Genomic DNA, 144,179 nt, shown 5'->3' on the forward strand with positions numbered 1-144,179 from the left:
ATTTGAGTTAGCTACGGTCAATATTTTGTGTAAACGGACCGGTGTCAGTATTTTGACGGTCCCGGTAGGTACGTATCATAATTTGGGACTTGGACGTATACCCGGAATCGAATTCGGAAGTTCCTAACTTGATTTAACGTAATTTGTTGAAAACTAGAAATTTAAAGGTTTAAAGAATTTTTAAGTTTACCGTAGGTTGACTTTATTGCTACCGGGTTCGTATTACGATTTCGAAATTTGGTATAGGTTTATTTCAGTATTTATGACTTGTCTACAAAATTTAGTATAAAATGAAGTTGATTTGACGTGATTCGGACGTCCGGTTGAAAAATTGCATGTTCTTAAGTTTCATTAAAAATTTCATTCGTTTTGGTGTCCGTTTCGTAATTCTAGGTGTTATTTTGGTGTTTTGATCGCGCGAGCGAGTTCGTATGATATTTTGGACTTGTGTGCATGTTTGGATTGGAGCCCCGAGACCTGGGGTGAGTTTCGGACGCGTGGTGGAGTGTTGAAAGACTTAGGACTTTGCATGTTCTGGTGCAAAGGCCTCAGACGTCGCAATTGCGAGGTCAGGGTCGCATTTGTGATAGTAGAGGGCCTCTGTCAGGTTCGCATTTGCGAACTATTCCTTCACAATTGCGAAAAGGGGCCGGGACAACAGGGATCGCAATTTGTGAAGCTCCAGTGTTCGCATTTGCGAACAAATCATCGCAAATCCGATGACAGCAGAGATGTTGGCTTCTTCGCATTTGCGAAACATTTCTCGCATTTGCGAACCCCTAGTCGCAGTTGCAAAATCTGCGCCTCGACAAAAGAGGAGAAAATGGGATTTAGCTCATTTCTTTCAAACTCTCAACCCTAAACACTCTAGAGGCGATTTTTCCAAGAGTTTTTCTTCCTAAATTCATTGGTAAGCAACTTTAATCTTTTTTTTTTCAATTACCCATTACATTTCATAAGTTTTCAACATCAAATGTAGGCTTTTCATTGTAGAAATTAGGGATTTGGGTAGGATTAGGGGTTTTGTAGATTTGGGTTTTAGACCTCACATTGAGGTTGGATTTCAAAACTAATTACATAATCGAGCTCGGGGGTAAATGGGTAATTGAGTTTTGGTCCGAATCTCTGGTTTTGACCAAGCAAGCTCAGGGTTGAATTTTGTTGACTTTTCGGAAAAAATATAAAGATCTTAACTTTATGTATTGTAATTGATTTTTCTAGGATTATTTGATGTTATTGAGTCGATTTTGGTTAGATTCGATTGGTTTGGATGCGGATTTTAAAGGAAAAACCCCGTTTGAGCTTTGATTTGCTTGGGGAGCGAGGTAAGTATGGGGTCTAACCTTGATTTGAGGGAATAGGATCCCTTGAGCTATGTGTTATATGAATTACATGTGTAGCATCATATATGCGAGGTGGCTAGTGTATATACGCCATCAAAGTAATTGCTTTCATGCTTTTCCGTATTCCATTAATTATTTTATTCCATGTCCTAATTGTTACATGCTTTAATTGTCTCCTATGCCTTAACTTGCTACTTGTCATTTTTTATCCTCGTATTAAAATGTTAGTTTAGCTTCTTCCATACTTCCATGAGTAATTGCTATGTTCCTTAATTGTCTTACTTGTACACTTTAACCGTCATATATTTGGCATATATTGTTGCTCAGTTATAATTATAGCATTTTTTGATTTGGTACAAGATTCCTTTATGGTTTTGTTTTCATATTCGTTAATCGTAGAGATTCTTGTGATTTGAGTTGCTGAGTAAATTACATTTATTGATTTTGTTATGGATCGGGTTGCACGCCGCAACGAGTGAAATAAGAGAGGATTGATATTGATATGGTAGGATCGGGTTACACGCCGCAACGGATTTTATATGTGATTTTGATATGGTGAAATAAGGAAGGAATATGATATTGATTCTGATTATATGGTGGGATCAGGTTGCGCGCCGCAACGAATTTTACATGTTATTATTGATATTGATATGGTGAAATAAGAAAGGATTGTGTTTGTATGGTGGGATCAGGTTGCACGCCGCAATGGGTGAAATAAAGGAGGATTGTATTTGTACGGTGGGATCGTGTCGCGCGCCGCAACGGGTTGTGTGTCTTGAATTCATTGTTGTACTGTGTTAGCTTTCGATGCTTTCATACGAGATTCTGAGTACTGCTGTTGTTGGCTTTACTGATTTCGATGGTTGAGTTTATTTTCATAAGTTAACGGCCTTACTTTTCCTGCGTTTCTTTTCTGTTATTATTATTATTATTATTATTATTATACTGCGTACAGGTTATTGTAAGTGACCCGCCTTAGCGTCGTCACTACTTCGTCGAGGTTAGTCTCGACACTTACAGAGTACATGAGGTTGGTTGTACTCATACTACACTCTGCACTTTATGTCCAGATTTTGGAGTCGGTCCCACCGGCGGTCAGTAGATTGCTCGGATTGACCATCGGACAGAAACTTGAGGTACATCTGCTCGGCGTTCGCAACCTTGAAGTCCCCTTCTACCTTATCCTAACTGTTTCTTTCTTTTTCAAACAGTTTTACTTTCATTCAGACCATTATCTGTATTATTCTAGTCGCTCGTGCACTTGTGACACTAGTTCTGGGATTGTATCTAAATGTTGCGGTTATTATGGTTTTCATACTCTATTTCAGATTTATTTCAGTTATTTCGACTTTTTCATTATTATTTAATTTGAACTGTTAAAAATGAATAAAAATTATTCTAACGTTGGCTTGTCCGGCAAGTAAAATATTAGGCGTCATCACGATCCCGAGGGTAGGAATTCCGGATCGTGACATTAAGTTTCGTCTAGGCTTGATTTAATTTGTTAACTAAATACAAATATGTTATAAGAAATTACTAAAATTCAGAATTCGATATTCAACCCGACTTGATTTTTTACATTCTTAAATTCACTCGCTTGTTGGGTTAAGTAGTGAGAGATATGTGTGATTAAATTATGCTCGTAAAATATATTTATTGCCTTTGTTATTTAAATTATTGCATATAATACAACATACAAGTCTAGCTAGCAGATACGAATCAAAATAATTGATAAATTAAGGAAATCATTGCTTCAATACAATTAGCAAAGGTTAAGGTTTAGTTATATACAAATCTCGAAATGTTCAGTTCTCATGGCTTTTGAGAAGTTAGAAAGTTACACTATGATTTACAAATAATACTTTATAAAGAACTAAGCATAATTAATAATTTTTAATGATAACGACTTAGAATAATATCTTAAAATCTTTAATAAAACTAGGGATTAAGATAATGTTTTTTGGGAATTAATAATTTTATGATTAGTGTACGATAAGGGTATGAGATACTAAATTTAATTAGGTGAATCTTATTAAATTAATAATTGTCATATCTTTGATTTAATCAATGACCAATTATAGCAAAAACGGCAAAAAACTTCCAACGATTAATAAAAGACAAGACTAAACTATTCTTTAAGAAATGACCAGTCATAGTAAATTATTAACTCTTTAGAAATGACCAATCATGTGTATTATTAGATCCTATGAGGCTTTCAGAATTTGGAGTGAATGTACAGATTAATTGTATCAGTGACAAATATGGCATTTAATGTCTTTGATTTTAATTTTACAAATATGGATTTACCGTCAATAATTGTGGTGGTACCGATAGGATTACCTTAACAAAAAGTCTCGGGTTCGAGCCTTGAAAATAAAAATAAAAAATCTTGGTAGGAGGCGGTTATCTTTTTAATTCAGTAATTATTATAATGTATTCTTATATATTATACTAAAAAACTGACAAATTTCGTGAGCAAAGCAGTGACAAACAATGGGCAGATGAAATGAACCCAAGAAGATAATTGAGTTTTTGCTTCTTCTTCTTTTTTTTCTAATGAAATCATACTATAACATGCTTTTCATTCTAATATTGCTGCAAACAAAAATTATGTTACTTATTCCATTGGCCACATCAAGTTAAAAATCTTGCTTTAGAAAATGATATCTGACTTTTGAGGTATTTGTTAAGGGTCCACAGGAATCACATATTGAATTTTATTTTAAGATTAGAATCAAAAGAAGTTGCATTAATCAGTGTGAAGATGGATTATATATAACTCTTTGTACAATTGTGTTTCTTTTTAGTATATTTTCGTAAGTACAAAGTGATACGTAAGAGGTATTATCTAAAACTTAAAGGGATTTGAAAAGAAAGATGAGAAAACTTATGTATTTATTAATATGTTGAGAAATTTTCTAATAAAAGAATTACACAATCTATTTAGATTATTTTTAGAATAGTTTATCTACCTAAATTAACAAATTTTGTTTAAAAAATTTAAAGATTTATTAACAAATTCTATTTAACATATTTCGAGATATATGAAATCTAAAACATATAACCAAATTGTTATAAAATGAAAATTGTAAAGTAAAGACAAGTATAGAGAGAAACTGATATATTATTCAAACTTCAAACTTATGTACATAATGAACTGAAAACTCCTCTATTTATAGAAAAAAGGAAGCAGCTGCGAGGCTTTTCACGAAGCAGCTGCAAGGCTTTTCTTTAGCTGCTTGTAAACTGTATGCATGAGCTGCTTGCAACCTGCCTGTTTAATAAGAAGCTGCTGCAAATCATTTCATTGAGCTGCTTACAACCTGTCTGCATCAGCTGCTTGTAGATAAACTTCAACAAAGTACTAAATGGATAATCTTCTTCAGGAAGATTATCTATAGCGGAGTAATAAATGAACATCCACAATATAATTATTTTCATGACACTCCCCCTTGGATGTTCATTAAAAGGTATTGTGCCTCGTTAAAACCATACTAGGAAAAACCCAGTGAGAAAAATCCTAGTGAAGGAAAAAGAGTACACATATTTAGTAATACGTATTTCTAGCTGCCTCATTAAAAACCTTATAAGGAAAACTCTGTGGAAAAAAACTTTAGTAAGAAAAAAAGAGTACATCGCGTATTTGACTCCCCCCTCATGAAAACCTTGTTTCAAATATTTGAGTCTCCGCATTCCAATCTTGTATACCATCTTCTCAAAAGTTGAAGTTGGCAAAGATTTAGTGAATAAATCTGCCGGATTGTCACTTGAACGGATTTGATGCACATCAATGTCATCATTTTTCTGAAGATCGTGTGTGTAGAATAATTTTGGTGAAATGTGCTTCGTTCTATCTCCTTTTATAAATCCTCCCTTCAATTGGGCTATGCATGCAGCATTGTCTTCGTATAAAATTGTGGATCTTTTATCACACTCCAAACCACATTTTTCTTGAATAAAATGAATCACTGATCTCAACCATACGCATTCCCTACTTGCTTCATGAATAGTTATTATCTCAGCATGATTTGAAGAAGTAGCAACAATTGACTGCTTTGTGGCGCCATGATATGACAGTACCTCCACATGTAAATATGTACCCGGTTTGAGATCGAGCTTTGTGGGGATCAGATAAATAACCTGCATCTGCATAACCAACAAGATCTGCACTACCTTTGTTAGCATAAAACAAACCCATATCAAGAGTTCCCTTTAAATATCGTAAAATATGCTTAATCCCATTCCAATGTCTCCGAGTAGGAGAAGAGCTATATCTTGCTAGTAAATTAACACAAAATGCTATGTCAGGCCTTGTAGCATTAGCAAGATACATAAGCGCACCAATTCCACTGAGATAGGGTGTTTCAGGACCAAGGAGTTCCTCATCCTCTTCTGGAGGTCGGAACGGGTCCTTATTCACTTCAAGTGATCAAACAACCATTGGTGTACTCAATGGGTACGCTTTGTCCATGTAAAAGCGTTTTAAGACCCTTTCTGTATAGGCAGATTGATGCATAAAGATCTCGTTTGCTAAATGTTCAATTTGCAATCTAAGACAAAGTTTTGTCTTTCCAAGATCTTTCATCTCAAATTCTTTCTTAAGATATTCAATTGCCTTTTGGAGCTCTTCTGGAGTTCCAACAAGATTTATGTCATCAACATAAACAACAAGTATAACAAATTCTGATGTCATTTTCTTTATAAAAATACATGGACAAATAACATCATTTATGTAACCCTCTTTCAGTAAATATTCACTAAGGCGATTATACCACATGCGCCCAGATTGCTTTAAACCGTACAAAGATCTTTGTAATTTGATTGAATACATTTCCCGAGATTTCGAATATGCTTCAGGCATTTTAAATCCTTCAGGAATTTTCATGTAAATCTCATTATCAAGTGACCCGTACAGATAAGTTGTAACTACATCCATCATATGTATTTCAAGTCTTTCACGTAAGGCTAAACTGATGAGATATCGAAATGTTATGGCATCCATAACTGGTGAATATGTTTCTTCATAATCGACTCCGGGTCGTTGTGAGAATCCTTGTGCGACAAGGCGAGCCTTGTATCTTTAAACTTCATTTTGGTCATTCCTTTTTCGTACAAAAATCCATTTATGACCAACTGGTTTTATACCAGCAGGTGTTTGGACTACTGGTCCAAAGACCTCTCTTTTAGCAAGTGCGTTCAATTCTGATTGAATTGCTGCTTGCCATTTTGGCCAACCAGATCTTTGTTGACATTCTTCGACAGATCGGGGTTCACAATCCTCACTATCTTGCATAATGTTAAGTGCAACATTATATGCAAAATAATTATCCACTACTATTTCAGATCGATTTAAATTAATCCCATCACCAATAGAACTTATTAAAAGTTCCTCACTCACTTGATTCTCGGGTTCATTGATTTCTTCAGGAATCTCAGAACTAATCAGATCTTGGGTCTCTTCAGGAGATCCCTTCATAATATCATTTTGATCATTTGTCGATTTTCTTTTTCTAGGATTTCAATCCTTAGAACCCGAAGGCCTACCACGCTTCAGGCGTGCTTTAGGTTCACTAGTTCTTATGCTAGTAGATGGTCCTGCTGGGACATCAATTCGTATAGGCACATTCTCTGCAGGGATATGTGACTTAGTTATCCTCTTCAAATCAGTAAACGCGTCTGGCATTTGATTTGCTATATTTTGTAAATGGATGATCTTCTGGACCTCCTGATTACATATAGGGGTATGTGGATCAAAATGAGATAATGATGAAACTTTCCACATAATTTCTCTTTTGATTTCCTTTTTCTCTCCCCCTAATTGTGGGAAATTTGTTTCATCAAATCGACAATCTGTAAATCGAGCAGTAAATAAATCTCCCATCAATGGTTCAAGATAGCGAATAATAGAGGGTGATTCAAACCCAATATATATTACTAATCTTCTTTGGGGGCCCATCTTATTGCGCTGTGGTGGTGTTACTGGCACATATACAGCACATCCAAAAATTTGTAGATGGGCAATATTTGGTTCATGACCAAAAACTAATTATGACGGAGAATATTTATTATAATATATTGGTCTGAGACGGATAAGTGATGTTGCATGCAAGATAGCATGGCCCCAAACAGTAGTGGGCAATTTTATTTTCATAAGTAGTGGTCTTGCTATCAATTGCAGTCGTTTAATAAATGACTCTGCAAGGCCATTTTGAGTATGAACATAAGCTACATGATGTTCAACTTTTATTCCAACTGATAGACATTAATTATCAAAAGCATGAGATGAGAATTCTCCAGCATTATCAAGGCGAATAGCCTTTATAGGATAATCTGGGAATTGTGCCCTTAATCGAATTATTTGGGCTAATAACTTTACAAACGTCAGATTGCGAGATGATAGTAGGCAAACATGAGACCATCTTGAAGATGCATCTATTAGAACCATAAAATATCTAAACAACCCACTTGGTGGGTGACCACATATATCCCCATGTATACATTCTAAAAAGGTAGGGGACTCAATGCCAACCTTCATTGATGATGGTCTGGTGATCATTTTGCCTTGATAACAAGCATCACAAGAAAATTCATCATTTGTAAGAATCTTCAGGTTCTTTAATGGATGCACACTCGAATTTTCAGTAATTCGTCTCATTATTATTGATCCAGGATGGCCCAAACGGCCATGCCAAAGCACAAAAGTATTTGAATCAGTAAACTTCTGGTTTACGTTAGAGTGTGCTTCAACTGTACTAATCTTTGAATAGTATAAGCCAGAAGATAAAGTTGGTAACTTTTCTACAATGCATTTATGGCCAGAAATAATCTTTGCAATACAAAGATATTCCACGTTTATTTCATCTATTGTCTCAACATGATACCCATTTCGGCGGATATCTATAAAACTCAACAAGTTTCTTCGTGACTTGGAGGAGAATAATGCATTGTCTATCATAAGTTTTGTTTCCTTAGACATAAATACAATAGCTCTTCCGGAGCCTTCAATCAAACTTATATTACCAGAAATTGTAGAAATATTTGATTTTTCCTTATGCAAATAAGAAAAGTATTTCTGATCTTTGAATATGGCATGAGTTGTTCCACTATCAATTACACAAATATCTTCATGATTGGTCTTTGATCCAAACATAATTTGAGGATTATCCATATTCTTCAAAATGACAAAAACAAAATAAATATGATAGTAAACATTATTATCAAAGCATAACTTTTATTTATGTACAACAATTACATAACCATACTATCTACTACAAACAACAAAAATTAAAATATTTACATTTCTACAGATTCACTACCGATCACATGACTTGTTTCTCCTTCTGGGAGTGCAAAATAATCAGCTATATCCAAATGCATGAAGTCTAAATTATCTTCAGAAATAAAATTTGCTTCAACATTTTTTTATGTCTTCTTCAGGGAGGCTTGATACAAGTCAACTAGGTGCTTTGGCGTACGACATGTACGTGACCAGTGCCCTTTTCCTCCACATCTATAGCATGCATTTTCTGGCTTTGCTTCTTGCACTGCTTCATGCTTTTGTTCCTTCCTTTTCCACTGCTGGTGGTGAGGAGGGTTCTTTGGTGCATTGTTATTACCACGATTAGAGTTTCCTCCCCGACCACGGCCATGACCACGACTGGGGCCACGTCCTCTTCCACGCTTAGCTTGGTAGAAGTTTGTCTCATTCACTTCAGGGAATGGACAAGAACCAGTAGGTCGGCTTTCATGGTTTTTCATTAATAGCCCATTATGTTGCTCGGCTACAAGAAGATGTGAGATAAGTTCAGAATACTTTTTAAATCTCATCTCTCGATATTGCTGCTGCAGGAGCATATTCGAGGCATGAAAAGTGGTGAAAGTTTTCTCCAACATATCATGATCAGTAATATTATCACCACATAACTTCAATTGGGAAATAATTCTGAACATAGCAGAATTATACTCACTGATAGATTTAAAATCTTGTAGCCTTAGATGAGTCCAATCATATCGTGCATGTGGAAGAACGACCATCTTCAGGTGGTCATATCTATCTTTCAAATTATTCCACAGTATGACTGGATCTTTAACAGTAAGATATTCCATTTTCAGGCCCTCATCAAGGTGATGGCGTAGGAATATCATTGCTTTGGCACGGTCTTGGTTTGATGCCTGATTTTTATCTTTGATGGTGTCTGCCAGACCCATCGCATCAAGATGAATTTCGGCATCAAGCACCCAAGACATGTAGCTTTTGTCTGATATATCCAGGGTTACAAACTCAAGTTTAGAAAGATTTGACATTATTTAGAAAAAGAAAGTCCGTACCTCTAATACTTTCAAAGTATTTTCTCGAGATGGCAGAGTCTCGTGCTGATAATGTGTTATAAAATAAAAACTGTAAAGTAAAGACAAATATAGAGAGAAACTGATATATTATTCAAACTTCAAACTTATGTACATAATGAACTGAAAACTCCTCTATTTATAGAAGAAAGGAAGCAGCTGCGAGGCTTTTCAGGAAGCAGCTGCAAGGCTTTTCTTTAGCTGCTTGTAAGCTGTCTGCATGAGCTGCTTGCAACCTGCCTGTTTAATAAGAAGCTGCTGCAAATCATTTCATTGAGCTGCTTGCAACCTGCCTGCATCAGCTGCTTGTAGATAAACTTCAACAGAGTACTAAATGGATAATCTTTTTCAGGAAGATTATCTATAGCGGAGTAATAAATGAACATCCACAATATAATTATTTTCATAACACAAACTAATTAAAATCTTGTTTATAGATAACAAAGTTGTTATTTACAAACAAATAAACAACCAAAAGAATTATGAACTAAAACTAAATTTCGTAAAACTAAAATAATACAAATAATTTAATAAGGAGAGTTATAAGCCATCAAGATTATTTCAATGATGAGAAGAACTGATATAAATAAGAAGAAAAAAAGTACTGATAATTAGTCGTGAAACATGCATTTCAAGGAAGAAGACGTTAAATGAAGATTAGACAACAAATTTTTAATGTGACGACTTATTTTATACTGGATTTTAGAATATATCCTAAAGTTCATATGGATTGGCAGTTGGCTACAACTTTATCACGTTAAAGAAATGAAAATGTGTACGTTCCGCTCAACTATTTTATTTTTTATTACTACTTTATTTTTAGTACTTAATGATTACGATTTCAAATTAATTAATGCAAATAATAATCAGTTTCTAAATAATGCCAATTAATTCCTTCACTCGAATAATTTCAAAAATGTTAACCAAAGAGATGCTGAAACAAGATCGTGTACACCGTCAGTATAAAACTTACACCATAGGTAGGTCGGAACTTAAAAAAGCGACATATATATATAGCATTACTTTTGGTGGCAACTAAATTGGTTGTCACGAATATTATCACAAATATTTTGATTTTCGATGGTGCTATAATACTAACGAACATGAACTTGAGGACGCCAAGAAGATTTTTCTTCTGAAGTATAACTTTTCTCATAGAAAATATTGGCTAATTCAAATTATTTCTATTTTTATTTACGTATAATTTTTATAATTTTTTATGTGCCAAGTTTTAGACCAATGTGAGTGTACATCCACCCATGTTGCAAAATTATTATTATTATTGTATCATTATAAGATTTGTGGCGACTAAAGCTTGACATAAAAAGTAAAAAAAATTGTGCCACTATAAATTTTATAGTAGTACGATCTTTAATGGCGACTTTAACGGTCGCCACGAATATCATTACCTAAAAGTCTAAAACTTTGTCTCCTTTCATGCTCTAACATTAACAAACATGGACGTGAGTTATTGACGCCAAGTATATTTTTCTTTAAAGTATTACTTTTTTTCATAGAAAATATTGGCTAATTCAATCAATTTTTTACACATAATTTTTGTGAAAATCTTCCGCCAAGGCAAAGACCAATGTGAATATGCATCCGCTCCTATTGTATTGTTAGTATTGTTTTATTAGCTTTTCTGGCAAATAAACCTGCCACGAATAGTAAAAAGATACGGCACAGAATTAATATATATATATATATATACATATATATATATATATATATATATATATATATATATATATATATATATATATATATATATATATATATATATTTGTTTGGCTTCTGAGAAGCTAGAGAGTTACGAAGTTACACTATGATTTTCAAATAGTACTATATAAGAACTGACCATAATTAATAATTTTTAATGATAATGACTTAGAATATATAGTATCTTAAATTCTTTAATAGAACTAGGGATTAAGATAATGTTTTTCTCCTAAATGGACAAGATAAAGATATCAAACAAAACTCCATGCAAAAGGGGGGCTAGTTGTTACGCAACTTTGGGCATTAAAAATTTTATGATTATTGTACGATAAGGGTATGAGATACTAATTATTAAGTAAATCTTATTAAACTAATTGCCATATCTTTGATTCAAGACTTTTTAATTTTATTTTATTTTATTTTATTTACGATGTTGAATTCTCACGAAAAAGATGTATTTTTCTTCAACTACTCCTTCAAGCTGTCAGTTCTATTGTAAAATAGTCGATTTGGCTAAACTTTCAAAAATTATTTATTTATTTATTTAAAAAGTGTTTCTTGTCAAAAATGAGTTTAAGAAAAGTACTTTAGATCCGCAGTTATATGTGTTTGATCAATTTTCATAGAAGTACTTTAGAAAGGTAACAAGGACTAACCTTGAAGTTTGATCAACTTGTCTTTTTTCCTTTAGATATATTTTCTTCCCACTAACGCTAATATTAATTTTGTTTAGTGTTGATTTAATTAAATGACCGTTTTATATTTGATTTCGGTTCATTTTTTGGAAACCCCTTAAGTATAATACCAGGGACGAGTCCTCTAAAGTTCATCTAGGGACAAGACAACATATCCTCATAAAGCACTAGCCAATTATAGCCAAACATTACTTTAAAATCTGGAATTAGTTACTAACTTCATCGTTAATCTATCAGTAAATCGCTCGTAGCTAAATAAGATTAGCAACGAATTTTGTTATTTAGGTACAGAATTTATTCATCGCTAATTCTTATTTTAGCCATGTATAAAATGGCAAAAAACTTCCAACGAATATATAAATAAAAGATAAGAGTAAACTATTCTTATAAAAGAACTTTCAACGAATAATAAAAGAGAAGCCTAAACTATTCTTACTTTAAAGGAAGATAACCATTTTAGAAACACGTGGAGAATAATCGAATTCATAAAGTATAATTAACACTGAGTGGAGGAAAGTCCCATAGATAGTTTGACATATTGTCTTAATGTGGCCAACAATAATCAACATTAAAGTATTATTGGAAATAATCTCTCTATCCTCACAACGTAAGGGTAAGGTCTTTGTATACACTATTCTTCTCAGATTCCACGGTATGAGATAATATTGGGTATGTTGTTGTTGTTGACATGATCTTACATAGTATTCGTGAGACGAATACCATGTAAGATTAGGTTTTTGAGCTATTTCGAACATTAATTCGGAGGCTTGAAGCATAAGCCTTGTGAGACAAGAGTTTTGCACGTCTACCCAAAATATTTTATAGCTCCTAAAATATTCTCAACTATAGCTCTCAAAATATTGGTCATAAAAAAAATTTAAAATTTGTTACAATTGTTTTCAATTATACACCTTTAATATTCTTTTTTTTAAAATTTCGAGGCAAAATCTGTAGCCGCTAATTTTTGGGTGCGCACTAGGTAATTTGCTTACTGTATCATAACTCGTCAATCACACAGGAGATTGAAATCGCACTAAGCAAATCTGGTGTGACGAGCTCTGACTAAGAGCCTGCTAGTGATGGGAATCGATCCCGGGTCAGTCAACTCTTTGCGAACCTATACCCTTAATATAAATAAATAATAGTAGTAGTAATTCTTTTGATAGTAATAACCTAATTTATTATATTTTATATTTATTATTTTCTTAATGGACGTTGAAAAAAAAAATGAAACGGAAGGATTAAAAATTGTTCCAGGAAGGTTCTCCATCACCAACTTAAATTTGGAAAAAATCCATTTCTGACTTCTTCTTTTTCTCCTTTTTAAAATGACACAATTACCCTTCTTTTCTTCATTCTCTATCCAGATCCTTATATATATATATATATATATATATATATATATATCCAAAAAGTTTTTCTTTCATAATATCCAAAAACTTCAATTTCCTTTCGAAAGAGAGAAATGTGCTGCAACTCCTATGGCTTAATCCCTATTTCCTCACCACCACCCCCCTCTATCTCCCCCTCCTCCCTACACCCCCGTATATATTTCCCAAATTGCCCCTCAAATTCCCAAGTTTTGAGAACCAAATTTGGTTCCTTGAAAGCAAAATCGAAGCTTAACGACGTTGTTTCGTATGTTGAGCTTGATAATAAGAGCTTTTACGATCTGCTTGGTATACCAGAAACGGGGACTTTATTGGAAATTAAGCAGGCGTACAAGCAATTAGCGAGAAAGTACCACCCGGATGTTTCGCCTCCGGATCGGGTCGAGGAGTATACACAGAGATTTATTCGGGTTCAGGAAGCTTATGAGACTTTATCGGATCCTAGAATGAGGGATATGTATGATAAAGATATGGCTAAAGGCCTTCACTTTGCGTTCTCTGCTCGTAGGCGTTACCAAAGCGATGAGGTTAGTAGTTCAGTAACTTTTGTTCAAACTATGTAATTTGTATTATGAAATTCACTAAAATTTATGAGAATATTTAGCTTGGAACCCAGTCAATTGGTTTGTTTATTATTGTATAGTACTTCCTCCGGTCCACAATAAGTGATGAATTTGACTTGGCACACCCATTAAGGAAATACTAAATTGTAGACACTTTTTAGGGATATGTAGTTGGAAAAACAAATTTAATTTTTTCTTGATTATATAAATGGACATTTATTTTGAACCAAAATAAAAAGATAAATTAGTCGCTTATTGTGGACGGAAGGGAGTAATTAACTTGAATAGCAGTAGGAATACATAAAATTCAAATCCCTGGATCCGGCCTCTGAGTAGAAGCTCACAGGCCACTTTTCGGCTTGTCTTTAAAAAAAATAACCACTGTCGTGGAGTTTCACTGGTATAATTTGAAACTTCAGGGCAATGAATATTTTTTTAATTATAGGTACTGAAAAGTAGCTATTTATGAAATTTACCCTACCCTGCCCCGTTTGCCATCCCTAGGCAAATATGAAGATTCATCCGGGGATGACTTGTTGCTTGTATGAATTTTTCTTATGCACTGATGTTATATGGGTTTTTTTTTTTTCACAATCATGGCACTTAAAAGTTAAAAGGCATTTACAGTTAACTTCTTACAAGTTACATGTTATAATAGGTTAAATTACATAGGAATTGTAAATGTTCTTTATGCTACTAGTCGCATAAGTTAAATCCATAATGACATAATTATCCGCATCTTAAAGGCTGACATGCTAAAGATAAGAATTTGCTGGTTTGACAAGAATCTTAGTATATTCGGCTAAATCTTGAGATTTTCTTGAGAAAAAAAAGTGTAACGATAAGTCCAGAATATTGTAACACTTACTGTGGAACTGTCACATCATGATGCCTGAGGCACAGTAAGTCCTAGAATGATCATGGTTGGGATCAAGTTATGGGTCTGCCCCATATGCGGTGGGGGGGGGGGGGTGGATTTACGGGTTCGGTAGAAACTTGTAGTTTTGATCCAGATCTTATATTTGTCTAAAAAAGTTCACTTAATATGTATAAATAATTTATCTAGAACCCAGTAAGTTGCCTTTTCTAGAAACATAACTCATAAACTCAAAATCCTAGTTCCGCCTCGGCGCGATCTGGTGAACAATACAACAGAAAAGAAATGTTCTCGGTCAATCCAAAGAATTTAGTAATTGCAGAAAATTACATGCGTCTTGTTGAGTATGATAGAACTGCTCGTAATTAGGAAGAGATGGTTTCGTTATTGGTATTTCTCATATGTATACTTTGATTTTAGATGGTGTTATTTTCTGTCACTGTTGACGTTTGTAATCGATGGCGTTCCCACTGCCTTCCTCTATTTTGGACTACATGAATGTTGTCATAATAGATGTCATTGACTGAGTACGAGATATCCTAATGTTTCATAGATTATTGTTATGCCTCAATTAGTGGAATAAAAAAAAAATCGTCTAAACAGGGCTTTCCAATTTGTCATTCTTGGATAACTAGTTTCACTTGAAGTACCAAATGTGGTTTTCCAATTTGTCATTCTTGGATAACTAGTTTCACTTGAAGTACCAAATGTGGTTTTCCAATCTGTCATTCTTGGATAACTAGTTTCACTTGAAGTACCAAATGTGGTTTTCCAATCTGTCATTCTTGGATAACTAGTTTCACTTGAAGTACCAAATGGGGTTTTCCAATCTGTCATTCTTTTTACTCCTTTCCTCTGTTTTTGTCTTCCCCTCAAACCTGAGACTACTTCCCTAGTAAACTTCCGTGGCTTCAAGAAACTTTAAAATGCAGTGCTCTTTGCTCAGATTCCGTTGCATTAGTGATGACATAGTTTGGCCTTTATGTATCATACTTCTGCCATTATTTCTAAACTACTCTTAGTCCCGATTTATCTCATTGAAACTTGTCCTTTTCATGTGCATCTCGGGAACATTAATTTAACTACTGCCGGGAGTAGTGGGCTAATCTTTTATTTAGAATCACTCTGTTTCTTTCAGATTCATGTAGCTGACCTCTGTTTGCTAGTATGATCGAATGACATATGTTTTGTTCTTGGGTTGTTGTTATCCTTCTGCTAATTTGGTTCTTTCTTGTGCGTTTAGTCAATGGAGGAGAAAGGCGAGTGGAAAAATCGTTGGCAGTCTCAGTTATCAGAGCTAAAGAGAAGAAGCATGCACAAGGACTCTGGCAACAGTATGTCTTGGGGAGCACGAATGCGCCGGCAAAGGAATGAAGCTTCATCTTAATCGATAATAATCAATACATTTTCCTATTATTTTGTATATATGGGATCTTTTTCTCCTTTTTCCTCTCGTTTTAGTGCTAACCATATATGAATCACCTAAATAGGCAGTGGATTTTGTACATAGTAATGTGAATCAAGAATTTCATCTTCAGTAATATACTCCTGCTTCAGAAAAGGCAGTATTTTATTTATGTTAAGCAAGTTTGGCGGCTTTCCTTCTTGTTGGCTATATGTTTGTATCATTTGCCAGAAAAGAAAAACTGTCTACCAATTCTCTCAGAATTGGGTGAAACCACATGATGCTGTGAAAGGTCCTAGGGTGGAGCTATAGTTTTACTTACGGGTTCAGCAGAATTGGAAGCAAAGCATATAAAATAAAATTATCAAGAATCCAAAAAAATGTATTTTTTAGAATCCAAAACTCATAAACTCGAAATTTTGGCTCCACGTTTTGATAGTATTTCTTGGAGATGATGAATTGGGAGTAAAGGAAGATGTCAATTCTTGATCATTTTCATTATCATCTTGTATGACTCAATCTAGTGTTCAGCTGTAAGGCATATTATTCTGTAAATAAAGACCACATTACAGAATGTGGCGCTTGGGCTATTTTGGTTTCTCATATCTTCCTATTTATTTAATAACTCAAGAAAGAGACACCCACAATTTGCTTTTGAGTTATTGGTTTGTTGACTTGTTCCCTAAAGAGAACCAAAATATGTTACTTTCTGCAACTTGTCCTGTGATATTTCTCCATATGGATCGATGGAAAGTTGTACACTTGTTGCCTAGCCTAAGGACTGAGAGTTATCTTTAAAATCTTGGACATATCTTTGTTATAATTTTCAGCCCACTCTTTTGGACCTTTCTTATTCTGAAAACTGCATAGAAGAATAAGAAACTTCAAGTTTGTGGTCCACTCTCTAGTTTTGAGGAGGGGCCTTTGTATTTCAGTAAGTGCGGACCATATGATAGTGATTGTTAGCAATTTCTTCTTTTGTACTTCTCGTTTCAAAAAGATTGACTTAGTTTAACTTTACACAAACTTTAATAAAATAATGAACACTTCTAAGTAACATTTATTATTGTAAAACTTTTAAAACTTGTGCTCTGAAATATGTCATAACATTAGTATGGCTATAGTGCCAATATTTTTGAAACAGGGTGAGTAATAAAAAAATGAAGCGTTGCCTTTTTATTCTCGCATGGGGCAACTATCTCGCAGTCAGCCATATAACTCGAGCAACAAAGGTTTGAGCAGGACTACTGGGCTCTAAATACAACATTTGTACACAAAACATATAAAACTAAGAAAAAAATATATTTCAAGAACTAAATTTAAATACTAAAAGAAAACCTAAACAAGAGAAGGCCTACCTCTAATATACATCCCATAATTTTCATCTAATTAACTTGAAATCTGATGTTAAATGGTATTTTTTTAGATAGTGGAAATCGAATATAAACAAGAAGACCTTGCATCTCAGTGAATCAAATGAATGCAACTACCTCTTTTCTTTTGTTTGTGCTTTTTATCCCATCTAGCTTACAACTATAGTAATACTATGTTACAAATCAAAATTGTGGAGTTGTGAAGACCACAAAAGCTAGTTCTTTTACACTCAATTAGAAAGAGCATCCAAGCTTTTAAGCAAATAGAATAAACTTGCATAAGCTTATGCATCTTCCTAGACACACTATCCCGCCGTTCCATCTGTGGGGTTATCAAACATGGCAATAAGTTGCCCCTCCGTCTAAGCTACTGCAACGTACAGTCGTGGTGATTGATAATTCTAGAAGATCTTTTTTCCTTTGGGAAGTTACAGGGGCAAAACAATCAACCCATTGATAATGTAAAGACCCGACAGATTCTTCCAATGTATCATTTTTTGGGTCCGATGGAATTCATAGGTATAGAAGAAGCCGAGATCAATATTTTTGAATCGATGTCAGAACAAACTGCCACCAGCAAGACCACCAGGGCTAGAGGGGTGAGAAAGAATCCAATCAAAACCTAGTGCGGGCCTCTAGAAGCCAGATGACCAGGGCTAGAGGGGTGAGAAAGAATCCAATCAAAACCTAGTGCGGGCCTCTAGAAGCCAGATGCTTGCTCCTGCACAGCTGGCAGAGCTTCGTCCTTGGAAACTCATCTTGTCAGATCATGTTAATAGCATTCAATAAGGTATAACATATGGCAGAGCACAAACATCAGCAGCCTCTATTTGCAAAGCTTCAGACCATACCCAATGTTCCTTATTGACTTCATCTGGACACGTCTCAGCTTTCTTAGCCGGAGTTCTTTTGCTTCCCAACAACCATTCCTGGTCATCAAACCCAGACCAATCGTCCACCTTAGGAACTGCGAGTATCTGGCTTAAAAACTTGGAATCGGGATGAGGAGATCTTTTAGATGCTTCGGCTATTTGATCAGCACCAGGAATGATGGATGAAGCCTTTGCCTCAGCACTGAATAATGGCAGGCCTTCTATACCACCATTCACCTTGTGCTTCTTGTTTTCCACTTTAACATCAGTAGCAACTTCCTGTTTACTGGAGGAAAACAGGTCTGCTTTTGGGTGTGTGTCAAATGTCTTTCCATTCTGTGTTGGCTGCTGAGAGGATGACGGCCGTAGCAATTTAGCAGGCCTGAGTTCACTCTCTGTACAGCAGAACAGAAAAGCAACACTAATCAGCCAAACCAAAAAGTTAAATAGAGCTGAACACGCTTGTTTTAGTTCAAGCAATTTGCATTAAAAATACATCAAATATGGTGGCTACAAATTCCCTAACAGACTACTGCACCCAAAATCAAAAGAACTCTATCAAGGCAATCTATTTCAGATACATAACTCACATAGCTTTGACGCATCCACAGGGTAGGATGTAAAGTCAATACAAGAGAAAATAGCAGGCTGTTAGTAGTTTTTTTAAACTCACCATGCAGGAAACCATTAGTTTCAACATCCTTCCTCTTTCTGTTAATTCCCACGTTGACTGTACCAGCAATGCTTTCCTTGGATATAAGTGGAAGTTTATTGTTAGTAAGACCAACAAAGTCATTCTTATTGATATCTCTTGATGTATCCTCCTGGCTTTTCTTGTGTTCACTTTTGCCCTTTGCCTTCTCTTCCTTTTTCTTCTCTTTTTCCTTGTCTTTCTGCTTTCCATGACTTTTCTTTTCCCTATCTTTATCCTTGTTTTTCTCTCTTGGTTTGTCATCACGTCTTTCTTTAGGTTTTTGTTTTTCCTCTCTTGACTTCTCAACATTTTCTTCCAATGGCCTGGGGATTCCTTCAAATTTGCTTTTTGCCATTGTAGAAAGGCTGGGAGGTATTGCATTAGCTCCAATTTTAAGTTCACCCCTGAAAGCTTGCCCATCCATCTTATTGTTAACAAATCCTTTCTCTTTGTTCTTTTCCTTGTGTTGAGCCAAATTTCCAGAATCCTTGATGCGCACCCTGCCTGTCTCTTCATCCCTTTTGCACTCAACTGGAAATCTCTCCGCCAACTGACTTTGAGCACCCTTCTCTGCATCTCTGATCCTCCTGTCCAACTCTTGCACAAATTTTGAGTCCTCTGTCTCAACAGCAGAGAGGCCAAGCTGGATGTGAAACTGATCGGGGTGCTTGCTTGTCTCAACAGCAGAGGCCAAGCTGGATGTGAAACTGATCGGGGCGCTTGCTTTTCTCAGAGCTGATGTTTCTATCCCTATCTCTGAGCTGATGTTCATCTCTCCCTTTATCTGAGCTAATGTGTCTATCTTTATGTTCATCTCTCTCGTGAAGTTTCCCTCCAGTAGAAGGCCCAGGTAGAGCGGCAACTCTAGCCTCCTCAGAGATGCTGCTTTTCTCTTTATCCCTGTCCTTGTCCTTCTTTTTGTCCTTGTGCTTTTCCTTCTTGTCCCTGTGTTTATCCTTTTTCTCTTTCTTTTCTCTGTGTTTCCCATCACTTTTGTCTTTATCCCTTTTTTCTTTACCTTCTCTCTTTTCCTTGTCTTTCTTTTCCTTTTTATGTTTTTTCTCCTTCCTTTTCTCCTACACATATGAAAAGGAACTGTTAGTTTATACCAAACAGGTCGATTACAATTTTTTTTTGGTTTGACAAGTAGGTCAAGTACAACTAGTTAAAAGATCCTTATGCAAAAGGAGGAAAATCCAAAACATGTCAAATCTAGCACAATATTATAAATAGCTGATATAGTGCCAAAATTGGGAAAACCAAATGAGGAACTCAAGTTCAGGTGGAAATCCTAGATCTATCTGGTGAATGCTCAAGAACAAAAGTTTCCAATAGTTGAAGAGAAAAAAAAAAATCAACCACCAGTTAAGAACTTAAATGATCATCATAGCAAACAAAACACTGAGTAGTCACATAGTATTAAATTTGTATGGTAAACATTGTTTATTAGTAAGAAAAGCAAAACATTGAACAAATACATACAATCAAGTAAACAAAACACTGAGTAATCACATAGTATTAAATTTGTATGGTAAACATTGTTTATTAGTAAGAAAAGCAAAACATTGAACAAATACATACAATCAAGTAAACAAAACACTGAGTAGTCACATAGTATTAAATTTGTATGGTAAACATTGTTTATTAGTAAGAAAAGCAAAACATTGAACAAATACATACAATCACTTTTACTAAACCTGGTGCCCCAATATGTTACGCTATAACGAAGTGCAGAACAGGACATAAGGAAAACACACTATTAAAAGGCAATCACATCTCACCACGGCTCCAGCTTAATTAGCAGGATCCAAAAGCAATATACAGGTTTTGCTTCTTGAATATGAGTTTAGGCATCATGGAGGAAACATTTAAAAATCAAATAGTTCCTAATCAGTCTCCTTTCGGAGAGTTATCGTCATAGAAGAAGTCCATAATTAACTTCTACAGTCTCCAGCTCGTGTCATGTGAAATGCCTTTATAATGAATGATGTTCCATATTGGGTTCAGCTACAAAATTATAACAGCAACAGAAAATATCCATGACAAAAAGAGCCCTCATCGTCTACTTCAGATCACGGGAATCACTAATGAACTTATTCCAGCATAATGATTTCACCAAACGGAGGCTGAACAGAAGAACATTCATACACCTGATAAAAAGTGTGACATGCGAAACCAGCTTCTAAACAGATTCCTCAAAAACAAGAAATCAACCACCTTACTTTAGACAAAAGAGGGACGACAAGCAAGCAATTTCACGACTGAAGAATCAACACAAAAAGCCAGACAGTTCAATCCATCAACAAGTTGGCATATCTTACATTTTATTTTATTTTGAAAAGGAGGGACGACAAGCAAGCAATTTCATGACTCAACAATCAACACAAAAAGCAAGACAGTTCAATCCATCAACAAGTTGGCATATCTCACATTAGTCACTTTCTTACACCAATCTGCACTAGATAACCTATATGAATGGAAATTCCCATAAGGACATCATGACCAAAGGTCATCCTCATCTTGGTATAGCATATACAATGCTAACAAATAAATGAAAAAATATCAACAATAAAACAAATATGTTCACATGCATTACAGAATAATATGGGCACAAGTATTACCAAATGCAATAGCATAATGTAGCCGACTCGTAACAAGTCAACTTCACATTTTCAGAGGACACAATCACCTCAAATAACTCTGCCTGTTTGAGCTTGCTCACATTACTAGTTTGAAGCCCGATTAAAGGATGAGGGCTCCAAGTGGTTGACAACCATCTTAAAACTAGTCAATTTATGATGAACTCACAAAATAGAATACGTTGGGACGTACTCAATTTGACAGTGTTACATCGGACTTAGGTGTGATGAAAAATGGGCAAGTGGTTCCATCACATCGCTGCCAAGATGAGGGAATATGAGTAATGGTTCATATGAATTTGGGTAAAGTAGTTACTCCCGCCACATCAGCTCCCGATGTGGTGCAAGATAGAGAAAGAGTTCTAGCATCATGAACGGATGAGGGCAAAGAAGCTTGAGTTCGTGAGCCACACAATAAAACTTTGGGGGAAAAGTAATTGCACGTACACTTGGTGACACTATAAAAGTGAAGTGAATCAGTTCGGATTTATATCTCGTACATTTACAAAAGTAGGCTATATTGTTGCTAAGAAGATTGATAAAAATTTGTAAGAAGAGGAAAAAGGATCTATAAGTGGTGTTCGGTGTTCCTTGACCATGAAAAAGCACGTAATAGAGTGCCAAGAAAAGTTTTTTTGGTGGGTGGTTGAAAAGAAAGGAATTGACACTAAATATATAAATGTCGTGTAGATATGTATGAAGAAGTAGTCACTAGTGTGAGAACAATTGTATGAGATACAAAGGAGTTCCCCATAATCGTGGGTTTACACCAAGAATCAACATTCAGGCCATACTTGTTTATCCAAGTTATGCATGAGCTAACGAACAATATTTTTCTTTATGATAGAGTCAAAGGTGTATGATATTTGCAGACGGTATTAATTAACAAAACTACGAAAAACACACACTTGCTTACCCTAGTTATTAGATGAGCTAACAATATAGAGGATAAGGTCCCATGGTGTATGATATTTGCATACGCTATTGTGTTAATTAACAAATGAGAAGGTGTCAACCAAAAGCTTGAACTATGGAGAAGCACTCTAGAAAGCAAGGGTTTTAAAATAAAGGGAAGTAAGATTAAATATATGCTCTTCAAGTTTAGCCAACATTAGAAAAGTAAAGCTAAAACAACCAAACTAAGAGGGCAAGTTTGGACCTTTTCCCAAGTAAATATAGTCCTACTATCGTAAAACAACCAAATTTTCCCTGTCTCCACATTTATCTTCTCCCACAAATCTAGCAATTTCTCAAAAGGTGAACTTCTATGGATATAATCCTACAAATACACTACTCTAAATAGATTCAGATGATAATTAACTTACAATGCCCCAAACTAAGATTCTGTAACTCAAAATAATTCAACTGAAACCACAGCCATGGCCAAATACCCTTTGCTAATAACAAATATACGTAATCCAGCTGAAGTATTGATGGGAAGGAGTCATCAACTCCAAATAAAGGATGGAAAGCATGACAAGCAACCAGCAACTTCCACCAAAAGGATGGAGTATAGTGCATCCAAAGGAAGAAAATTAACATACCATTCAATTGGATTCAATTAAAAACAAATGTTACTTGTCATCATGTTCTAGAGATTTCGCCTTAGATAACTAAAGATCTCTAAAGCAATCTACTTACGCATCACATCTTATACTAATCAGATCAAAACGGAAAGCAGATCCCTTTATTTTTCCTTTTACACAAATATAAACTATTTTTTCGGCAGTGCTTTTAGAATGTCTTCTTCTGATAGATTAAGACAATTGCTTTTAGAAATGTTGTCTCCCAATATAAAAGATAATCACACTAGTCGGCTCAGAAGCATCCATACTTTTAAATTTCCAATCAATTAATTGACATTAAGTACCATATGAAAGAAAACATCTTTTGGAACAACCCTTGCATCACAATCCACGGCCAATAATCTCCAAATAATATGTTACTGGTCAGCATTATTAGAACATCAGAACATGCCATTTGGCACTGCTTCGGATTATTAGAACACATCCACAAAAAGTGATAATAATATAAGTTGAACAGACCTCTTTCAATAAGTCACCCTCCTCTGGTCTAAGCTTCTTTTCATATCCCCGTGGTGGAAACGGAAAGCAGCGCGACATTGCACAAAATTTTACTCCGAGATAATAATAATACTCCAATTAATTTCTCACAACAGTGTTGTTCCAGTAACGGAACGAACCAGAAATTATACTCTTGTCCATGCACCATGTCCCCACATTCCTTTCAAACTTCAGTTTGCTTCCATTTAATACCTCACTCACTCAATCAACCCAAAATCCACTAATTTAGACTTGCAAAATCCACTAAATTAAACTCGCTCTTCACTTCAAATTTCACAAACAAGAGTCAAAAACACAGTATTTCACAACTCTGTCAAGGCAAAACTGCTAATAACTCTATTAATATCTACAGTCCTCTTCCATTGCTCAAATCCCCAGCCAATTTGCTCGCATTAATGGGCGATCAGTGGATCAATTGCTACTATTGAACTCTTCAAAACCCTAATTAGATGAATATATCCCAGCAATTGAGCTCAATCACTTAGAGTAGGCGATCCGATTTGAAAACCCTAGAAAATTCCACAATGTCTCAGTAACCAATAAGAGTACCAAGCCAAAACAAAAGTGCGTTGAAATTCGAAGGAATCAAAGTGGAAAATTCCACACTTTTTTTGTTCGTTTTATCAAAAAGGCGAATCCAGAGAAAAACCGAAATACCAAAAATGCCGATAAAAATCCCCAAAGTACCCAAAAATAGGTAACTTCAAGCTGAAATCAGAATCAATAAAATCAGATTCAAAAATCTTCTTCTTTTTTTTTCTTTTAGTGAGTGTATATATAAATATATATTTACCTTGCCCGCTACAAAGTGAAGAACATTGTAGGAGGGACAAGATCTCAAATATAAATAACCATAAAAATGGTTAATAATCGATTTTGCAACTGGAGAATCAACTTTTTGTGTTTATTTTTGTGTTTATTTTTGTGATTTAAGTAAGAGTTTGTGAGAAGAAAAATGGGGTTTTTTGGTTTTTCGTTCTGCGCTGTTTGGTTTTTATGGGGTTCGGAAAATACACGCAAGGGAAAAAGAAAGAGAGAAAAGGGTGAGGGCGTAAAGCCTCACATATATTGAGAGGAAAAAATATGTTTTTGTATAAAGGAGGATGAGAGAGAAAGGGATTTCTCACTCTTACTTCTATGACCGTTGGATGAATTCTCTCTCCATTAAATTTGCCTAAGCAATGTAGTATGTGATATAACGTTTGTCATGATGCAAGTATTAATGGTTATTTTTACGACTTGAACCCGTGATCTATAGGTCACACAAAAATAACTATATCGTTATTAAAAGACTTCGCTCCGAATAACGAATTTGTTAAATAGAGGTAAGATTATGATTTTCTCCTAAAGGTTCATGTTATCGTGACACTTTTTTTACTACTTTATACTATCACTGTATAATTATCGCCACCAAGCACTACCGCCAATCATCGCGACACTAGTTATCACCGTACAACCACCATATCCAAACTATATCACCATCGATTAATTACAACCGTCGTCAGTTATTTTATTGCACAGTTATCATTATTAACCACCATCACTAATACTTCTATGCCAGCCACCGTTGTATAACCATCACAACCAATACCACTAGCGATTGCCATCAATTACTTTTATCAAATCTTCATTGTACAACTATCATTGCTAAATTTGATTTCTAATCACCTATATCTTCGGTTACTACCACGAATCACCTCAACGCCAGTTATTACCATCAACCGTTATTGCACAACTATCACTTATTGTCACTACTGCGCGATCATCGCCAACTATCTCAGCACAATCGCTAGCCTTCTTCACTAACCATGAATATCGCCTCACAACCATTATCAACGACCATTGTTACCATCACTAGCTTCTATATTTTACTTCATCAAGCAAATAGTTTTTACAAAATCATACAATCTAGACTACTTTCCATAGGTCAAAAACAAATTTGACTTTTTTATGTGTACAAAAAATCTTTTTACCCTTAGGCAATAAGAGCAAATCTAGCCAATATTAGTAATGGCAACGGTAGATCTTACACCAACTACTAGATGGGGGCAAAAAGTTGGACCATTTTGCTAAGTCCAAAAGGGCAAATTTGATATTTTCCCCTTAGTAGATTATAAATTTTCAAAACAACTAATTTTTTGAAATTTAAATAAATTAAACGTCGGAAAATAACACATATGTCTTTGATTGTGTTGAAGTTAGTCAATTCGATAAGCAATTTCTAAACTTATGAAAAACATGTTGAAATGTCAAATCCTATATGTATATTATGTTGCTTACGTCTGTATCTTTAGCATTAACATAGGATGTAAGAATCAAATAAATTAGTTGAACATTGGGCAATGTTATGGTTTTCCAAAAAGTTTTTTGAGTGATCATTAGGATATGGAGTTGGATGAGAATCTTCCGTCCTTGATTAGATATCACATATTCAAGTCATGTGTACGTAAAAAATTCATGATAGGAAGTATTATCCCCTTAAATGAGTCGAACGTACAAATTCATATTAAGCGGTCAATATATACTGAATATCCCTTGATTATAAAAAGTTATTTAAAAGGTTTAGACAAATCGTTATCCCACTATCATTATAGTATTTGACTTTTCGTTTACCATGGGTAAACTTCAAGAGTGTTGACATACGAGACAGAGAGAATAGTAACTTAATGGAGGTCTATGCATCGAGAGTGAGATTAGTATTCAATAAATTATGTTGGAGGAGATCAGAAAAGACCATGAGATTTCTAATTCAAATTCGTAAATAACATATTAGGTAATTTATTCTCATATATCCAAATTTTAATGGACAAAATTACCTGGTATATATGCTAAGTTGAAGTAGTAAATCGATAGTGAAATAATCAAAGTGGAGGTCTATGCATCGAGATTAGATATCACATATTCAAGTCATATATACGGAAAAAAATCATGATAGGAAGTATTGTCCCCTTAAATGAGTCGAACGTATAAATTCATATTAATCGATCAATATATACCGAATATCCCTTGATTAGAAAAAGTTATTTGAGAGGTTTAGACAAATCGTCATCCCAATATCATTATATTATTTGACTTTTCGTTTACCATGGGTAAACTTCAAGAGTGTTGACATACGAGACAGAGAGAATAGTAACTTAATGGAGGTCTATGCATCGAGAGTGAGATTAGTGTTCAATAAATTATGTTGGATGAGATCAGAAAAGACCATGAGATTTCTAATTCAAATTCGTAAATAACATATTAGGTAATTTATTCTCATATATCCAAATTTTAATGGACAAAATTACCCGGTATATATGCTAAGTTGAAGTAGTAAATCGATAGTGAAATAATCAAAGTGGAGGTCTATGCATCGAGATTAGATATCACATATTCAAGTCATATATACGGGAAAAAATCATGATAGGAAGTATTGTCCCCTTAAATGAGTCGAACGTACAAATTCATATTAATCGATCAATATATACCGAATATCTCTTGGTTAGAAAAAGTTATTTGAGAGGTTTAGACAAATCGTCATCCCAATATCATTATATTATTTGACTTTTCGTTTACCATGGATAGACTTCAAGAGTGTTGACACAGAGAATAGTAACTTAATGGAGGTCTATGCATCGAGAGTGAGATTAGTGTTTAATAAATTAAGTTGGAGGAGATAAGTAAAACCATGAGATTTCTAATTCAAATTCGTAAATAACATATTAGGTAATTTATTCTCATATATCCAAATTTTAATGGACAAAATTACCTGGTATATATGTTAAGTTGAAGTAGTAAATCGATAGTGAAATAATCAAAATGGCTCGAACACGTCATAAAAAAAATGCTTAATGGATGCAAAAGCAGAGCTAGTATTTACAGTTTATGAGTTCTTAATTCGTCATAAATTCTTAGCTCGTCTTTGTGATTGGATTCACAATTATATATTTTTACATATTTTATAAAAAATTTAATACAAATATATTGTCTAAACTAAAATGACTAGGTTCGTCCAAATCTAAAAGTATTGAGAACCGCATATTTTGTACATAATACCGTGGCTACCCTTAGCATACCCAACGTCGCAAAACGTACAACACCTCGAAGCAGTCACGAGGCTATAAAAATGCCAAAGATAATTTTTCTCAAAGATCACCGTCTTTATATCCTTTTCTGTATCTGCATTGAGAAGTGGCTTAAACCCTAGCCGCTCCTCATTTGTTTCTCTCTCCTTAAACCCTCAAAAACTCTCTTTCATCAGGTATATATATTTTAAACTGGATACAATCCTTCTTTTCCCGTTTCTTTATTCAATTTTTTGTTACAATTAGTTTTTTGATCTAGCATTTCTAGTTGTGTTGTCCTGTGAAAGAGTTTTTGTGAGGCTCTTACTTTTAATAATTATGGATGTTTTATCTTTAACCCTTTGTTCTGATCCTAATTTGATAACTTTTGTTTGAAGTTGTAGTCTACATGTTATGTTTTTGTTATGATTGGTGTAGCTTCTTTGCTTATTGTTTGTATGCTAGGTCAATATTAGTTAGAGGTGGAGACAGGATTTGAAGCTTATGTTCTAGTCCGTTAAAGCTATTGGGTTCTAAATTAATAATTTATAATATATTCAATGGATTTCTTAAAACAAATATAGAGTTGTACCAAAGCTACCTGGTTTGGTCGAATCCGCAACCTCAAGGCTAGTTCCGCCCCGGATATTAGTGTTTATTTGCCGTGATTTCTTTCATATTTTTGCCAAAAGTCCTTGGATGCTGTAGCTTAATTTTTTTTTTGTAAATTAGAATAAAAGCATTTTCTTTGAAATTTTGAGGAAATGATCTCTTATGCCCACTTACAATACGAACAAGATCCCCCGTGTTGTTTACAAATCTCTCGTGTTACTTTTTACTAATCTCCTTTGAAAAAGGTCACATTACTGAAATAAAATTTGTAATGTACAAATCAACATCTGCTTTGAATTTTGTGTATTCTTTGAATTAATACATTAGGCAAGATCACACATCTGCTTCGACTTCAGTGACTTCTTTGAATTAATGTTAGCAGAGGTTGGATCCTTAATTTAAACTTGATGGTTTAAGCTCTTGAAAAACTTGAGACTGAACTTTTTTTACATTTAAAATTATGGTTTAATATATATTATTTGTTTAAGTTTAATGATTTTCACATATATATCAATGTTCTGTGTTGATCGTAGCTAGTAAGCTACATCTGTCCAGATATGTGGGGAATAGAACATCACACAACCTGTGGTTTGGTTTTCTCAGGATTCATTGTTGCTGCATATCAGGAACTAGAAAAAATCAAGTTTCCACAATTGGTGCCTATAATTCTGACTTTGTTCGAATTACTGAATAATTGTTCATGGTTCTACTTTTTGTAATTTTGATGACTTATGCTCTTTAAATCAACTGGCGTGATAATTTCATACAGTCTGAACGCATGATTTACTGATATCTTATCTGACATTCTTAAAGTGATTGTGTCTCCCTGGGTTTTCATTTTTTGATACTCCAATAGCTGGATTTGATGCCATGACTTAAATTTTGTGTGTGTAGATTTGTCAATTTATCTGCATAAATGGCTTTCTACAACAAACTCGGTGGTCTTTTGAGGCAGAGCATTTCTGGAAATGCAGTAAGTGCAACATCACCAATGCCGTCAATGCTTGATGCCGTCCGTTGCATGTCGACGAAGCTTTTCGTTGGTGGTATGTTTCGACTGGTCTTTTAAAGTTCTTACTGGGTTGTAGTTACCAACTGGTAATTTTGTGCAACGTGTATATATTTGCTTATTCATCCATATATTTTGTAGGTCTTTCCTGGGGAACTGATGATCAGTCACTGAGAGATGCCTTTGCTACCTTTGGTGATGTTGTTGATGGTAAGCTCCAGAGGCAGATGTCCGCTGCTTGATTTTCAATAATTTTCTTATCTCTGCTGACATAGTTTGAATAAACATAACGAAAAGCAAGCGCGCATAAATAAGGTGGTATCATTGTACTTTGTAAGGATCAGTAGATCATGCCCTGTGTGTCTGTTTATACTCATTGTAGTGTGGTTTTTATGTATAAGTTTATAGGTTTAAGTTCTCAATCAAGATCATAATGATGGAAATTTGATAGGTTTCAGCAGCTCTTGAACGGGTTTTTTTTCATAATCTTTTTTTGGGTAAATTGAGCAGTTCAGATTTGTTAATCATTAGTTAGTTGTTGCTTACCTAGTGATTGGGCAGGGAGCCTTGCAGTACTATGGTTTATTGTGAATTTGTTCTGTCAGGCAAGTTATTACCTCTCTTTCTTGGTCGAGATGGGGTAGGATTGTTAAGTTTGGAGTTGCAATAGTAGTTTTGGTTCCTCTGAACTGTTACTGTTAACTTGCTGCTCAGTTTATGCTTGTTTGAATACTTAGAACTGTGGTTTTTTTTGGTCCAGCGAGGGTAATCGTTGACAGAGATTCTGGCAGATCAAGGGGATTTGGATTTGTGAACTTCTCAGATGATGAAAGTGCCAATGAGGCTATCAAAGCAATGGATGGTCAGGTAAATTTCATTAGGGGAATATCAGAAGACTTGGTCTTAGTCTTATGTTTACTTCATCAGTCGTTGCTGCATATTCTTATTTGCGTTAACTGCTTTACTTTATCCGTCATGGCTGATCGTACGTTATGTCCTTGCAGGAACTCCAGGGAAGGAATATTCGTGTTAGTATTGCCCAAGAGAGAGCTCCTCGAAGTGGTGGTTTTGGCGGCTCCGGTGGTGGATTTGGTGGCGGCTATGGTCAAGCTAGAGACAATGATGGATACTAAGTCACTTTTATTTTTGCTAAGCTGTCAATGTGTGCATGATAACGTTTATCTAAGTAGAGGACCTGGTGGGATAGCTTTGTTGAGTTTATCTATATTGAGACTTCTTTTCGTGCAAGGTTTTGGTATCAATAATTTTTCCTGATTTATGACTAGTCTTTAGTCTTCTCTGTGCTACTTATTGTTTACTGTATGTAAGCATACATCGTCATGTATTGACGAAAGAATGGATGCAATTTGCAAATTTTTGAATCTTAGACATGTAGCCATCTATGGAAAATTTCACCTCTGAAATGCTGTGAAAATGATGCTTATTAGAAGACTATTTTCATCTTGGGAAATCTGTACGCTAGTAAATTGCAGAATTGTTGAAAACGGATGAATTAGCTTGTTTAATGAGATACGGTAAATATACCTCTGTACTTTCAAAAAAGGTTTAAATATATACTTCATTATACTATGAGTTCAAATATACCTCTACTGTTATACTTTGGGTTTAAATATACCCCTCATTTAAACGGAGGGACTTTGGGTTTAAATATACCCCTCATTTAAACGGAGGGATGTGTCATCGTGTCAATTCTAAATATTTCCTAATTAATTAAAAAAAATGCATACCCATACCCGAAATATTTGTAAAAAATGCTTTTAAAAAATTGGAAAAATTGAAAAATATTTTTCTATAAAAACTGGGAAAAAAATCAACAAACTAATTTTGTTTTTTTAAAACTAATGCACCTGTAGTCCACTGCTTTAGGAAAGTCTTTTTTTCAGTTTTTAAAACAAAATCTTTTTTTTCACTTTGTACAAAACAATTGCTTTAAAAAAAGCTGAAAATTATTTTTTTGTAAAAACTGAAATAAAAAATCAACAAAATATTTTTGTTTTTTAAAAACTAATGCACATGTAGTCCACTGCTTTAGGAATATCTTTTTTTTTTCTTCAGTTTTTACAAAAAAATAATTTTCATCTTTTTTTAAAGCAATTGTTTTGTAAAAAATGAAGAAAAAAAAAGATTTTGTTTTAAAAACTGAAAAAAGGATTTTCCTAAAGCAGTGGACTACATGTGCATTAGTTTTTAAAAAAATAAAAATATTTTGTTGAATTTTTTTTTCTAGTTTTTTTAAAGCAATTTTTACAAATATTTCGGGTATGGGTATGTGTTTTTTAATTAATTATGAGATATTTAGAATTGACCAACATGACGATGACACATATCCCTCCATTTAAATAAGGGTTATATTTGAACCCAAAGTATAGCGACAGAGGTATATTTGGACTCATAGTATAACGAAGGATATATTTAAATTTTTTTCGAAAGTAGAAGGATATATTTGACACTTTACCGAATGAGATATTACCACTATATTTTTCCTTTTTCATAGCTCCCAAATAAACATAATTGAATAAGAGAAAGTAGAAGCAAGAAGTCTCGCGGTGTACAACAAACTTAAATTCTAAATGGTGTAATTGATAAGATGAAGCAACTATGTTCTATGTCAAGCTTTCTTGTCTTTAGGGATCTTAATCTTGATTAAAAGACAAAACTAACAAATTGCAGTGAGGAGAGGATGTTCGTGAAGAAGATCTGTTAATTCGGGAAGACACGCTCAAGGATATGAACTCAACTCTTTTACTTGAAATATATACTATTAGAGGGTCTACGTCTCATAAGAATAATAAAGTTGGTCGCATTATCGCCCATCGCAAAGGTGGATCTAGGATTTTCAAAATATGAGTGCACATTAAAGAAAAGAAGAAGTATTAAGTGAGAATTGATCTTCGTTCCTTTGCATAAATAACGAAGTATTCAATTAAGTGCATCATGCAGTCTTTGTAGAGCATGATTGCCAACAGAAAATATTAGACCGATTATATAAAATACATACATAAAATACATAGTTTGACGGAAAGATCATAAGTTTACGTACCACATAAATTACCCTATAGATCCGCCCTTAGCCTCTTGGCTAGGAACTATATGGTCACTATTGCCTACGCATATCTATAAGCATGCTAATTCAATAGCTAACATGTTAAGCAATTTGACCTTTAGTTAAGAGCCTTATTTTGAATGGCATGAACTTGTTTTTCTAGGATTTTTTCGCGCCTTGTGATATTATTGAGGTTTCATATACTCGCTTGATTTTGAACTTGTTTTTCTTTGTTGCTTTATTTCTCTTTCAAAAGGAAAAACACATATGAAATATGTTAACCACGTATTCATTGTCAATCATATTTTTTCCAAATTATCTTGAAAAATTCATAGCCATTTATTTTTCCAGTATTTTTTTTTTCTTCAAAGTTTTGAAAATAAAGGTGATTTTATTGTTTGCATATCAAACAAACACAACTTCATAACTTTAACAAAAAGTTTGGAGCTTGTTTTTTCATAATAAACGGGACTCAATGTTTCTTATTTCTATGAGTTTTATTTTTGTTTCTCGAGATTTGACCAATATTCTAACGGCAAAGGGTCTGATATGCCCCTCTACTATTGTCAATAGTTTAAATAAGCCATCTGTTATGCTATTAGAGCATTAAAACCCTTGTCGTCTTACTATTAAACACAAATACTCTTATTTTAACATATGTGCCACGTGGCAATACCAAACTCATCCGGTTAGTTTTAATAGAGATCCGACCCGAACTCATCACCCGACCCTAAAATACTATATCGTTCACCTTTATTAATGTGTGAACCCTAATTTGTTCACTCATTTTTGGTTCCAGCAATAGAAGCCCTCTGTCCCTCCCTCTATTCCACAACTGAAATGCTATAACTTCTCATTCTATTTCTTTGTTCTTCTTCGTTTATCTGATAGTCTTGGTTCAATGTCTAGTTCTAGTGTTACATCGAGAAGGAGGTGCTATTGTGGGGAGATTGCGAACAACTTCACTTTGACGACTACAAATAACCCCGGAAGGATATTCTACAAGTGTGTTAAACCTAAAGTAAGTTTGAATTTTGCTTGTGATTCATTACTCGTCGATGCATTTAAAGTTTTATTTTTTCTACTCTTTAACATAATTATTGATTATACTTGTAAGAATGAGTCATGTGGATATTGGAAATGGCAAGACGAAGCCCTCCGGGACAAAGCGTTGATAGTAACCAACGATTTCAAGTCTAAAATAGATGCTGCCAATGTCAAAATCAAGACGTTGAATATGTTGTTGGATGCGTGCATGCTTGAAAGGGACAAATTGATGGAAAAAGTTAATGTTTTGGAGGCTATAAATGATGTTGAAGTGAATAAAGCATGAGAGATGGAAGTGAAAGTGATGCAGATGAATATGTTCATTATGGTTGCATTTGCACCGTTAATTGGATTTGTTGTGGCATTGTTGATGAAATAAATTTTGCATTTTTGTTGTAAAATCCAGATTTTCATGAATATTTTGTGTTGGTCAGCTTGGTTGTAATACCTTATATGGCATGTTAATGTCGATTTTAACAGAATATGGCACAAATATGGTCAGCTTGGTTGTAATACCTTTCATTTTTTTATTTATTGTATTGGTCAACTTGATTATAATCACTAATTATAGTACTTCATATGGCATATTAATGCTCAGCTTAACAGAATAATGTGGATTTTAACATTAAAAAAATGGGCAGTTATGGCTCTAATGTAGTAAAAAATAGGGCAGTTCACTAACAGTCAAAATCTGGCATCCACTCTAATGCAGTAAATTCATTCTATGATGCAAAATTATAGAACATGAAGTTCTGAATATAGAACAGCTTTAGAACAGAATAATGACCTTGATGCGGTAAAAAACTAGGCAGTTCATTAACAGTGAAAATATGGGCATCCACTCTAATGCAGTAATTACAGAACATGAAGTTCTGAATATAGAACAGCTTTAGAACAAAAAATGACTCTAGTACAAAAAAAATGGGCAGTCAAACCACTAACAGTAAATAACTGAGTAGTAGCTTCACTAACATTAAACAATCAGTAACAGTCAATGCTATAATTACATATCAGAAGTACTGTCAATGTAGTAATTACATATCACCAAAAATAGTAAAGATAGTAGGTCAAACTGATGATTGGATGTTATACTGTAATCCCAAAAACTAACACAACCTAAATCATACTATGACATCTAATTTAGTTATCAGTACCAATATTAACAGAACATTAAATAGGAGACTATCATTAAGTTTGTAGTAATTACATCCCAACATAAACACAAAACTACATAGAACAACTTGATCATTTTCCTTTTCTTATCTTCGGCTTCCCAATTTTCTGTTGCCTTTGTTTTTCTAACTGATTTGAAGTTGTAGCTGTTTTACCCTTCCACATTAGGCCTGCTGTAAATATGAAATATTTGTAAGCTCACTAACACTAGTTTGATCACCAGTAAAGTTGATTGATCTTGTCCCATATGATAAGTTTACTTGCTGCCTCAGTTGAAGTCTTGTCTTGACATCTGATATCACTATTGGCCTAACCACATTTTTATCATGTTCCATCTCTAGGAAATTTGGAACCATACTTGATTGACCAACTCTAGGTGTAGGCATGAAGCTAAATCCACTTTCCTAACTTGATTGTGTCATTTATATTGTTGAACAGTGTATTTCATCTTCTGTTTCAGAACCTAACAAAGTTCTTGTCCTTTTCAAAGGTTGTTTTCCCTTGCTGTTAAAAATCAAAGTTAGAAAACATAAATAAATACAAGTTCAGCAAATGTGTAAATTGTAGATTACCTGAGCACAAGTTATTCCATTATGGTTTAGTTGTCCACGTTTGCCACAAGTCATAACTCTACCTTTTAGGGATTGTGACAACACTCCTTGCCTTTTAACTGCCTTATCTTTATGCCTATCCCTCTTAACTTCTGGCCTGCCAGCCAACTTCACCAACTCTGGGGGTTCTATTACTTGTGATGGGTCAATTTTTTTTTAAAGTTCTCCTCTAACATGTTGGGGGCTTGTGTCTATAAGTAGAAATGCCCCCTTACTGTACCACCAGTGCATCTCTGTCAAAGAGTCACCCCTGTTGTGAAGTATAACTCTAATAGCACGAGGACATGGGATTCCTGTACGGTCTCATGCCCTGCATGTGCACTTCTTCATGCTTAAGTTGACGCAATGCTTGCCAGACCCTTCACTAACTTTATATCCTCCTTCTCCATTGGAATTAACTTTACACACTTGAGCAATCTCCATGAATTCATTGTATAGTTCCAGGCTCTTTGGACTGAACTCATTGCTCTATGTCCTAGCTTCAACTTCATATTTTGCTATCATGTTCATAACTTTGAGTCTAATATCTTTCAACATCTTAATGATTGGCTTTTGCCTTGCTTCTAAAATCCATGAATTGAAGGATTCGGTCAGATTGTTATGAACTGACTGATTTTTGCAAACTATATCTAGTTAAGCTCTACATCAAGATTGTGGTGGGTACTTCAATAAACTCCTTGCTGCATCCTTGTTCAACTCTCCTAGCTTACTTAGTTGGACTTTGGAGTCTTCTTCATAAGTGCACTATGAACACCACCAAAGTAATTTTTTGCTTTTTTCGGTATTGTATGTCTTGCACTAGTTAGCCTCGATATGTCTAACACAAAACCTATGATGTGCTTGTGATAGAACAGTTTTAATTGCCTCAATTAATCCCTATAACAAATTCAAAAAACATGCAGTTAGAAATTGACAGAAACAAAAATTGGACAACATACAGTAAAGACAAAAATAGAAAATTGTACAGAAATAGATGATAGAAAATTGGACAGCAATAGAAGTAGAAAAAAAATCAGAATGACAACAGAAACATTACTGAAGACTGGACAACAATAGAAATAGCAAAAAAAAAAAAAAAAAAAAGAGAGATCGACAGAAGTAGATAACACAAATATTTCTTAAGACTGTACAACAATAGAAATAGCAAAAAAGAAAAGATAAAGACTGGACAAAAGTAGATAATAATAGAAAAAAATTCAAAAATATTACCTTTTGCATGTATGACATGAAGGTGATTCCGTCTCCTTCCTTAAGGTCTAGAGATCTCTGAAGCAACTGTATGAACCAGTTCCAAGAATGATTGTCTCCTTATCAACAACTGCCCATACCAAAAGATAAAAATAATTTTGTGCATCCCGTTCAACAACAACTAGCAATTGACCCTTGGCTTTCCCTTTTAAAAATGTGCCATCTACACCAATAAATGGTCTTAACCCTAATTTGAAACCCATATTCATAGCTTTGAAACAAACATACATCCTCAAGAATCTTCTTTTTCCATTTTCAAGTGCATTTTTTGAAATGTTAATCACTACATCACTTCCTGGATTACTCTCTCTCATTCCAATGGTATAAGCATCGAGTTTGTTGTACTCGTCTACAAAACTCCCATATAAAGTCTCCAATATCATTTTTTTACACTCTTGCACTTTCCATGACTCACATTTAACTCAAAAAATTATTTTTTAAATCAAGTATTATCTCCCTTACCTTATACTTAGGATTATCTTATATCCTTCCCTTAAAGTAATGTGCAATAGTATTGAAATCAACAGTACTATTATCATATGCAGTGTCACCATCTTTGAATATTAAACAAACAAAGGGACAACCCACAATGCATCTGTACCTAACCCTCATTGTGCCACTCTTCCTATGTTTTAAGACTTTCTTGTTGGCTAGAGCATACAACTTCATAAACTTCCTAACTTCTGGTATGTCCTTAAAGGCCATGCATTTATATATCTCTTTATAATCATTCAGATTTTTAGTTACGTTTTTTTTTTTGTGTGTTTGGAGTGAATGTAATTCTTTAGAATCATATCCCTCAGAATCAGAACTAGAGTCAAATCCTAATTCACTTAAGCTACAGTCAGTACCAGCCTAATCCAAACAAGTATATGATTCGCTATAATGTACAATACTGGAAATGCAATCAATAGGGGGATCATATTCATCCACATCATATAGGTTCACTGCATTATATTAATTAGAAAGCAAGGATATCGACTGTCTAATCCTCACATCCCCTTCAACCCCATACAATTTACCATAAGATCTATCAACTATAAGTTGTTGAACCCCTACAAACCCTATCTCACTTGTGAATTCATTGACAATATCTATATAAGAAAGCAAGTTTGAATCATACCCTAACCAAGTGTGCAGTTGATTCTTTGTGCACACAATTTCAGGAAGTGTAACCCATTCACTTTCATAATTGGATATTAAATCAACTAAGACCATCTCTAATAATCTAGCAAATAAGAACGGTTAGCAAACAGCAAAAGAACCAATATAAGCTAAAAGTAAAAAAAAAAAAAGGAATAAATATAGGCAGAAAATAACATGGGAGCCACCCCTTCATAAAGAATTCACAAAGTGAGCAAACATGCACTAAAGTCCAACCACCAGAATAGTTTAATGAAGCAATTGCATTCAAGGGGCCCACATTTAGGACCACCTTAGCTAATAAACAAAGAAAAAGCACTGAATCTCCGTCAATATCACGATAAAATAAAGGCATTTTCCCATTAAGACAAAAAACAAATCATAATCCACGTAAGAAACCACCTATAAGAAAAAACCCTAAACTAGAAGACAATAAATCCACCTTGATATATACCCCATACGAATTTATTAGCATAACTGAAGCATGCAACCACTACAAATCGGGATCACCTCAAAACTGAAGCATGCAACAACTACAAGAAGACAAACTATAAAGTATATATTACATAAAAATAATGGATAAAGATTAGATGTAGTCTAAACCGAAACTCTAAACCACAAAAAAAAGAATAATATAACAAATAATCAGCAAAATCGATCAACAAATACAAAAATCAAGCAATTTAATGAAGAAAAGACTAACCTTTAGAGCAAGATCATATGAAATCGGCAGTTTGGAGTCACCACTACCGCCGGTCTCTTAAAGCTACGAGAGAGTGAAAAGAAAAAGGAAAAATTGAACTTAGGTATGTGACAGTCGATATTTTAGATAATGGTCTAGTATTTTAGTGTCGGGTAATGGGTTTGGATCGGATTTATATTAAAACTAACCGGATGAGTTTGGTGTTGCCACGTGACCCATATGTTAAAATAAGTGTATTTGTGTTTAATGGTATAACGACAGGGGCTTAATGCTCTAATGGTATAACATATGGCTTATTTAAACTATTGATGATAGTAGAGGGGCATATCGGGCCCTTTGCCGATATTTTAAAATATATTTGGGGAGAAGGTACAGATTTGTCCTTTTACTATTGTTTATATTTGGCCTCCGTTGTACTTTTCGTCCACTTCAGCCCCTACCGTTAACAAACTTTTTAGATTTATCCTTAACCCTAACGGCCATCCAATGTTGCAGGCGACCCCTCAAATTTTTGTCCATGTTAGCTGCCAAGTCATATGGTCCCACTAAATTAAAACTCCTAAAGGCGTAAACTTGACACAAAAGATGTTCTCCTCCCTTTCCTTTCCCCTTCCCCTTCTCTTTCTCATTTAATTTGTGAAATCTATACGTAGTTTAAAAGTCTTTGATGCCCTTATTTTAAAACTTCTGCTCTCTTAAATATTACTCTAGTTCTTTACTCTAAAAATTCCATTTTCATATTTATTTTAGTTATATATTTTGCTCACTTTGAACTCTATTTTTTCCAAGTTGTTTGTGTGAATTCAAGGTATATTTATGGGTTAAAATTAAGTAATTACTGATTTACTTCTTTTTTGTTTGATCTTGTATTTTTATGATATTAGCCAAATACGGGGATTGACATTTGAAATATGAATTTCCGGCATAACTTCGATTTGCTTACCTCCAATGAACAGAAGAGAAAAAAAGTCAAAATCACGTGGAAGTGAGCCTTATGAGAACCATCATTCAAAGGTTTGAATACTCCAAATAGTTTGCGTCATACTGCTCAAACATCAAGTAGAGAAACGTCTAAGTTCCCCAAACTGAATATGTTTTTTTTGGGTTGCTTAATATGGTTTTTGGCATATTTTGAGGAGCATGTTCCAGTACATAATCACGAATGTTATCACACACTTTTGCATACCATGAGAGAGTTTGAAGAAAATTAGCCCTACTAAGTGAAGACTTAGATTCATCATGACCTCGAAATGCTAATCCTTGAGTTATAAGAGCCTTACTACATTAACTGAAGTAATTAAGCGGATCCAATACTCATGCTTAAGTTGATTAGATTGCCTCTCAAATAAAGATTGAATAGACCGTTGTTGTCGCAAATCTTGGCATTTCTTTTTTGACTCATTGTGAATGCTACTCGACCCATGTTTATCAAAACTTTTCTTTTTATACCAATTCTTAAACCCTATACTTGAAAATATATCACCTCCACCTTGATGAATATTATTATCTTTAAATAGATAACAATACATACAATAGGCTGCATCTTTACTTACACTGTACTCCAACCAATCATGATATTCCTAATCAAACCATTTAGGATTAAATCGACGCATTGATCCAGAAAAATTTATTTTAGGAAAGTTATGAAGCCGATGTTGACAAGGATTTTGTCGAAGGTATTCTCTTCTAATAACATCACGATGATTTGGATGGAAGTCCAAGATCTGAGTTCTTTCCCCCGGGTCAAACTTTAAAGAATCCAAATCAAATTCATTAGAAGATGGTACTTCTATATGGTTGATATTCTCTTCCTAGATAGGTTGAGTATGAGAAGCCAAATTTGATTTTGGTGCTTTAGTAAAATATCTCTTCACTGAATTTTGAGACTGAATTAAAAAGTAGGGATGTAGTTAGAAAAATTGATATATGATTATTGTATCGAACTAAGCTTAAAGAAGTGTTAGCCAAAGACTTAAGTGCTCAATCTAATATTCATATAATTCACCAAAGACTTCAATTCTAAAGTTTATCAGCAATTATCACCAAAGATCGAGTCAAATTGTTAGCTTTGTTAGATTTTTATTAATCATTGTAACATATGCAACATAAGGGAATAAAACATCAGCAATTATCACCAAAGATCGAGTCAAAAATATCTCAATTCTAAAAAAAATACAATTATTTTTCATAAGTTTATCAAAGCAAATGCAGTAGAAAACTCAATAATTTACATTATTAAAGTCTACATATTCAAGAATCAAAAAACAACAAACAAGTGTCATTAACCTAAATTAAGAATAACCAATAAAATACTATAAAATTCTGAAAAAGTTAGAAAGAACAAGGAATTTACCTGGGATGCCAATGCCACGACAGAAGAATAGCAAGCAGCAGCAACAAGGTAGAGGGATTGAAGAGAGAGAGGGAGTGGAGTGAGCAGTGAGGCAACGAAGAGAGAGATAGATTTAGGGATTTTAACCCAAAGTCAGTCACGTTTTTTTGGGGGAAAACATATTAAAAGAGACGAAATGAAACAACGTCGTTTCGTTTCGTTTAAAATTTAAAAAAATAAGTTTGAGGTAAAAAGAATTAGATTGCAGCTGACGGGAATTGAACCTGCAATCTTCTACAAAATGTGAACACCCTTGACCACTAAGCCAATCTTTTGGCTTGTGTCAAGGGGGTTCAACATATTATATCTATACGTAAATAAAAAAAATTACCCCTATATAAACAATGCAATTTTCTAACGAAGGGTGTTCGTCCGCCGCCCTAAATCTGCCCCTGGTAAAATCTCTAAGATCACCAATAATAAGTTTAAAGATTTTGACCCAACCTATTGCTACTTGGACTGGCATAGAAGAATCAATTGTTAAGCTTTTGGATTGTCTTCAACGGAAAGATATCCGGTATTCTTTTGCTAAAAGTTTGGACACAAATCTTTCGCTAATTCAAGTGTTATTAAATGTTATTTTATGCGTATAACAACCATTCACTATAAAAGTCAAAAAATATTAGAACAAACAATGTTGTTATAGAGAATTTTTTAATATAATTTTCAAATATCTAAATTTTAATTTTAAAATTCTACGTCGAGCTAATCTAATTTAACTTGAAAGATCGGATGTTATATATAAATTGAAACCGCGTAAGTAGTACGTACCACCAAAATGAACCCAAAAAGGCGAAAGTTTGAGGTTTTATTAAGAGCCCGTTTGGACATAAGAAAATTTTTCCTTTTTTTCAAAATAATTTCATTTTTTTTCGAAATCAACGTTTGTTCATAAAATTTTTAATTTTCACCTGAAGATTCATTTTGAAAAATTTCAAAAATTTTAAAAACTTCAAAAAGTTATTTTTTAAAATTTTCACTCAAATCACTCACAAAAACTTCAAAAACAATCCAAAGTTATATTCATGTATAAACACAGCTCTAAATTTCAAATACCATTTTTACTTTTTTTTTTTTTTTTTTTTCGCCCTATTTTGGAATTTTACAATTATGTCCAAACGCCCGCTAAACCCTTTCTCTCCCTCCCTTTTCCCTCTTTATTAAAACCCCAAGTCCCCAACTGACCAAAAATTTCCTTTTCCCTTTTTCAACAACAAAATTTTCATTTCAACTTCTCGGCATAGCAAAATCTCTACTATAAAAACTGTACTACACGAAACTCCGGCTGCAATCGCAGCTGCAGAAGTAAACAAAGATGAGCACTGTAGATAAAATGCTTATAAAAGGCATACGGAGCTTTGACCCCGAGAACAAAAACGTCATCACTTTTTTCAGGCCATTAACGCTCATCGTCGGCCCTAATGGCGCTGGAAAAACCGTAAATCGCTATTCTTAACTCACTCTATTTACGTACTTGAATTGGTATTTTTTTTTCATGTCAGTGTAATTTCTGCATAAAATATTTGTTCATTAGGTTTTAATCGTTGCATGATTTTGTTGCTCAACTCCATTCCTGTATTTTCTTTTTTAATTCTATTTTTGATTTTATTTTAGTGTAAGTTAAGTTCTATGCACCTGTGGTGTAAAAAAGTTTTATAGGAATGTATATTTTTAGGTGCTTCCAAAAATATAGCCTACAAAATGTATATATTTTTGTATATATGTGTATTATATGCATTTTATACACGTTTCGGTTAGTGAATGCAATTAGTTTCAGCCTCTGAAGTTTTTGGCACCATGAGCAAAGTGGTTGTTGGATTTTCAGTTCTGTTTGGTGCCTTGTTTGCATTCATGGTCTAGGGAAGAGGCAGTGCTATATATGAGTTGTTATTTCTTTTACGTTTTCCATTTCTTTTGCGTTCAGTTGTCGATCGGTTTCTTTCCTTGTTAATGCGAGGCAATGTGTTCATATTAGTTATTTATGGAATAAGGAATACTATCTTATTTCTTGTAACATCAAAGTTTGTCATTTGCAAGGATTAATTGTGCCTTACCCCATCAGTATTGGATTAGTTGTATTATTTGTACTAATATTATTTGGCTCGTCTATATAGCTAAAATCAAAGTTATTTATAGATGAAATACAAATTAAAGGTTTTGCTTGAAGCTAGGTGAAGATCAGGTTGGGCACTTCGTCTCGATTAGGCGCTTTAGTGCAAGCTATATTTGGAAAATATGTATCAATTGTTAACTAATCTTTATTGGTGAATTTTTTAGTGATTAGCTATAAGAAATTATATTTAGGTAAGAAAATGTGATCATTAAAAAATTTAAGCATGTTTTCTACTTTATAATTTGGTTTAATTATAATATTTCAATTTTTCGAATCAGAAAGAAAGTTTTCAATTCTTTGTTCAACTAGTTGTTGTTTGCTCTTGTAATTACTTATTCATGCATTGAGTATATATTTTAAGTTTTTCTTCATTAGCGCCTTACTTCGCTAAAGTCCACAACTTAATTGTCCTTTGCATTTATCAGAACTTTTCTATGATTTTCAACTTGGATATCTCTGGGTAGACTCCAGTTGAGTAGTTGAAGATGACCATCATCTGATAAAAAAAAATGTTTTCCGTGGGCAGAGTAATTTGTATATTCGTTTCTTTTATAATTATTTTTTCTTGCTGTGAGCAGACTATAATTGAGTGCTTGAAGGTTGCCTGCACTGGTGAGATGCCACCAAATGCTCGCTCCGGTCATAGCTTCATCCATGACCCTAAGGTGCTCATCTCCTTTGACTTACTTGAGAAGGAGTACATAAAATTTTTAACGACCGAGTTCCAATATCACTAGTCAACCAAAAGTTTAAAATCATGTTTAAAGTAGCAGTTTATCCAAAAAACCAGTCAATGATCCCATAGCTGATATGAACCGGATAGTTTGTTTTAGTTATCTTATGTTTATGTTATTTAAAGTTGTTATTAATACCTGAATCCTGTGGTGGTGAAGGTGGCTGGAGAGACAGAGACAAAGGGGCAGATAAAGCTGCGGTTCAAGACAGCAGCAGGGAAAGATGTGGTTTGCATTAGGTCTTTTCAGCTAACTCAAAAGGCAACAAAGATGGAGTACAAGGCCATTGAGAGTGTACTACAGACTATCAATCCTCACACTGGAGAGGTATCACTAATTTATTTGCTGCTTTTTTTGGTCATTTTTTGTATTTGTCCATGGCTTATTGGTTTTGATATTTTCTCTGATTTGGAGATGAACTAACAGGATAGTAGAGTTAGCCAAGGTTATATGGCTGGTGAATACGTAAATTTGACCTTCAAGGGCAATGATAGTTATCTTTGTGTTCATATAGATCAAATAAGAATGTTGAGGTACACATATATACATGTGATGAGGATAAATAAAGACAATCGAATGCATGATTTGCTAGCGATAATGTTCTAAAAATAACTAATAAATAAAATATTGATCAAAGGGTTGGCTCTATTAAATTTGTACGTGAAATTGATGACAATCTTATAAAGTTTTTCATCAGTTTAATTCGTTGAAGGAAGGACTTGAGCCTGTCAACATTGGGGTTGAAGTGAGGGTAATTTTGCACACAGGGAGGAGTTGTAATGAGTCATAGAGCTCTCAAGCATATCTTTATTTCTTGGCATTGGTACACCATCCTTTTCTTTTCCTTTTTCGTTCTCACAGGGGCAATTGTAATTTGTATTTTTGTACAATCTATGAAAAAAGACTATTTGTGAGCCAGATTAAATTTTCTCCTTTGTTTCCCTCTCCTCTTATATTTGTCCTGTGATATTGTTTGTCATTTCCTGTTTGAAGCATACTGCATCATATCCAACTATAGCTCTTAGGATTTTGCTTACTGATAAAAAAAAAACTCTTAGATTTGCTTAGGGTGATAGGAGAGGCTTAGACTTCTATTCAAGCAGTAAGAACTAATGGTTTGGCAGGGAAAAAGTTTCTTTCCTGAATTCTTAGCTTATTTACTTGCAGAAAGTTTGCCTAAGCTATAGATGTGCCGATATGGACCGAGAAATCCCTGCTCTCATGGGTGTCTCAAAGGCCATTCTTGAAAATGTGATTTTTGTTCACCAAGATGAGGCAAACTGGCCATTGCAAGATCCTTCTACACTGAAAAAGAAGTTTGATGATATTTTCTCCGCTACTAGGTAATTCATGTTTTCAATAATGGATATTTCATTCATTATCAATAGAGTTTGTGTTGGAAAGATGTATTCTTCTGTATCATCCGGTATAGTTATATTCTTTCTTGAATATGCATGAAATTATAGCCTATCATCATTTTACTCGGTCAAGAACATTGAAAAGAAGACTAGTCCCTGCGGCCCTGCCTCTGCCTTCTAACGTTCTTTTTTTTGCATTTACTCCATGTTGTTATGATCATCATAAACTTTTAACCGGGGAAAGGTATCAAGGGGGCAAGAATCACATATCCACCAGTTAGTACGCTCTCTTTACGCAAAAGATGCACGAAATCTGGAATAGAATCGTCAGTCTTCCCCCGTTTAATGCTGTTTGAATCTAATCCAAGTTCATCTGTATGAATTTCCGCAAGTTGCTGGAGATACCAATGCTTAGAATTCTCTGGGTAGGATTCTTTTGGATTCCTGAATTTGACACTATTTAAGCTGCATTCTTGGTCCACAGTTCTCAAGTTAGAATATCTAAGGTTTAGTGGGTTTACCTGGACCCGTGCATGTCTCAGTGCTGTCAAAACTTACTAGCTTGGTCTCTACAAAAGAAGGGTATTTGTTAACCACTTATTGAGCATCATCGTCAGGATTTGAAATTAGTATGAGATTTTGAGCTTGATACCAGAATCATGACATCTGGAGTAAGCTTTTCACTAAGTTTGGTGCTTAATGAGTACGTAGAATGATTATCTCGGAAACATTTTGCTTTTATGGTTATTTTTAATAAAAAATTAAACGCGTCTTTCTTCAAAGCTTAGTTCATCATCCTATAGTGGAACAACCCATTTTATCTTTAAACACATAAGTCGTTGAGCATCTGCCCAAAATGTCGTTGTTTCTTGAGAGTTGAGATGCTGTCTGATTGTGATGCTTAAGTCTGTCAAGATATAACTGCATCTCTCTGTGTGTTAGGGGTCTTTTGATTAGGATTATGGTGTAAATAGGTAGGTGATTTCCATGCAATGGCAATTTCTGATGTGCAGTGGTTTAGCTGGCTTTACATAGGGAATATGGGTTTTCTGTTACAAGGGAGTAGGGACAAAATTTTTCTTGCATTTTTTTTTTCAATTTTTCTTGCTTGGTGTATATTTGTTTGGTTTCTATCCAAATGCTAAAAAGTTGATTACTCAATGTTCAGAGTTGTTTAGTCCTTGAGATATCGAGCTAATGGGCACACTTACATTTTTCCTTCTGTAAGTTAAATTGTACTTTATTTTTACTGTTTAGGTACACAAAGGCGTTGGAAGTTATTAAAAAGCTTCACAAGGATCAAGCTCAAGAAATAAAGACATATAAGTTGAAACTGGAGAATCTTCAGACATTGAAAGATGCTGCTTACAAGGTTCTGAAGTGACCTCTATTGAAAAATGTGTTTTTTTCCTCTCTTCTCCTTTTTATTCACTCAGGCAGTTGTCCAAAGTCCAAACTTCTAGAAGCTATCACTTAAATCAGTTTTTTCCTTGTTCCTAGTTCAATAGAGTTGATAAAACTTATGCTTGTTGATCAGTTGATGTTACATATTACTCATTAATTTATGATGTTAGATCCTGTTGCTTGAAAATGGAGGAACTATAATTGAATTTTAGGCGCGATAATTTAGCAAAACAAAGAGAAATTCACCCACTTTGTCATTAAAAATAAATAAATTTCCTACCAAGAAGAATTTCAAGAGAAATTTCCTATCCTAAAAACCAAGAGGCATTCATTGTGGATATTTGAGCATGGTTGATAAGTAATCGAGATCAGTCCCCACTTCTGGAAATGCCATTTGGCAGATCTTTTGTTGAAGGCCTGTTAATAAGCACCACCATCTTCATGACTGCGCTGTCATATATTGGTACTGCCGTCCACTCCATAAAAAGATTTCTAATGAACAGGAATACCTCTGCCTGTTATGTCAGTTTTTTTTGTGAATGATCTGCTTGTTATGTCAAAACTTTGCTTCTGTCTTTCAGCTCGTGGCAAGTGGGCCTGTTCCCTGCTCCTCCTCTTACTCTGCTGTGAGCAGATGGATTCTTCTCCTTATTACCCCAAGGGATCGTTGTTCCTGTATGTGTAAACTAGAAACAAGAAGGATTGTAGAGAGCCAGCGTAAAAGCTTTTGACTGAAGTTTTCTTTAATGCTTAATCTTGGTTTTGAGTTTTGTTGTGGCTTCGAAATGTACATACACATTTATATTTTCTGTGATCTTCTAGATATTAATACCATGGTGTTTTGATCATAGTTGTTTTCTAACCATAGAGCAATGTGAACCTGTAATTCTGATATCAATACTGTTTTTGACTTTAGTTGAGGACTGCACTAGTTAAACGAATGCTACATTTTAAAACGATAGTAATTTGATCTTGTCTTTTAATCTAGTTGCGGGAAAGCATCGCCCAAGATAAAGAGAAAACAGAGTCACTGAAAAGTCAGATGGAGGAGCTTGAAAAAGAGATTCAGACTCTAGAGAGTAAGATCCACCATGCTGAAGCAACTTTAAAGGACCTTCATCAATTGCAGCGAGAGATAGCCACCAAAACTGCTGAAAGGAAAACATTGTTCAAGGAACAGGAAAAACAGTATGCTGCACTTACAGAGGAGAATGAAGGTTTACTGAAAGGAATATACTGATATATATTTATTCTTTCGGCACAGAAGCGATGCACAAATCATATTAGACATTTAAACATCAAGCTGAACATCATTCATGTTGTTAATATCCTGGAGTAAATTCTTATTTTGTGTATGTGTGCATGTTTGCCCACTGAAGTACTTTTTGTAAAAATTGATATTTTCAAATATTTTCACTTTTGAATTGCTAGACACTGATGAAGAGCTGAGTGAATGGAAAACAAAGTTTGATGAAAGGATAGCGCTTCTGGAATCGAAAATTAGCAAATTGGAGAGGGAAATGAATGACTCAGAGACAAAGAGTTCCCTTCTTAAGCAGTCCATAACAGACTATATCGTGGAGATCAGCAAGCTTCAAGCTGAGGCTGAAGTAATTTCCCTCGGCCTATGTGCTGGTTGATTTCTTAAAGTTCTCCCGCGTCTTGCTTACCTTTCTTTTAAATTTTTGTGCCTTAGGCTCTTGCGGTGTTAAAGAATGAAAGAGACGTCACTATCAGGAAGCTTTTTGACAGACATAACTTAGGTGCTGTTCCAAGTGGGCCGCTCAGTGATGATGTCGCATTGAATTTAATGAATCGTATAAAACTACGATTAGCACATCTTGATAAGGATTTACAAGATAAAAAGGTGGTTCTTTCACTGTACCAGACTATATATACATATATTTAGACATGCTATGTTGTTTTAACTTGTCAGTTTAAGATTTATTTTACTTTGATTCAGCTATGTTCCGAGGCTTAATGCCCTTCTCTTTTGTTTCATTTCTGTTATTCATGTTTCTATCCAATGGCATATACTTGTGTCTTTAAGTGTGTAAGTCTTGCTGCTGTGTGAGTATCAAGTCTTCCTTAATATGATGTTCAGGTTTGGAAGTATTTATTGAATTTATCTTGTTTGTCATTAATTTTTCGCTTTAAACTTAAAACAGTCATCGTTGGGTCTATTATTAGATTTATCTTGCGTCCAACCCTGTATTCCAGGAAAGGGCCAAACATGTCAAGATTGATTGTCACTTCATTCATGAGAAAATCCATTCTGAACTTGTCTTCCCTTGCTTTGTTTGTTCAGATAGCCAGTTAGCATACTAGTTTACCGAGGAACTGTTAGTTATGAGAATCGAGCATCTACGTGAAAAACTTGAGTCTTTAACCTATTTGCTCGTCGAGATTATGTCCAGATTCATTATACCTATGTGTGTCATATATCTAAAATTCTCATATTAAACAGGATCCTTGTAGATAAGTTAATATACCTTATTAAAGTAGTAAACTCCTGTACAAGGAGCTGGAGCTCTTTTATATTAAGTTTGACCATCAGGACAAACAGTTTTTCTCTTCTCTCGCTTCTCATTTTGTCAATTCTGATTCTTTTCTTGGGTAAGAGTCATGAGACCCTTACTCTCAATGTTCTTAGGTTTGTGATTACCAGTCAACTTCTGTTTTTCTGTCTCAAACAGCAGCATGTATTTTGGAAAACCCACTTTAATTTGGACCGCTAGATCCGCAATGGGATACCAGCTGGATTGTTGGATCCCTATGCCATGTCCAGCTACTTAGTCTAGTTGACTTCTCTATATCTGCTGCCGCAGATTCTCTTGAGTGTCGAATTATACTTGGCTCTAAAAATGTTCCCTTCAATGAGACTACTTTATGTATCTGATAAAATGGATATCGCGAGACATAGATATCAGCGTTTAACTGTAAAAATTAGGTGCTTCATGCTCTCAACTTTGTAATTACTTTCTCTGAAACATAGAATAGCAATACCTGACATCTGTCATGCTCGCTCATACTTTGCTTCGTCTAAACTTTCATATGAAGAAGCTAACTTTCGCTTGGAGTAATGTTGTTGTAGGAATCAAATGAGGCAGAAATTGCAGCTGCGTGGAATCAATACGAAATTGCAAATAACCTCTGGAATGAAAAGGAGGCGCAAAAACTGGCTAGAGCAGATATTAAGGTTTATTCTTATGGGTAACATTGGTTGGTATGTTAATGATGCGGCATTTTTACACTTTTTTTTTGGTTCCGTCTCTGCAGAATGGCATTTTGAAGCGTATTGAAGAGAAGGAGAATGAGCGTAATGAGTTTGAACGTGAGATTTCTAATGTTAATATGGCTCATCTTGATGAGAGAGAGAAGAAAATGGTTTGATGTCTCTGCTTAATATTTCAACTCTTTTTGATGAACATTTGGTTATGTGGGTAACACATCTTTGTTCTTTCAGCAAATTGAATGCGAGAGAAAGTCTAAGCAGCTTGCAGAAAGAGAATTTGACTCAAACATAAGGCAAAAGCAGACTGAGATGTTCACCATAGACCAAAAACTTAAAGATCTTCATGCTGAAAAAGATCGTATGGCCAATGAGTCTGAGGATAGAATTAAGCTCTCTCTTAAGAAGGCAGAGCTGGAAACTCTCAAGAAGAAACATAAAAAGCTGTAAGTCACTTTTCACTTCATAGTGTTTCATCCACAATTAATTAGGGCTAAAGTAGAAACAGAAAAAAGATGTAAGTCACTTTTCCTATTCATAGTGTTGCGCCACATTTTTATTTTGTTTGTTATGGCTATGCTCTTTTATTCATAAGTGATAATTCTTTTTTTCAATAAACTAACAGAATGGATGATAACAAGGATACGGTAAAAGGAGTATTGAAAGGAAGGCTTCCATCTGACAAGGACTTGAAGAAAGAAATTACTCAGGCACAAAGGTTCTTTTTCCCTATCTCTTGCATACTCTTAATATATTTAATCTTTGATTTTTTTTCTTGAGGTTCGATCACCACCATTCTTAGCTTTTAAACAAAGGTGTGACTGCTGTTATTGTTAGATACGAAGCAAAACACAGACATGAAAATGTACTCCACAGTTGTGGGGCAAAAAGTGCATTATTTGATGTTTCTCCTTTGTTGTTTAAATTGTGCACTAATTAGATCCCGTTTGAAAGCTAAAGTGCATGCATGCAAATGTCAGTACTTTATTGTTGATCAACTGGACATATGTATACCCTACTTTAGTCGCATAGGCTTTATAATCTGTTCTTTTCTCAGTTTCAATATTTCCTTTGGAAAAACTTAAAATCCTAGAACCCTAATTGTACCCTATATATTACTGAGAAGGTGATGTCTTAGGATGCATATGTGTCTGGTAGTCAAACAGCTGAAACAACTAGGACAAGGATCAGAGTGGACAACTATACTGCTTATGTTCAAGTCATCCTAGGAGGAGCATGAGATGCTTAGAAGTCACATGGAAGGCAAGCGTTGTGTAGCCAATTGGCATAGACAGCTTGGTGTCTGAGGACCAAAATGGTTTCACCAGAGGGACTTGGGGGTGGGGGGAGAGAGGGGGAGGGAGAGTTCTGATATCTCCTCTGCTTCTCCTGTTCGTAATGAAAAGCTTCAGCATGATGATCAAGAAGGCTTTGAGCTGGAATGATTGAACTCTTTTGGAAACGTAAGGATTCCTCAAACCTGCATATCTCACATGACCTTAGCCAGATATTGAGCTAACTCTTTGTGAGGCAAATGAGGTGCCAGTAACATCCTTAGGAGTAGTGTTACTCCAGGTTATGAAGGTGTGCATACAACAGTGTAAGAGATGCTTTATGTGTGAAAAGAAAGAATAGACAATCAGTCACCTGCTCCCTCACTGAAAGCTGGCTACTGATCTATGGAGCACGTTCTTCAATCTCTCTGGACTCCAGTGGAATATGCCTAACTGTTCGGGAGAGTGCTTCAGGATGTGGGAGGACAGTCAGTGCATAAAAAGATAAGGAAATATTAGAATGCTATTCCTCTTTGCATCGGATAGACATTATGGCTAGAGTTCAAGATATTTTGAAAGAGAAGTAAATATCTAATAACCTTGAGAGAAAAAGTCTGTATACTCTTCTTTTGGTGCAAACAACATCTAACTTGTTAAAGATCCTTGAACTCTCATGAACTCCTTAGAGCTTAAACTATAAAGTTTTTATAAACATTGTAACACCTTCTTGGGGTGCAATTATATCTGTGAATAATGATTACTTATTAAAAGAAAAGACGGAGATTGTTAGGAGTCTCGTCATGAGGAGATTAAAATTGTTCTTATATGAAATCACTTTATAATGACACAGAGATCAGATTAAACACCAATTTTAATTGTCTTCTGGATGGAAGGTGCTTTGCACCGGCACAATTACAATCATGGGTACACCTCTATGTCTAATATTGAATCTGTTTATTCTGTTTTTAGTAACACTTTATTTATTCCTCAGATGTCGTAGCTTTTAGTTACTTAGTTTGTCTGACATCCTTTTTGATTGCTTATGTCTAAGTTATAGTAGTTTATTTGCTCAGCTACTCTTCAAAATACTTAAATTTTGGTCAAGAACTCTGTAGTTCAAGAAAATAAAGCAGATATGGTTTATCCTACTAATAAGATGGCCCTGCTTGGTCTCAATTCTTTATCCTACTAATAAAATGGCCCTGCTTGGTTTACAATACCTGTGAATCTTTTTTTTTTCTCTGTGGATATAGTAAACCCCATCCCCTAACATCACTTCTCTCTCTTGGTTGGAGGTAGGTAGAAGTCTTTTCACATTACAGTGATCAGTGAATCTTTATTCTTCATTGTTTGTGCATCTTTATGTTTCTCTTTGATATTCTTTTAAGCTGTACCTTCCTAGCACAGGGCGCTCCAGAGAGAGTTTGATGACTTGAGTGCCAAAGCCCGCGAAGCCGAGAAGGAGGTCAATATGTCGCAGATGAAAATAGAAGAAGTTAAGCATAACTTGTCCAAATATCACAAGGACATGGACTGTAAGGCTCATATCTGAGCTTCTTTAATCTAATTTATGGAATAGTGTCTTCTCTTAGTGATTGTTCAAAAGCTTCTTAGGAAAATTTCCTTTTCGCAACTTAATAAAGTTTCTTATAAGATTCTATTTGAATGGGTTAATATGGTGAATATTTATTGACACAGTTTGAGAGATTCTTTCTAAAGAACTACTTCAGAATAGCAGTCATTTCACTCCTGACTTATCAAAACAATAGCAGTCATTTACTCACAATCTGTATTTTGAATCATATTTAAAGTCTACCAGAGTTAGAAATTCTGATTGTTACTTGTTAAGTCCTTCAAAGATAATTAATTTAACCAATATACAGCTGGATGCAAGGGGTGGTTGACAAAGCAAATTAGCAGTATTGAGGCCTCTTCTTCCCCTTCTTTATTCCTTTTCTGCAAGTTAATTAATCTCTTCAATAAAGTATCTTAGCTTGAGTTCCTTTGTTTCCCATTAATCTTTGAGGTGATAATTGTTTGTGTAGAGGGCTTTTATAGATCTCCCCCTACTGCTTGCAGCAAGAAGGAGATTTCTGGAATCAAAGCTCCAGTTGCTGGCCCAGGAATTTGCTGGTGTAGAGTCCTATCCCAAAATTATGGACTCAGCCAAAGAAAAAAGGGATGTCCAAAAAAGGTTTGTCAAAAGGGTCAATGTTCCATTCCTTCTTCCAATATTCAATTGTAACAGTTTCTGTTTTTGCTAAAATACTCATATATGAAACATTAAGTTTTATATTTCTCTTCAGAGTTACTGCCTTACCGGTTCTATGAGAAGCTCGTTTTAGACAAGAGTGGGTTGCTCTAGTGGGTGGTGAGCACCCTCCACTTCCAACCAAGAGGTTGTGAGTTCGAGTCACCCCAAGAGCAAGGTGGGGAGTTCTTGGAGGGAGGAGCCGAGGGTCTACCGGAAACAGTCTCTCTACCCAAAAGGAGGTAAGGAAGTGCTTATCAAAAGCACTTTATCAAGTATGCCCACCTATTACTTATTGCTGTTGCAAGCACCGGTGAGCATCACAGAAAAACTGGAGCGACTTCAAAGGAACTTTCTGTGGGATGCGGCGGATGGAACTAGAAAGTTTCATCTAGTGAATTGGCAGACAGTCACTTCCCCAAAGAAGTGGGGTGGACTTGGAGTGAAAGATCTTAGGAAATTTAACAGAGCTTTAATGGGAAAGTGGTTGTGGAGATTCGGGGTAGAAGAGCATGCTCTATGGAGGGAGGTCATAGTAGAAAAGTACGACTCAACGGGAGAGGGTTGGAGGACCAAGGCGATCACAACACCTTTCGGGTGTGGCATGTGGAGGAGCATCATGAAGAATTGGGAAGCATTCAGTGGCAACATCACTTACAGGGTGGGAGATGGAAGGAGAATCAACTTTTGGAATCATAGGTGGTGTGGAGAGGATACTCTGAGGGTCTCCTTCCCCCACGTCTTCAGAGTTTCAAACCAGAAAGAACTGATGGTCCAACAGATTCGCAAGGAGCATGAAGGGGGTAGTATGGGACCTCTCATTCAGGAGGAACATGCAAGATTGGGAGATTGCGGAGCTCCAAGTTTTGTTGGCGCTGCTATACGGGCAAGACAAGCTTCAGCCATCCTGTGACTCTTGGAGATGGGACTTGCGTGGCGATGGTTTGTTCACCGTAAAGTCCTTTTACCAGAGTATGTTGGTGAGAGAGGAGACCACTTTTCCATACTCCTTGATCTGGATTCCTAGGGTGCCCACGAAGGTGTGCTTTTTTGCATGGCTAGCGGCAAGGGGAGTGATCTTGACTGCTGAAAATCTCCGAAAGAGGTGAATTACACTTGTTAGTTGGTGCTACATGTGCAAAAGCTTAGGGGAAGAAGTTGATCACCTTATGTTGCATTGCCTTGTGTCCTCTGCTTTGTGGAGGGCAATCCTGAATCTTTTTGGTGTTCAATGGGTGATGCCAAGCACTGTAAAATGTTACATAGCTGGGGCGGTTTTCGTAGAAGAAGAAAGCAGAAGGCGTGGAAGTTCGCCCCGTTAGCTCTCATGTGGGTAGTATGGGGGGAGAGAAATAGGAGAGCTTTTGAGGAGATTGAGTCTCCTTTTTCACATCTTAAGAATAGTCTTTTATCTTTGATCGCTTTTTGGTGCACTCATTTAGCCCCTACTTGTATAGAAGATTGGACGTTTTTTTGTAGAGAATCATGTTCTGATGTAAATTCTCTACGTCTTTGGTATACTTCGTGTATACGGGAGTTCTCTCCCTTTTGATTAATACAATTTACCTTATCAAAAAAAATGCTTAGATTTTGTTTTTTCAAATTTCATGTGATGATGTGCAGCAAGTACAACATTGCCGATGGTATGCGGCAAATGTTTGATCCATTTGAAAGAGTTGCTCGTGCTCATCACATTTGCCCTTGCTGTGAGCGTCCGTTCTCTGCTGAAGAGGAGGATGAATTTGTTAAGAAGGTCTTTCTTTTACCTCTATTTTGTCATTCTTTCCAGTTCTTTTGGAGAGTCATCTTCTGACTACTACTGTCCTGACTCATTTTTTGTTTATGAATTGCAGCAACGAGTGAAAGCTGCTAGCTCTGCTGAACATATTAAAGTATTAGCTATGGATTCTTCAAATGCTGATTCTCGTTTCCAACAGTTAGACAAGCTTCGTTTGGTTTATGAAGAGTATCTCAAAGTTGGAAAGGAATCAATTCCTCTAGCAGAGAAGAACCTGAATGAGCTAAATGAAGAATTAGATCACAAAAATCAGGCTCTTGATGATGTAATTTCAGATCCTTTATATTTTATTTTCTAGTATTGGGACTTTACCAGTCATATATTGGAACTGTTACTGTGACTGCTGAAGTAACGACCTGTTTGGCCCACCTGCACCATTTTGGCTTTCATCCCCACCTTTTCTGTTTTAGTAATGACTTGTTTGCTAAGTTGCTCGGACTTTTCAGTTTTGGTGCCGCACCCGTGTCGACACAACGTGGGTGTGGGTATGGATAGGTACCGGATCTGCTCAATCGATTTTGGGCACTTTGACCAAAATCAACGGAGAAGTTTGAGACAGATACAATGATTTCTAAAATTAATACAAATGCTAGGGTGAAATTGGGAATAAAAGAGAAACTTTCTGCACTCTACAAGCACCATGTAAGTTTTCCACATAATGTATCATAATTTTGGCATATTTTTATAACTCTATTTTGAGATATTTGAATCATTTCCGAATCCCCGCACACGTATCCGTAGCCCCGAATTTTAAAATTTAGATCATGAAGGATCCAACCTCTAGATTCGCGCCTGTATCAGACACCTGTACCCGAGTCCGAGCAACTTAGCTTGTTTGTCCCACCTGCACCATTTTGGTTTCCCCCCCACCTTTTTCAACATAATTTGATCTTCCTCCTTTTGTTTTCTGAGTCTCCCCCATCTCTCAGTAGAGATGCTACGGTAGGACTCAGCAAAATGGATAAGATACCTGTTCCTAAGGAAATGCATCCTATGACCAATTCCTTATTACATACATCTATGCATGGAGAATAGATGTGGGAGGATGTCCGTCATCCTTTGGTAATGTTAACACTAATAATTGGCCTCATGTAGTCTATGTTCTTGTTTGCAAAGACAAATATGCTTACATATATCAGCTGTATATCTTGTCTCGGAATTCATGCTCACAATACAAGACTAACTTTTGGCATCTTATTAATATTGCTGGTTTCTCTTATGATGTTTTCCATGCTTATTTCACTATATTACATATTTCTCATCCACATGATTTCTCATTATCTATTTAAGTTGTTTTTATTGCACCATTCTTATTATGCTGCTTGGGATTTGGCAGAGAGTTGGTCTATTTTTATCGAGTTCTGGTTTTCTTGGATCTAGAATCATTTCAAAAAGATTTGATAAAACAACGAAATATTTTAGGAGGAGTTGATAAACTCGGGCATTGGCTTCCCTAAGTGGTGATCACTGCTCTAAAAATTCCCAAGGTAGCTTCTTTTGGAGATCCAATTTTGATGAGCGATAACTCAGTCACCACTACTCTCTCTTTGTGGTTCAGCTTTAGCAGAGCATGCAACCTAGCATGACTATGTAGGTTGTAACTTGTAAGTAATGAAGTCAATCAAATAATGCTATTAGTGAGGGCGCACGTTCCTCAGAGCGTGCAAGAGAAGGGGAAATAATGATCATTCAGATAGTCCATTAACTCTTTTTGATTGTACATAATAATCCTTTTTGCTAGCAGGTTTTAGGTGTCTTGGCTCAGATAAAGGCTGAGAAGGATGCAGTTGATGCGCTAATACAACCTGTAGAAACATCTGACAGGCTTTTCCAAGAAATTCAAACTCTGCAGAAGCAAGTCGATGATTTGGATTATGGTCTTGATATCCGTGGGCAAGGCATAAGATCTATGGAGGAAATTCAATCGGAATTGGATGAACTGCAGAGCAAAAGGTATATTATTCTTCCTGTCTGCTAAAGTGCTTCTTTTTTCTTCTTTTCTGTATGTTGGACCAAATTTCTGATCATTTGGTAAACTCTTGTATTTGAATTTTTAATAGCTAGGGGAGTCAGCACCTAAATTGTAATAATACAAAATTATGCCTTAGACTGTAACTTTTATCACTGTCCTATAACTGACAACCAGGGAAAATTTGTCTTCGGAAGTGGAGAAACTGAAAGATGATCGGAGGTACATGGAAAATGAGTTTTCAAGTTTCCAATTAAGATGGTTTACTGTAAGGGAAGAGAAGACGCAAGCAGCAAACAAATTGAACAATGTTAAAAGGGCAGAAGAGGAATTGGATGACTTGGTGGAGCAGAAAAATAAAGTTGAGCTTGAAGAGAAGGTAATCCTTTCACGGTTTTTATTAGGTTCATGGTTATCATAGTTGCATTTAGCTAGCCAATTGCATTCAAATGTTTATAGTCTTCTTCTTTAATTCGTTCTTTGAAGGGACGAGTTGTTTTGCTCCCTAACATGTATTTGTTTTCATGGAGTCTTTTAAAAGAGCAGTGTACTGAGAGTTACGTGAAAATAGCGCCCGTAATCCCTTACCTCTACAACTTGCTCCACGTTTGTTCCTTGCGTATCAAACCTTGCAAGGACCACTCATGACACCTTAAAACTGATATGCTTTTGGTTAAAAAAGTTATTGAGAGAATGGCTCACGTGACATGCACCTGTAACCATTACCTAAATTCAGAGAGAAGCCTGATGCTTGGAGCCTTCTCTCCCCTTATCTGCCACTTGTCTTGCCCACTTAGGTAACCTAGCATCCTTCCAATACCCAAGTAAAAGTCCAGATCTGTTCTACAGTGAGAAACCTGTTTTTTTTCTTTTGATAAGTCAAGTATCATTTTGTTGATGCCATACCAAGTGTGTCGAAAACTATTTACAACAAATGAGAATGGCTCAACCAGCATTGCCTATCATAGTCTCCATGTTGGAGATTGAACCTTATGTTGGAAGAAGAAACGATGTTTTAGATTTTCTGTGATACATGAATTTTACTTACGTCTTACGTAGTTCATGAATTAGTTTATTGGCTTGTACATGTACTAGGAAAAAGCAGAGTTGTAGAACTGATTATGAAACATGTACTTGACTAGGTACATGTTAGACTAATACCTGTAAATACGTATGTTGTATGGCTGACTTTTTTTTTTCTGTTTGCTGATGGTGTTGTATAGTCAATTTATTTGAGTCAAGTTGAGAGAAGTAATAGAATTATATTTTCCTCCACTTGTCTTCAAGAGAAAATGTGTGATTGAGTGCTATTCCTCCCCGGATTTCCAACATCTATTCATCTAGGTTGCCTTTTTATAAGTGTGTGTAAAATCGTAGACCAATGTTATTAAAAGCGCACGCTTCTCGCTTAAAGTGCAGAAGCGAGGCGAGGTGAGGGGTCTGCGCCTTTCTGCCCTAAAGCGCAGCATTGGTAAATAAGCGCACGCTTCACCCTAAAAAGCGAGAAGCGAGGCGATGAAAAAAGCGCAGAAAAGCTCGCTTAAGCGAGGTCCAGCGGGCTACCTAGGGTTTTCTTAAAAAAAAAAATTGCAAATACTTGCACACACTTCTTCCAAACATCTGCTTCTCTGCTGCAAGCGACGACTGCAACCTTCGACTTTTTCTCTTCTGCTCTTCAGGTAAGTTTCTCTTCTTCTCCTTCAGTTCTTTCTTCTCCTCTTCCTCTTCTGATTTTCTCAGCTTCACTGTTCACTGTTCGACTCCTCTCCTCTTTTCTCTTCTTCTCTTTCTCTTCTTTTCTATTTTTTTCAGTTCTTATTTATCTGTTCTGCCCTGTTTTATGCTTGTGCTCTGTTGTTTTTAATTTCTGCTGTTCACTCACTTCACTGTTCGACTTCTCTCCTCTGTTCTTTTCTTCTTTTCTATTTTTTTCAGTTCTTATTTCTTTGTTCACCCCTGTTTTCTAATTTATGCTTGTGCTCTGTTTTTTTTTTTTAAAATTTCTGCTGTTCACTGCTCTGTTTTCTGCTGTTCACTGTTATGTCATGTTTTAACAGTTCCTATTATGATTTGGTTTTGCATTTGCTTAATATGTTATGACTTTTGAGGATTATTGACTATCTAGTTTTAGTATCTATTATTTACTTCTTAATTTATAATTGAAACATTTGCTTAATATGTTACTTTTATTGAGTTCTTGGTCATTTATCTATGCCTATTTAATTTTTTTTATTTATGTGTTATATTGCGCTTCACATGAAAAAAGCGCGCGCCTCGCTTCACGCTTCTCGCTTCGGTGAAGCAAGGCCTCCTCGCTTTTTTCCGCTTCTCGCTCTCCAAAACACTGTCGTAGACATCAAGCCTCCCAAAAGTCTAACCAGCTTTCTGCAAAAAATGTTATTTCCCTTTACACCAAGAGTATAAAGAAATTAAAGAGAACTCTTGACCCTCGATTTTGGACTTTCTACTCCGTCAAAAGTTCGTTCCTTTCACAGGACCGAAAATATGCAAAAAGGTGCTGTCCTTCCCCCCCCCCCCCCTCTTTTCAGACGATCTCGAGCTCCACCCTGCCATCATTTCCGCTACTTTTCTAGGGTGCACCAACTTGATGTTTGAATGTTGTAAATAGCAAGGCCCACATTCTCTAGCAAACTTGCAATATAAAAGATGATCCATATCCTCTACAGTTTGGTTGGAAAGAAACTCCAGATGCTTTGAAAATTCAGCGAAAGCTGAACAGAAGATCAAAATGAATAGTATATTTTTGTTTCATTTCTGGTGTAAAGAAGCTTAGTTCAAGATGTAGAGTCCTTAGTTGATTCATTGAGTCCTTGTAACTGACACAAGACTTGTCTTTTGCTTGTTTTTACCTTTTTGGATGTCTTATAACTAGGGCTTGTTTCTCTTAGCACTATCTTTGTGCTGAGACCTTTTTTTTTTTAATCCTAATGAAATATGTTACCATCTAAAAAAACGATGATCCATATCCTGCCTAAGCTTTTTTGACATGCAACACCAGCATACCTAGTCAAAAATGCTACTTTCTTCGGTGTGCTAGTTCTCCATATATATATAACTAGAAGTATTAAAAAATAAAACCCTAACATCTAAATCGTGCCAAAAGAGTCTTATTTCCTTCGTTTCTCATTATTTTACAAGAGGAAATGCAATTCTCTTTAAAGTGAAAAAAAGCAAATACTAAGAAATTAACTTTTTTATTTTACAAGAGGAAATACAATTATCTTTAAAGTGAGAAAAACAAGAACTAAGAAATGAACTCTTTTTCTTAAAATAAGAATGTAAAAATCTTTTGAAATGTAAACCACAAAATGTATGAAGTAGATACAAGATTGACTGAAACTTAATGCAATTACAATATCCAAACCGCTTCACAGTTTCTCAACTCAAAGGTGGATATGCATGCACCATTAGTTTTTCAATAGTCATACCTATTATGAAATTTTCTTTCCCTCAATCTGCTATTGCCTTAACTATAATGCCCAACCATTGTTGTTATAATTTTCCATTTGGGCATCAATTTCCTCTATGTAAGTTAAGAAAATGAATATTGGACCTAACTCAATTCCAAAAGCTAGCTCATAAGGTGAGGATTACCCAAAACGATATAAGAAGACCAATTACCCATCCCACAACTAATGTGGGACTTATAACATCTTCGGACGCGTAAGACTAGACATCTGGAGCATGACAATATAACATGGGAGCTTAACATCGGGTAAACCAAGAATTACAATAAGCCTAGCTCTAATACCTTGTTAAGAAAATGATCCTTGGGGTTAACTTAACCAAAAGCTAGCTCATGAGTTAAGGATTGTCCAAAACCATATAAGGAGACGTTGAGGTGTGATTTGTATTTTTTTTTTTATTGAGCTAGAATAGGGGAAAACTCCCAAATTAGCAAATTATATGAGGAAGAAAGAGAGTTAAAGAACAAGATGCAAGAAAGAGAGAGAACAAGTAGGGTAAAAGCATAACTCATGCAGCCTAAGTGCTTAAGTGATTATGATAATTTCCTAAAATGGGTGTTTACACCACATAAAGGCTTGTGTTCGACACTCTACTTTTTGGTATACTTCTTGTATACGGGAGTTTTTTCTCCCTTTTGATTAATACAATTTACCTTATCAAAAAAGAAAAAGGCTTGTGTTCGACATGAAAGATACTACCTTCACACCTTGCTTTTTTGCATTGGATGAGGAGGCTCCATCCCTTTTTAAAGTTAGAGTTGATCTCAAAGATAAGGGTTGGTGATTTTGTGATGAGAGAAGCTCCGAACGATAAACATGCTTGGACTCCTTGTGAAGTTACGTAGTCTTTGTTAAATTGGACTTGTGAGGTTGAAAGGAGAGACAAATATCAAGAACTAGAACTGCCAATCGAGACTTATTAAAAAAGAAAAAATATGTCAATAATCTTTGTGAATATCTATTGAAAAAATTTGATGTCTAAGAAATCTTGGAACTTTTCTTCACAACTCTAATTGCTTGGTAATATTGAGCATAAAAGGTTTTTGATGCATACGACAAAGTTTTCCACAACCTACAAACAAGTTTTCCACAAAATATCTCTTATAATTTTTAGTATATTTTTATAAATCTATTTTAGAATTTTGATTTTTTTCCCCAAATCCCTGTGCCCGTATTCGTGTTCGTATTTGGATCTCGTATCCCCGAATCTTAAAATTTTAATTATAAAGGATCCGGCCTCTAGATCTGCACTCGGACCAGATACCCGCATCCGAGTCAGGTTTGCGTACATACTACCCTCCTCAGACCCCACTTGTGGGATTACATTGGGTTTGTTGTTGTTGGTATCAACGCCTATTGGTAGGCCCGACATGTGGGGATGTTAAAGTTGTCCCACGTTGGTTGTGGGATATGGGACTAGTCTCCTTATATGGTATAGTACTCACTTCATGAGCTAGCTTTTGGGTTGAATTAGGTCCAAGTTCCATTTTCTTTACAATAACATTATTGTGGTTTGTCCTATAGCACTACACATTCTATCAACATGATTCATATGTCCCGTGAGGATTTTGTCAATTGTTTATGGTTGTCTACCACAAGATAAAGAGTAGGTTATTGTTTTAAGATGCAAGTTATTCTTATATGTTGGATGTTGACTATTCTTCCACAATATATGTTTAATTGTGTGGCCACCTCATTTGAAGTTTAAATTGTTATAGAAATTATACTTGAATTTATCTAATATGTCTCAACATGGTCTCTTACGTGCCAGCCTGATTCCTTTTCTTAGGCCAAGCACATAGAAATATTTTTTACAATAGATGGCGATGATACTTGAACCCAAGATCATTGCTTACTCTGCTCCCATGTCGAATTGTTTGATCATCTCATCTAAAAGTTTTAAGTTGTTAAAGAAGGTGCATTTTTATTTATTTAATTATGTCTGCAACGACATTGATAATGGAAAATTTGTGTGTCAGGCGCACCTCGCGTGTTTGAATTTGCCACAAACAAAATAATTTGCATGTATATGACACCTGTATGCATGTATATGAACTAAGCTAATAGTTCTAGAATGATGTTATTGAAAAACTTAATGCAAGTATATGAATTATACCAAAATTTTATGGGGTTTGAAAAGTTTGTCTTTTGCCTTAAAACAATTTGAAATATTCTAAAAATGTTGGAAAATAAAATCCTTTTTGCAAGTTCATGAATTATGCTAAATGTTGTTTCATGTGCTTAGCTTAGCTGAAAATTCTTTGAGAACTGTGAGAAAGCACGGGAGAAAATATATTATTGATATTAGATGTTTAAATACAATACAAGAGGTCCCTATTTATAGCTATACGCTACAAGGAGATATTACTCCTCTTCCAATGTGGGACAAGACTACACTATACATATCTGTAAACTAACTCTCCCCCTCAAACCGGTGCATGCACATCATATGTACCGAGCTTGTTACACATGTAGCTAATACGAGAACCAGTAAAAGACTTAGTGAAAATATCTGCTAGTTGATCATTCGACTTTACAAACTTTGTAACAATATCTCCTGAAAGTATTTTTTCTCTAACAAAGTGACAGTCGATCTCAATGTGTTTAGTCCTTTCATGGAACACCAGATTTTACGCAATATGAAGAGCAGCTTGGTTATCACACACTAGTTCCATCTTGCTGATTTCTCCGAACTTTAACTCATTGAGCAACTGCTTGACCCAAACTAACTCACACGTCGCCATAGCCATGGCCCGATATTCGGCTTCGGCGCTAGATCGAGCAACTACATTCTGTTTCTTGCTCTTCCACGAGACCAAGTTACCTCCTACTAGAACACAATATCCAGACGTAGAACGTCTATCAAAAGGTGATCCTGCCCAATCATCATCTGTGTACCCAACAATCTGCTCGTGGCCTCGATCCTCGAATAGTAATCCTTTGCCTGAAGCTGACTTTATATGCCGAAGAATGCGAACAACTGCATCTCAGTGACTATCACAGGGAGAATCCATAAACTGACTTACAACACTCACCGGAAAAGAAATGTCAGGTCCAGTCACTGTGAGGTAATTCAATTTGCCAACCAACCTCCTATATCTCGTAGGGTCTCTAAGAGGCTCCCCGTGTCCAGGCAGAAGCTTAGAATTTTGGATCCATAGGAAAGTCAATAGGTCTGCAACCTATCATTCCAGTCTCCTCAAGAATGTCTAAGGCATACTTCCGCTGTGAAATAACAATACCTGAGCTAGACTGAGCGACCTCAATACCTATAAAATACTTCAATCTGCCCAGATCTTTAGTCTGGAAGTGCTGAAAGAGATGTTGCTTCAGATTAGTAATACCATCCTGATCATTGCCAGTAATAACAATATCATCAACATTAACCACTAGATAAATACACAGATTAGGAGCAGAATGCCGATAAAACACAGAGTGATCAGCCTCACTACGAATCATGCCGAACTCCTGAATAATTGTGTTGAACTTACCAAACCAAGCTCGAGGGGACTGTTTCAAACCATATAGTGACTTGCGCAATCTGCACACACAACCATTAAACTCCCCCTAAGCAACAAAACCAGGTAGTTGCTCTATATAAACTTCTTCCTCAAGATCACCGTGGAGAAAAATATTCTTAATGTCTAACTGATAAAGAGGCCAATGACGTACAACGGCCATAGACAAAAAGAGACGAACATATGCTACTTTAGCCACAGGAGAGAAAGTATCACTATAATCAAGCCCAAAAATCTGAGTATATCCTTTTGCAACAAGACGAGCCTTAAGCCGATCAACTTGGCCATCCGGGCCGACTTTGACTGCATAAACCCAACGACAACCAACAGTAGACTTACCTGCAGGAAGAGGAACAAACTCTCAAGTGCCACTCACATGTAAAGCAAATATCTCGTCAATCATAGCATGTCGCCATCCTGGATGAGATAATGCCTCACCTGTAGACTTAGAGATAGAAACAGTGGACAAAGAAGATATAAAAGCATAATGAGGTGACGACAGGCGATGGTAACTTAAACTAGGATTAAGTGTGGATCAGGATTAAGTGTGGATCGTACACCTTTGCGGAGTGCAATTGGTTGACTAAGAGGAGACAAGTCCGCAGTAGGTGCAGAATCTGATGCGGGGCGTGAATCACCTGGGCCTGATGCTGGATGTGGACGACGATGATAAGTCAAGAGTGGTGGAGCTGCAGAAGGTTGAACTGGATTATGTGGAGGAACTGGAGCTATAGGTGGTGGAGCTACAACTGGAGCTGGTGGAGCTACAACTGGAGCTGTAGGTGGTGGAGCTGGAGTGACTGAATCTCCAAAAGATGAAACTGGTAGTACCTCAGAAATATCTAAGTGATGACCTGAACCTGTGAAGTATGATTGGGTTTCAAAGAAGGTAACATCAGCGGACATAAGGTACCGTTGGAGGTCAGGAGAGTAGCATCGATACCCCTTTTGTGTTCTCGAGAAACTCAGAAATACGCACTTAAGAGCACGAGGAGCTAACTTATATATTCCTGGAGTAAGGTTATGGACAAAACAAGTGCTTCCAAAGATACGGGGTGGAAGAGAGAACAAAGGTAAGTGGGGAAACATGACATAGAATGGAACTTGGTTCTGGATAGCTGAAGATGGCAAACGATTAATAAGATAGCAAGATGTAAGAACTACATCCCCAAAAACGCAACGGAGCATGAGATTGTATGAGTAGGGTACAAACAGTTTCAATAAGATGTCTGTTCTTTCTTTCAGCTACCCCATTTTGTTGAGATGTGTACGGACAAGATGTTTGATGAATAATCCCATGAGATTTCATAAACTGCTGAAATGGGGAAGACAAATACTCTCGGGCATTATCACTACGAAATGTGCGAATAGAAACCCCAAATTGATTTTGAATTTCAGCGTGGAAGGTCTGGAAAATAGAAAACAGCTAAGATCGATTTTTTATCAAAAATATCCAAGTGCACCTGGAATAATCATCAATGAAATTGACAAAGTAGCGGAATCCCAAGGTGGAACTGACCCGACTAGGACCCCAAACATCTGAATGGACTAAAGTAAAGTGTGACTCTGCTCGATTATCAAGACGCCGAGGGAAATGGGAGCGAGTATGCTTACCGAGCTGACATGACTCACACTCTAGAGCTGACAAGTGAGATAAACCATATACCATTTTCTGAAGTTTTGACAGACTGGGCTGTCCTAACCGTTTATGTAATAAATCTGGTGAATCAGTAACATGACAAGTTGTAGAAGGAAGACAAGATGTGAGTCCATGTGATTTAGCAAGGATAAGGTAATAAAGTCCATTTGATTCACACCTAGTACCAATGATCCGCCCCGTACTGCGTTTCTGTATAAAAACATGGTCATCAAGAAATAAAACAACGCATTTAAGTGATTTGGCTAAGCGACTAACAATTATGAGATTAAATGTACTATTGGGAACATAAATGACTGAATCTAAAGGTAAGGAAGGAAGTGAGCTTGCTTGACCTATTGCAGTTGCTATGGTTTGAGACCTATTGGCCATTGTGACTTTTGGAAGAGATTGAGAAAACGAAATAGTAGTGAAAAGAGATTTGTTACCAGAAATATGATCTGATGCACCTGAATCAATGACCCAAGACTCAGAGGATGAAGATTGGGAGAAACAAGTTACTGTATTACCTGTTTGAACAACAGAAGCTATCTCAGAAGATGTCTGCTTACATGCTTTGTACTGAAGGAACTCAATATAATCTGCTAAAGAAACCATCATACTATTCAAAGCATCGGTTCCCATGTCGCTACGAGATGTCTGCTTACATGCTTTGTACTGAAGGAACTCAATATAATCTGCTAAAGAAACCATCCGACTATTCAAAGCATCGGTTCCCATGTCGCTACAATTTGTAGTAGTAGGGTTAACTTGAAATAGTGGAAATAAGTAAATCCTGTAAGAAAACTGAAGAAATAGCTTGAAAGACATTGTTTACGGCAGGAAAACAGAACACTGTTCTGCGCTGGAAACACTGTAGCTGACGGAAAAACTCAAAGTGGTCGGAATGAAACAAAACCAGTGAGGGTAGGATCGGAATTACCAGGCGATTCTACTGTTCAACTGGAACTTTTTCAAAATCTGGCCGGAACAGTGTTCACGCGCCGGCGTGTGACTCAGATCTCGCCGGAATTTTATTTTTCCCGGCACGTGAGGGCGCGTGGACGTGTGTTTTCCGGTGGGGTTGACTGGAGTTTGGTCGCCGGAGCCTGAGGAGTCTTGTGTTGGTGTTGGTTTTTGCAAACACCAACAGAAAGTGATTTGCTTACGGACAACCTTCTAAGTCGCCGGAAAATTGCACGGCGAAGAGGTCTTTCTTCCCAGAAGTCGCTGGAATGATGCACATCGACGGGTTTCTCACTAATGCTCTATTGCTCTGATACCATGTGAGAAAGTACGGGAGAAAATATATTATTGATATTAAATGTTTAAATACAATACAGGAGGTCCCTATTTATAGCTATACACTACAAGGAGATATTACTCATCTTCCAATGTGGGACAAGACTACACTATACATATCTGTAAACTAACAAGAACGTTGAGGTAAATATTACTTTATCCATGGGGTAAAGTATGATTAAAAGAATGTACCAAGAAGGTAGACAATAGTACAAAACAAAACAGACACCTATAAATAGCTCCCTATTACATATTTCCTGGCAGAGTCAAAAATTCCAAGTACTGATCCATACTTTCTAATAAACACCTATTACACCAGAAAAATAGATTATGCAGACATAAGTTCTTAATTCTAGAAATTTGACTCTTGTTATTCTCAAAACAGGCACTATCTTTTTCATTCCAAATGGTCCAGAGAATACTCAAAGGAATGGTCCTCCAAAGCTGCTTCTGGAACTTAGCTATCTTTTGTTCCAGCCAGCTATCTATTAGGCTCCTGATATCTCAATTTTTCGGACCTTTTAATTTGCCAAACTTCCAGTGTTTTGCTAATATATTTGTTTAGTGTGATGCATTTGTGGTTAATGGATGTTATAGGACAAACTACCATTCTGCATGGAGAATGTGTGCTTGATTATTCCGGCTTCTGTCCTTCGAAAAGGAAAGCATTAAGGAGATGTCAGAAATATACGGCTTCTGTCCTTCGAAAAGGAAAGCATTAAGGAGATGTCAGAAATATACGTTGAATTTTCTAGTCTGTCATGGTAGTTTTGGTCCTGTGTGCTTTATAAAATACTTGGAGGATCCTTGGACAAACTTGGTCCATTTCCACATCCTTTGGTGCTTGCCATTTTGCAACTCGGAGTAGTTTGCAACTTTATTCTTTGGGAATTATGAAGTCCTTTGTGCATGTGCCAGGTCAAAAAGCACTTTATAGATGAAAAAACATCTGTGCTCTTAGAAATTTCGTTTCACACAAGTTGATTTCAGACAGACTTTATTCATAATTGTATTTTTGTTGCTTTCTTGTTAATTGATCCAACCCATTGCAGGCCTATCTTTGATGTTGTTGCATGAATCTACTTTACATGTACTTTAATGTCTACTTTTTAAAACTAGAAACAGTATGGATTCCTAGTCCACATTGCATTTGTTTATAATTGTGAACTTCAGCATCTTGCAGAGGCTGTTGGTCCCTTGTCGAAGGAAAAGGACAAGCACTTTAGGGACTACCAAAATCTGAAAACAAAACTTAGCAAGGAGTTGGAAGAGCAGGCAGAAATTAGAAGACATTATCAACAAGATGTAGATGAACTTAAGAAGATTACCTCCAAAATTAGAGAGTATGTCCAATACATTAGATGAAATGAAGATTACTCTTTAATCGGTGATATTGAAATTAGTTTTGTGCTGCAGGTATTATGAGTTAAAGAAAGAACAAAAATTGAATGAACTGCAGGACAAGCGAAGCCTGTCAGAATCTCAGCTTCAAAATTGTGAGTCCAGAAAGCAAGAGATTTCGGCTGAAGTGGCGAAAAGTAATGCTTTAATGCAGAACCAGGACAGTTTGAGACGCAACATTGAGGATAACTTGAACTATAGGAAAACTAAGGCTGAAGTTGATAAGCTCACCCGTGAGATTGAATTACTGGAAGATAAAGTGCTGAAGATGGGTGGCCTCTCCACTATTGAGGCTGAGCTTAAAAAGCTTTCACATGAAAGAGAGAAGCTACTTTCTGAGGTATGAATTGATCAATTTGTGAATGAGTTCGAATACAGTTTTGGTATAAATAACCGATAGACATCATTTGGTACCTTTTGACTTTAGATGGATGTGTTACGCTCGGGAATTTTTCTCTTCTTGCTTCCATATTTCTTTCAGAAAAGGTTGGAAAATATACAAGCTTAACCATGATGGAGAGTTCAACTTTAAAGGTCTATAATCTGGTCTAGTTAATTTAATTCTTCTAGCTACAACAGTAGTGTGTCTGAAAGTGGATTCTTTCTAGACACAATTGAGCTTCAGCAACGCGGATTAGAAACAAGTTCAAAGTAGTTTATCACGCATTATCATCAAATAACTTGCATCAGCTACATAGTGAGTGCTGTAGTTTTTATTCGATATTTCTCTTGGATACTATTCCTTGATTCCTTGGTGGGTGTCATTCCTCCTGACTGTTCACTCACACTTTCATTGCTTTGATATTCCTATCTTTCAGTAAAGCACTGCACATGTTTAGATTCATGTGGCAATCTACTGTCTTTTGAATTTTCATGATTTTTCTTATTGCAGTTAAACAAGTGCCATGGTACCCTATCTGTTTATCAAAGCAGCATTTCCAAGAACAAAGTTGATCTTAAGCAGGCACAGTACAAGGATATTGACAAACGCTATTTTGATCAGTTAATCCAGCTGAAGGTAATATCTTAGTCCATTGGTGCAATGAAGCTAATTGCTTAGTTATTTATGGCATTAGAGTATCTAATAGTGTCATTAATGTACTTTTGTACAGACTACGGAGATGGCAAACAAGGATCTGGACAGATATTACAGTGCCCTTGACAAGTGAGCTCTTTTTACTTTAGCTATTAGATTCTTTCTGTACTTTATATAAGTTTACGTGCATTCTCACAGACAGCATGTGGTTCTAGCACTCAAACATTTTTCTTCTAACTTGTTAAAGAATATTCAAAGACTATATTAATTGGAATAGTTCAAATATGTTGTGTTTTCATGAATGGAGCACATATTTTTTCAATACTTTTTTCTTAAAAAAAATTCTGTTATTACCTTTTTTTTTGTTAGTGAGTTAAAAATTTAAGGGAGATTGCATTAATGTAGTCTTGTTTACTCTTTGTTGAATCATTTACCTCTTTTTTCTTAGTACTGAGGAGGAGGAGAAGAGAATGTTATGTTACATTGCTATCTACAGGTCCTTTCTTTTCTTCTTTTTGATAACCAAGAAATCTCCTAGGGTCAGCTAGCGCACGGTTCTAAACTCAGTGGATAATGGACCTGCCCTACTCTTCTACTTAAATACTGGGCTTTTGTGTGTATCATGGTTCGAACTCATGACATGCACCTAACACACAAATCACGAGCTGCACTTTTACCACAGACCAAAACCTTAAGGCCGCTACCCTTGTGTCTTTTCTTCGTTTAAAGAAAGAACTTCATTCAAAAAGGTAGGTTTGAAAAGTACACCCAAGTGATATCAATCATCTTTTTGTTCGTTTTGAAGTCAACCATTAGATATGAAGCCTCGTCTTTGATACTTTGGGTATCTACTACTGCATGCCAAGTTCTGCTTTTGAGTTATTATTTGCTTGGCAGAGGAAAACCATTGTTAAACATTCTTATTGCATAAGGAACACCATACATTCCGTGGTGTGGTGGATCATTTGAGGATAGAACAAACTCTATACTTAAGACTTAAAACACAATTGTATATTTTTGCTTTAAACCCCAACATACTTGACGGAATAATAAAGCAATTCATTCTCAAATCTCTGTACAGGTCCTACTCTTTACATGCATCTCCCTAGGTCATGTAACGTTAGTTTCCTAGATCAACGTTGCACAAAATTTAATTCCGTATCCAACTTTTCGAGCTCCCGTCCCTTTTCTTTTTTGAAAAAAATTGTGTCTTATCCAGACGATGACCATTTTTCTATGTCGTACTCTTTTCAGGCGTCTCCTGTACTTAATCATATGTGGAATTAAATACTTTAAATGTTCTATTTTTTTTCTCTTGTTTCAGAGCACTGATGCGCTTCCATACAATGAAAATGGAAGAGATCAATAAGATTATCAGGGAACTGTGGCAGCAGACTTACAGGGGCCAGGACATAGATTACATAAGCATTCATTCAGATTCCGAAGGTTCTGGTACTCGATCCTACAGCTATAGGGTACTAAACTATCTTTAAAGCCTGCTATGTAGTGTTTTCTTTATCAGCTGAAAGAATTTAATATGTGATGGTATTTGAGAAGGTGGGATGAATAGAAGTAGTTCTAATGTGAAAGATATTTCCCTATGTATACTCGAACATGGTAAAGGCTGTAAAGAATAAATCCAATTAAAATACACCTTGTGGTTGGCAAGGGGTAAAGTGGACGTTGAAATTAATCTTGATGTGTAAGTACTAAATCCCCGTATATTAGGGTTTTTTTTGTGGGTAAATTGTGCGCTTCACGCTTGAAGCCCCTGAATGTTTGTCTGACTTCTTTCAGTTTTCCTTTTTAAAACAAATGCTTGTGATTCACAGGTTTTGATGCAAACTGGTGATACTGAGCTAGAGATGCGAGGGAGGTGTAGCGCTGGCCAAAAGGTGATCAATCATCTCATTTTTTTCTTTCACGTGTTCACTTAATTTATATGCCAATAAAAGCTTTGGTTTGACCATGTCCTTTCCCTCTGCCTTGCCTCCTACCCCCCCCAAAAAAAAAAAAAAAATTACTGGACTCTTTTTCAGTTGTTTACTGAAAGCGTTGTTATTCTTCAGGTCCTTGCATCACTTATTATAAGATTGGCATTGGCTGAAACGTTTTGTCTCAACTGCGGAATTCTCGCACTGGATGAACCAACCACAAACCTAGATGGCCCCAACAGTGAGAGTCTTGCAGCAGCTCTCTTAAGGTATGTGCTTGGTGTTCATTTATTAATTGTGAGCTCTTTTTCAATATAGATTCTTTAGAGTTGCCTCTTTGGTCCTTCGATATCACCAGAATTATGGAGGACAGGAAAGGTCAAGAAAACTTCCAATTAATTGTCATTACACATGACGAGCGCTTTGCTCAATATATTGGCCAGCGCCAGCATGCAGAAAAGTATTATCGCATTACAAAAGATGACCAGTAAGTCTCAGTGGTTACCATTTCCTTCTTGATCTATGGCACTTTTTACTATACTCTGCCTGGTGAATTCTATTTGCCTCCCCCCCACCCCCACCCCCACCCCCACCCCACCCACCCAATTTTTTTCAGCCAGCACAGCATAATTGAAGCTCAGGAAATATTTGATTGAGATCACAGGGGTTTCAGTCTCCGGCAGTGATTATTCGGTAGACGCTTCATGCTTGACTTAGTACATACTGATAAACTACTAGTCCAGCATACGGAAACTGAATAGAACAATCTCATTTTTCCATGGTTATATATTTAATCTGCTCTTTCTTGTATTATGTACTCTGTAAATTATTTAATGTAAAATGATTTATGCTGAGCCACTTATCATTGAATTTCCTCGCATTCTGGTTTCTGTGGATAGTAAGCAAGAAACTAAAACAAGCTGGTATATCAGAAGGGGTGAGTCCACTCTTGTTTATCCAAGGCTAAAAAAAGAGAAGTGCAGTGTTTGTGAAGAAAGTTTATTAATTAAAGAAATAGATATGTTCATTACCATGTAATTCCATTGGCCTGCCAATCCAAAGTTTTATCTTGTAATCGGTCACTTAAAATATATATTCCATTTTAAAATAGTCTAAATGCTTGACTTCAGTGCATTATCTGATGCTACTTATCAGTTTACAAGACTAACGATCCATCTACAATTTATTGTGCGGACAGGTTATTTCCTCTTTAGTGTTGTACATAGGCTTGCTCAGTTGGTAAAATCACCCCCACCCACGACTTTTAGGTCCTGGGTTCGAGTCACATTGGAGGGGAAGTGTGGAAAGGAAACATTATAGATCTTCCTAGTTTGGGAGGAATTTTTTAAAAAAATGTGACATCCAGTAGACCAGTATGATGAGTTTGAATAGTGGGGGCAGCGTCACCTGATACCGGTTACACTATTTAGTACAGTGGCGGACCAAAATATTTTTAAGTCGGGAGTGCTCAACCGCCTTAAATCTCAGAGGGCTACTTTGAGATTTGGTGCTCGGCCAATATCTTTGTATGTTATTAGTAGCTTCCACTGTAAAAATATACTGTTTAGGTCCGCCATTGATTAGTCTATTGTAAACTAAACCAGACACCATGTTTTCCTGGAGAAACTAATTTTAAGTTTTTTCCCCTATATTTGGTAAAGATGAAACAAATTTCTTAAAATCTATCCTAAGATACATGGCTCAAATCAATTAGATGTCGGCACTTTCCATGGAGTTGAAGAAATGCCTTTCCGTTCGTTTTCGTTCATAGACGCTAGGGACGAGCCATTACATACGATCTGATGCTTTTGAAGTTTTCTTGACCTCCTGTCCTACAACGTTCTAAAGTTGGAGATGAAAATATCAGACTGTCGTTAACTATTTATGGGTATGCGATAGAAGCGATCAGTATATAAGAGACAGAGCATTGCTTGAATTACTAGGATACACAACAACAAAACTAGTAGTCTCCCACGAATGGGATCTGAGGTATTTATGGGTATGCGATAGAAGCGATCAGTATATAAGATAAAAGCTATCAGTATATAAGAGACAGAGCATTGCTTGAATTACTAGGATACACAACAACAAAACTAGTAGTCTCCAACGAATGGGATCTGAGGAGGGTAAGATGTACGCAACCTTACCCCTACCCCCGGGAAGTGCAGAGAGGCTGTTTCCGATGAATTACTAGGATACAAGAAATGAAAACAACATACATTCGTGGTACTCCTTTTTGGACATTACAATCTTACGAACTGCCTTGCAAGACAAAAATCCAATAACCTACAGCACCAAGTGCAGAATAAAGAGGTAAACCATTATTTTTTTTCTTCTGAATTGAATTTAACTTGTAGAGAAAATCTTTTCTTCCATCCAAACTAAAGAAACAAACCAAGAAATACGATAACAGTTGTGATGCACACTGTGAATTTAGTCCTTGTACTTCATCTCGGACAACTTGAAGCCGGGCATGTCAAAGGAGGATGAGAATTTCTCGACGTCAGCCTTGAGTTCTTCAATTTCCTTGTTATTAACAAGACCCTTGTTGAAATCCTTCAAAAGCTTTCCGTACTCCTTCTGGATGTTCAAGGTGATGGTAACAGCCCTGTGGAGGAACTCGGCAATCTGCTCGAAGTCCTTCTCAACCAATCCCCTTGATGTCATTGCAGGAGTACCTGCAAATGGGAACTTCAGTTAGTTAAACATGTCATGAAGGACCTTAACATAATGCATAGAAATAGACTCTTCTTCTTTTCAATGTGAAAGAAGAAGAGAAGAAGTTCTGGGGGAGTTCAAGTTTCAATAAAGGAGGGAGTGAGGTTTGGCTTCTGCTTTTGTATAGAAATAGATCCATTGAACAAAAACATTTAGAAAAATACGATTCTCTCACGTATAACCGTCCATGACCTGAATGCAAAATTGGCACTAAAGACAGTACAAGTAGAAAAACATTAGTGCCAAAGTAAATTTAAGGTGGTTTTCACATTAGTGTCTTATTCCATGTCATTTAAGCTTTTCTTTTTTCCTATCTAATCACCTTATTGACACACTTACAAGTAGGATTACATTATTTTTCATCATTTTATGGAACATGGATCACGTCATTTACTCAAAGGAAATTTTTTCTCATTGACCTTGATATCAAACTCAAGATATTGAAAAGGAAACATACAATTTGCTTCAAGTCATTATTAACTAATCAGATTTACCAGAAGTTCAACGTATAACTTCTCTGGTCTATAAACATTTTCAATACAAATGGTTTATAAAAAGATATCCAAAGTTTTCCAGCTCTTACCAATACGAACACCTCCTGGGGCCAAAGCACTGCTGTCACCAAAAACAGCATTCTTGTTAACAGTAATGTTGGCAAGGTCACAAAGCTTCTCAACCTTGTTACCTGCAAAAAAAGAAAAAGAATGTTCATTTGTATCAATCACTATTTAAATGGTTAGAATACTTCCACAAGATAATGAATAGCAAGAATTTTTACCAGTCAAACCAAGAGGTCTAAGATCCCAAAGGACAAGGTGGTTCTCAGTCCCACCAGTTACAAGCTTGTATCCTTTGCTCATGAGGTAGTTACCAAGAGCAACTGCATTGGCCTTCACTTGCTTAGCATAAGCCTTAAAACCAGGAGTTGCGGCCTGTTTCAGGGCCACAGCAAGAGCACCAATTTGGTGGTTGTGTGGACCACCCTGGAGCGAGGGGAAAACAGCAAAGTTAATCTTGTCTTCGAAGTCATACACCGCATCCTCAGGCTGGCCTTTCTTTGGTGGCTTAGGGCCCTTGCGGTAGAAAATCATACCAGCCCTTGGACCCCTCAAGCTCTTGTGAGTGGTGGTAGTGACCAAGTCACAATATTCAAAGGGATCCGCAGCTTCCTGTTGTCCACAAATAACAAGATTCAGCTTGAAGCACAACAAGAAGACCTAGATCTCGGATTGCATCAATTCAAACGGATGCTAACAATCCACATCAAATCCAAGTGTGGTATCAGAACTGATATCTCAAGAGAAGTTGAAATCATTGGTCCGCATTAAGCCTCATAATGCTCATGTAAAGAGAAATTGAAACACTAGTTGATCCAATTCTAGTTCCCATATCTTAATCTTTTCCTTACTTTAGACCCACTTGTTTAAGAATAATTCTTTATAAACTTCACATGAAATTATCTTAATGAATAATTAATCACAATGAACACATAGATCACAATGCACGGCAGCCAGATCTATAATATTTTCAGGCACTTTACACAAGCAACCGCGCTGATCTAGGATTTGAACTTTATGCATTCTGAATTCTATGATAACGAATTCAAGTGCTAGTAAAACTGGTTCTAAATTTAATATTTTGTACATATTTAGTAAGAAACTTAACACATATCTAGCAAAATGTGTTTAATCAAAATGAACACATAGATCACAAAGCATGGCACCCAGATCTATAATATGATAAGGCACTTTACATAAGCAAACAAGCAAATCTAGGATTTGAACTTTATGCATACTAAATTCTAGGATAACAAACTCAACTGCTGGTAACTAGATTTTGAATTTAATATTCGTACATATATAATTAATTTTTAACACATATATAGATTCTGGGCGAAAGCTACTAGATTTGCCAATGCAGATCTGTGAAACTATCAAAATCCAAATGCAGATCCAAGTAACACCAAAAATGTAAAATGATGAACAGAGCAAAAAAATATACCTGAGCAGCAACAAGGCCACTAATGTGAGCCATATCACAAAGCAAAAGGGCCCCACATTTATCAGCAATTTCTCTAAACCTCTTATAATCCCAATCTCTAGGATAAGCACTACCTCCACAAATAATCAATTTAGGCCTAAAATCCAAAGCCTTCTCTTCCAACCTATCATAATCAATATATCCATTTGTTGAATTCACCTTATATGGCAAACTCTCAAAATAAATCGAAGTAGCAGAAATTTTCTTCCCACCAGAAGTATAATAACCATGAGTTAAATGCCCACCAGATGGTAAATCTAATCCCATAATCCTATCATGTGGATTCAAAACAGCTGTGTACGCAGCGAAATTCGCTGGGCTACCAGAATAGGGCTGAACATTTACACCCCATTTTGTTGGATCCAAATGAAAAGCCGTTAAAGCACGGCTTCTGGTTAGGTTTTCGATTATGTCAATGTATTCATTTCCACCGTAGTAACGGTTACCGGGAATTCCTTCGGAGTATTTGTTGGTTAAGGCACTGCCGAGAGCTTCAATTACGGCGAATGATGTGAAGTTTTCCGATGCGATTAGTTCGATTCCGCGGCATTGGCGGCGTTTTTCCTTTTCGATTAGGTCGTGGATTTCGGGATCTACGGCGGAGAGAGGTTCGTTTCCCCAAACTGAAACTGGATCCATTCGAGGAAAATTGAAAGGGGCAGAAAAAAGTTGGAGAAAGAAATGAAAGAGAGAAAATTAAAGGGCTGTGGGCAAATTGGAGAGGAAGTGGAAATGGATATTTAAAGAGGAAATATTGAGCCAATTGACAATAATGCCCTTGCCAACCTTTTTCTTTTTTCTTTTCCCTTTTTCCTTTCTTCTTTTTTTTTTTGTTTATTCTTTTGTTTCATTTTTTATGGTTTTTTTGTTTGTTTTTTGTTTTTTTTTGTGTGTTTTTGGTTGTGGTTAGGAGAGGGGGCAAGGTAGATCTAATGCTCCAATATACATTCATTCGAATTCAGTATTTTTAATTTTATTTAAAAATTATAAAGAAAAACAAAGAACATTGTGGTGCATAAAGTATTCTGTGAAGTATCGCACCCTAAGGGATGTGATGTAAGTAGCTTACCCTGATAAAAATATTAGTGATTTTTTTTAAACCCATCACAAATTAGGAGGATCTATAGTGTTTCCACACTTCCTCTTCTTGCATAACTCGAACTCAGGACCTAATGATCGTGAGTGGAGGTGCTTTACTAACTGAGCAAGCCTCACACGAAACCCAGGACCATTAGTGGTTGATTTTACGGTTCGAACTTATCGTCTATAGTTCACATAGAAATAACTAATACTTGAGACTATGATATCACATGTTAAATTTGAACATAAAAAGAAATTCAAAATGTTATAGTTGAACCTAATAATTTTTAAATATAATGAATTTAATATTAAGAAATTTAAATATCAAAAGCATGAAATTGAAATCTGAATCAATTGGAGGGAGATGTTTGGTGAAGTTTATCTTGTTTTATTTTTTATAATTTGTTTGGTATAGCTTTTTCTCTGGGGGGGGGGGGAAGGTTGGTGAAAAGGAGGGACAAAAGGGAAATTAAGTGGTAGTTAGGTAGTTGAATTCTTTTGTCAATGGAGGGCTATAGTCCACCTATTTCAGAAAATATATCATGAGAATATTTATAAATAAAAAAAAACAAATTTCTATATTTAATTATATCAGCTTAGCTCTATAGGATTCATAAGTAGAGTGAAATAAGAAAAGAATTTGCTTTTAGAAAATAATAAGAACCATAAATTTCCACCCTCCTTACCTCATCTTTTTTTATCAAGTTGAAACTTTCATAATAGTCATCCCTATTTTTTTAATGACTTTTATTGTATCATATTTCTTTTATTACTTCCGACCTTTTTATTTGTTCAAATTTTTGCTTCTTATAATTAAACTGTAATAAGCAAATTTTTATCGTCAAAATTGATTTGAGCTGCCAAATGAGTATGAGATGTTCCCAATATTTAATATTGCTAATTTAATAACTATTTGAGCCTTTAGATTCGAGAACGAGTCCTTATCAACCAGAGGTAATGGTGCAAATTAATTACTAAAAAACATATTAATTGGACTTTCGTAATATTGGATGCCAATTATTATTGCCAAGAACAAGTTCTTGTTTGTTCATGACTAGATGTGTGGGACTTGTTTTCATGTCCATGTCCAAGTCTAAAGAGTGAAGTCCAACAAGTCCAATAAATCCAAGTTTAAAGATTTATTTTAGTGCAAAAATAGGACATTTTGTTGTTTTTCAAGAATAAGATTTCTAGTTTCTTTTAAAGATTCTATTTTCTTTGTTTTTAGTTATTTTATTTCAAGATTAGAATACTAATTGTAGTAATCAAAATAAGATCTCATACCTATAAAAAGAGATTCTCACATCCATGTAAAAGTAGTTAGATGCTTTTGTTGGTGACTACAATAGACTTTAGTTTGAATTGCTCTCATTATTTCGTCATTCGATTATTCAAGAACACTGATTCTTTTTGTAATTTCTTTCGTGTTTTCATTCAAAAATAAAACTTATTTCACTTGCTTCAAAGTCGATATTTGATTGTTTTAAGCATGACTATACGAAGGGGCGGAGCTAGAGCACGGCATGCAGGTTCGGCCGAACCCATTAGCTTTTGTCTAAACTATGTATTTGTTTTAAGAAATTCATCGAATTTATACAATTTATTAATTTAGAACTCAATAACTTAAACAGATTAGATTTTCGAACCCATAAACTTCAAATTCTGACTTTACCTCTATAGTTATTTTGATTGTTTCATATTCACATAACATAATGGAGGAGTAGTTGTCCAGAACATGAAAATTATGTGAACTTGAATAATTTTATTTACTAAATAATTCCACATATGTTAAAAGATCAAAACGGTTGTGGTATTGATAAACATAAAAAATCCATCTTATTATAAAAGTACATGAAGTTGTACAAAGAAAAGGTTGTTTTTTTTTCTTCTGAAAACAATAACAACAATAATAATAACATACTTAGTATAATCCCACAAGTGAGGTTTGAGGAGAATAATGTGTACGTAAACTTCACCTCTACATGCAAGAGATACTCCTAAAAGAGAAGGGAGGAGTGTGTGGGCTATTTTCCTATTAGTGTAGGGAATATTTACCTTCATATACTACATATGAAACTTTATTACCCTCCATAATCAAGTTTTAACTTAATTATATGGGTACATATAACTTATGAATTATACACAAATTAGTATTAATAAGTATCCCTTTATATTAGGAATTAATTAGGGAATCAGTTATTTCTCATCCCTTTTCTCTCTGTCTCTCTCTCTCTCTCTCTTTCTCTCCTCCTCTATTCTTTCCTCAATTTTTCTTCCTTCATTTTTCTATGCTTTTTATCCTCTGTTTTTTTCAGGGAATTCATCAATGAATTTTAATTATTTTAATATAGAGTTTTAACTTAGCAATTTCCTTCATATTTCTTACAATTGGTGTTCGAATTGAAATTGTCAATCAATAAATTTTGATGGTGTTTTGATTCTCCACCATTAACAACCATTAAAAAGCTTCAAAGCTTTGGATTCAAATTTGGATTTTCAAAAACTATTGTTTGTTTGGATTGGGTGTTGTTGCAAATAATTGAGAATATTCTTTGGAGTTTGTATCTCAATTTTGAGGGTGTTTGGTGAAGATTAGACTTGATTTTGGCTGAATTGCATATTGAAAGTCGTCGTCGTCGTCGTCGTCGTCGTCGTCGAAGAAGAAGAAGAAGAAGAAGAAGAAGAAGAAGAACACATGGCTTACAATATACGTACGAAATTGTATTAAAGTTGTACATAAATTGTATTTAAGTTGTATTCTGTTGCAATTATATTTTTTTTATTTGAATATTGTATGAAAGTTGAAAAATAGTTATATAATGTATGAATCGTTATATGAAATTTGTATTTAAGTTATATATACTATCTTTTTACATATAGTTGTTGATATGTTATCAAAATTATTTTAAGAGAGGAAATTTTGATTGGAATTTCAAAGAGGAAGAAGAACACACCACTTACAAAATATATACAAATCATATACAAAAGACATATTGTATAAAATTTATATGAAAATTATATTTAAGTTGTGGTTGTATTTAACTGGATAAAAATAATGTATGAAAGTTGTAGGTAAGTTATAAATAAATTTTATATTATATGATTAGTTATATAAAATACGTTTTTAGTTTATATGTTGTTGTAGATGTATCAAATTTGTACAATTTTTATTTTTAATTTATATGTTATTGTACCATACAAATTTGTATGTTGGTGTTGTCACTTAAACTATCGTTTATTGCGTGAAGTTTTTTTATTTCATTAGTAAGTGGTAGAATAAAATGAAAATAACATTCTCGCGCAATAATATTTTTTGTGATGACCCGATGGGTCATCTAGAGTTTTAAACCTTAATTCTGTATTTCAAAACCTCGAACATCTTATTTTAGCTTTCCTCGATTTGCATGCCCATTTCGTGTCTTTTTTCGGGAAGCTTTTATGTTAAAAATTGATAAAATGTGAAATTATGCCTTAAAGATCCACTTGAGTTGACTTCGGTCAATGTTTTGAGAAAATAGACCTGAATCTATATTTTGACGATCTAGGTGGGTCTGTATCGTGATTTAGGACTTGGGCGTATGACCAGAATCAAATTCGAAGGTCCCTAACTCGAGTTATCGCATTTTGTCAAAAATTTAAAGTTTAAAGGTTTAATGAATTTCAAAATTTGACCAAGGTTTGACTTTATTGCTACCGAGTTCGGATTTTTGATTCCGGAGCTTGATATATGTTTATTACTATATTTATAACTCGTATGTAAAATTTGGTAAAAAACGGAGTTGGTTTGACGTGATTCGGACGTCCGGTTGTTAAAATAGAAATTCTAAAGTTTCATTAAAAATTTTATTTGATTTGGTGTCCGATTCATAGTTCTAGGTGTTATTTTGGCGATTTGATCACGCAAGCGAGTTCATATGAGCTTTTTGGACTTGTGTGCATGTTTGATTTGGAGCCCCAAGGGCTCGGGTGAGTTTCGGATAGGTTACGAAGTGAAATTGAACTTAGAAAATAGCTGGTGCTCTACTGTTTCTGGTGCAGGCCTCAGACCTCACAATTGCAAAGTCTTGCTTTGCATTTGCGATAAGGCAGTCAACCTGTCAGGTTCGCAATTGCGAGCTACTCCATCGCAATTGTGAAGAGTAGCTGGACACCATGGGTTCGCATTTGTGAACAATTGGTTCGCATTTGCGAAGTAGTACTGGGAGGGATCGGTTCGCAATTGCGATCAAGGGGTCGCAATTGCGGAAGTCCTAAGTTCGCAATTACAAAGAAAATCGTTACATTTGTGATGGTAGCAGAGATAGGGGACTTTCGCAATTGCGAAGGATTTCTCGCATTTGCAGGGTTCACAATTGCGAACCCAGGTCGTATTTACGACATCTACCCCTAGACTTAAGCTAAGTTAGATGGGATTTTTCTCATTCTTTCAAATTTTCAAACCTAGAAACCTTAGAGGCAATTTTTCCTAGAGCTCTTATTCCCCAATTCGTTGGTAAGTGATTTTAACATATTTTTTTTCAATTACCCATTACATTTTATAAAGATTTCAACCAAAAATCTAGGATTTTCATGATAGAAATTGGCGATTTGGGTAGAATTAGGGATTTTTGTAAAATTAGAATTTAGACCTCAAATTGAGGTCGGATTTCAAAATAAATTGTATAACCGGGCTCGGGCGTGAATGTGTAATCGGGTTTTGGTTCGAACTTTGGTTTTGGACCAAGCGGGTCCGGGAGTTGACTTTTGTTAACTTTTTCAATAATGACCTAAATTGAACCTTTCTCATTCGTGGGTAGTTCTTAAGGCTTATTTTGAATCGTTGGTTGATAATTTGCTAGATTTGGTTGGTTCGGAGGCTTGTTCGAAAGGCAAAGCTATGGTTGAGCTTTGAGTTGATTTTTGGAGCGAGGTAAGTATCATAGTTAACCTTGAGTTGAGGGATTATGACTTATTTTGCCTATTTGCTACGTGTTTAAATGTTGGGTACAACGTATATGTGAGGTGACGAGTACTTATGCATTGTTCTTGGGCTAAACCATGTGGTTGAAACTTGTTTCTCGTGATTTATTTCCTTCTTTGATTATGATATCCATGTCTAGACTAGTTTATTACTTAATTGATCATTCTTTCCGCATTTATGAACTAATTGTGATAATTGAATATTATTGGAAGTTGAGGCTCGGTATTGTGGAAACTGTCACGACCCGGAATCCCCACAATCGGGTCCATGATGGCGCCTAACATTATACTTGCTAGGCAAGTCAACGTTAGAGATTTATTAGCCAATTCTCTTACATTTAGGTGATTATCAGTAAACAAATTATAATAAGTCGAAATGAACGCGGAAATATAAAAATAACAACTTTGAATATATACTATTACTACCCAGAATCCAGAGTCACAATTCGCGAACATACTAAGATTTTACTACAAGTATTTGCCCGAAAGAAAAATATAACTTTTTGCAAAATAAGGGAAACAATAAAGTATGGGGGTATAGGAAGGGACGCCAGGGCCTGTGGACGCCAACAGGACTACCTTGGGTCTCCTAGCAGTGAAGCCTACAGCCAACCTCTCGATCAGCCCGAACCTGCTCCAAAATCTGCATAGGAAGTGCAAAGTGCAGTATCAGTACAATCGACCCCATGTACTAGTAAGTGCCGAGCCTAACCTCGACGAAGGAGTGACGAGGCTACGGCGGGACACTCACAATGTAATCTTCATACAGTATATAATAAAAGCAAAAAGGAAGACAGAATAAAGTAAAGCAGTAACTTGCAAGAAATAAATACAGTACTCAAAGTATTTCATCAGTGTTCAGCTATTACCAATCCTCGAGTGCAAATTAAGACTACCGTACAACTAACACAGTCAAGGAAAAGTATAAACATATAGATTGTTGCGGCGCGCAACCCGATCCCACCGTACATATCATATTCCTCCCTTATTTCCTCTTAATAACATAAACATCAGAATATAAATAAAAGTGTTGCGGCGTGCATCCCGATCCCATCATATCACAATAATCACAACCACAGTTTACCCTTATTTCACCACAATCCACTATTATTACACCCGTTACGGGTTGTAACCCGATCCCACCGTACAATATCAATTTATCCTTATTCCTCCTCAATATATCACATTTATTTCATCTGTTGCGGCGTGCAACCCGATCCTACCATATCAATATCAATTACTCAATAAGTACAGAAATTTCACAATTCAACACAAAACCCTTCACGATACTTAACTTCAAACCAAAGCAAATGGAAAGCTTGTACACAATGAACTTCACACAAGTAATACTACTCAGCGAGACCAATCCAAAATATATCATAAAAGCACCAATGAAACAGCTTAAGCAAATAATAGGAGACAATGAAGCTACGGGATAACTAATACATTCAAAAAGGAGAAACAATATCTAACAAGTAGCAATTAGGCATAGAAATACAAGTAAAGCATGTAAGAGTTAAGGCAGGGGAAGAAACAATATAAGAAGAACGGGAAAGAAACAGGCAAAACAGATAACTTGGCGGCATAAGTACTCGTCACCTCACATATACGCCGCTCACATATAGCAAATAGGTCGAGGGTTCCTAATTCCTCAAGTCAAAGTTAGACACAACACTTACCTCGCTCCACAGGCCACTCAATGCTCAATTATAGCTTTTTCTCTAGTATCCACCTCCAAACCATCTGTATCCAGCCACAATTAACTTAATAACATCAATTATTGCTAAAGGAATCAATTACAATGCATAAATTTTGATTTCCCAAACTTTTCCCCAAAAAGACAAAAATCGACCTCGGACCCGCTTGGTCAAAACTCGAGGTTCGGGCCAAAATCCATTCACCCATTCACCCCCCGAGCCCGTTTATGCAGTTAGTTTTGAAATCCGACCTCAATTTGAAGTCTAAATACCAATTTTCCAAAAATTCCTAATTCTACCAAAACCCTCAATTTCTACCATGGAAATCCTAGATTTTGGGTTGGAAATTCATGAAATGTGATGGAAAATTGAAAGAAAGTGGGTTAGGATCACTTACCAAAATTTTGGGGAAGAATTGGTCTTGGAAGAATCGCCTCTAAGGTTCAAGGACTTGAAAAGTTGAGAAATGAACCAAAATCCCGTCCAAAAATCATTTTGATCAGTTGTAGGTATCGCATTTGCGACCTGGGGTTCGCAAATGCGAGCCCCGCAAATGCGAAGAACCTATCGCAAATGCGAAGGTCTCCTATTCCTGCTAGCTTCGCAATTGCGAAGAAAATCTCGCAAATGCGAGCATGATCATTTCGCAAATGCGACCATTTGATCGCAAATGCGAAAACTATGAGGACAACCATTCTTCGCAAATGCGAGAAATAGCTCGCAAATGTGGAACCTGCATGGGGTCACAATTACGATGCTTGATCTCGCAAATGCGAGATCAGAGGTCTGCACCAGATATTGCAACACCAGCTATGTTCTAAGTCCATATTTCACTCTTTAGCCTATCCGAAACTCACCTGAACCCTCAGGACTCCAAAGCAAAAGCACACAAGTCTAAAAATATCATACGAACTTGCTCGCGCACTCAAATCGCCAAAATAATACCTAGAACTACAAATTGAATACCAAATTGAATGAAATTTTCAAGAAAACTTTGAAATTCTTATTTTCACAACCGGACGTCCGATTCACGTCAAATCAACTCCGTTTTTCATCAAATTTCACAAAAAAATCTTAAATATGGTATTAGACCTATATCGGGTTCCGAAACCAAAAATACGGATTCGTTATCCAAAAATTCAAACTTTGGTCAAACACTTCAATTTCATTAAGCTTTCAACTTTCAAATTCCGACATAGTCCGATATCTCGGGCTAGGGACTTTCGATTTCGATTTTAGGCATATGCCAAAGTCCCAAATCACGATACAGACCCACCGGGACCGTCAAAATACGAATCTGGATCTGTTTACCAAAAAAATTGACCGAAGTCAACTCAAATAAAGTTTTTAGGCAATTTGTTTTTTATTTTTATCAATTTTTAACATAAAAGCTTTCCGCAAAGACGCCTGGACTGTGCACATAAATCGAAAAAGGCTAAAACATAACTTTTAAAGGTGTCATATCACAGAATTAGGTTTAAATCATAAGATGACATATCGGGTCATCACAGAAACGTTGTTAATGTAAAGTTTATTCTTGATTATTCTTTCTCCCAAATGTCATATATTCATTGCTTCATGGTAGTGGAGAGAGTGTTAATGCACAAAGGGTGATGCTGTGCCGATTATTATTCTATTTGTTGATTTATACATAGTCATGAAGAGAGTTAAAGCACGAAGGGTGATGTCGTGCCGTATCTATTGTCATGATGAAATTGAGTGTAAAAGTACGAAGGGTGATGTCGTGCCGTATTTATCATTTTATGAAGAGATTGAGATAAAATTACGAAGGGTGATGCCGTGCCATTATTACTGTTTCATGGTGAGATTGAGGGTAAAAGCACGAAAGGTGATGTCGTGCAGTTTACATTCATTATGTTTATGTATTTCATTGGCTGAAGGTTTATTGACTGTTTCATGTTGTCATTCCCTATTGTAGTTACCGTATTTTGTACCCTCTTGCATGTCCTCTCCCAATAGTACATGTTAAATCCTTATTTGTTGTTATGTTGTGCGAATATTTTCGTCCGTATATGTTTAATTACGTGTTTGTCCTGTCATAGCCTCGTCATTATCTCGTCGAGGTTAGGCTCGACACTTATGGAGTACATTGGGTCGGTTGTACTTATACTATACTCTGCACTTCTTGTGCAGATTTTGGTACTGGTCTCAGCTGTACGTGAGGTGCATCAACTCGGATTAGCATTTGGAGACTCGAGGTAGATCTGCTGGCGTCCGCAGACCTTGAAATCCCCTTCCTCTTTCCTTATTTATTGTTCATCTCATTCGAGACAATTGTATTTATTTCAGACTCTGTGTGTAGAACCTCTAGAAGCTCGTGTACCTCTGACTCCAGATCCGGCTTGTACAAGATAGTGGATTATTATGCTATTTCATACTTCATTTTAGCTTCATTTTTGTCTGATTGGTTAACTTGTTCAAAGTGTTTAAAATTGGTACAAGAATTACTCTAACGTTGGTTTGCCTAGCAAGTGAAATGTTAGGCGCTATCACGGTCCCGAATGTAGGAATTTTGGGTCGTGACATTTTTGAATAACTAAATAATGTATAATTAATGGATCAAAACAATGAACCAAAAACCAAGAAAGAATTATATGCAATACAATTAATTAGCTTTGTCATTCTTTTGAATTTTATATGCATTATTCAAACATAATACAGTTAATTCCTTTCGTAGGAAAAATAATATAATTGAGAAAGAAAGAATGAAATGCAAGGACAGAGTGCTAACGATGTATAACACAATAACAAGCTTCATGTTTGGAGAAAACAAATTAAAAAAACAGAAAAGAAAAGAACAAAATAATGAGGAGGAAAAAGAAGTGAATATACTTATTAAAAAGAGGGGAATCTATAATGGAAAAAACGATGAGAATAAAAAAATTTGAACGTTATTTCAGTATATCACAAAAACTCGGGTAAGAGCAATTCAACTCCCCAGAATTGAGGTAGAAAAATAAGGAAAGAGGAGATAAGAATAAAATAAGGGAAAAAGGTATAATTGAATCCCCTAATTTAAGGTACTAAATATGTAATGCATATAATTTGTAAGTAATCCTTATTTAGGATGGGTAATATACAAAACTAGGATAATTTTGATAAATAAGCTTCAAATATTGTATAGAAATAAAAAAATCCATTAGCGTAGCTGGCTCCTCTTAGGGGCGGAGGTAGAAGCTTAACTATAGGATTAGCCGAATTAGTAGTTTTTGCTAAATAATATATATTATGTGTTAAGAAGTTCGTTAAATATATACACATATTAAATTTAAAAATATTTATTAACACTTTAAGCCGTCCCATAAAATTGAAATCCTAATTATGGCTCAACCTCCTCTAGATTCTCAGACGGAAATGCAATGCACGACGCCGTTACTCCAACGTTCAAAAACCGACGAAACTCGTCACTATGTGTCATTATTATGCCGTAGAGGGCATTCCTCTTTCTCCCCTAATGAACCAAATGTATATAGTATAGTTTCTATTTTTTATATTTTTAACGGAATTTGAACAAATTTCACGTTCAAACTATACCCTTGACACACTTATTGAATATATGAATCACGTTAAAACTTTATATATATTCAATAGGGTAACCATTGTTTTGAGAAAAATAAATGAACATCTATTTCTGAACTATGGTAACAACAACTTTAAAGTTCAATATCTGATATGGGTCATTAGCCCAGACGATATTATCTCATTTTTTGAAAGTGTCCGCCTCGGACATCTGTAACGTCCTCCTTTGATATTTTAATCTGGGAGAACTAAAAGACTAACTCATTCGGGGACTTTCGCGGTCGTCCGAGGGGAAGACTTACCAAGATAACCTATTATCTAGGCCTTTGCGCGTCGACTAGGCGTCGCCCTACAGCAAGAGGCAGAGCTAAGATTTCAACCTTATGGTTTTAGGATTTTAGAACGATGAATTCAAGTGTTAGTGATTGGGTTCTAAATTTAATATTTATACATATTTAATGAATTCTAAATAATAAATACATTATTTGAGCAAAAATTACTGGTCAAACCCGTTGTTCGATTTGTGCCTCCACCCATGCCGGCGGCGCACTCCACTAAAAGAAATAATAAAAAATATGATAAAATAAGAACACCAGCGTCAGCAGTAATAATATTTTTAAAAAAATTAAGAGGGTGAGATTGGCATTACAAGAAAATAAATTAAGTGCTTTTTTAAGGAAATGGGAGTGACTCGCCCACGTTTGAGCATTCAGATCCAATTACCGACACCAACCCAGCAGATATTTTGCCGATTCTTCTACTTTTGTGAAATCAACACACAACCGACGGCCTGTCGTTGCCTTTAAAATAAGCACTCCCCATGTGGCGGTGGTCTACAATTAATTAATCAAGATCCATTACTATGCAGTCGCCACACACCATAGGTCTCTACTTTAATTTCATTAAATCCATACAATCATGTAATAGTGACAAAAAAGAAAAAAGAAAGTGTAATATATCAAAGAGAGCGATGACACAAATTATCATTGACCTCTTACATAACATATGTGAGCTTTACATGGATAATTTGATAGTCTTTTCAAAAGAAAGAACCGATCAGATCAAAAATTTACTCAAGTCGTCAGTCTAGCGACTCTACCGCCCAACAAGCAACTTAACTCGCTAATCAGAGACTTAGACGGACACGAGCTCAGTCGTGCCATAAGGAAAAGACAATTGAAGTAGGCGAATGGAAAAAAGAGAGCTACTTTCTTTTCTAGCTTTGGCGGGAGGAATGAAAATTCTATTTTATACGAAGGCCTATACATAAAAAAAGCACTTTGCCTAGAATCCCAAGTTGCCTCCCCTTTCCTCTGAGGCCGATCGCATTCACTTTTGGAGCCCCTCGCCTTTGAGTACGGCAATAGCCCAGACACTTCCCAACTCTTGGGGCGCCTTTAGCTTTACGATAGAAAGCTCGCCAGAGAAAGCCAGGTGCCGTAGGTAAGCTCTATTTGGCCCGGAGCATTGATTTCCATGTCACGCCCCGACAATCATAGTTACCATTAGTCACTTCATTACCATTACCATTAGTCACTCCATTTTATAGTCTCAAAATACCTACACAATCATAGTCAAAGTACAACGAGTGACTCAAATACAACAAGGCTAGTTTGACTTTCCCAACACCCATATACAACCCACACTATGTCTACGGAGCCTCTAATAGATACAAAAGAGTACGATGAAAGTGCCGGCAACAAGGCTCCGGCTATACCTCCAAACATAATACATAAGGAACAAAAGATATACGACCCCGATATAAAGTGTGGCTCACCAAGTCAGCTGGGAAGAGGGTGTACCGCTATCAATGATCAAAGCCGCCTGCTGTGGAACCACCTGCATCCATTAAAGGATATAGCCCGGGCAAAAGGGACGTTAGTACACATGGAATAATACTAGTATGAATGACTAAACACCCTCTCAATAGAACGAATGATAACACAAGGGAGTACAATCATAAAATCAATGGGAGTCTCAAACAATACCAAGACATCAAGTTCGGAGCAAGACAAGTTTTCAAGTAAATTTTCATATTCTAGGTTGGGAGATCTTACCATCGATATACCACCGCGATCTTAGCACAGAGTCCGATCACGGCCCGTTCGGATAGGACGTCTCACCCAAAAACATCAACCACAATCACAATCATTATGTCAATCTCAGTCATTGTTTTAATTATAATCTCAAGCACAATCACCACTATGTGTGCGACATGGCATCCGATCATGACCCGACCGGCAAGGCCGTCTCACCACAATGCCGTGTGGATCGACATCACCCTTTTCTAGCAATCATCTCATCCCAATAAAGGGGAATATTCTCATCACATCAATCTCATCCCAATAAAGGGGGGAAATCACAATTCACTCCTATACCAGCACGTGTAGTTTCGGGGTTAGGTTATTTCAACCTACCCTTCCTCGGTGATTAACAACACTCCCAGGGTGTTTATTTATCTCAAAGATTGAAAACTCATTTCATTATCTTTTATATATATACTCAGCTCATGGGCACCGATGGGCATAACACAATGTCACTCTTGGCTCGTTGGCCGTATTTCATATTTCATGTTTATCTCTTTCACTTTCGAACATCATCACAGATCATCAACAACAAAGCATTTCTATTTAAGACTTTAAGTCCACATATGAGCAAATAAGAATGTTAAGCACATTGAGACTTCTTACACAACTTGGCATAATAGCTTTTATTTGAATCACAACTTGAAGTTATAACATTTAGATATGCAACCCATACTTCGAGCACATTTTCAAATAGAACATAACATAACAAGACCATTTGGAATACATGTTGAGCATATATCTTTTGACACAAGGCTTATTCGGAATAATCAATTTATAATGAACAACTCGGGACTTACAAGGATATTGTGGGGGTTCAATTCTAAGAGAAGAGTTTAGCCAACATACCTCGCCTCGAGCTTTTAAAATTACTATAATGTTACGAAAATATTAGCCACTTTGATCTATTTAGAGATATAGCAAAATTGAACATAAATTAGGAAGGAGTTCATAGTTCGAGCTCACTTGAGAATTTTATCAAATACTAGGTGTGCTTTAAGGTTTCAAGGTCCTCCTATGGTGGATTTATTCATCCCACTACCCAAAGTTTACCCAAATGAGCTCAATAATCTTCCCACTACCCTTGATGGTACATGCATGCATAATGAACAACTCCCACACCCAAAAATTGCTTGGCTTATTACCTATTTTTAGTTAAATCTCGAAATTGAAGGCTAGGGCAAGAATCTTACCTCCAGGATGAACACCTAGTGAGTTTTTCTTGTAACTTCTTCAACTTTGAGTAAGAATTGATGAATGATAAGCTTAGGAACTTCCACTCTCACTCTATGGCACTCCCTCTCTCTAGAAATATAAGTTTGAACCTTCTAAAATGATCCCTAAGATTATTTTATAAGAATGGGGTCGGGTTTATAAAACCAAAAAAATGAAACCCCGATACAAATCTGTGGTCGCATATGTGACCGCATAATGCTTTTGCGGTCCGCAAATGGACCGCACAATGGCCCTTCAGAACTGTGCACTTCTGCCTCACTCTACGGCCAGTCTGCGGTCACATAATGCACCGCAGAACTCCCCTCCGGAAATTTTCATGCTGGATCTGCGATGGGTTGTGCGGCCCGCGAAATGATTATGCGGCCGCATAATGGATCACATAATGGTCCAAAAAATTGCCTAGATTCCTGCTTCAGTCTGCGGTAGATCTGCGATCGCAGAATTGACCGCAAAAACGCCCTGTACTTTCAAAAAAAAATTTCAACTCCCCAACGCACTATTCAACCCAAAAAGTCAGAGCCGCGGCATCATCAACGCATAAGTCTACCCCGGCATCACGAAACTTCGGGTTTTAGGTGACATTTCACGGGGTCTTACATACTCCCCTACTTAATATCATTCTTCCTCGAATGAGTGCCAAAATACGCCATTAGAATACCAATGTGACTCAGCTGCTATTACACACCAACGGTTCCCAAATTTTGACTAACTCTCTAAATTTCCAAATATTTCGCCAAAGCCTCCCTTATAATTAGGCCTATCCACCTGCCAGAGAATCCCAAAACTAGTCCTAACAACATATACATGAACCAACGATGCAACATAACATAAAAACAATGCCAATGTATATTACCAAAAAGGAACACCCTTAATATCAACTATACAAATGATACATAATTCACAGGGAAATTTCATATAATCGATTACATAACTATTCAAACAAATGAGGGTACTTATTCTTCATCTCTTCCTCGGCCTCCCAGGTGGCCTTTTCAATCTGTTGGTTTCGCCATAATACTTTTACGAAGGCAATTTCTTTGTTTCTCAGCTTACGGACTTGCCTATCAAGAATGGCAACTGAAATTTCTTCATAAGTCAATTCCTCGTTAACCTCAATAGCCTCAACTGGAACAATAAGCGACATATCCCTAACCACTTTCTTCAACATGGATACGTGGAATACCGGGTGCACTAAAGACATCTCTGGAGGTAGTTTAAGCTTGTAAGCCACCCGACCAATCCTCTGAATGACTCTGTACGGTCCGACATACCTCGGAATCAACTTCTCTTTCTTACCAAACCGCATTATACCCTTCGTGGGGAAACCTTCAAGAATACCCAATCATCCTCTTTAAACTCCAAATCCCTACTACGCACATTCGAATAGGACTTTTGACAACTCTGAGCAGTTTTTAACCGTTTTATAATGATCTTAACCTTCTCCATAGCTTAATGCACGAGGTCTGGCCCTATCAACTCTGCTTCCCCAATCTCGAACCATCCAATGAGAGATCTACATCTCCTACCATATAAAGCCTCGAACGGTGCTATCTGAATGCTAGCATGATAACTGTTGTTATAGGCAAACTCTATGAGCGGTAAATGATCATCCCAGCTACCCTTAAAGTCAAGAACACAAGCGCGTAACATATCCTCAAGTGTCTGAATAGTTCGCTCTGCCTGCCCGTCAGTCTGCGGGTGAAAGATTGTACTAAGATTCACCTGAGTACCCAAACCTTGCTGAAATTTCTTCCAAAAATTAGCCGTGAATTGTGCCCCTCAATCTGAGATAATAGAAACTGGAGTGCCATGCAACCTGACTATTTCCTTGATATACAACTGAGCGTACTGTTCTGTTGTGTTGGTAGCCTTAACAGGTAAGAAGTGAGCTGATTTCGTGAGTCGATCCACAATCACTTAAATCGGGTCGAACTTGCGAGTGCGAGGTAGTCCTACCACAAAGTCCATCTTGATCATCTCCCATTTCCACATCGGAATTTCTATGTTCTGTGCCAACCCGCCGGGCCTTTGGTGTTCAGCCTTCACTTGCTGATAATTTGGACATCTTGCCACAAAGTCCGCTACGTTCCTCTTCATATCATTCCACCAGTAGACTCCCCTAAGATTATGATACATCTTTGTAGAGCCCGGGTGCACGAAATACCTGTAAGTGTGAGCCTAGGTCATGATTCTTTCCCGGAGATCATCTATATTTAGAACACTTAGTCGCCCTTGGTACCTTAATGTACCATCATCCATGCCAAGAGCAAAATCCATGGTCTTATGTTTATGAATACCCTCCTTCAATTGTACCAACAATGGATCGTTGTATTGTTTCTCCTTGACTTCCACCAAAAGCGACGATTAAGCCCTATTTTGCACAATTACCCCTCTTTCACTAGAGTCTGCAAGACTAACTTTCAAACTAGCCAACCGATGAACCTCCTTGGCCAACGGCCTTTGATATGCCTCCAAGTGAGCCAAATTGCCCATGGATTTCAGGCTAAGAGCATCTGCCACAACATTAGCCTTCCCCGGATGATATAGGATATCGATGTCGTAATCCTTGAGTAACTCAAGCCATCTTCTCTGCCTCAGATTCAATTCCTTCTGTTTGAAAATATATTGAAGGCTCTTATGGTCCGTGAATATATCTACATGGACCCCATACAAATAATGATGTCAAATCTTTAATGCAAATACCACCGCCGCAAGCTCTAAGTCATGTGTTGGATAGTTCTTTTCATGATTCTTGAGTTGCCTAGAAGCATAAGCTATCACCTTGCCATGTTGCATTAATACATACCCAAACCCGATGCTTGAAGCATCGCAATATACCACAAACCCATCCGTACCACAAAGTCATGTGTAGGGTCAACACCGGTGTCGTAGTCAATCTTGATTTAAACTCTTGGAAGCTTCTTTCACTAGTATCTGACCATTGGAACTTAACCGCCTTCTACGTCAATTTAGTCAATGGAGAGGCAAGAGTAGAGAACCCCTCCACAAATTTCATGTAATACCCTTCTAGGCCTAAGAAACTGCGAATCTCTGTTGGAATTGTAGGTCTAGGCCAATTCATTACAGCTGCAATCTTCTGAGGATTAACCTTAATTCCTGCTTTAGAAATGACATGACCCAAAAACGTGACAGATTCAAGCCAAAATTCACATTTCAAAAATTTCGCATATAACTTGTGTTGATATAGAGTCTGTAGAACTGCCCTGAGATGATCAACATGATCCTCTCGACTTCGCGAATATACGAGGATATCATCAATAAACACTATCACGAAGGAGTCAAGAAAAGGCTTGAAGACTCGATTCATAAGATCCATGAAAGCTGCGGGGGTATTTGTTAGCCCAAAAGACATTACCAGAAATTCAAAGTGCCCACACCGGGTCCTGAAAGCTGTTTTCGGAATATCCTACTCCCTAATCTTCAATTGGTGATACCCAGATCTTAAATCAATCTTGGAGAAGTAATTAGCACCCTGCAATTGGTCAAACAAGTCATTTATCCTTGGCAGTGGGTACTTATTTTTTGATTGTGACCTTGTCGAGCTGCCGATAGTCAATACACATTCTTAGTGACCCATTCTTCTTTATTATAAAGAGAACCGGTGTGCCCCAAGGTGACACACTCAGTCGAATGAAACCTTTCTCTAACAAATCCTTTAATTGTTCCTTTAGCTCCTTCAATTCTGTCGGTGCCATTTTGTAGGGTGGAATAGATATAGGCTGCGTGCCCGGCATCATATCAATCCCAAATTCAATCTCCCTATCTAGTGGAATCCCAGGGAGCTCGTCCGAAAAGACCTCCGGAAATTCATTCACAACAGGCACAAACTCAAGTGTAGGTACCTCAACATCGGTGTCCGTAAACAGGACCAAATGGTAAATACACCCCTTGCTAATCATCTTCATAGCCTTAAGGTAAGAAATAAACCTACCCTTCGGCACCACATCATCCCCCTTCCATTCAATCACTGACTCATTTGGAAATTCAAACCTAACGGTTCTGGTTCGACAGTCAAGCTTGGTAAAACATGAATAAAGCCAATCCATCCCCACTATTACATCAAAATCAACCATCCCCAATTCAATGATATCGACCATGATGTACTGACCACGCACCGTGACAACACAATCTCTATAAACCCGCGCGGCCACAATAGACTCACCAACCTAAGTAGATACGGAGAACGACTCATGAAGCTATTCCGATTTTATCCCAAATTCCATAGCAACATAAGGAGTGACATAGGACAAAGTGGAACTGGAATCAATAAGAGCATACACATCATAAGACTGGGCAGTCAATATACTTGTGACAACATCTGGAGAAGCCTCTGAACTCTAGAGACCCTTCATAGCATAGAAACAATTGGGCCCTCCCGAACTCTGTGTACCACCCCTAGCTGTACCACACCCTGCGGGTGCTGGAGTGCCTCGAGCTGGAGGAGGTGATGCGGATGTAGTAGCTGTAGAACTGGTTGGTTGTGTCATACCCCTGCCCGCACCCTAGCGGGACGAACGACAATCTCTCTGGATGTGACCCCTCAATCCGCATCTGTAACATATGGGTAGGTCCATGTAGTAGACCCCTAAGTGCATCTTACCACACCTAGGGCATGGGGACCTCCGCTGCTGCTGGAATCTCCCTCCAGGATGACCCTGCTAGTAGGATCCTCTGTTGCCCTGACTGGGCCTACAATGACTCTGTTGCTGCTGACTGGGTCCTGATGGTTGTGCACTGACTGAAGACTGAGCAAAAGACTGGGATGGCCCTGATGACCCTCCCCTGAATGTTATCCTATCACCACCACCACCAGGAGAACCACCAAAGTTGCTTGCGGATCGGGCCTTGCTGCTACTCTCCCGCTCCATTATATTCTTTAATTTACGGTCCTCTATAGCTTGAGCAAATGCCACCATTTTACCATAGTTCATATAAGAACTCAAGGCAGCTGTAGCGGTCTCATTAATAACCAAGGGGCTAAGGCCCTACACAAACCGGCGCACTCTCGCCCCCATAGTGGGCAGCATGTATACATCATACTCGGACATGCGCGCAAATCTCATATGGTACTCCCACACACTCAGGCTACCTTGCCTTAAGCTCTCAAACTCAGTGGCATGGGCTGCCTTAGTCTCGGCATGCAAGAAATGATTAATGAAAGCATCAGTGAACTCATTCCACCTCGCCGGAGGGCTCCCCTCCTCACGGGACTCCTCCCACAGTTCGAACCAAGAATATGCCACCTCTTTCAGGCGGTAGGAAGCCAGCTCCACTGCTTCTGTCTCAGTGGCACCTATAACTCGAAGAGACTTGTGCATCTCATCAATGAAGTCCTGGGGGTCCTCCTCGGGATTAGTACCCGTGAACACTGGAGGATCTAACTGAAAAAACTTGTTCACCCTGGAACTAGCAGATTCCCCTGACTGACTAGAAGAAGTAGGTGCAACATTAGATCTCTGGGCCTGAGAAGCCACTATCTGAGCCAACATCTCTATGGCTCCCCTAAGATCCCCCTAAAAAATATCGGGACTGGAAGCTGGGGTTGAAGGTGGAACATGGATATCCGTTGGAGGAATCTTTGCACCCTCAGTAGGTGCATGAACCAGTGCGGTCTGATCAGGTGTAGTAGAATCAGACAGTGTAGTAGTCGGGGGATTAGTCTCACTCCTCGGCTGCTCACCCGCATCATCAAGTAAAGAATCAACTGCCACTCTTGGGGCGGCATTGGCTCCTTGGCCAGTTCTTGCTTTCTTCCTAGGTGCCATGTACTGAAGTTATAGCAATGCACGAGTTAGAGGAGGAACAATCTTACAATCAGCTTTATCGCACGATCTAGAACATCAAAGAAGGATGTTATTCCTAAGTGCCCAAGTAGCCTCCTAATTATAGATGTGGTCGACAACACACCAATAAGAAGGGCTCTACTAGACACGACTCCGAGATATCCTAGGATACTTTAAAACCTTAGGCTTTGATACCAACTTTGTCACGCCCCGACCACGGGGAGTGCGACCGGCGCTCAACCGAGATACCTCGGCCGAGCAAGCCTGTACAATACCTTCTACCCAACTCACCCATAAATAAAGAGAAAATATATTTATATCATTAATTAAATATTGAGTGGATTTCATGAACGGTGCCAATTCCATTACCATTAGTCACTTCATTTTATAGTCTCAAAATACCTACACAATCATAGTTAAAGTGCAACAAGTGACTTAAATACAACAAGGTTAGTTTGACTTTTCCAACACCCATATTTATTTTTATTAGTGTATATAACTTAGATTCATATTTTAGGTGTTATGAAGATTAAAATAAAATTTGGTTATTTAAATACTCCTATTTCTTAAGACCTTCAAAGGATGCGCTCTACCTCACTAATTCTCCTCCTATGCGAAACAATTGGGGTTATTTTCTTGAAAATTTCTCAAAGTTAGTTAAGAGAATCGCTGAATTTTGCATTTTTGGACAAGATTTGTTTACAAGTATCGCCACATTGTCTCACCCTTTTCTATCTGAGAAAAAAAAGAACATAAAATAGTCCCTTAAATATAAGCATATATATATTTTGATTCTCATATACTATAATAACAGTGTTTTAAAGGGCGAGGACGTGAGGCGGAGTATTTTATTTAATACGGGGCGAGGCGAAAGCCTCGAGACATGGGGTGTAAGCCTCATAGATCTTTAATTTTTTAAATTTATAAATTAATAATATAGCATTATAAAAAATATATATAAAAGATACATTAAAAGTTCATGAAAACTAAAAAGAATTAAAGAAACTCATATAAAATAAAATATCATTTTACAAGTATAAATAATGTAATATTGTTAAAGTTACTATAAAATATAAATTTACTATAACGTCTTAACTTTCAAACGATTAAAAATCATAATTTCTTAAAAAATATTATCAAACTGCATATTTTACCTTCTTAAAAGTAAATACTCAATAAATTTTATCAACACTGTAATTTAAAATATTATCCTTCATGAGAAATATAAAATTAATTTTAAAGAGTAAAATAATAAATATATGATAATTTAGTGAGACATAGAACTAAGACATGAAGATCTATCAAGTAGTGATATAAATTTTGGTTATCTATTTTCAGAAGAAATATTCAAATGATATTCACGTATCCTCACGATGCTCTTAATTAGTAAATATGCAATACTATGGTTTGTTATTTGAGTTATTCACATTTTTCATATTCCTATGGATACAAAGAACTTTAATCATTCATTTGTTGAAGAACTTTGAGAATCAACGATGTTAATTAGTGAATTCAACACAAAATTACATAGGAATTATGGGGCAAGTACCGAGCGTTGAGTGTTAAGCATGTTTAGGGCGCACAATCGGGCGCTTGGAGGCGTAGTCTCACAGAACTAAGCCCCACATATGAGTCTCAAGGCGTTTTAATAGTGCCCCGCTCCTGGGCGAGCCCCAAGACGAGTCCTATAAAAATCTTTTAAAACATTGTATAATAATACTCAGATAATAACTTTTTATGTCATATGGAGAACTTATAGTATCTCTGCAAAAGATGTGATTCTTTTTACCTTGATTAGAAAAAATAACCTTATACATATTTTATTTCGTGCATGAGAAATTGGTTGTTGGCATTCCATTTTTGCAAGTCTCTAGGTATTGTGAGAGTAGAAGTTGATTTCAGATTTAAAAATATTACACAAAATATCAAGTGGATCAAGTGTTCATCATTTGGCCATCTATGTTGTGATCCCTTTTTTCCTTTTCCTTGAGCTTTGAGTGTAGCCATGGTGTCACGATCCGAAATTTCCACCTTCGGGATCGTGATGGCTCCTAACGTTGGCTTGCCTAGCAAGTAAAATGTTACTTGCTAGGCAGGCAAGCCAACGTTAGAATAATATTAGGATAACGCTGCTAATCCTAATATTTTACTTGCTAGGCAAGTCAACGTTAGAATAATAGTAGCCATTTTAAAATAATTTTAAATTTAATTAATAACAAAGAAACAAATGCGGAAGTAAAGTTTGAATTGTAGTGAATAATCCATAGTAATAGCGATGTCTAAATACCATCCCAGAACTGGAGTTACAAGTGCACGAGCTTCTAGAATAATACAAAAAAGGTCTGAATAAAATTTAAGCTGTTTGAAATATAATACACAGTTGAGATAAGATAGAAGGGGACTTCAGAACTGCGAACGTTGTGCAGTTATACCTCAAGTCTCCACTGGTAGCTGTATCCGGAAAAATCTACAGTACGCCGCTGGGACCAACTCCGAAACCTGCACAAGAAGTGCAGAGTGTAGTATCAGTATAACCGATCCCATGTACTGGTAAGTGCTGAGCCTAACCTCGACGAAGTAGTGAAGAGGTTAAGGCAAGTCACTTACATTAACTTGTACGCAGTAATAGTAATAGCCACAATAATAGAATTAAATCAGGTAACTCATTTCTAATAGTTGAAGCCAACTCAGCAGTTATAACCAATTATTATTTCAATCAATTTCCGTTGCAGCGTGCAACCCGCTCCCACAACATATTTATTTTCAATCCTCCCATATATTTATTTTTAAACAAGTATATATAGACTTTTAAATAAGTTTGTTGCGGCGAGCAATCCGATCCCCCAATATGGACTTTTAAACATGTCTGTTGCGGCGTGCAACCCGATCCCCCAATATGGACTTTTAATAAGTCTGTTGCGGCATGCAACCCGATCCCCCCAATATGAACTTTTAATAAGTCTGTTGCGGCGTGCAACCCGATCCCCCAATATATTCATTTCAATTAATTCTGTTGTGGCGTGCAACCCGCTCTTCCAATATATCCATTTACCAATTCTTATAGAAGAAATTGCCCCAATAAATGCAACAATTAATATGAAAATTTTAAGACAATAAGCATACAAAAATTATGATTTAATTATGAAACAAACAATGACAAATAGCAATTTATTATGGAAACCATGAAAAAAATAGGCAGTTTACTATTTAATATGCTAAATGTCAAGTAGCAATTAATTCACATAAATCAAATCAGCATGTAGCAATTATTGCAGGAATTCAAGAATTAATATTTGACGAAGAATAGGAGAGAAACAATTATCATAACAATTAATTCGTGTATTAAAATAAATTTAGGATTTTCAAATAATTATGCAAACAATTAATTTGACGACGTATAGACACTCGTCACCTCGCCTATACGTCGTTCACATGCATTTCACATAACAAATAATTTAAGGGTTCTATTCCCTCAAGTTAAGGTTGACCACGACACTTACCTCGCTTTGCAATTTCAATCAATTATTCGACCATAACTTTTCCTTTTGAATTTATCTCCAAAAGCGTCAAATCTATTCACAAACAATTCGATATACTCAATACGAATCATAGGAATTAATTCCATGTGAATTTACTAATTTTCCGGATAAAATCTGAAATTCACTTTAAAAATTGACTGTGGGGCACACGTCTCAAATCTCGAAAAAACTTACGAAATCCGAACACCCATTCCGAGACAAGTCCAACCATACAAAAATTATCAAATTTCGATGTCAAATGGACCTTCAAATCTTAAATTTTTATTTTTGTAAGATTTTATAAAAATCTGGTTTTTCTCCTAAGTTCTGTTTCTCGGATTTTTACTCATCGCGATCGCGAAATTCGTTCGCGATCGCGTAGAACAACTTTTGCCCAGGTTCGTTTAACTCTACGCGATCGGGTAAATGTCCATGCGATCGCAGAGAATATTTTCTAAATCTTATGCGATCGCGTACATGCTTATTCGATCGCGTAGCACAATTCCAGTGCTTCAGCTTCTGCCTCATTCCTTCTACACGATCACAGCTTGGTCCTCGCGTTTGCAATGCCTTAGCTTTTCCAACTGTGCGATCGCGTACAATACTATGCGATCGCATAGTATACTTTTTCATCCGTGCTCAACAAGCCTTCGCGATTGCGGATGAAGACACACGATCGCGATTAAGGAAACCAGAACTGGAAATACCAGATTTTTCCAAAGTTTCAAAATACCCGTAGCCTATCCGAAACTCACCCGAGCCCTCGGGGCTCCAAACCAAACATGCACATAAGTCCTAAAATATCATACGAACTTACTCGCGTGATCAAATCGCCAAAATAACACCTAGAACTACGAATCAGACACCAAATCAAATGAAATTTTCAAGAAAACTTTAAAACTTATATTTTCACAACCGGACATCCGAATCACGTCAAATCAACTCCGTTTCTCACCAGTTTCGGCAGACAAGTCATAAATATTATAGTGGACCTATACCGGGCTCCGAAACTAAAATACGGACCCGGTGTCAATAAATCCAACATCAAAATTTCTTAAAATTCATTATACTTTTAAACTTTTAATTTTTCATCAAAAATCCATATCTCGGGCTAGCTCGAAATTCGATTCCGGGCATACGCCTAAGTGCCAAATCACGATACAGACCTACCGGAATTGTCAAAATATTGATCTGAGTCTGTTTGCTCAAAATATTGACCAAAGTCAACTCAATTGAGTTTTAAAGCTCTATTTCACATTTTAATACATTTTTCACACAAAAACTTTTCGAAAAATTATACGGACTGCGCATGCAAGTCGAGGAATGATAAATAGTGCTTTTCGAGGTCTTAGAACACAAAATTACTTATTAAATTTAAAGATGACACTTTGGGTCATCACACATGGATTCTTTATAAGACTTCAAGAAATTTTGCAAGAAATTTCTCAAATAGCAGAAGTATAAATGGGGAACGAGGCTCCCAAATGTACCGGGACGGATCTGGCAAAATTCTTGGCGTCCTTAGTCGGAAGCAAGACCCGAAGGGCGAGCTTATGGCAGTTAGCTTCTAGCACTAAATAATATGTCATTAGGGGTTTTAAATTGAAAGGAGGCAAGCAAATGACGGGAGGTGCTACAGTATTAGTAAAGGATTCGGACGGACTTACTAGCTTTAGTTTAAACTTTGTATTTATAAAAATTTATTAAATAATTATAAATATTTAATTACAAATACAGTATTTAAAATAAGCTATAAGTTCGATAACAAATTTACAACCCATAAACCTCGAACGATGGTGCTTTTAACCGATTGAGAATGGCTCAACCGATTGAGAACTATGCTACTTATAAGACAATTTCATTTGCTTAATTCATGTTTCGATTTTTAGCTCCCTTTTTGGTAGGTGAAGGACCACTACTAGTCCACGACAAGAATACTTGCGTTTTTTTGCCCCCTTTTTGTTTAAGTAAAGACATATAAGAGAAAGTTCCGCTATTTAAATTTTATGGGTTCAACCTTTAAGATTTATAATATTAAATTCGTTATATTATTAAAGTTAAAGGTTCACATCAACTATTTATTACAATTTTAGTAAATTTTTACTCATAAATTTATGTTTCATGTCGAATATATTGGGCTCAAATGAACCCGATACTAAAGAGCTGAATATTGCCCCCGAATTTGTTATGACGTTAATATTTCTTACCAACCGTATTTCCCCACCATCTTTCTGAAAAGTATTAAAAGATTAAATTAATTAAATTGAAGCCTTCCCACCACAAGAGAGAAAAAAAGTATTGTATTCCTTTTCAACGAAATATGGTTGCTTAAGAAATTCAACTCAACCACTACTACCAACTTTTTTGCCCATTTTTCAACTTGTCCAATTATGGAGGAAAATACTACTCTTTACCAAACCAGGAAGTTGGTGAAAATAGAAAAACTAATTAATACTATTTGGAATACCACGAAATTGGAAAAAAGAATTCAGATGTTCTCGGATGCTAAGAATGTGGTTGGTATGCTCATTAGAAGAGTAGCAGTCACATCATATTTAAGATTTGAATTTTATGGGTTCAAATTCGTAATTCTACCGCATCCATCTGATTTATTGAATTTAAAATAATCATCTATCTACGAAGAATTAACCCGTATAGCCGTCCACCTAAACTCTTAAAGTGGAAGGGTTTTTGATTTTGAACAATGTTTTCGTTCAGATTTATCTTTACATGAAAAGTGGCTAAATTTTAATTACTTTTGAATCTGTGGCTATTTTTCAAGGGATCTTTACATAAATAGCCGGCCATATTCACTGTTTACTTTTTCTAGCCATCTACATACATTATACATTGATTATACATATTTATACACATATAATACACAAATTATGCATATATTATACATTCACTGACTATTTTTAGTTTAAGTGGTTGGGTGAGCGGCTATTTGGGTTAATTCTTATTTAATAAATTTTTTAATACATAGATATAGTCTAAGCTTGTTCATAACTTAGCTAATTTTATAAAGAACTCTCTCTTACATGTTGTGTTAAGGGTGGCAAGTGGGTCGGTTCGGGCCCGGGACCGCGGGCTAAGTGGGCCAGGACCGGTAGAACCGTTATAGGTGGCTTGGACCGGTCTCGTGGGCTTGTTCTTGAGTAGGAACAGTTAGGACAGGAACCATTTGGCCCGTCAAGGGACCGGGACCGGACCGGTCCCTTGGCGTGCCAAACGGGCCCAACGGTAATTTTTTTTTAAAAAAACTAACCGTTGGCTATTTAAAAAAAGAGTTGTTGGGTTTTAAAAAATAGCCGTTGTCTATTTAAAAAATAGCCATTTAATACTCCCCAACTTTGTTTTAACCCCAAACTTTTTATAATTATACTTTTTCCCTATTTTCAACTATAAATACTCTCTCATTCTTTCATTTTTCTTACAAAATCAATATCAATCTATCACAATCTATCTCTAATTTTCTTCTATACTTGCTACTATTGCTTACTTTACTTGCTACTATTGCTTACTTTATTGTTACAATTTGTGAAAAAATTGTGAAGTTGATGAATTGAAGTCTTCAAGTCTTCAACGATAATCAATTTTCAACAAGTTGTTCGTCAATTTGGTAAGCTCGTTCCAACTCTTAAATTTTAATATTATAGTTTTGTTTGTTTTATTTATTTGCTATTAGTTGATTAATTAAGATGTCTTCCTTAAAAATTATTTTTGATAGAAATAAGAATAAGGGAAAATCCAAGACTAGCGAATCTAGTGGTACTGTTGTTCCTCCTCTCTTACCCCCCGACTCCCCGAACCAAACCCCATATCCGTCCTACACCTGCTATTCTTGATACTGATAATAGTTTATTGTAATTTATCGAGAGTCAATTTTGCCATAATATTGCACCCGGTGAACAATTAGACCATGAATTAATGAATGCTCTCTATTCTAATAATTATAATACTATTGATGAAAGTGATGATGAGGAGATTGATCTTGATGAAACTCAACCATGTGATGATACACCCCACTAGTCCTGCTCTTGATTTTAAAAGGCGTGGGCGTAAGGCAGGGCATTTTACATATACCTCAGCGAGGCGTAAGCCCCGAGGCGCGGGACGTAAGCTCCATAGGTATTTAATTTTTAATATTTTATAAAATAATATAATGACAGTTAATATTTATAAACAGGTAAAATTGCATAAAAATTAAAAAACACTATATATATGTGTGTTCCATCCCCACAAAAAACTAATCAAACAATCTATTATACGTTACTTACAAGCACAAGTAATTTGAATCTAAAAGAATAAAGTTTTCTATATGGAGGAACAAAAGAGATGATTAACCTGCAATTTGAATTTTGGATTTGCTGCTATGAAGAAAAATGTAGTTCTCTTTCTATTTGTAAAAAAAATTAAATATTTGTTGCTTTTGGGAGATATTAGCAGACTAGCGGACAAGATAAAAAATTGGAAAAAATCATGAATTAGAGCTTAAATCAATAAAAAGATCTTTACTTTTAAATTTAATACTTTTGAGTTCCTTTTTAAATCTTTTGAGTAATTACCAAACTGACTTTTGAGAATTTGGGTATTATATGAAGGACTAATTCAACAAATTTTGTTTTAATTTGAAAAAGTCTCTAGGGCTTACTCCTTATTAAAAAAACGCGTCCCGAACGCCCGGGCGTACGCCCCAAATTGCGGGGCGTACGCCTCTTGAGACTTTCGCCCCACACCATCGCCCCGGGGCATTTTTGGTACGCCTCGCCCCGGGGCTCGCCCCAAAAACGCCTTTTAAAACAGAGATGTTAACCCAACTAGTGATAACGCTGCTAATCCAAATGATGATCCATCTGACACTCTTGTTACTGCCCCTACCTTTTCTAGACAACCTACCAAACGATGGAAAACATCTCCTATTTGGTCATTTTTTACTCAACTAGTTTCACAAAATAAGGTTAAGTGTAAAACTTGTGGTATGAAGTTAGCTTTTAAATATTTTGGATCGCCGGGGAGGGGGGGAAGGGGGAAACAAAAAAAAATACCCTAAAGATAGAGTGAGATATGAACATATGAAAGTTTTGGCCGAGGGGAAAAGTGTACCTAGTCCTAGTGAGGCAGACCCTAGTATCGGTTCAAATCAATTTCAACCGGGAATTAATACTATTACTGGTGGTATTTTATATTATGATCCAAAAAAAGATATGGAAGAATTGACAAAAAATGGTAATTGTTATATGCTTACTCTATAGTTTTTCTTCTAACCCTTCGTTTGTGCATTATATTAAAAAAAAAATTAATCCTACTTATAAAGGTTTTCCTCGCACAACCATAAAGAGCGATATTTATAAATATAAGCATGAATACGAACAATATTTTCGCTATTTATTTACCTAGTCCTATTTATAATGCTTATCAAGTTGCATTATCTTTTTATAATATTTTTGTTTTTAAATTTGAATTAAAATATTTAGGTCACAATTCTATAATAAATTTACAAGGCATTGCCTTAGATATTTTTTTAACATCTTTTTATCTCTAATTTCTATTTTAAAAAAAATAATACTATTTTGTCGTTGGGCCCACTTAGCCGGCGGGCCCGGCCCGTTTAGTCTGGAACCATGAATTCGTGGGTCCGGTCCCGGACCGGTTCCTACAAAAAGACCGTTTAGCCCGGGACCGCTAAGTCCGTTTATTTAGGGACCGGGACCGCAACCCACATGGACCGTTTAGGGACCGGACTGACCCACATGCCGCCCTATGTTGTGTCTTGGGAGCACATCTAAGTTGGATCGTAAATGGTGATGTACTAATTATAAGATGAACTAAAAAAAGGTAGATTAAACGAAGCCGGTCAAGCCAAATTTGCTAAGTTAAATACAACAACAACATATCAGTGTAGTCCCACAAATGGAGTATGGGGAGGGTAGAGTGTACGCAGTCTTTACCCCTACTTTTAAGAAGGCATACAGACTGTTTCCGATAGACTCTCGACTCAGAAAAATTTGCTAAGTTAAATCAAGAGTACTAATTAACTTTTTAATGCGTAGAGTTGGTCGTATGTACTTAATGCTTGTTTAGCATAGTACTTAAACTATTTCCTCTTATAGGTGTGGATCCTAAATAAGTTCTTTGGATTTAGAATTAGTGCATTTCATTGTATACAAGGGCGGATCTATGTATGGAGTTGGGGGTGGTACGCCACCCGGTCGCTCAAATAAAATTTTGTATATGTACTAGTATTTTTCTCAAAAATCCTACATAAGGAATGAGTGGTACCCCAAGACATTAAATGGATATATGTGCCATGGTTGAAGTGCTGAAATTCCATTTAATGGACCGAGGATCGAGACTCACTGTAATTTGTTCCTAGTTATTCCTTTTGTTACCTTTTCCCCTTTCATTTCTTTTCTTTATGCTCCTTTTTTTAATTTTTCTTATTTTTTTCATTTTTGTTATTCACTTTTTTTGTGCAATCTCATTTTTATTATTTATTTATATTGTTTATTTGCTTCCTTTATCTTTTTCTGGATCTTTAAATTTTATTTGAATGTAATTTTAATTATTTTCTCTTTTTATCCATTTGTTATTATTATATTAATTTTAGAGATTTTTTAGAGTGATTGAAGAGGCGTATGATATATTCGTTTATGCATATTTAAAAAAAAAATTGGATTGAATAAATTCAAAATGGACCGAACCGAATCGAAATAATCTAAAACGGATCGAATCGACTAAATGTACATCTTAATTTAATCTTCTTCGCTAGTGATCGTTTTGCATTAAATAGTGGTACCCATAGCAATCAAATATTGGATCCGCCTCGAATTGTATATATACATTATATAGATGTGTTCAATATAGAAGGAAATAGATCTCCTCATGAATCTCCAAACTAATTAGGTGTACCAAATAACAATGACAGCCTGATGAAGCTCCAATTCAAGTGGTTTGAGTATGCCACAGGTTATAAACGTCAAACTTAAGGTAGTACTTAACTCTTTCTATTTCACGAGTAGTACATAAGAGATACACAACATATGGCCTTGTCTAAGGAACGACTATTTTCGATTCTTAATCGACTTAGGTTTCTCTCTTTGTAGTAAGTTGAATATGGTTACGAAAGTGACTTCGGTTCGCCAGTTCAGCTCAACTTCTCACTTTACGTTAGCAAACCAATAAGTTGGGCTGCGGCTCTGCGCACTTTCTTTCTATGTGGGATGATACCAAGTATAAATATCAAACTGTAAACACGCAAAAAAAATAAAAAAATACAATTAAATGGTTGTAGATTGCAAATGATAAGCAAGAGATAAATAAAAGAAGGCAAGACCAACATATTATGTGGCACTTTCTCGAACTATACATAATGTATGATGCCTTGTGCAGCGAGCTATCTTTTTTTTTATAAATATAATGGCCTTAATAGTAAGATAAAATGTACCTGAATTTGAAAACTTTAAGGCGATTGCCTACTATTATGAATGGTGGTTGTGTCCTTGCTAGTGGTGTGCATGTCAATATAGCAATAAGGGCAAATCGTGGTACAATTCAATAATTTATTGTTTTATTTTTTGTTTTATTACTAACTATATGGATGTTAATTGTTTTTCTAGAATTAGTTTAATACTTATTGCTTGTCAAAAAAGTTCAATACAGTCCAATTTAATTTTCCAATTCCATACATTGAACTCAAGGGAAATGATCTTACTCTAATTTCTTTGGTAATCAAATCATGAATTTACTCTCAAAACCGTGAAAATGAAAGGAATTTTTACACAAATAGCCGGTCATATTCATTATTTTTTTTTAGCCATATACATAGATTACACATTGATTATACATAATTATACACATATAATACATAAATTATACATATCTTACATCTTCACCGGTTATTTTTAGTTTAACTGGTTGGGTAGTCGGCTATTTGGGTTAATTTTGCAAAATAAAAAAAATTACAAACACAAAAGTAAAAGTTTAATTTTTTTTTACCATCTCTCCACCGTAATAGGGTCTATTACCCCGATCCAGACGGTAAAACCAACCCCTTTTATGATTTCCCAACCGATCTTCAGATCTAAAAAGCGGCTTTCTAAACAAATCTCAGCCGTCCATTTCCATTCTTAAACCTATTTATATCGCTCTCCTCTCCCCATTACCTCTGCGCTACACTCTCTTCTTTCAAAAACCCATTGAAGAGAGGCCTCCATTTCCACTTTCTCTCTGTACCTTTTTTTTTTCTCTCTCTCTCTCTCTCTAACCATGGCTTTGCTCGTCGAGAAAACTACCTCTGGCCGTGAGTACAAGGTCAAGGACATGTCTCAGGCCGACTTCGGCCGGCTCGAAATCGAGCTTGCCGAAGTCGAAATGCCTGGTCTTATGGCTTGCCGGACCGAATTTGGTCCGTCACAGCCATTTAAAGGTGCTAAAATCACCGGATCTCTACACATGACAATTCAAACCGCTGTCCTTATCGAAACCCTAACTGCTCTAGGCGCTGAGGTCAGATGGTGCTCTTGCAACATTTTCTCTACCCAGGACCACGCCGCGGCTGCGATAGCGCGTGATAGCGCCGCCGTGTTTGCGTGGAAGGGCGAGACGTTGCAGGAGTACTGGTGGTGTACTGAACGCGCCCTTGACTGGGGCCCGGGAGGTGGACCCGATTTGATTGTTGATGATGGTGGTGATGCTACACTTTTGATTCATGAAGGTGTAAAAGCTGAAGAGGAATATGCTAAATCTGGTAAATTACCAGATCCAAGTTCTACCGATAATGTTGAGTTTCAGCTTGTACTTACTATTATTAGGGACGGGCTAAAAACTGATCCTTTAAAATACACTAAGATGAAGGAGAGACTTGTTGGTGTTTCTGAGGAAACTACTACCGGTGTTAAGAGGCTTTACCAAATGCAGGCTAATGGAACTTTGCTTTTCCCTGCTATTAATGTTAATGACTCTGTTACCAAGAGCAAGGTTTGTTTTCATTTCTCTTTTTGTTTCTTTTGTTTTAGATCTAATGTATTTTGTCTTGTTTGTGTGTTCATTTGAGTTTGGATCTGGAAAATATACTTGTGAGATTTGGATCTAATATGAATAGTTGATAGTTATTTGGATCTAAGACAGGGGAACTCTGCTTTAACTTCAGATCTGCTTGTTAAGTATAGAGTAGTTGAATTAGTGAAAGATTAACTCTTTTGATATATGAATTTGGACAATGAATGCTGTTTCATGTATAGGAATACAGGATAGTGTTTAAGTTCTGTTCATTACCGATGTAAAAATCTTGACACAATCTGGTGATTAATAGCATTAATTTGTAAACTATAGTTAGTGGTAAATAACTTGCTATAATAGGTTAAATTACTCTTGATAATGTAAAGAGATAATACGTTTTCTATTTCTCAGGAAAAATATCATTACATTAGTAGCATATATTTTGTTGTGTAGTTTGTCTTTTTAGAGGATAAGAAGGATTTGCCTCTGGATTTACAGCTTTAAGTGAACATTTTCCTTTTACTGTATTATAGTTTGATACTGGAGCTTTGATAACCCCATGTACCAAACTCTACAATGTGAATTGTTGAGATACTCTTTTTAGTGTCAGATCTTTTACTCGTGAAAGAATAATGCAACCATTTGCAAAATTTACTGTTTTATTGAATTAGTGGGAATAACATATAAAGGATTAGTATGATTCTGTCCTTAGTTGTTTGATATGGGTAACGTTGTGCATCTCTGTTTACAATTTTAAAGATTTTATTTATTATATGGCTAATAGGTTAACAAAATATATTGATCTTGGTCTATACAGTTTGATAACTTGTACGGGTGCCGCCACTCACTGCCCGATGGTCTCATGAGGGCTACTGATGTTATGATTGCCGGAAAGGTTGCGCTTGTTGCCGGTTACGGAGATGTTGGCAAGGGTTGTGCTGCTGCCTTGAAGCAAGCTGGTGCACGTGTGATCGTGACCGAGATTGATCCAATCTGTGCTCTCCAGGCCACCATGGAAGGTCTTCAGGTCCTTACCCTTGAGGATGTTGTTTCAGATGTTGATATCTTTGTTACCACAACCGGTAACAAGGACATCATCATGGTTGACCACATGAGGAAGATGAAGAACAATGCCATTGTCTGCAACATTGGTCACTTTGACAATGAAATCGACATGCTCGGTCTTGAGACCTTCCCTGGAGTGAAGAGGATCACAATCAAGCCCCAGACTGACAGATGGGTCTTCCCAGACACCAACAGTGGTATCATTGTCTTAGCCGAGGGTCGTCTCATGAACTTGGGATGCGCCACCGGACACCCCAGCTTCGTCATGTCATGCTCTTTCACTAACCAAGTCATTGCCCAGCTCGAGTTGTGGAAGGAAAAGAGCACCGGCAAGTATGAGAAGAAGGTCTACGTTTTGCCAAAGCACCTTGACGAGAAGGTTGCTGCACTTCATCTCGGAAAGCTTGGTGCAAGGCTCACTAAGCTTAGCAAGGATCAAGCTGACTACATTAGTGTACCAGTTGATGGTCCTTACAAGCCTCCTCACTACAGGTACTAAGCGAAGACAAAGAAGAGACTGCAAAAACAGCACATTCTTACTGCTTTAATTGTTATGCTTTTCATGCTTTGGATTTTGTTAGGACAATAGTGTCTTGTTCCTTTAAACTATTGTTGGGGATATTTTGGGATTTTTGGAATGTTGTTGCTGGAAAAGAATTGGTCTCATTTCATCTGATGGAAGACCAAAATGTGCTGAATAAGTTTTGAGGAATGGAGGTGGTGTGCTTGATATTGTAGCAGTTAGATTTCTTTTGCTTTTGGTTTATCCTTGTTATTTCGAGGAATCACAGAGTAACATGTTTGCCTTTATCAGTAACTGTTTGCTTTAATGAGTTTTAATCCCCTCGATGTTTGGTGATGTTGCCGAGTAAAATATTTCCCGTCAAAGCAGAGTATTGTGCATGCATTGGGTGTGACAGTTCTCTTGGGAGTTTAAGCTCCAAAGTAATATTAAGGGGTCGTTTGGTTCATAGGATAAGAATAATAGGATAAGGATAATAATTCCGGGATAGAATTTGGGATCAATTTTATCCCATGTATGATTTCTGGGTGTTAGCCAATCCCATAATAATTTTTACACCAGGGGTCATTTGGTAGCCGGTTAGAGAGGAGTTATCCATGTATTAAAATTAGGATAACTTTATACATTGTTTGGTTAAAAGAAGGGAAAAAAATAATCTCCACATAGAAGCTAACATAAATTATACAATGTTTGGTTGTTTTTTCCTCTTTTCCACATAAAATGTAGCATTGCTAATACAATGTTTGGTTCATGTTTTTCTTCTCCGCATAACTAACACATGTATAAGTTATGAGGGGATTTATGTTATTTATGCATGGTAGAAGGTGAAATTAATTATACATGTATTAAAACACAAAATAACAAGAATACCCTTTATTCAAACTTGTATTTTTTTTAATTTAAAAATATATATTTAAACTATACTAACAATTTTAATAAAATAAAGTAAGCTAATAAGAAATAACACTCACATTACATTTATATTACTAATCCTTATATAACAGCATAACTAATTCATGCATAATTAATCCCCACATAACTCAACCTTGCATAACTTATCCCTGCATAACTAATCTCTGCATAACTAATATATGTATAATTAATATTTCTACATAACTAATACATGTATAACTAATATCAGCATAATTAATACATATATAACTAATACCTGTATAACTCTAACCGGCAACTAAACAATCCCTAAAATGATAGGATTAGTTATCCCACCATTATACCAAACGACCCCTAAGTGAACTAAATTACGGTAAGAGAACTCTACATCTTCAACCAGTCTTGTTGGAATTCACTGCCCGACTAATCCAAAATTCCGTACCCGACTATTGTCCTTTTGGGAGATAACAAGTCTAGCTAAGGACCTGCTTCAGTAACATTTAACTCTTTTTTTTTTTGGTTTTGTTTTTGAAGTAGTATTCATAATTTACATGTACGCTACATTTAACTAATTATAATGTTGCTTTATATACAACTCTTACTTTGATTTTAAGGGTGATCCTTATTTGGACTTTTGGAACTTTTTGGATTGACTTCGCAATATGTCAGATATGTGTTTTTAAATAATAAATTATTATCACTTACATAGATAAGTTAAATTTTTTTTTTAAAATATAAATACTTGATACCAGTAAGTATTTTTTTCGGAGATGCTCATTTTCACTTTGGTTAAGTACTAATAAGTTCTTTATTAATTTTATTTTTGTAAGGATTGCAAAATGGAGAATTATTGAGTCACAGCCTTTAGGTTGAATGTCCCTAATCATAAAAATCTTTATTTTTCTAACTCCTAACCTTACTTGTATCGGTGGCAAAATGGATAAAAATAATAGTTATTCATCCAAATTATCCACTAAAAAATGGGTTAGATAATAAACTTTTAAAAATGGGTCAGATATGGATAACCAGTGAGTTTAACTTTTACATGCGTAAAGACTCAAATTGAGGATTCCTCAAATTTGGGAGACTAAAAATTCTCCCAGAAGTGATCACGTTCAAGAATCTATGGGTAATATGGATAGATATCCATATTATTCGCCGATTAACTAATTGTCTATCCTTATTAAATATGGGCGGATAATATATTTTATCCATTTTGACCCGCCCATATACGTGACCCTGTCGGCTCCCCTGTCATCAGGTCATCAACTTCCTTGACCTTATAACACTGGGCAGGCGTCAGTCCCCATACATGGTCTTACGACTTTGCATAGACCTGTGTTTTTGGTAATTAGTCGCCGGGCCTGGTCACTGAGATCCCCTTTGTGAGGAGGCACCTCTTCTCCCGAAGTTACAGGGCTATTTTGCCGAGTTCCTTAGAAAGAATTGTCTCACGCCCCTAGGTATTCTCTACCTACCCATCTATGTCGGTTTCGGGTACAGGTATCGTCCTAACCCTACTTATATGTATTTAAGCAACGAATTATGACAAACTTTCTAGTATTATATCCATTTTTTTTGGCTTGAATGAAAATAAGAAGGTTAAATAAAATTATTTATCTTTTTTGTAATTGAATTGAAAATGTGAACCTAAAAACTGGAAAAATAATTTATATGATTTTTTTGAATTTGGTTGATGGACTCAGATTTTCCTAAATATTGGTGGATCCATCGGATACGACCTTGTGAGCAATACTGACCATGACAAAAATTATTTTTTGGCATTTTAGGGTCATGAAACAAAAATTAATGATTATGTCTATTTTTCATGTGTTTATATACATGATGATTTTCTAGCTTTGGTTGACAGATTTCAATTGGCCTAAAAATGCATGGATCCATCAGATACAATATTGTGAGCAATAGTCACTATGTCTAACGTCATTTTTAGCGTTTCAGAATCATAAGAATATTATGCACAGCCACATGGAACCTACTCGTGCTATGCATGACCACTTAGATTCTACCGGTGTTCAAAAAGTTGACGGACTCCGATCGACTTGATATTTGGTGGGTTCATCGAAAATGGTTTAGTGACTAACACTCATTGCGTTGCTATGACTAACATCGTTTTTGACATTTTTGGGTCATGAAACTGGAATTAATGATTGTGTCATTTTTTTGTGTGTTTATATATATAATGATTTTCTTGAATTTGATTGATGGAGTCCAATTGCCCTAAATATTGGTGAATCCATCGGATACGGCCTTGTGAGCAATACACACCATGAATAACATTATTTTTCAGCATTTTGGGGTCATGAAACATGAATTAATGATTGTGTCCATTTTTTGAATGTTTATATACATGATGATTTCCCTGAATTTAATTGATGAACTCCGATTGGCCTAAAAATTGGTGGATTCATCAGATACGACCTAGTGAGCAACACTAACCATGACTAATAACAGTTTTTGGCATTTTCGTGGTCATTAAATAGTAATTAATGATTTTGTCCATTTTTTTCGGTGTTTATATATATGATGATTTTTTTGAGTTTGGTTGACAAACTCTAATTGGCCTAAAAATTGGTGGATCCATCAGATACGACCTTACGGACAATTCTCACCATGATTAATGTTATCTTTAGTGTTTAGGGGTCATAAGATTACTATGCACAGCCACATGGAATCTACTTGTGCAATGCATGACTACTTGGATCCCATCAGTGCTCGAAATATTGACGGACTCCGATTGACCTCATGAAGGTAAAACAATGAGTATTAGTCACTAGGTCGTTTCCTATTAACCTATGAAAATTCAGGCCAATCGGAGTCCATCAATTTTTTTTCTAATATAAATCAACATGTACTAATACAAACGAAAAGGTGGATTAATCACAAATTCGTGTTGCATGACCACAAAAGAGATTTTTACCTTCCTATACACTATTTGAAACCTTATTACCCTCCCTACTCAAGTTTCAATTTAATTACATGGTCATATACAATTTACCAATTATATACAAATAAGTTTTAAATGAGTATCCCTTTATATTATGAATTGAATAAGGAATATTAATTATTTCCTTATCCCTTTATACTTTCCCTCTCTCTCTTCGTCTCTCTCTCCGACTTCGTCTCTCTACTCTCCTTCTCTTTTTCTTTTTTAATTTTTCTTCATTTGATGTTCTCTGATTTTTTATGCTTTCTTGTTGTATAGAGTTTTAATGGAATTCATCAATGGATAGAGTTTTAATGGAATTCATCAATGGATTTCAACCATTTTAACTTAGCAATTTCCTTTCGTGTTACACAATTGATATTCAAATTGAAATTGTCAATCAATAAATTTTGTGTGACGACCCAAAATCCTCCCAGTCGTGATGACACCTAACCCAACCCGTCAGGTAAGCCAATTAAAAACTATCCAATTTAGATGAGATTTATTAAGAAAAAAAGGATAATAAAACTGTTTTTATACAAGAATTCTCAAGGACTGGTAGTACAAATCATGAGCTTCTAAGATTAAAATTTACAAAGCTGGTATGAAATAAATACATCATCTGTTCGAAATGTACATAAATAGATTTTTATAAATTTAAGGCTACCACGAACAAGCGACAGCTACAATCGGAACACAGGTACGTCTTCAAATCCCGCTCCCGTCGATCACAACAACATCAATATCCAATATCTACACATAAGGTACAGAAATGTAGTATGAGTACAACCGACCCCATGTACTCAATAAGTAACAAACCTAACCTTAGGTTGAAAGTAGTGATGAGTTGGAACACAGGTCAAAGTCTAACACCAATAGCCAACATCAACTCATAACAATATAATGAAAGTGGTACAAGAAATAACTCAGAAATAAGATGTTCAGCTCGTTCACAGTTCCAGAAAAATGGACATGCTTTTCAAGTATAACAGTGAAAACCCAAATCTTTTACCGAAAACACAAAATATGAGTAAGTTTGTAAAATCGTGATTTTCCTTCTAAAACTTTTCAACAGGTAATTGTTTCATTATCAAATGGCATGAGAAAAAGTACATCTCTATGCCTACATGTTAATGTATATGAGAAGTCATGAATGACGTGATACCGTACAACATGAGGAAAAATGCATCTCTATGCTTGTATGTCAAGTATGCATGTCAATGCAGTACAACATAGTGAACAACCATATGCATACTCTCAGAGTATCAATCCACTCAGTTCTCCCAATCACTCGGCACTCGCACTGACACTCAATAGGTACCTGTGCTCACTAGGTGTGTGTGCAGACTCCGGAGGGGCTCCTTCAGCCCAAGTGCTATAATCCGCATGGACAACTCACGTGCTGCACATACAACTCACGTGCTATAGTATCAATATCTGGATCCGCACGGATAACTCACGTACTGCACGGACAACTCACATGCGTACAGACAACTCACGTGATGCACGGACAACTCACGTGCTATAGTATCAATAACCTTACAATCAGGACCTCGGCCTTACTCAGTCATCAATCTCTCCAGTCTCTCGGACTCACTATGTCACGAAACTAGACCAAAATGATGATATGATGTATCAATAAATAACAATAGAGACTGAGATATGATATGCAATGAACGAACAAGACTGAGTATGAAATTACAATATAAGCAAATAACTCAACAACAGTAATGACCTTAGTGGCTCCCAACAGAATAAGCATGTAGCCTAGACATAGTTTCTAACATGGATCATAACTCAATAACTCTAGTATGTAGATATTTCATGATTACAGATAAGTTCAGATAACTACACAATACTACCGAAATAACGGATTTACAATTCACACGGTGCACTCCCACACGCCCATCACCTAGCATGTGCGTCACCTCAACAACAACCACATAACACGAAATTAGAGGTTTCATACCTTCAGCACTAAGTTTAGAAGTGTTACTTACCTCGAATAAGTCAATTCCATACCGAGCAAGGCAAGCTATGCTCCAAAATGCCATCTCATGCGTACCGACCTCCGAATGGCTCGAATCTAGCCAAAAGAAACTCAAATACATCAAATAAAGCCCAAAAAAATAATTCCAATTGATAAAAGTCAAATCTTAATCAAAAACTCAAAATCGACCCAAAAGTCCAACACGGGCCCGCATCTCGGAACCCGATGAAACTCATAAAATCTGATAACCCATTCAATTACGAGTCCAACCATATTAGTTTCACTCAAATCCCACTCCGAGTCGACATTCAAAACTCAAAAACTCACTCTATGAGACTTTAGACTAAAATCCTCAATTTTCTCTTTAAAGCCCATAATCCAATTACCAAAATAAAGATAAAATATTGAAATATAATCAAAACCAAGTTTAGAACACTTACCCCAATCCTTATGATGAAATTTGCCTCCAAAATCGCCTCAATCCGAGTCCCACATCTCAAAATATGAACAAAACGACCAAACCCTCGATTTAAAGCTTCTGCCCAGTCATTTCGCTTCTGCGGCGTCGCTTCTGTGACACGAGCTCCGCTTCTACGGAATCCACTAGCCAGTCCACTCCTCGCACCTGCGGATCTCCATCCACTTCTGCGCAACCGCAGGTGCGAAGCCAAACGCGCTTCTGCGCTCCTTCTCGCTTCTGCGCCTAAGGCCCTCGCTTCTGCGGGGCCACAAATGCGCTCCAATTTCCGCTTCTACAATCTTCCCCAGCCAAGCCTACTTGTGCTTCTGCGATCAACTGTCTGCATCTGCACCCATTCTTCCGTAGATGCGGAAACACCAGAACCACCATACCTACAGTAATGCAACATGAAACAAAAATGTTCCGAACCTCATCCGAAACTCACCCGGGACCCCGTCCGAATATACCAACAAATTTCATAATATAACACGGACCTACTCGAGGCCTCAAATCACACATAACAATATTAAAACGATGAATCGCACCTCAATTCGAACTAGAATGAATTTTGAACTTTCAACTTCCAAAACTCGCGCCGAAACATATCAAATCAACCCGGAATGAACCCAAATTTTGCACACAAGTACCACATGAAATAACGAAACTATTCAAATTCTCGAAACCACAATCCGAACCTGATATCCTCAAAGTCAACTTCCGGTCAAACTTATGAACTTTCCAAACCTTCAAATTTCTGACTTTCGCCATTTAGCGCCGAATCCTTCTAGGAATATCCAAATGTAAATTCGGGCATACCCTCAAGTCTAAAATTACCGTCCGGACCTAACGGTACCCTCACCACTCCGTTCCGGGGTCAAATTCATAAACGTCAAACTTGGTCAACTCTTCCATCTTAAAGCTTAAAGCTTAAATCATGAAACTCATTCTTCCAAATTGATTCCGCATAACCTGAAAACCAAAACCGACGAATCACATAAGTCATAATATATCATACGGAGCTACTCATGCCCGTAAACTACCGAGCGAAGTGCAAATGCTCAAAGCGACCGTTCAAATCGTTACATTTTGACGGTGTTTGACTCTCCACCATTGACAACCCTTAAAAAGATTTGAAATCAAATTTGGGTTTTCAAAAACCATTATTTGTTTGGATTGGGTAATATTTCAAATAATTGGGAATATTATTTGAAGTTTATATCTCAATTTTGAGGGTGTTTTAGTAAAGATTAGACTTGATTTTGGCTGAATTCCGGATTGAAACTCGACGACGACGAAGAAGAAGAAGAAGAAGAACAAATGACATACAATATTCTTACGAAATTGTAGTAAAGTTGTATTATAATTGTATGTAAATTTTATTCTGTTGTAGTTATATATATATATTTTTTTATTTGAATGTTGTATGAAAGTTAAAAAATAGTTGAATAATGTATGAATCGTTGTATAAAATTTATATTTAATTTATCAATACTATCTTTTTACATAAAGTTGTTAATATGTATTAAAATTATATTAAGAGAGTAAGTTTTGATTGGAATTTTAGAGAGGAAGAAGTACATACCACATACAAAATATATACAAATCAGATACAAAATACATATTGTATAAAATTTGTATAAAAATTATATTTAAGTTGTATGATATTGTAGTTGTATTTAACTGGGTAGAAATAATGTATGAATGTTGTAGATAAGTTGTATAATATATAATTAGTTGTATAAAATTTGATTTTACTATGTATAAATCAAATACAAAATATACAAAAGATATATTATATAAAATTTGTATGATATTATAGTTATATTTAACTGGGTAGTAATAATGTATGAAAGTTATAGATAAGTTGTATAATATATAATTAGTTGTATGAAATTTATTTTTGTTATGTATATTATTGTAGATATTCAAATTTACATTAAATTTGCACGAAATTTATTTTAAATTTATATGTTGATGTACCATATCGACACATGTACACTGATTCATATTTGTTTCAATGGAAAAACTTGAATATTGATGGGAACTGAATGATTTGGGTGGAGTAAAGCAAGAAGAAAGGGAGTTAGTTTAGAAGTTCCTGGTGGATGTCGATACATGAGTATATTTTGATACATGAGTTTTATTTACAAATAACTTGCCTTGAATCTGTAGCTATTTGCAAGATTCCATATATTTTAAAAATAAATTCTTGTTAGAAAGAAAGTGTGAAAGTATAAGGAAAAATATTTGGGAATCAGGCAGATGTGGTGAATCAGACAAATAATGCCTTGAATCTCATTATCAAATGGTTAGTGCTCAATGTGTATGTTCTTTCGTAAAGGAAAAACTACAAATACTAGTAGAAAAACAGTTGACACTTTTGGGCTTGCAAAAGAAGAAGTGGTCAGTGGTATAATCAAGGAAAAGAATGTGTCACTCCTAATTGCTGTTGCTTTTGGACGTCTATGTATTATTCAATTTCAAGGTATTAATGTTTACATCAAACATAAAATTGATTGGTAACTCCTATTTTCCTACTACATGGTAAAATATGTAGCGTGGCTTCACTACCCAAATAATTTGGCACTCAATTAACTGATTAAGGGAGTTTTGAGTGCACAGAGGCATCAGAGAATAGGGAAAGAGGAGAGGAGAGAAAAAAAGAAAAAGAGAGTAACCAAATTCCCTAATTTAAGGCACTAATAATGGATTGTATATAAATTGTAAGTAAATCTTAGTTAGGGCGGGTAATATACAAAATTAGGATAATTTTGGTAAATAAGTTTAAGATATTGTATAGGAAGGAAAAAATCTCACCACAAAATACTATAAACTCGAAAGTTATGGCAAAACGATGAATATTGGACACTAATCCGTTTTCTATAGACCTACGAAAAAGCAGGCCAATTGGAGTCCGACATTTTTATTTTTTACAAAATTAGCATGTACTAATACATACGTAAAAGTATATATAATCTCAAATCCGTATTGCATGATACCAAAATACTAAAAATTAAAGCCAAAAATCATGAAAAACTGATGAGTATTGGCCACTACGCTATATCCTATGGATCTATTTCAGGCCAATCGAAGTCGGTCAAAAAATTATATAAAATCAGCATGTACTAATACACATATAAAAATAGGTATAATCACAAATTCATATTGCATGACCACGAAATGCCATAAAATACACCCATAAGTCATGATAAAATGATGAGTATTGGTCACTAGGCCGTTTCTTATTGACCTATAAAAATTCAGGCCAATCACAGTTTATTAATTTTTTTTTTACAAAACCAATATGAACTAATACGCACAAAAAAGTAGATATAACCACAAATTGAAGTTGCATAACACCAAAGCACCAACAAATAAATCTGAAAGTCATCGAGAAGCAATAATTATTGGTCAACTAGGTCGTTTTTTATGGACTTACAAAATTTCAGGCCAATCGGAGTCCATCAAAAAAGTTCTAAAAAATCAACATGTACACTAATATATATGAAAAATAGATATAGTCATAAATTCATATTTCATGGCCCCAAAATACAAAAATATGAACTCGAAAGTCACGACGAAGCGATGAGTATTGATAACTAGGCTATTTCCTATGGACCTACAAAATTTTAGGCCAATCGAAGTCTGTCAAAAAAATAATCTTGTATTAATACACATGAGAAAATGGATAGTCACAAATAAAAATAATCATGTACTAATACACATGAAAAAGTGGATATAGACACAAATTCGTGTTGCATGACCACGAAACGCCATAAAATAAACTCGAAAGTCATAGTGTGAAGTGATGAATCTTGGTCACTAGGCCGTTTTCTATGGACCTAAAAATTTCAGGCCAATTGGAATTCGTCAAAAATATTTTATAAAATTAGCATGACCGCGAATGGCATAAAATAAACCCAAATACGATGAACTAATGAGTATTGGTCACTAAACTATTTTCTATGGACTTACAAAATTTTAGGTCAATCGGAACTCGTCAAATTTTTAATACCAAATTAGCATGTACACACGAAAAAAGTGGATATAATCACAAGTATGTGTTGCATGACTTTAAAATACCAAAAATAATTTACCCAAAATTTATGGTAAAACAATGAGTATTGATCACTAGACCATTTTCTATGGGTCTATGAAATCTCATGCCATTCGAAGCCCATAAATAAAAAAATTCTATAAAATCAGTATGTAACAAATCGACGCTGAAATATAGTTATAATCACAAGCCCGTGTTACATGACCCCGAAATAAAATATAATAAAATCGAAAGTCATAATGAAGCAATGCGTATTGGTTTCTAGGTTATTTCCCATAGAGAATGTCAAACCAATTGGAGTCTATCAAATTTATTTTAATAAATAATCATGTACTAATATACATAAAAAAATGGATATAATCACAAATTCGTAATACATGACCACAAAACCTTTTAAAATGAACCTGAAAGTCATGGCAAAGCAATGAATATTGGTCACTAGGCCGTTTCATATGGATCTAAAAAGTTTTAGGCTATTCAGAGTCCGTCAAAAGAATTTTACAAAATAAGCATGTAATAATACACACGAAAAAATGGATATAGTAAAAAATTCATATTGCATCACCTCTAAATAAACCAGAAAGTTATGGAGAAGCCATGAGTATGGCTCACTAGGCCATTTCCTTGAACCTACAAAATTTCAGGCCAAACGGAGTTCGTCAATTTTATTTTTACAAAATTAGCATGTACTAATACACATAAAAATATAATTACAAATTCGTATTGCATGATCCCTAAACACCAAATAATGAACCCAAAATTCATGATAAATCAATGAGTATTAGTCATTAGGATGTTTCCTATGGACCTATAAAATTTCAGGCCAATTAGCGTCCGTCAAAAAAATTTCACAAAATCATCATGCACTAATACACATGAAAAAATGAATATAACAATTTCGTGTTACATGACCAGGAAACTCCATAAAATGAATCAAAATATTATGCAATGTAATGAGTATTGGTTATTAGGCCGTTTTCTATAGACCTATAAAAATTGGTCAATCGGAGTCCGTGATTTTTTTTTACAAAATAATATGTATTAATACACACAAAAAAATAGATATAATCATAAATTCGTGTTGTATAACTACAAATATCATAAAATGAATCCGTTAGTCTTGGTAAAACAATGAGTAATGGTCACTATGATTATATTCACTTTTTTCGTGTGTTAATCTACATTCTAATTTTGTAGAATTGTTTTGGCGGACATTGATTGGCTTGAAATTTAGTAGGTCCATAGGAAACTACCTAGTGACCAATACTCATAGTTTCGCCATGACTTTTGAGATCTTTTATGACATTTCGAGGTCATGCAATATGAATATGTGATTACATATATTTTTTCGTGTGTATTACCACATGCTGAATTTGTAAATTTTTTTTGACGGATTGTGATTGGCTTGAAATTTTGTAGACCCATTGGAAACAACCGAGTAACCATGATTTTCAAGTTCATTTTCTGGTTTTTCGAGGTCATGCAATATGAAATTGTAATTATTTCTATTATTTCATGTGTAGTAGTACATGCTAATTAAATAGAATATTTTTTGACGAACTCTAATTGGCCTGAAAGTTCGTAAATCCATAGGAAATGACCTTTGACCAATACTCATAGTTTCGCCATGACTTTCGAGTTCTTTTTAGGGCATTTTGAGGTCATACAATATGAAAATTTGATTATATCCACCATTTTATGCGTATTAGCACATGCTGATTTTATAGAATTTCTTTGACGAACTCTGACTGGCCTGAGTCAATAGAAAATGGCCTAGTGATCAATACTCATCGCTTCGCCATGACTAATATTTTTTGGTGTTTCGGGTTCATTTTTTAGTGTTTAAGGGTCATGCAATACGAATTTAGGACTATATCCACTTTTCCGTGTGTATAACTACATGTTGATTTTGCAAAAAAATTGTAACTACCTCCGTTTGGCCTAAAATCTATAGGTCCACTGAAAACGACTTATTGACCAATACTCATTGCTTCGTAATGACTTTCGAGTTGATTTTATGATGTTTCGATGTCATGCAATACCAAAAAACGAGGAAAGGTCATGGAGAGGCGATGACTATTGTTCCTAAGGTAGTTTTTGATGGTCCGACATAATTTTAGGCGATCTAGGTTCGAATGCCCGGTTCATGCAGATGGCATGGGCACATAAAAATCTAAAAATCGGGAAGAATTCCAGTTTTATGGTCCTAAAATACAATAAAAATGAGTAACAGTCATGGGGAGGAGATGACTATTATTCCTTAGGTTATTTCTGATGGTCTGGATAAATTTTAGGCGATTCGGGTCCGGTCGCCCAGGCCCATGCAGATGGCGTGGACTATAACATACGAAAATCTAGGAATCGAGCAGAATTCTAGTTTTATGGCCCTATAATGCCAAAAAATGAGGAACAACAGGAGTGGTGATGCCTATTATCCCTTAGGTCATTTCTGATAGTCCGGTAAAATTTTGGACGATCCGTGTCCGGCCACCCGGGCCATACAGATGGCGTGTGCTATATCACATGAAAATATGGGAAACGATCAGAATTTCAGTTTTATGACCCTAAAACGTCAAAAAATAAGGAACAATTTATGGAGAAACGATGACTATTATTCCTTAAGACATTTTTGTTGGTTCAATAAAGTTTTAGGCGATCCGGGTCCAGTCTCCCGGGACCATACAGATGGCGTGAACTATAGCATACGAAAATCTAGGATGCAGGCGGAATTCCAGCTATGTAGACCTAAAAGGCCAAAAAATGAAGAACGATGATGGCGAGGTGATGACTATTGTTCCTTAGGTCATTTTTGATGGTCCAACAAACTTTTAGACGATCTGGGTCCGGTCGCCCGGGCCCATACAGAGGGGTGGGCTATAGTATATGAAAAATTGGGAACTAGACGGAGTTCCAGTTTTATGGCCCTAAAACGCCAAAAAAAGAGGAACGATCATGGCGAGGCGATTACTATTGTTCCTTAGGTCGTACGGAATTTTTTTTATGTGATCCGGGTTCGATCTTCCGGGCTCATACAGATGGCATGGGCTATAGCACACGAAATTTTAGGAATCAAGCGGAATTCTAATTTTATGGCCCTAAAATGCCCAAAAACGAGGAACGGTCATGGCGAGGCGATGACTATTGTTCCTTATGTCATTTTTGATGATCCAACAAAATTTTAGGCGGTCCGGGTCTTGTTTTCCGGGCCCATACAGATGGCTTGGTTTATAACACACGAAAATTTGGAAATCAGACGAAATTCCAATTTTATGGCCTAAAAATGCCAAAAACTAAGTAACGGTCATGACGAGGTGATGACTATTGTTCCTTAGATAGTTTCTGATGGTCCGAAGAATTTTTTGGCGATCCGAGTCTGGTCGCCCGTGTCCATGTAGGTGGTGTGGGCTAAAGCACACAAAAATTTGAAAACAGGCGAAATTCTAGTTTTATGGCCCTAAAACGCATAAAAAAAAAGGTACAGAAGCGATGACTATTGTTCCTTAGGTCATTTCTGATGGTCCGACAAACTTTTAGGCGATCCGGGTCCTGTGGCCCGAGCCCATGCAGATGGCGTGGGCTATAGCAGACAAAAATTCGGGAATCTGACAGAATTCTTATTATATGGCCCTAAAACGCCAAAAAACGAGGAATGCTAATGGCGAAGCGATGACTATTGTTTCTTAGGTTGTTTCTGACAGTTCAGCAAAATTTTAGACTATCCAGGTCTGGTCGCCCGGGCCCATGCTGATGGCGTAGGCTATAGCACACGAAAATCTAGGAATAAGGTAGAATTCCAATTTTATGGCCTTAAAACGCCAAAAAACGAAGAACGGTCATGGCGAGACGATTACTATTTTCCTTAGATAGTTTCTGATGGTCTGGAAAAATTTTAGGCGATCCGCGTCCGTTCGCCCGGGCTCATACAAATGGCGTGGGCTATAACACATGAAAATTTAGGAATTGGGTGGAATTTCAGATTTATGGCCCTAAAACGCCAAAAAATAAGGAACGGTCTTGGAAAGGTGATGACTATTGTTCCTTAGGTCATTTCTGATGGTTTGGCAATATGTATTTTGACGATCCGGTTCCGGTAACCCGAGCCCCTGCAGATGGCATGGGTTATAGCACATGAAATTTTGGGAATTCGATGGAATTCTAGTTTTATGGCCCTAAAACACCAAAAAATGAGGAACGGTCATGGCGAGGCGATGACTATTGTTCCTTAGGTCATTTATTATGGTCCGCAAAATTTTAGGTGATCCGGGTTCGGTCACCCGGACCCATGTAGATGGTGTGGGCTATAGCATACAAATATTCGGGAATCTATTGGAGTTCTAGTTTTATGGCACTAAAACGCCAAAAAATGAGGAACGATCATGGCGAGATGATGACTATAGTTCCTTAGGTCATTTCTAATGGTCCGACAGAATTTATTGTGATCCGGGTTAGGTCACCCAGGCTAGTGCAGACGGCATGGGCTTTAGCACGCGAAAATCTGGGAATAGTCGAAATTCCAAGTTTTTGGCCCTAAAATGCCAAAAATGAGGAACGGTCATGGCGCGGCGATGCCTATTGTTCTATAGGTCAATTTCTATGGTCCAGCAAAATTTTAGGTGATCCAGTTCTGGTCTCCCGGGCCCCTGCAGATGGCGTGGGCTGTATCACACGTAAAAATGAGAATCGGGCGGAATTCTAGTTTTATAGCCCTAAAATTCCAAAAAAATGAGGAACGGTCATAGTGAGGTGATGACTATTATTCCATAGGTCATTTCTTATGGTCAGAAAATGTTTTAGGCGATCCTGGTCTGGTTGCCCAGGCCCATGCAGATTGCGTGGGCTATAACACACGAAAATTTGGGAATCGGGCACAATTCCAATTTTATGGTCCTAAAATGCCAAAAAACGAGGAAGGATCATGGCGAGGTGATGACTATTGTTCCTTAGATCATTTCTAATGTACCAAAAAGTTTTTAAGTGATCCGGGTCCGGTCATCTGGGCCCATGTAGATGGCGTTGGCTATAGCATACGAAAATCTGGAAATCTGGCGGAATTCTAGTTTTATGATCCTTAAATGCCAAATAACGAGGAACGGTGATGGCAAGACAATGACTATTGTTCCTTAGATCATTTTAGATAGTTCGACAAAATTTTAGGCGATCCAGGTCTAGTTGCCCAGGCCCATGCAGATGGTGTGGGCTATAACACACGAAAATCTAGGAAAGGAGTGGAATTCTAGTTTTATGGTCTTAAAATGCCAAAAACTGAGGAACGGTCGTGGCGAGGTGAAGACTATTATTACTTAGGTAATTTCTGATAGTCCGGCAAAATTTTAGGCGATCTAGGTCTAGTCGCCCGGGCCCATGCAGATGGCGTACATAAAAATTTGAGAATCGGCGAAATTTCAATTTCATGGTCTTAAAATTCCAAAAGAGGAATGGTCATGGAGAGACGATGACTATTATTACTTAGGTTGTTTCAGATGATCCAGAAAATTTTTAGGCGATCCGGGTCCGATCGCCTGGCCCTATGCAGATTGCGTGGGCTATAACCGACGAAAATCTAGGAATCTGGCGCAATTCCAATTTTATGACCCTAAAACATCAAAAAACGAGAAACGATCATAGCAAAGCGATGATTATTGTTCTTTAGGTAGTTTTTAAAGGTTCGACAAAATTTTAAGTGATCCGGGTTCGGTCACTCGGGCCCATGCAGATGATGTGGGCTATAACACCCAAAAATCTTAGAATCAGATGGAATTCCAATTTTATGGTCCTTAAATTTCAAAAAGAGGAACGATCATATCGAGGCGATGACTATTATTCCTTAGGTCATTTCTGATAGTCCGACAAAATTTTAGGCGATCCGGGTCCGGCCGCTTGGGCCCATGCAGATGTGTGGGCTACAACACACGAAAATCTGAGAATCAGGCAAAATTCCAATTTTATGACTCTAAACTGCCAAAAATGAGGAATGATCATGGCGATGCGATGACTATTGTTCCTTAGGTCGTTTCTGATAGTCCGACAAAAGTTTAAGCGATCCGCATCCGGTCGCCCGGTCCCATGTAGATGACGTGAGCTATAACACACAAAATTTAGGAATCAGGCAGAATTCCAATTTTAGGGCCCTAAAAATCTAAAAACGAGGAATGCTTATGGCGAAGCAATGACTATTATTCCTTCGATGGTTTCTGATGGTCTGGCAAAATTTTAGGCAATCTGAGTCTTGTCGCCTGGGCCCATGCAGATGGCTTGGGCTATAGCACAAGAAAATATGAGAATTGGGCGCAATTTTAATTTTATGGCCTTAAAACGCCAAAAAACGAGGAACAATTATGGCGAGGCGATGACTATTGTTCGTTAGGTCTTTTTGATAGTCCGACAAAATTTTAGGCTATGCGGGTCCGGTCGCCCGGGAACGTGAAGATGACGTGGGCTATATCATTCGAAAATATGAGAATTAAGGCGGAATTACATTTTATGGCCCTAAAACCTCAAAAAACGAGGAACGGTCACGGCGATGCGATGACTATTATTCCTTAGGTCGCTTTTGGTGTGCTAGTAAAATTTTAGGCAATTCGGGCCAAGTTTTCCAGCCCCATGCAGATGGCGTGGGTTATAGCACAAGAAAATCTAGGAATCCAGCAGAATTAAGGTTTAATGGTCCTAAAATGCAAAAAAACGAGGAACGATCATGGCGAGGTGATGCCTATTATTCCTTAGGTCATTTCTTATGGTCCTACAAAATTTTAAGCGATCCGTGTCTGGTCTCCCGGTCCCATACAGATGGCGTGAGCTATAGCAAACGAAAATATGCGAATCGGCGGAATTCTAATCTTTTGGTCCTAAAATGCCAAACAACGAGGAACGATCATGGAGAGGCGATGACTATTATTTCTTAGGTCGTTTCTGATGGTTCGATAAAATTTTAGGCGTTCCGGGTCTGGTCGCCTGGCCCATGTAGATGGCGGGGGCAATAGCACACAAAAATATGGGAATGAGGCGGAATTCCAATTTGTTGGACCTAAAACGCCAAAGAATGACAAATGGTCATGGCAAGGCGATGACTATTGTTCCTTAGGTCATTTATGATGATCCGGAAAAACTTTTGGAGATTCGGGTCCGGTCGCTGGGCTCATGCAGATGGTGTGGGCTATAGCATACGAAAATATGAGAATCGGGCAGAATTCCAATTTTATGGCCCTATAACGTTAAAAAACGAGGAACGATTATGGCGAGGCGATGACTATTGTTCCTTAGTTCGTTTTTGATGGTCCGACAATACTTTTGGCGATCCGGGTCCGGTCGCCTGGGCCAATGCAGATGGCGTGGACTATGCACACAAAAAATTAAAAATTGGGCGGAATTCCACTTTATGTCCCTCAAACACCAAAAAACGAGGAGCGGTCATGGCGAGACGATGACTATTGTTCCTTAGGTCATTTCAGATGGTCCGACAAAATTTTAGCCGATCCGAGTCCGGTCGCCCAGGCCCATGTAGATGGCGTGCACACGAAAATCTGGGAATCGAGCGGAAATCTAATTTTATGACCCTAAAACACCAAAAATCGAGGAACGATCGTGGCACGAAGATTACTATTGTTCCTTAGGTCATTTTTGATAGTCTTGCAAAATTTTAGGAGATCAAGGTCCGGTCGCCCGGGCCCATTTAGATGACGTGGGTTATAGCACACGAAAATTAGGGAATCAGGCAGAATTCTAGTTTTAAGGCCCTAAAACGCCAAAATCTGAGGAACAATCATGGAGATGCGATGACTATTATTCCTTGGGTCATTTTTGATGGTACGACAAAACATTTTTCGCGATCCAGGTCCGGTCGCCTTGGCCTATGCAGATGGCATGGGCTGTAGTACACGAAAATATGTGAATCAGACGTTATTCAAATTTTATAGCCCTAAAACGCCAAAAGACGAGGAACGGTAATGGTGAGGTGATGCCTTTTGTTCCATAGGTCATTTCTTATGGTCCGGCAAAGTTTTAGGCGATCCGGGTCCGTTGCCCCGGCCCATGCAGATGGCGTGGGCTGTAATATATGAAAATATGGAAATCGGGTGGAATTCTAGTTTTATGGCCCTAAAATGGCAAACTATGAGGAACGGTCATGGTGAGGTGAAAACTATTGTTTCATAGGTTGTTTTTGATGATCCGGAAAATTTTTAGGCGATCCGGATCTGGTCACCTGGGCTCATATAGATGGCGTGGGCTATAACACATGAAAATCTAAGAATGAGGTGCAATTTCAGTTTTCTGGCCCTAAAACAGCAAAAGACGAGGAACGGCGATGGCGAGGCAAGGACTATTGTTCCTTAGTTCATTTTTTATATTCTGGAAAAATTTTAGGCGATCCAGGTCCGGTCGCTCGGGTCCATACAGATTGAATGGGCTATAACACATGAAAATCTGAGAATCAGGCGCAATTTCAATTTTATGTCCCTAAAATGCCAAAAACGAGGAACGATTATGGCGATGCGATGTCTATTGTTCCTTAGGTCGTTTCTGATGGTCCAACAAAATTTTAGGCGATCCGGATGCGGATGTGCGAGCCCATGCTGATGGCGTGGGCCATAACATACAAAAATCTTGGAATCAGGCGAAATTTCAATTTTATGGACCTAAAATGCCAAAATACGAGGAACGGTAATGTGAGGCAATGGCTAATTTTTCTAGGTCGTTTCTGATGGTCCGGAATTTTTTTAGGTAATTCAGGTCCAGTCGTCGGGCCCACGCAGATGGCTTGGTATATATAGCACACGAAAATCTTGGAATCGAGCGAAATTCCAGTTTTATGGCCCTAAAATGCCAAATAACGAGGAACGGTCATGGCGAGACAGTGACTATTATTTCTTAGGTCGTTTTTGATTGTTTGACAAAATTTTAGGCGATTCGGGTCCGGTCACCTGGGCCCATGCAGATAGCTTGGGCTATAGCACACGAAAATCTGGGAATCGGGCGCAATTCTAATTTTATGGCCCTAAAATGCCAAAAAATGAGGAACGATCATGGCGAGGCGATGACTATTATTTCTTAGGTCATTTTTATGGTCCGGCAAAATTTTAGGCTATGGGGGTCCGGTCGCCCGGGGCCGTGTAGATGGCATGTGTTATAGTATACGAAAATTTGAGAATCGGGGCAGAATTATGACCCTAAAACCTCAAAAAAGAGGAACGGTTATGGTGAGGCGATGACTATTATTCCTTAAGTCGTTTTTGGTGTGACAGAAATTTTTTAGGTGAGCCGGGCCCGGTCGTCTGATCGCATGCCGATGGTGTGGACTATAGCACATGAAAATCTGGGAATCCGGTAGAATTCAAGTTTTATGATCCAAAAATGCAAAAAAATGAGGAATGATCATGGCGAGGCGATGACTATTGTTCCTTAGGTCATTTCTAATGGTCACACAAAATTTTATGCGATCCGCGTCCCGTCACCCAGACCCCTGCAGATGACGTGGGCTATAGCATATGCTAATCATGGAATCGGGCGGAATTCTAATTTTTGGTCCTAAAACGCCATAATACGAGGAACGGTCATGGAGAGGCAATGAATATTGTTCCTTAGGTTATTTCTGATGGTTCGGCAAAATTTGAGGTGATCCAGGTCTGGTCGCTCGGGCCCATGCGGATGGTGTGAGGTATAGCACACAAAAATTTGGGAATCGAACGGAATTCCGATTTTATCCCCCTAAAATGTCAAATAACGAGGAACGATCATGGCGAGACGATGATTATTATTCCTTAGGTCATTTTTTATGGTTCGATAAAATTTTAGGCGATCTAGGTCCATGCAGATGGCGTGGGGTTGTAGTACACGAAAATATAGAAATCAAACGTTATTCCAGGTTTATGGCCATAAAATAAAAAAAGACGAGGAACGGTCATGGTGAGACGATGATTATTTTTCCTTAAGTCATTTTTGAAGGTCTGATAAAATTTTAGGCAATGTGGGGCTAGTGCCCGGGCCCATGCAGATGGCGTGGGTTATAGCACATAAAAATATGGGAATTGGATGGAATTCTAGTTTTATGATTCTAAAATGCCAAAAGACAAGGAACGGTCATGGCGAAGCGATGCCTATTGTTATTTAGGTCGATTTTTATGTTACGACAAAATTTTAAGCAATCCGGGTCCGGTTGTCCTGGCCCATGCAGATGGCGTGGGCTGTAACATACAAAAATTTGGGAATCAGGCGGAATTTCAGTTTTATAGCCCTAAAATACCAAAAGGCGAGGAACGGTCATGGCAAGGCGATGCCTGTTGTTTCTTTGGTCGTTTTTGATTGTCCGACAAAATTTTAGGCGATCCGGGTCTGGTCGCCCAGGCCCATGCAGATTGCATACGAAAATTTGGGAATCAGGTGAAATTTCAGTTTTATGGCCCTAAAACGCCAAAAGACGAAGAACGATCATGGCAAGGAATTATCTATTGTTCCTTAGGTTATTTTTGATGGTCTAGTAAAATTTTAGGCTGTCCGGGTCTGGTTGCCCTGGCCCATGTTGATGGCGTGAGCTATAGCATACGAAAATATAGAAATCGGGCGAAATTCCAGTTTTATGACCCTATAACGTCAAAAAATGAGGAACAGTTATGGCGAGGCAATGCCTATTGTTTCATAGGTCATTTTTGATAGTTCGGCAAAATGTTACGCAATCTGGGTCCGATCGTCCCGGCACATGCAAATGGCGTGGGCTATAGTACACGAAAATTTAGGAATCGAGCGAAATTCTAGTTTTATGACCCAAAAACAACAAAAGATGAGGAACGATCACGGTGAGGCGATGACTATTGTTCCTTAGGACGTGTTTGAAGGCCCGACAAAATTTTTAGGCAATCCGGGTTCGGTCGCCCGGGCCCATGCAGATGGCGTGGGCTATAACACACGAAAATTTAGGAATCTGGCGGAATTTTAGATTTATGGCCCTAAAACGCCAAAAGACGAGGAACAAACATGGCGAGGCGATGCCAATTGTTCCTTATGTGATTTTTGATGGTCCGACAGAATTTTAGGTGATCCGGGTCAGGTTTTCCAGGCCATGCAGATGGCGTGGGGTATAGCACACGAAATCTAGGACTCGAACGGAATTCCAGTTTTATGGCCCTAAAATGCATAAAGACGAGGAAAGATCATGGTGATGCGATGCCTATTGTTCCTTAGGTCATTTTTGATGGCCCGATAAAATTTTAGTCTATCCTGGTCTGGTTGCCCGGGCCCATGCAGATGGCATGGGATATAGCACACGAAAATCTTCCGTGTTAATTGTTGTAAAAATAGCACGGGCTAGCCAGTTTTCGGACTGGTAATTCAAAAATAGCCAGCGTTTGCAAAGTCATTGAAAAATAGCTACTATTTTGCTGCAACACAGACCGGTCCAGCATAATATACTGAAGATTAGTGCACCTGTGTATGAACTTCCAGCATATTATGTTGGAACTCCAACACGCGAAAAGTTCAAGCATAATATACTGGAGATTGGAGCACCTGCGTATGAACTTCCAGCATATTATGCTGGACCGATATATTATACTGGAATTCCAGTATATTATACTGGAATATTTTTCGGATTTTGAACAGTGTTTTCGTTCAAATTTATCTTTACATGAAAAGTGGCTAAATTTTATTTACTTTTGAAATTGTGGCTAATTTTTAATTACCACTTGTAAATCTGGCTATTTTTGAATTTCTCCCCTAGATCTAGTCTTTCGAAGCCCATATCCAGTTTGGTCCCATCTCGAGGCCCACTTCTGGTATATCCTCTACTCAATCTTGGCTAAGCTCATGCAATTTTATTTTTTATTTTTTGCTAAGGAGTAGCATTTTATTTTAAAAAAAACATAAAGTAAATTTATTACAACTCAACGAATGTATCAGCTTTTCACATTAGTTTGAGTCAATTTTTTTGTTTTATTTCAATTTCTCAGTTTTTTCTTGAACGAACTTGCACATAGTTTTAAGCTATGATAGCTGTAATGGGAGTATTACATGAGTACCATACAATAAAAATATACACGTATCATCGTACTATATTATAAGTGGAACCTTCAAAGTTAAGGTTGAATTACCAAATTACACATTAGAAGCTAAGTGACCATTTTGTCCTTCACTCCAAAATGTCCTTCACTCCAAAAACCTTCTATTAAATGAATAATTCCAACTGCATTTTCTTAAAAGTTATTATTTACAAATGAAAGTTTTCACTTCATCTTCTATATAACTCTTGTAACTTATTCCTTCATTAACCAGCGCACTAACTTAGCAACCTATTCATTACTAGTTTACTACAAAAATCTGTAGAATATGAGGAGTTACACCTAAGTAAATTAATGTAGGTTAATTCTATTAATAAATATATAATGGGAGCCCAAAGAACACAACGAAGAAAGAACTATATAAAGGCAATGAAATGATTTCCATTTCCCTCGAGGACGGTCTTGGAGTAGTAGATTTTCTTTGATCCTACTTTTTTTATTTTCTTTCCTTTCTGTTCCAATGTAAAAAAAAATGTAGGAAATATAGAAATTGAGAGTTGGAGAAGTATACAGATATGATGGATGCTAGAATTAGAATAGTTTCAACTCTTGTTGTTTTCAAACTTCACGGACGGTGAAGATCACATATGACGCTAGCAGAGTTCGTGAGATATATGAGAGGTTGGTTTCTCCGAAGGGTTGGTTTTAGGATTGACACTACTTGATTCAATCATTTTAGTGTCTTATTAGTACAATGTTTTAAGATAAAAAGATAATCTATACTATTCGATATACAGTATTTACGGCCAAAGAAAGGATGTTATTTGTGTATTTAGAGGGCGAGTGATATCTTGACCGCTTCAATTATTTCCGTTTAGGTATATTTAAAAATTTTCCCCTTGTCATTTCTATTAAAGTTCAGATCTTTAGTTTTTATGAGTCATATCATGAATGCGAATAGTACAAAATTAGAGCGTTGACGTTTCTCTACCAGTCGATAGATGATTGGTCTTGAAAGAAATTAAAAATAATTGAAATTGTTGCTAAAATGATTATGAAAATTTTAAGCTAGTAGTTTCAAAAGCCTCCATAACAGGGAGTGTTGGGCTACTTTAAAGAGGGTGAATGAGAAATAGAGGGAAAATGAAATATTTGAGTTTCCCTCTTTGGCAAAGGGACATTATCCCCATATTGGAGGAAGAAAAGACTTTTGATGGGTATATATACAATTGCTCTTCTTCTAACTCTTAAAGAGTTAAGAAGAAGGCAAGCCTCGCGCCGTCGTCGCTCGCTCGGCTCGGCATCGGCATCGGCATCGATTGATTAATCTTTTTGGACAAAATTCCTTTTAATTATTTAATTAATTAATTTAATTATCTAACGAAAATTCAATCCGGATTAACCCAGGACCCGCGACGCGACCCAATCCGGTCTGGTCCGTTTTCTTTTCCGGATTATTTTAAATTCGTTTTTTGTTTTCCCGCAATATTTCTATTGAAATATTTTCACCTGTTCCAACAGCTATGGCTGTTTCTGAAAGGTTGCAAACCTTTTCAGAAACAGTGCCAAATAGTCTATAAATATGCCTTGAATCCCAGAATCTTTACTTACTATATTTTCTGATTTTCTTCTTCTTCTTCTTCTTCTTCTTCTGCACAATATTTTTTCACTGTGTTTTACAATATTTTAGTACCAGTACACTGGTGAGTTGATTCGTTCTATCCTGGGAGGATAATATTCCAGCACCTCTGGTACTTGAGGGGAATATTTTCCTTAAGGACACGTTGTGCATTCAGTGGGCTTGATTTATTCCGATATTGTTTTTCAGAATTTATTTCTTCAAACTAGTTCTACTAACTTTCTGTTTCTGTTTCTATTTCAGAAAGTTTAATGTTTTTATTGTTTATTACAACAATACAAATTGAATAACAATCTTAAGAAAATTATTTTATTGTATTCTGTATTCTATTTGTGGAAATTAAAACCTGTGTGGTTTTTTACTCCTTCTGAATTTTACTTTTCTAATTTTAAGATATAAAAAACTGCATCAGAGTATTGAAATTCAAAAACGATTTGAAAAACATAAAAACTTCATCGTTTTCTCTAAAACAGTATATAAAAACTTTGATTTTTTATTTATTAAAAATATTATTTATTGTAAATTACAGTATTATTTACCATTCTGTTTTCTGCCATTAATTGAACTCTTCTGTTATTGACAGTGAGAAATGGCAATTGATAACGAAAATCCTTCTGCGACTGTTGCGGCAACGACGATAGCTTCGTCAAGCCGAACTGCTATGCCACCGGCCGAGAAATCAGAGAAATGTTCTGGAGCTAACTTTAAAGGACGGCAGCAAAGGGTGTTCTTTTGGCTTACCACACTTGGTATGCAGAAATTTACTAGTGAAGAATCTCTAGTGCTTGTTGCGGACATGCCAGACAACGAAAATTTCATGATTGTTGAGGCATGGAAACATGCAGATTTTCTTTGCAAAGGCTATATCTTAAGCACTTTAGAGGATGACTTGTACAATGTGTACAGTGCGATGAATATTTCGAAAGAATTATGGGACGCACTTGAGAAGAAGTACAAGACTGAAGATACATGCTTGAAGAAGTTCGTGGTTGCCAAGTTTCTAGACTATAAAATGATAGACAACAAAACTGTTGGAACCCAAGTTCGAGAGCTTCAACTTATTTTTCACGACCTTATTGCTGAAGGTATGGTCGTGAATGAAGTATTTCAAGTGGCTGCAATAATTGAAAAATTACCTCATTCATGGAGAGATTTCAAGAACTATCTTAAGCTCAAGCACAAAGAAATGAAGTTGGATTCTTCTCAAGATTGAGGAAGACGACAAAATAGCCGAGAAGAAGTTTCGTGGAAATTCAACGATCATGGGAGCTAATATCGTTGAGGAGACTGCTCCAACAAGTAAGAAGAGGAAGAGGTCTTCTGGACAGACTAAGGAGCAGAACAAAAAGAAATTCAAGGGCAACTGCTACAATTATGGAAAAGTTGGTCACAAAGCCCCTGATTGTCGTCTCCCGAAAAAGGATAAGAAGAAGGGACAGGCCAACATAGTGGAGAAGAATGATGACACTGATGATCTGTGTGTAATGATTTTGGAATGCAACCAAGTTGGAAATCCGAAGGAGTGGTGGATTGACTCTGGAGCCACTCGACATGTTTGTGCTGTCAAAGAAGCATTTGCGACTTACTCTACTACTGGTCCCGAAGAAGAGCTTTCCATAAAAAATAATGCAACAACCAAGATTGAAGGTTATGGAAAGATATTCCTGAAGATGACTTCCGGCAAGGTGTTAACGCTCAATAGCGTTCTTCATGTTCCGACTATTAGGATGAATTTAGTTTTTTCTTTACTTGTGAAGAATGGATTCAAATGTGTATTTGTTTATGATAAAGTTGTTGTAAGCAAGAATAAAATGTATGTTGGAAAAGGCTACCTCACAGAGGGCCTTTTCAAACTCAACATAATGGTTGTTGACAGTATGAATAAAATTTCAGCTTCTTCTTATTTATTAGATTCAAATGATTTATGACATATTCGTTTAGGACATGTCAATTACAAAACCTTGCGGAAGTTAATTAATTTAGAAGTATTGCCTAAATTCTAGTATAATAAATTAAAATGTCAAATATGTGTTGAATATAAGTTTGTAAAGCATCCTTATAAGTCTGTTGAAAGGAATTCAAATCCTTTAGACTTAATTCATACTGACATTTGTGATATGAAGTCGACACCGTCTCGAGGTGAGAAAAAGTATTTTATTACTTTTATTGAAGATTGCACTCGATATTGTTATGTTTATTTACTTAATAGTAAGGATGAAGGAATTGAAGCATTTAAGCAATACAAGAATGAAGTGGAGAATCAATTGAATAAAAAGATCAAAACAGTCAGAAGTGATTGGGAGACCGAGCAGGATATGCGCAGCCATTATCCGCATCGTTTCACCACTTCAGGTATGTCTTTATGCTCGTTCGAGGACGAACGATTGTTTTAAGAGGGGGAAGATGTAACGACCCGGCCGGTCATTTTGAGGGTAATAGCCCCGATCCCCTATTAACTGCTTCCCCCATATCTTTTTCTGCTTATGTGACTTGTCGGGAGGTTTTGTTTTTGGTTTCGGAGTGTTTTGAGACACTTAGTCCCTTTCCTCATATTATATATATATATATATATATATATATATATATATATATATATATATATATATATACTTTCAAAATAGTACGTATGCATCATCATTTAGTTTATAAGCATATACAAGCATTTTTCATAATTTTTAAAGACTTTAAATCAATTTATTTCTGTATTTTTTTATTATATAAATATCCAATAATTACCCTACAAATTATTTTTATGATAAATTATCTAAACTTATCATTTATACCAATATGAGGTTTTAAATATTTTCAGGGCATTTCTTATAATTACATTTGCATTTTTCAGGGCTAAATTGCACATTTTGCAATAATAGCCCATATGCATGTATAATTATATTATTTACGCAGAAAATAACTTTTTATATTTTTATAATGTTAAATAATTGTTTATAATCATTTTCATGCATAAATAATATTTTTGTTATTTATTTATTATGTTTTTATAAATTATTTATTTGTTAAAATTGGGTCATTAAAATCTAGCCCTAAATTCCTTCTAATTTCGGATCTAACTACCCAAACATAACCCAATTACCCCTGGCCCAAGACCAATTAACCCAACCCCATATCCGGTCATGACCCATTTAACCACCCGACCCAAAACCCTTTTAAATCGTGGTCATTGATCTCTGAGATCAACGACCCACATAACACCCTCTCTTTTTAATTATACCCAAACCCCCTAACCCTAAAGCATTCCTCACTGCCTGCTGCCCTTGAATCCTCTCATCTCTCATCTCTCAAACCTTACTGTCTTTCCCCCAATTTTCTCTCCTAATCCCACCGGACATGGGATTACGTAGCTGTTCCTTGCCATATTCTACTTCCCCCTGGTACTGGAACCTTCTATATACCGCTTGCCTAAATATGTCAAGCGGATCCCATCAACTTCGAACCAAAGCCGGTTCAGTTTCTTGACCTTTTCTGTCTATGTTCATTCTTGTTCTTTTATAGTATGAATCTCTGTGTAGTTTTGTGATTCCTACTCACCCTAAAATTAGGGTTTCAGATTCTTTTAAATTGAACCAAATCTGGTTTGATTCTTTGATTTTAAAAGGTATTTCTATATATGTTCATCTTATTCTATGCAGCATGTGATTTTTACCTTTTATTTATTTTAGATTTCTCCTGATTTGTGTACTTTACCTAAAATTAGAGTTTTGAAATTTTCTCTTTTCCTTACTGATTTTGATTTCTTTCCTTTCTCGTGATTGATTGATGATTTTCCTTGTTTGGATGTTAATTTCTACTACTATATAAATCCCTCCCCATTCCCCTTTGAGAGGGACTTGAATCGTGAATGTTCAATAAAAAACTAAATTTATCGCTCTTTGTTCTCTAAATACTCTTGTTCTATATTTTGGTTCCTGGCCGGCTGAAAGCCACGGTCAGAAATTCTGGGTTCTTGCTACTGTGGACTTTGTTCTTTCTTGGTTTTCACTTAACTGGTGAGTTGCTGAACTTTTGTCACTTCATTCCTATTTACCTGTCATTTGCATATGTTTTTGCTTCTGAAGATTGTAGTTTAATGTGTTTTCTAGGCTATTCTTGTATGCAATCCTGATTGCTTTACTTTAATTTTTGGTCTATCTAATCTTCACTTCATTATGTTGGTAATCTGAAACATGCCTAAGCCTAATTTGAGTAAACAAGATTCTCTTAATTTCGTTTAGCCAATGTGTTACTGCTTGACGTCTCTTTGGTGTTTAATCCTGCTTAAGGTTGTCCATTCTGTTATTCGAATATGCTCCATATGCATAATTTGAACTTCCTTTAGATTAACTAGTCTATTAGATCAGATTTGAATGCTTACACTTACTGTATGACATGAGTTTTTCTTTCCTTTCTGTTCTGAATCTCTATAATGGCAATCTTGCATAGGTAGTATGTTTAAATTTTGTGTCAAGATCATGTTCTATCAATCATGACTAGTTCTCAGTTAATATACCCCTTAGCATGTTTTGGCTCACTTGATCCACCAGTATGTTGTCATAATTTGTGCTTCCCTACTATGTCTAAATATTGTTCTGCTACCTGATGTGAAGTTAACATGGCTATCTTGTGACACTAGCATCTGTACTTAACATAATTTGGACCTTTTCCTTGTTATGAGTCTGTGTACTCCAATCTTGCAAACCTGTTTGTTAATGTGTAACTACTTATGCACTAGGTGTTGAACTTGTTCTTCTAAATCTTGATAAAGGTGTTCTTAAAACCTAAAGCCTGTTTGATTATTTGCTTTATGTGCCCAACTTGACTATTTCTGTACCCTTCAGTTCTGTCCCTCAGTTATTGTCCACTCTCCCTCATTATCACTTATGTTATTCTGAACTCCTTATTCCTAGCCGGCTGAAAGCCAAGGCTATCAAGGCTCTTGCCACTGACCTCCCTAGTGTGAGAACTGCTCAGGGTTCATTTGAGACCCTTGTGAACTCTGACACACTAGGATTTGGTCCCTAATCTTTTCTCTAAACTGTCTTTGTTAACCTCCTTAGTGTGAGCACTGCCCTGGGTTCTTGAAGCCCTTGGAAACTCTAACACACTAGGGCCTTGGTTCTATATGCTCAACTCTGTTTTGTGCCTATTGGGTGAATCCCTCAATTCCTGGCTGCCTTATATCCATGAAGATGTAATTTTGGGCTGTTATGAACTATGAGAATGAAGGCCCAGCCTGGCCAGGTGTATCTTTGGGCCTGCTGTAGGCTCCCTACAGCTATTCTACTTTGTAATTTATTCTATTCATTCTGGGTCTGTAATAATTCTTGTAATGACATTTTGGGGTATTAATAAAATTGGGAAAGGGGTTTTATCTTACACTTGCATTAAAACGGGTAGAAATCGTGCCTATAGATTCGTTACTTAGCTAAAATGTGTTATTATGCTCAAACATGTTCAGTTGTCATGTATTAGAAATCATGCCTATAGGTATTCTATTTTTGCTCAAAACGTGTTACTTTTCAGTTATTATAGAAATCTTACCTATAGGTATCCTATTATGCTCAAACATGTTCTATTATTATGTGTTAGCAATCTTGCCTATAGGTTCTTCATTTGGTTCAAATGTGTTCGACTTCTGCTTGCTAGAAACCATGCCTATAGGATATTGAATGATGAATGTCACAATGTGCACACAGGATTCTGTTTACATGCGGCTTAATCTACATATTTAGATGCCATGCCTATAAGATCTAAAAATTAGTTTTAATTATAGAAATTATGTCTATCGGGTCTGAATCAGTCTTAATTACCGCCTTGCTCATTTTTTCAACACTATGCTAATCATCACTATTAGATACCATGCCTATAGGACTCGATTAAGCAATTCTGAACATATTCTTGTGATTGTCATTGTCAGTTGCTGCGAGAATCACTTAGGCATCATGACTATAGATTTAATCTCTTATGCTTGTAATTAGTAGGCAACTATGTAGGCTGTAAAAAATTGTATTAAAAGGAAAAGGCTTGTGAAACTGCTTGCTTATGAAATCTGGAATCACATAGAGATCCTGCCTATAGGATTCTGCAAACTTATTAAAATCTACAACTGTCAATATGAATCAGTTTGCGTGTGTTTGTTGTTTAAGTGCGGAGGCTAACTTGAGCCCTTATTTGCTTATACGTGAAAGTCCAAATTATTTTGCATGTCGTCTAGTCTTTTATCCTTTTGAGCAACCTAAGTTAAAGTCTAGAACCACTCCGAGATAGAGGTCCAAATGCCTCATGGACCATAGGCATAGTACGGGTAGTGCATGCATAGGGCACGATTTAGAATCAACTAGTGCGCTTTAGGTAAACAACTTAAAGATAGTAATCGGGTAGCAATAGATGATAGTCTGTGTGCCCGCTGAATAATACGAGTAACACCCCACCTTGAGGGAGTTACGAAGTATTATTTATGTTGCAGGGGTGATCCTTTAGGCTAAAACACTTAGGATCCCTCCCCCCCCCCCCTCCACCTTTGTTTAAAAGTCAATCATTTTTATTTGCCCAATTTTTGTCTCTTCTCCTTGTTTAGACAAATTCATATAATTCGAGTTCGGCCGGGACCCACTGTTGTGGACCTCGAGGAGTGCCTAACACCTTCTCCTCGAGGTAATTTGAGCCCTTACCCGATCTTTGGTGACGCAACTGGTTAATCCAGAGTTATCTGCAAATAGGTTCCCTAACGCACCTTAATCCGTTAGGTGGCGACTCTCTCTTTTAACACCCTTCCTTAAAAGAGTTGTCACGTATCGAAGCCCGATTTTGCGAAAAAAGGGGCGCGACACTTAGTCCCTAAACGAAAGCTTAAGTCTTAGGATTTTGACTGTAGACGAAAATGTGTGAAGACGACTCCGAAATGGAGTTCTGTCGGTTCCATTAGCTCTGTTAGGTAATTTTGGACTTAGGGGCATGTCCGGGTTATGTTTTGGGGGTCTGTAGCTGATTTAGGCTTGAAATGACGAAGTCGAATTTTTGGAGATTTTGACCGGTAGTGGACTTTTTGATATCAGGGTCGGAATCCAATTCCGAAAGTTGGAGTAGGTCTGTAATGTCGAATATGACTTGTGTGCAAAATATGAGGTCAATCGGACGTGATTTGATAGGTTTCGGCATCGGTTGTAGAAGTTTGAAGTTTCAAAGTTCATTAAGTTTGAATTGGAGGGTGATTCATGTTTTTAGCGTCGTTTGATGTGATTTGAGGGCTCGACTAAGTCCGTATGGTGATTTAGGACTAGTTGGTATGTTTGGTTAAGGTCTCGGGGGCCTCGGGTGTATTTCAGATGCTTAACGGATTGAGTTTTGGACTTATGCAATTGCTGAAGCTATCTGAGTTCTAGTATTTTCGAACATGCGATGGGGAGACCGCAGGTGCGGGATCGCATGTGCGGAGTGAAGGGCGCATGTGTGCTTTTGGTCAAGAAGGTCTGTGAGTGCAGGTGCAAGAAGGGAGCCACATCCTCACATCCGCAGATGCGGAGTGATGGTCGCAGGAGCGGTATGGGCGGCATGGGCAAGGGTCGCAGATGCGGAGTGATGGTCGTAGGAGCGGGCTCGCAGGTACAGCCCAAAGCTCGCAGATGCAGTCCCAGCCATTTAAGTAATTTTCGCACTTGATGGTTTTCCCGCAGGTGTGGTACTGCAGTACCACAGGTGCGGTTGAAGGCTCGCAGAAGCGAGTTTACTAGGCAGAAAATAGGATTTCGAGGGTTGATTTCCCATTTCGATTTTGGGAGTTTGAGAGCTCGGTGTGAAGCGATTTTTTCATGATTTCTTCAAGGAGATTGTTGGAGTAAGTGGTTCTAACTCGGATTGGATTATATTTCATGAATCTATTCCTATTTTCATCTTCTAATTAGGGATTTAATTTGAAAATTTGGGGGATAATAGTAGAAACTTCATAGGCTATAATTTCGCGTTTTGGAAGGCGATTCGAGGTCGGATTCGAGTAATTCTTGTATGGTTAGACTCGTGAGTAAATGGGTGTTCGTATTTTGTGACTTTTACCTGATTCTGAGACGTGGGCCCGAGGAGACTTTTTGGGGCGATTTTCTAATTTCTCGCTTTAACTTTGATTTCATTAACTAGATTAGTTTCTTATAGTTATATTTATGATATGTAATTAATTTTTGGCTAGATTTGGGCCATTCGGAGTCGGATATTCGTGGAAAAAGTATTGTTACGGATTTGATTTGAGCTTGGTTCGAGGTAAGTGGCTTGCCTAACCTTGTGTGGGGGATATCCCCCTAGGATTTGGTATTGTCGTGATATGTGAGCGTCGTGTACGTGAGGTGACGAGTACGTTCACGGGCTATTTGTTGAAAAACCCAATTTATTTTACTAAGTAGCAACATGTTTTTCCTTTAATTTGAGTTATACCGTTTAAATGAGTATTAGTCTATTTTCATTTTTAATTGAGGTATTCTAACATGCGTAGTTATCCTGTTTAGTCTAATATCGCATGTATATGTGCCTTAACTGCTTATTTGAACTCTGTGAAGCATGCCTAGTTGGTTTCCTGCTTTTCGTTGTTCTTTATTAGTCTTAACTGTAAAATTCTTACTGTTAACTATGGTATTTATCGGTTGAGTTGTGTATTTACTTTTGAGACTACGAGGCGGTTCCTCGGGATTTCTCCCTACATATTTACTTTTGAGACTACGAGGCGGTTCCTCGGGAGTTCTCCCTGCACATTTACTTTTGAGACTACAAGGCGGTTCTTCGGGAGTTCTCCCTGTATATTTACTTTTGAGACTACGAGGCAGTTCCTCGGGAGTTATCCCTACACATTTACTTTGAGACTACGAGGCAGTTTCTCGGGAGTTCTCCCTGCATATTAACTTTTGAGACTTCGAGGCGATACCTCGGGAGTTCTCTATGTATATTTAATTTGGGACTACGAGATGGTATCTCGGGAGATCCCCTGCTGTTTACCCTTGTGTGTTGTACTGTTGCCTTGTTGTGTTTCCTTTTGTTAAATTCGAGTCTTTTATTATACTGTATATTCTCCTGCTTTATTTATTATATACCAGTGGGCCTGACCTGACATCGTCACTACTCGACTGAGGTTAGGCTTGACACTTACTAGGTACCGTTGTGGTGTGCTCATGCTACTCTTCTGCACATATTTTGTGTGCAGATCCAGGTACTACTTATCAGCCCTGCTATTAGCTGAGAGTGCTTGCTTCTGTACGGAGACTTCAAGGTATATCTGCCGCGTCCGCAGACCTCGGAGTCCCCCTCTATTATCTCCTATGTCATTTACCTTCCGTACTTCTTTTATTAGACTCTGGTGTATAGAGATACTAGTTTCCTTCTGTAGCTTGTGACTTATGATGTTTCGAATTTTGGGAAGACTGTGTATTTATAGAGTATTGGTTATCGTACATGCCGAGCGGCATTGTTACTAGTTATTCAGTT

The 144,179-nt window shown here is 36.4% G+C and overlaps 6 protein-coding genes across 7 annotated transcripts; 4 read left to right on the plus strand and 2 right to left on the minus strand.

The window, feature by feature from the left end:
- The first annotated feature begins 13,524 nt into the window (after positions 1–13,524).
- LOC107800465 (chaperone protein dnaJ 20, chloroplastic) lies at positions 13,525–16,471 on the plus strand. The gene is made up of 2 exons (XM_016623635.2): positions 13,525–14,021; positions 16,178–16,471. The coding sequence occupies exons 1-2, from the start codon at positions 13,569–13,571 to the stop codon at positions 16,319–16,321; spliced, it is 597 nt and encodes a 198-aa protein (XP_016479121.1). The 5' UTR covers positions 13,525–13,568; the 3' UTR covers positions 16,322–16,471.
- A 1,309-nt stretch (positions 16,472–17,780) lies between these two features.
- On the minus strand, positions 17,781–25,071 carry LOC107800463 (uncharacterized). Its single transcript, XM_016623631.2, has 4 exons — positions 24,795–25,071; positions 23,963–24,510; positions 19,258–20,354; positions 17,781–18,979 (listed from the first exon to the last, which is right to left on the minus strand). The coding sequence occupies exons 3-4, from the start codon at positions 20,264–20,266 to the stop codon at positions 18,495–18,497; spliced, it is 1,494 nt and encodes a 497-aa protein (XP_016479117.2). The 5' UTR covers positions 20,267–20,354; positions 23,963–24,510; positions 24,795–25,071; the 3' UTR covers positions 17,781–18,494.
- A 3,039-nt stretch (positions 25,072–28,110) lies between these two features.
- Positions 28,111–31,052, plus strand: LOC107800467 (glycine-rich RNA-binding protein 2, mitochondrial-like). Its single transcript, XM_016623636.2, has 5 exons — positions 28,111–28,241; positions 29,551–29,702; positions 29,807–29,875; positions 30,426–30,532; positions 30,670–31,052. The coding sequence occupies exons 2-5, from the start codon at positions 29,573–29,575 to the stop codon at positions 30,796–30,798; spliced, it is 435 nt and encodes a 144-aa protein (XP_016479122.1). The 5' UTR covers positions 28,111–28,241; positions 29,551–29,572; the 3' UTR covers positions 30,799–31,052.
- Positions 31,053–42,179: 11,127 nt separating this feature from the next.
- On the plus strand, positions 42,180–72,356 carry LOC107800461 (DNA repair protein RAD50). 2 transcript variants are annotated; one of them, XM_075227688.1, is made up of 27 exons: positions 42,180–42,484; positions 43,738–43,824; positions 44,053–44,220; positions 45,061–45,236; positions 46,509–46,623; positions 47,644–47,872; positions 48,087–48,265; positions 48,352–48,522; positions 49,750–49,854; positions 49,935–50,042; positions 50,122–50,333; positions 50,513–50,605; positions 52,569–52,696; positions 53,241–53,355; positions 55,036–55,165; positions 55,266–55,475; positions 56,955–57,163; positions 57,357–57,558; positions 68,297–68,466; positions 68,540–68,864; positions 69,417–69,542; positions 69,637–69,689; positions 70,885–71,035; positions 71,393–71,455; positions 71,630–71,763; positions 71,853–71,981; positions 72,111–72,356. In XM_075227688.1, exons 1-27 carry the CDS (start codon positions 42,362–42,364, stop codon positions 72,148–72,150), a joined length of 3,951 nt encoding a protein of 1,316 aa, XP_075083789.1. In that variant the 5' UTR covers positions 42,180–42,361; the 3' UTR covers positions 72,151–72,356. The 2 variants fall into 2 exon arrangements, with proteins under 2 accessions (XP_075083789.1, XP_075083790.1); XM_075227689.1 differs by lacking the exons at positions 52,569–52,696; positions 53,241–53,355.
- A 1,314-nt stretch (positions 72,357–73,670) lies between these two features.
- LOC107800464 (serine hydroxymethyltransferase 4) lies at positions 73,671–76,971 on the minus strand. The gene is made up of 4 exons (XM_016623634.2): positions 76,214–76,971; positions 74,991–75,381; positions 74,796–74,897; positions 73,671–74,172 (listed from the first exon to the last, which is right to left on the minus strand). The coding sequence occupies exons 1-4, from the start codon at positions 76,889–76,891 to the stop codon at positions 73,928–73,930; spliced, it is 1,416 nt and encodes a 471-aa protein (XP_016479120.1). The 5' UTR covers positions 76,892–76,971; the 3' UTR covers positions 73,671–73,927.
- Positions 76,972–108,323: 31,352 nt separating this feature from the next.
- On the plus strand, positions 108,324–111,052 carry LOC107800462 (adenosylhomocysteinase). The gene is made up of 2 exons (XM_016623629.2): positions 108,324–109,149; positions 109,988–111,052. Exons 1-2 carry the CDS (start codon positions 108,439–108,441, stop codon positions 110,732–110,734), a joined length of 1,458 nt encoding a protein of 485 aa, XP_016479115.1. The 5' UTR covers positions 108,324–108,438; the 3' UTR covers positions 110,735–111,052.
- The last annotated feature ends 33,127 nt before the right edge of the window (positions 111,053–144,179 follow it).

This window comes from Nicotiana tabacum, chromosome 13 (assembly GCF_000715075.1).
Source record: "Nicotiana tabacum cultivar K326 chromosome 13, ASM71507v2, whole genome shotgun sequence".
In the NCBI taxonomy this organism is placed as follows: Eukaryota; Viridiplantae; Streptophyta; class Magnoliopsida; order Solanales; family Solanaceae; genus Nicotiana; species Nicotiana tabacum.

What these genes read in the sequence shown, in the direction of transcription:
- LOC107800462 (XM_016623629.2), top strand. Translation starts at nt 108,439, where the DNA reads ATGGCTTTGCTCGTCGAGAAAACTACCTCTGGCCGTGAGTACAAGGTC. An exon ending in ACTCTGTTACCAAGAGCAAG is followed by an intron (nt 109,150 to 109,987) that starts GTTTGTTTTCAT and finishes TGGTCTATACAG; the next exon opens with TTTGATAACTTGTACGGGTG.
- LOC107800467 (XM_016623636.2), top strand. Translation starts at nt 29,573, where the DNA reads ATGGCTTTCTACAACAAACTCGGTGGTCTTTTGAGGCAGAGCATTTCT. An exon ending in GACGAAGCTTTTCGTTGGTG is followed by an intron (nt 29,703 to 29,806) that starts GTATGTTTCGAC and finishes TATATTTTGTAG; the next exon opens with GTCTTTCCTGGGGAACTGAT. An exon ending in TCAAAGCAATGGATGGTCAG is followed by an intron (nt 30,533 to 30,669) that starts GTAAATTTCATT and finishes ATGTCCTTGCAG; the next exon opens with GAACTCCAGGGAAGGAATAT.
- LOC107800464 (XM_016623634.2), bottom strand. Translation starts at nt 76,891, where the DNA reads ATGGATCCAGTTTCAGTTTGGGGAAACGAACCTCTCTCCGCCGTAGAT. An exon ending in GTGGCCTTGTTGCTGCTCAG is followed by an intron (nt 75,382 to 76,213) that starts GTATATTTTTTT and finishes TGTGGACAACAG; the next exon opens with GAAGCTGCGGATCCCTTTGA. An exon ending in TAGACCTCTTGGTTTGACTG is followed by an intron (nt 74,898 to 74,990) that starts GTAAAAATTCTT and finishes CTTTTTTTGCAG; the next exon opens with GTAACAAGGTTGAGAAGCTT.
- LOC107800465 (XM_016623635.2), top strand. Translation starts at nt 13,569, where the DNA reads ATGTGCTGCAACTCCTATGGCTTAATCCCTATTTCCTCACCACCACCC. An exon ending in GGCGTTACCAAAGCGATGAG is followed by an intron (nt 14,022 to 16,177) that starts GTTAGTAGTTCA and finishes TTGTGCGTTTAG; the next exon opens with TCAATGGAGGAGAAAGGCGA.
- LOC107800461 (XM_075227688.1), top strand. Translation starts at nt 42,362, where the DNA reads ATGAGCACTGTAGATAAAATGCTTATAAAAGGCATACGGAGCTTTGAC. An exon ending in TCAATCCTCACACTGGAGAG is followed by an intron (nt 44,221 to 45,060) that starts GTATCACTAATT and finishes ATTTACTTGCAG; the next exon opens with AAAGTTTGCCTAAGCTATAG. An exon ending in TGAAAGATGCTGCTTACAAG is followed by an intron (nt 46,624 to 47,643) that starts GTTCTGAAGTGA and finishes CTTTTAATCTAG; the next exon opens with TTGCGGGAAAGCATCGCCCA.
- LOC107800463 (XM_016623631.2), bottom strand. Translation starts at nt 20,266, where the DNA reads ATGGGAAACACAGAGAAAAGAAAGAGAAAAAGGATAAACACAGGGACA. An exon ending in AACTAATGGTTTCCTGCATG is followed by an intron (nt 18,980 to 19,257) that starts GTGAGTTTAAAA and finishes TCTGCTGTACAG; the next exon opens with AGAGTGAACTCAGGCCTGCT.